This window comes from Cornus florida, unplaced genomic scaffold (assembly GCF_030987335.1).
Source record: "Cornus florida cultivar Cherokee Brave unplaced genomic scaffold, ASM3098733v1 CherokeeBrave_3.0.0_Hap2_Chr10, whole genome shotgun sequence".
Classification (NCBI taxonomy): Eukaryota; Viridiplantae; Streptophyta; class Magnoliopsida; order Cornales; family Cornaceae; genus Cornus; species Cornus florida.
Window position 1 is genome coordinate 90,430,800 of NW_026775580.1, and position 144,179 is coordinate 90,574,978.

Here is a 144,179-nt window from a genome sequence, read left to right on the forward strand (position 1 = left end):
GTATTCTCAGATTCTGTAAATCTTCTTGTTCCTAATTGTACAAGAAATGCAATGAAAACAACCCTAGCTATTTGCCACCAACTTATACAACTTTTTTTCAGTCTATGAAGCATTGATCCGAATACCACGGTGACACATCAAATTCTTAAAAATAGAATATGACTTCTGTAAGGACATGACAATGTATATATATTACATTTATGTGGACATCTATAAAAATTTAAATTTATAGGTATATGTAATTTTAAAATATAATTACTTATATGTTATTAATATTCACTAGAATTCCCTTATAAAGCAAATTATGACAAACAATCTTCGAGTTCAATTGCATGGACAAAAACTTTGGAATAAGTAAACATGATATATTCTTGTTCTATCTTAATTCGTCTTTTTGTAAAAAACTTCTAGGTATTTGGGACCATTGTTATGTTTTTTCTAATAATCATATTGTGATATTGTACTTGGCAAAGTTAAATTTTAATGTTCAAGACCCAATAGATGTGTCTCAGAGTATCTAAAAAGTATTGGAAGTAAAGGTTATCCGATATGGATACAATATGGGTATGTCCGCTTATAGAATGACCATTGCTTCATTGATTTTAGTGAATAAGGAAGGACCCAATCTAAACCAATAGACAAAAGCCTAAAGAGTAAAGCCTTAAAATGGTGAAATGATTAAACAAGAAATGTTGGCAGTGAGTTCTGTTTTTTTTTTTTTTCCCTGGGTGGGGGGGTTATATTATATTTTTAACATTAGAAATAAAAAAAAAAAAAAAGAACTCTAATTTTTTTATTTTAATTAATGAAATAAGAAACCTAAAACTTATCCTAAAAATAATAGGAAGAAGAAGCCTAGGAAAAACAAGATGCTTTTGAACCTCCTCCCAAACCCGAAAAATAATTATTAATAAAAAATAAAATAAAAAGTAAATCAAAGAGCTGTTTATGGAAGATTATACGTGCTAGGTGCAAGGCTGTTCTGTAAAAGATAGGGTGTGCGCGTTGCAGTAGTTAGGTCACCTGTGTATTCCTGGGTCACCCTTGTCCATTTAAATTGGCTTATGTTTGGAGAGTTCGATGTCTAGTTTAGAATCGTCGTGTTTGTCTGATGCTCTGAAGGCCCTTTGAAAATGGTTAGGCTCTGCCTCAAGTGTGCAAACAATCCATTAACTATTGTGAGGAGGTAGATCAATGGGAAAGGTGATGATCATACCACGGGGTGTTCCTTGTGGGGCATTGCTGCTAACTAATGAAGTGCCACTATGTATCATTGAGGCAGCCTCATGGGTGGTTGCCAATTAGTGAATTTGATCCAAATTGCCTGATGATTAGAGGCATATAATCTTCATGGTGTAGAGTGCGTAGGAACACCTTGGTGAATGCTGGACATTAGCTACTAAGCCAAGTCCTCCTAGGAGCCCAAGTGGATTATGAAACAGACTAGTTTGTGGTTATGGAAGTGGCAAAATGTTTCCATTGATCAGTGGGGATTATGATGTGAGTTGTTGTGACAGGTGAGTGTTTAGAGATGCCTCAAGCTAGGGCATGAGATTGAAAGTTACAGAGGGAGAGAGTCATGGTGTCCATTTATCCTGTCTTAATTTGAGGTTAACTCTTAAAACCTGAAAAGCCAGTAAGCAATTTGGTGGTCTTATAAACAGCTCATATGGAAATATATGGAATTTTCTCTGTTTGATTCTTGAATGCAGTATGCAATGTATGGTCAGAAATGTGGTTTAAAATCCTAAGAATCCTCGGAGTATTTAGGACGGACCAGTTATTCAATGACCATGAAATTTAGGCCCATTTTAATATATTTAACTTACTTGACGAGTGTGAAGTGCCAGAGCATTTTCATTGTTGTTGAATAATGCATGCTTTGCTGAGAAACGATCATTTTTACAATAACTTACAGGTGTGGATACCTAATTATCTAGTTTTTTTCTGTCTGTGCTCTGCTGAGTTGGTGCCTGTGTAATGAGTAGGAGCAAGCTGATAATTTTGCCTATAGAGAAGTTGCGGAATCTATGGGGCTTGCCATCACTACCTTACCACGATAGCTCAGCTACTCCATTCACACATTTTTGCCATAATGGTGGAATGCTGTTGGTGTCAACTACATTATTGTTAATTCTCTGTAGTGGCAAGGTGAGTGACCAACAAATTACAAGAATGATTGAAGAAAGGGAAATTCAGTCTTTTCTTCTAGCATCTATGTGTACCATCATCGTAATCATCATCATTATTATGATTGTCATCATTATTTTGTTAATTAAGAGGAGTGTACTGTCAGTGCATCCGTTGAAGGAGCTGAAAAAACAAATCTTTTGTCCATTTTGGTATATAGCCTCCATCTAACCTTGATCCCACCATGTAGGACAACCATATGTCTCTTGGATCAGCAATTAGGTAGTCGATCGGTATAGAAGATCTTCCCAAGGTTGCCTCAAAAGATATGTCACTAAAGCAAGGAGGTATGGGACCAGAAAGATTATTTCGAGAAAGATCCAACATATATGCTTAACTTTTTCAATTGGCATAATTCAACAGGAATGTTTCCCTCGAAGTTATTAGATTTGAGGAGAAGAATGCTCAACATGGAAAGGTTGTCGATCCAACTTGGAATGTTACCGGTTAGGTTGTTCTCTCCGATGTCTAGCGTTACTAATTTAGAACTGTTGTAAAATGCATGTGTTAGTGGGCCGTTTAACCTGTTTTGGTTCAGATGGATATGATCTATATGTGATGTGTAGAAGCAAGATGAAATAGTTCCAGACAATTATTGTTGGAAAGGTGTAAAAAAGAAAGCAAATCAAGTTTGCAGAACTCTACTGGAGTGGGACCTTCAAAATGTTTTTTGGACATGACAACTACCCCAAAATCATGCATATTCCCAACCCATCTGGGAAGATTGCCTGACATGTTGCTGCTGCTAATATCTAATACCGACAAAAGAGATATGGCAGACAAGCTGTTTGGAATCTTTCCCTCAAAATGGTTGTCGTTCAACCCATTCAACCCTAGAAAGACTAGTGAACTATATTGATCATTATGCAGCAATCTACACTCAGAATGACGAAGTTTTGCCAACGTAAATTATATTTAGTAATCCTGGGTACGTCTCTTTCCTTCTCAATTGAGTATTTTTTTTTTTTTTTTTTTGAGTTACCTAAGTACTCACAGATGAAAAGGTAAGTGGACAATTCAGATTGAGTGATTTGGACAGAAGAAAAAGTGTGGTATCCATTTAGATAATCATCATTGTACATTACAAAAACAGACAATCCTTAAATAGGCCTATATGCATTTACACACACAGCCATGAAGATACATGCGAGATCTACACGCCTCTTCCGTTGAACGGCTTGAGAAAGCAGTCAAGAACAAAATAATAGCAAGAGGTCCCATAAGCTTCGACGATACGAAACCATTCTCGTCTCCAATAAGGATTTATGCACAGAACTGCAACAACTCCCAAGAATGCAATTATGAAAGAGACGGTAAAAGTCACATAGAAAACCCCCATATCCATAAAACCTTCCTCTTCTGAAGAGTGATGAGGCAATGTCGACGGAGATCCAATTTTATTGCAACTGTTACGTAATAGAGGTCCACAAAGAAAAGGATTTCCCTCATAACTGCTTTCTTCAAAGGTCCCAAACTGAGCTTTCTGTTCCAAAGTCGTACCTGATAAATTGTTGTGTGACACACTGAAGACTGCCAAAGAGTTCAACTCGATGAGTTGAGAGAGAATTGTTCCACTCAAATTGTTGTAGGAAAGATCCAAACTCTCCACTTGTTTTAACATTAAGAAAGTTGTTGGGATTGAACCAATGAGATTGTTATGTAACAGGTTTAGTACATGGATCTCACTTAGATTTTCAATAGCAGATGGGATTCCTCCTGTTAAGAGGTTGCAAGAGAGATCGACTCCTGACATATAGTCCAGTATATTACAATCTACTCTTTGTGGTGAACCCCAACCTTCAGTGGGAATTTCTACCCGTTTGGTCGAGTATGCTACCAATAAATTTCTACCTCTTATTATAGTATGTGCTTCGGGAGGGGCACGCATGCAAGAAGGAAGTTTGAGCTTGATTCAAATGGCTAATTCACGAAAAGCGTAAGTTGTTAGATAACCTCGTCTCCATCACCACGGAAGACAAAAAAAATAAATTCTCCAATCCACAGTACCAAATCTGTCTGATATAAAGGATTCTGTAGTCATTGGTTTGAAAAGGTATGTAACCAAAGCAATGAGGTATGGAACCGGAAAGATTGTTTTGAGAAAGATTTAATAAAGTTAACCCTTCAAAGCTGCACAATTGCACAGGAAGTTCACCCTCGAGACTATTAGATTTGAGGAGAAGAATGGTCAATGAGGAAAGGTTGCCAATCGAGCTCGGAACCTTACCACTTAGGTTATTGCCTCTTAGGTCTATCGTCACCAGAGAAGAACAGTTGTAAAGATGGAACCTATATTTGTTGGGAGTTGACCATGAATATAATTGTTAGAGACATCAATCAATCCACTTTGTGATGTTGCAAGGAGAAGTCAAAAATGGGAAAGGCCTGAGAAGGAGTTATTTCTTAAATTAAGATGACCCAATTGAGTATTGTTTGCTAACAACCAAGAGAGAAAAAATAATATCCCACCACTATCAGTCAGGTTGTTATGTGATAGATCAACCACCATGAGGTCATGATAGAGAAATTGGAAAAGCCAATTTAAAGTGAGCTTGAGACATTTTTAAATTGTCCAACCCGTCCAACCCTAGAAAGTGTATTAAGAAAATAACAAAAAAACCACAGGTGAAGATGAATATCAGGACCCAAATTAGTCGACTGAAGGAAAAATAAAAAAATGGATATCTGGTACAATCAAAATATTTTCTACTCATTTTAATAATATATATAGCTGAATATGTTTTTAATTCCAATATTGAAAAAATGCCAATTCAAATTGAGTTGAGAGGCATCTTCGGGCATCTCCATTATCTCTTACCTTTTTTTGAAACCAATACTGGCGATTCATAATTGTACCGGAGATCTAACTCCTTTAGTGAGGAAAGAGCACCCAATGATTGTAGAAAGCTGGCATTTTAAAAACTGTTCGACCTCAACCGCATGATTTTCAGCTTGCTTAAGCTCTTCAAGCCTGATTACTATGAAAATATTTAAAATCTGGTTGGTAATTGCAACTCAACATGGTCTCTGAAAATTAGATCAACCAAAATGCTTTTATCTCATTTTGTACCTTCATTTCCCGTAAAACTACTTATCCCGTTCCTACTCAATTCCAGCTCCACCAAATTGCTCGTGTTAAGAAAAGTTACAAGGACACCAAAAAAAAAAAAAACTGATATGAGAATATATACACTTCGAACCAATCATAGTAATTTAGACGGAAAACCTGCAAATTTATTTATTTATTTTTCTGACACTAATATGAGGATAAAATTGCAAAGGTAGTTATGTATTTGTATTCATTATTTTTTTTTTTTGAATTTAAATTGCAGTTAAATAACAAGTAGCTTTCCTCCAAATTTATAAAGTATGTATGAAAAATGATAATATTTAGTCATATTGAGTGAAAAATGATAATATTTAGTCATATTGAGAACAAGAATATATGCTTCTTTTCTCGACCTAAAAAAGGTTGGTTTTTTATTTTTGAATTAATCACCTTTGGTGTCCGTTGATCCATTCAAATTGTCGGAGGCTAGAGACAGAGTTTTGAGTGATGAAAGTGCACTAAGAGATGGTAGGATGTTGATATCGAATAAATTATAATCCAATATAATCACCTCTAACTTCCTTAACTCAAATAATCTTTTAAAACCTGCAAATTATATTGGAAATTTCAAAGTTACTCACAATTAGAAATTTTTTTTAAAAAATAAGTGTGTATATCAACAAAAATAAATAAATAAAAAAGTGATAATTTATAAACTTATCAAACCACTAACCTCCATGTTCAACCCAACCAGCTAGCCGAATACTTTTCAACCGGCTAGTTGAATACTATTCACAAAAAGAATCTTGACTTTTGGCTGGATCTTTACGCAATTTGTTATCTTGGATCAAAATATTTGTATCTAACTATTTATTTTTGCATTATGAATATGTGAAATTAATGAAGTTATAAGATTTTGAGATTTATGTTGTGATTAATATTTTGTACAAATAATTAAAGTTTACAGTTCGACCCCAACTGCATGATTTTCAGCTTGCTTAATGGTAATTGCATCTCAACTTTGCAACTGAGTACGATGGTCTATGAAAATTAGATCAACCAAAATGCTTTTATCTCATTTTGTACCTTCATTCCCTGTAAAACTATTTATATGGTTTCTACTCAAGTCCAGCTTCACCAAATTGCTCATGTTAAAAAAAGCTACAATGACACGAAAAAAACTGATATCAGAATTTATACACTTCGGATCATTCATACTAATTTAGAGGCAAAACCTGCAATTAATTTTTTTTTTCTTACACTAATATGAAGATAAAGTTGCTCAGGACTAACATGTTTTTTTTTTTTTTTTTTTTGAAAACAAAATGCAGTTAAATAACATGCAGCTTTCCTCCAAATTTATTAAGTACGTGTGAAAAATGATAGTATTTAGGCATATTGAGAACAACAAGATATGTTTCTTTTATCCACCTGAAAAAGGTGGTATTTTACTTTTGAATTAATCACCTTGGGTGTCAATTGATCCATTCAAATTGTTGTTGGCTAGAGATAGAGTTTTAAGTGATGAAAGTGTATCAAGAGATGGTAGGATACTGTTATCGAATAAATTAGAATCCAATATAAGCACCTCTAACTCTCTTAACTCAGATAATCTTTCAAAATCTATAAATTATGTTGGAGATTTCAAAATCACACACAATTAAAAAAAATTCCAAATTAAAAAAAGAGTGTATATGAACAAAAATAAATAAATAACGCAAACAGTTAACCTTCATGCTCAACCCAGACTCAAGTCTAGATATACGAATTCTCTAAAGGGAAGAAACAATGAGAAATTCATATAACGGGTTATGGCATCCTCGTCATTCCAATATGTGGTATTGAGTAAAAGTTGGATGACCCTCCCATTGTTACACTCAACCCTTTCCCAATCACAACGGTGGCTGTGCTTATCATTTGATTCCCAAGATGTCAGAGGAGACGTTCCATTTGGATAGTTGATGGAGGCTTTGATTTGCAAGAGAGCCATCCTCTCTGACTCCAAGCATCCATAATTAACATAGATGTGAAACAAAATCCAAACCCACCACAACAACCGATCCATCTCCATATATATATAAACTAGTAGTCTCTAATAATGGTTCTCTCTCACCTTACACTACTTTCTATGACCCCAAGCTTCTTGTACTACTGGTCCTACTGGAGGTTCTTATAAATGAGATTTAAGATTACATATAGACCAATCGAGTAGGTGTTGTAGGATGTAGATGCTTATAATAACTCTTTAACTGCACCCCCGCAACACTCAATACAAAAATTCAAAATGGTTTAAGTAATGTAGGGACCGTGTATACATAATTAACCATTCTTTGTTAAAAGATGATGCTATTTTATGTTTGACGAAAGAGCCCTTGCAAATTGAATGGGTAAAATGGTACTCCATTTATAGCAAAACAAACATTCCTCCTCTAATTTTGAGATATTGCAAAATCAATGTAATTTAATAATATATAAAGTCTTTTCTCTTTTAATTTTAATTTTTTAAAATTCTCTATTATTAATATATGTTTTTGAATGTTTGTAGGGCTATTATTATTATTATTATTACTTACTTGCACATGGACTCATAGTCGTCTAGGATATTTATCTTTGTGATGTTCCTTTTTCTTCTCTCTTCAGTTATTGGAGAAGACCTTAATTTCTATCTCTATGGTCGTGAGAAGACCTTGACCAGTTTATATATATATATACATAAATAAATAAATAAAAATATTGAAGAGGCTTGAGACTTCAAAAAGCATCTCTATTAGTATTTTTTTTAATTTAAGTTTCCAAATTTAATTAGGACCTACTTATATATACATTAGTGGGGATATTTTCTTTTTTTATTACACCCTTGCTAATTTTCTCATTTTGAATTACATACTTATAAAATTCTACCATTGTCCTCACTGAAATTATTTAATAAAAAATTATTATCGTCTTTCCTTTACATAATTTTTTGAATCCGTCAGCGTTTACACTGTCCAAATTTTGGTTATCAAATGTGCCACAATAATAGGCTTCACTCTTCAAAAAATGTATTTTTATTTTTATTTTTATTTTTTTCCAATGACAATTTTTAAAAGAAATTAAACAATGCAATATCCATTGTGGATTAAAAGAATGGTTAAATTCGTTAAAATCATAAAATCCCCTGTACTATTTCAAAATGTCACATAACTTTCTCATACTAACAAATAGCCTCCAGAACTAACAAAAATGATCGTTCTACTCCCATTCAGTGACGAAATTGTTAATTGACACGTGAAATGACAAAATTAACTACCCTAGTTAAAATTATAAAACATCTCATATGCTAACCAAAATCAGTCATGTAATCCCATATATTAAGAAAAATATCTAAAACCTTCGTTACTTGTTAAAAATATCTAAAAACTCCATTACACGTTCTTGTCATGGGCTAACTTTTAAAATGATATATGAATATGATGTCTTTTTAATTCCTTAATGACTAAAGATGCCCTTTGAAAAATCAAGTTCATTGTATCCACTCATTTTGATTTTTTTTTTTTGGATGCGTGGGGAAAGGGCAACTTATATTATGTAATTAAAAATTATTATTTTTTATTTATAAATCATTGTAATATAATGACAGGCAAAAAGGACCCACGTGGCACTCATTGTAAATCATTGTAAAATTCAACACCCAATTCCTAAACTAAACAGCAGAGATGGGAAGATTGTATTTAATGAAGGTTGTGTGTCTGGGTATGAAAGAATCTATGTGAATTCAATGGTCAATCAAACACCTCTCCACATTGCAGTAACTCATGGAGCTATTTGTTAGTTACACATTATTGTAATTTGCATTGGAAAATATTGGTGCTTAAAGAGCTTTCTCCTCTCTATTCTTTTTTATTCTTTTGTGTGTGTTTGTGTGTGTAGGGAGTTTCATAAATTAATGTTGCTAAAACCATTTCAAAATTGTTCTGCAATGAACTCATGTTTCAGTAATAACAACCCCCCCCCCCCCGGCCAAATTAATGTTGCTAAAACCATTTCAAAATTGTTCTGCAATGAACTCATGTTTCAGTAATAACAAGCCCCCCCCCCCCCCCCCCCCCCCCCACACACACACAAACACACACAATTGGTGCCAATTATTATTTCTTCACTCCCTTTGAAATGAAATAATTGGTTGCGCTATATAATGTCACTAGTTTATTTGGATCCTTCATCAGACATGTTTTATCATTGAATGAATGCTTGAAGGTATTGGTACAGAAAAATTACTTAAATCCATATCTGAAATATTGTACGATTTGGTGTATCATAGTATTATTACGCACATCAATAGTAGCTAGCAATAGATCTAAGCTTATGACTAATCAAGGAGATTATCGGATGTTGCAAGATGGTTGCAATTGCGTCGATGTCTTATTATTATTATTAAGAGAGACGTGTTGTAATTATGGTCTCATTCGTTGAATGGAGTAGATATTATTATTGTACGTGAGGCCTACATGGGGCCAATTACATTCAATGGTGTAAGGTAGGTATTTGAATGCACCGGTCTGTCTTTTCATAGTGCTAACACTGATATATTTATAGATATAATCAATTACGATTGTGAGATATATTCAAAAATATAATCAGTTACAATAGATTTTATGTCTAATTTAAATTCAAAATATACAAGGGAAAGATAACAAGATAATTATCATGAGTAAACTAGAACTTGTTGAAGTCTCAAATTGCTTTATGGGATAGAATTCTCTTACAAATGGACATAAATCTTATTTCTAATGAACGACATAATTGGCTTAATTACATAATTGGTTACATAATTGGTGCCAAAAGATATTGGCTGAATTACATATTTGGTCGTAGATAGGAGGATAGATTGTACAAAAGACTACAATTTGATTCCTACGCATGATGTTCACTCCCTCATTCTTTAAAATAAGAAGTCAAAGTTGAAGTATAATTTACCTTCTTGTAGCAGTAGCAATTCGTTACTCTAGCTTTGTGATGTTGAGTTAACAACAAATGCAGCTTTCACATCATTTCACTATATATAATTGTTAGTTAGATTTCTCTTTATTTTTTCTTTCCTCAATTACATAATATTTTGCATTCGGGTGATCTATTGCATCGAATTGTGAAATTAGATGATGTTCATGGGATGAAGAATTAACTAGCTGAAGGTAAAAATGTGAATGTTAGAGATTAAAATTATTGGATCCCTCTGCATAGAGCTGCATGCAAGGGTCGGAGAGAAAAATATATTTGAGTCTTAGTTTTGTGCGACGTGGTTTTACATTTAGTATTATATTTGAGTCTTAGTTTTGTGCGACGTGGTTTTAAATTTAGTATTGTGTGTATATTTTTCTCAATTCATACGTAGGACGTATTTTACATTTTAAAATTACACATTCAATTTTTTAAAATAATATTATACTATCAACAGTTATTTTTGTTAATTTGCATGAAATTAACAATTCCGTCATGAAATGGAAGCAATATGATAATTTTTGTTAGTTATGAAAATTATTTGTTAATACAAGAAATTATATGACACTTTTAAAAATTAGAGGAAGGTTTTATAATTTAAACCCTAAATTCTCTCTCTCTATATGTATATATGATAAAAAAAAAATTTTAGATGGTAAAGCAAACACACACACTTTTTTACCCACGCTTGGATTTGAACCCCTTCCTTTTTCTTTAAAGATGATGACGTCATACCATTAAGTCAAAGACTCTTTGATTATACATGATAAAAAATTGGTCAAGGAATACAAAACAAGCTAAATTATTAAAAGTTGTCATACACAAGTCAATAGAATTTAATAGCATAGAACTATTTTTTTCACGTGGAATACAAAAAAGGCGGCTTGGCTCTTAGTAATTTACAATGTAATATCTGTCTTCAACTATTTTCAAAATTGATGAAGATTACAAATTCAAGATATTTTATGATTACATATTTGTGCACCAGAAGTGATGCAATATTTATGGATTAATCTTTTCCACTTTGGATAGACAGACGGTACAAGTCGTCTCCAAACGTGTTGCATGACTTAGACTAGTAACTTAATTTGGATCCTTGTCTATTGTGATTCATACAATAGTACCAAAAAAAAGGGGCTAGACTTCTTCTTCGTAGATGTACATCATTTGGCATATCTCAATCTTTGTCTATTATCTAATAATTTAATTTTAAATTTGATCAAATGGACATGGTACATCATGTGGCATTTCTCAATCTTTTCTGGATGATGATGGCGTAGCAAATTCTTAATATATATAAGCAAATTTAAAAAATTGTGGAGCAAAATTTAATGAAGGTTACATGAAAATGATTTATGAAAAATACTTCCCTTTGATGAATTTTTTTACTCTTATGGTGTGCATGAATGGAATGAAATGCAAGTGAGAATATAATGGAATAATAATAATTATTTTAGCATTTAGTTAGACCAATTTAAAATTTAGAATGGAATGAATTTAAAATAAATTATCCAAAATATCCCTCTTAGTGACAAATAAAATAAATTAACAACATAACATTCTTCTATTATTTTTTAAAAAGAAATGGTGGTGTTGGCAGAGAAGATGGCGGTGAAGGTGAAAGTGATAATGGTTTCCTTTGATAAAATTACGTGTATTGCACCATCATCTGCATATCACCCTTCCAATTGGAAAATTTTATCCTTCCATTTGGAAACTTTCACTCTTTCATTGTGATTGGCTACGACAACCTTTTCAACTGGAAATGGCCGATAGTTATGGTATAAATAGTACTTTTACAATATTTGAGTGCGACTTTGCAAATACTTGAGCTGAAAAAATCTTGAAGAGTATTCTTGTACTTGGGGATTGAGAGTGGGAATTTTCAGTAAAAGTTTAAGAATACAGATGTTCCATGCATACATGTCGTTTAAATATAATATCTAAGCCTATTCATTTATTGTAGCAAGGTAAAAGCAAGAGAATTAACAGAGATAATTTGAACTTGAAATGAATATATATGCGAATAAATAGTTCTTCACAATTACTGAGTGTTCAATTAAAGAAAAATAGGGTCATAAACATGGTAAAAAATGAGTTATTTAAATGCATGAATACAAACAAATGTACAAAAAGTTGACATCAAATGACATAAATTGAGGGGGTGGGGTGGCCATACAATGGAAATTATGGATGGTTTGATTAATAATGTCTTCATTCAGGATTAAAATCTACTTAATATCAAGAATATAATATGCAGCAATCTACATTCAGAATGACACGGTTTGGCCAACATTATATATATTTTGCAATCCCGGGTGCGTTAGATGTGAGAAAGCCCACCAAAACACGAACCCAAAGTAAATGGGCCGGAAAAAGCATAAGGAAAGGCCGTGACCCAGACGAACAAGTCATTGGCCCAACAGCATCATAGTATCAACCTGGTAATTGTTTACCACAAAGGCTCAACGAAAAGCCCTTGAGCGAGGATCGTCCAAGGTGGCGGTAATTGGATCGTTTTCCCACTAAAAAATAAACAACATCCACCTAAGAAATTGAAAGGTATTGATTTGGATGGAATAAAAAGTATGGAAATGCATTTAGATAACAGTCCCCTAATCTTTGAACGGTTCAGTGTAAATTGGGATATTCCCAATTTGAATAGAGGCTACTGACTTGATCTTGCATTGTACCCCTGGGGAAAGTGTCACTAACAAATTTTGAATAGAAAAAATTAGAGATGATGAACGATATTATCATGTTGTTCGTATTTAAATGGTCATAAAAATATACTAGTTAGTCAAATGTGATTTATTGTAGTGAATTTTGAAACAAAATCTTTAATGTATAATTGTCATATTGTTTAATTCCTTCCAAATGATCAAGTCATTCTCTAAAAAGTTGTAGATGATCGAGGTAAAATATGGGTTTTAATTCGACCCTTTTAGTGAAGCTGAGGTTTTGAAACTATACATGCATCTGTTTCTACTTTTAGAGGGGATGACATTTCTGTGCCAGAAATTTTTTCAAATTTGTGAGATAACAACTTCTCAATTCCCATGATTCATATGCATCATTCTCCAGTGGGAGATATTGCATGTATGACTTTGATCTACCGTGAATATAATGTCCCATGCCATCAAAAACACAGACTTCATTTTGGATTTTCTACGAAATTACATTCCATAATGTGAACTTGAGTTTGACGTGTTAAATCTATCATGAAATTATGAGATTGAGATATAATACGCAGATTTATCGGTTGAAATTTTAGCACTCATTTAGCTCTTGGCTTGCATAACATTACGATCAAGCTATTTCATTCTTTCCATCGGGTAGTGGATCCTTCAATATATTAGGCTTTGTTGTGCATCAAAACGATATTGTTCTAAAATTGCAATCTATGCATCTTTGGTTGCTTTGGACATGTTACACTGTTATATTTGAAAATAAATGAGTGTTGGTGTTGCATTGTCCGAAATTAAAGGGAAAAATTGCATATGCACCAAAACAAAGTATTGTATAGAGGGTGGTACGGGAGAGAATCTGAATCCCTCTTTGGGATTCAAAGCATTGTAAGCAGTCTGCTCGGGTTTTCTTTATCACACGACTTGGAGGAGGAGGAATGGCTTTAATTAAGTTGACTCAAAAAGACAAAGGCACATTTACACGTAGATTTGCATTAGCTGAGTATAAAGAAGGTTATAAAAGGAATCTACTTTTGATTTTTGTGAAGTCCTTTAAGACTTCACCAACAATCCGAGACTTGAAGACAACGTATTATTAAGTTTAAGTTAATGTGTTTATACATATTTTAATAATTAGACTAGCACTTTTTTATTTATTTTAATATTATTTTCGTTTCAAAATTTCTATTATTATACTATTGATTTTCTATTTTCTATTACAAAATTATTATATTGTTAGATTCTTATTCATCATTATATGTGAATTTTATTATTATTATTTTTTTCGAAAAGTCATTATGTGTGAAATTTTCAAAACAAAGGGTACCACTGCTTACTTTTAGTAATAATCTCCCCGGCTTCTAGTATCCTTGGATCTACACCATCCACGTGTCTGTATCCCTTAAAGTTGTGTTTATCAACCGTTAGATCTCTGCTTACTACTCTTACCCCATTTCAAAATTTTGTAAAAAGGAAGACTTTTGAATGATTGATGCGATGGGCTTTCTTTGTCAATGAAGCAAAATATTGTTTAAAAAATAATTATAGGGGTACAAGTTATTTAAAAATGAAGTTCACTTTGGTAAATATACTTTTTCTCATTGCAAGAAACATGAATTTGATATCATTTTAGTGACGATAACTCACACCATTTATTTTAAGAAGTAAAAGATATATTATTAATGCGTGCCAAATTTAATAAATAGAATATATAAACTTCGATTAAAAGGCATGATTTATTTGAGATAAATTTTAATTTTTGGTTTTATAATATCATAATGGTCTTTTAATTTGTCAAATTTGTGTCACCAAATAAAATCTTATAGTTTTTTAGGTTCTCTAATCATCACTAATTCAGAAAAAATCGGGGAAAAAAAAAACATCACTAATTAAACAAAAAAAAAAAAAAGTCAATTAGCTAAATACTAGTTGAACAAAAGAAAATTTATCAATGGGTGAGATGTCACCAACTTCGATATACTCTATCCTTCTATACTAGTTGTTATTATTTGAAAATAATAATTTTTAAAAGAATATGCATTGTTCCTTTTTTTTTTAAATTATTAACTTATCATTTTAAGCGTAGAAATGTGTATATTACTGAGTTGGATGATTTTTGAAAATTTTAAAGAGTAATAATGTAAAAATGGCATTTCTTTTGATTGAAATTTCAGATGTGACCATTATTTTTGAAGTTTTTGCCATAAACAAAGAAGACAGAGTACATTTAACAAAAAAAGAAAGGAAAAAAAGAAGACAGAGCTGCAACTGCAGGGAGAAGAAAAACAATCAAACATGCAGAAGAGAAAGGCAATGAATGATGTCAAAAGTTGCGACTGATCACAGTCTAGACTACTAGACTCGTACAGCAAGTCGTGATTCCTTCCTTTATGCATGTGCGCTTGAAAAAGTAGCGTCTTTATAACGGGTCAATCGCAGTATGTTTCCAAAGTATTGCAAACAAAATTGAAAATTTAGGTTTTCTTTTTCTGCGCTTTCTTTTAGACGAAGTTGTCGTGTTCATCTGTGGAAGCCATGGCCGATCTAAGAAATTGCAGGTCTAGTTTCGGCTCTCTCTCTCATTATTTTTGCCGATATACATAATATTGTGTGTGTAACTGTGTTTATATTTCTATGAGCCAACAATGGCCTCATCTTTGGTGGCTATTAGGCTATTGCAATCTATAAGCCAACCACGACCCGTCAATCAACAATTACTGCATTGGTGACCCAATTTGGTTGTGCCTCTAATTTAGCTCTGTTATAGGGGTCTGGTGGTGTCTCTAATTTATGGTCAACTATGATGGTCTCCAAATCACCAACCTGTGATGAAATCATGTTGGTTAGATTCAAACCCACATATGCTTATATGTATAAATTCATGGAGTGGAGAGAGAGAAAAATGGGTATATATATGTGTGTGTTTTGGTTTATATATGTGTATATCTATATATTGGTTTGTATGTCTAAACTTTATGATCGTTGTTCAGAGTGCGTTTATATATTTCGGATTATGGCTTTAGGTGCATGGCTTAGAGAGAACTATATTATAAAGTGATATACGTGTTTTTGCATAATAAGGTTAGAGGGAGAGAGTGATGATGGGAGGAGAGATGAGAGGAGGTGTCGGCGGTCGTTTTGTGGGTAGGTGTTTGAGAAGAAGAGGTTATTTTGAAAATTTCACTTTACTTAGAATGGATTAGTTGGTAATTTTACTATTCAAAAGAGTTAACTCATAGCTCAAAAGATATTTAAGTCTTGTCAAATCATTAAAACAGTGTCTTTTCAAATGAAACAAATGTTGGGGGTGTCATTATCTAATAATAGACTAACCTGTAGTCCCTCTGTCCTACTTTAGTAAATGGCAAATCCCAACAACGTGATTGTACTTTACTTTTTTATTTATTTTTATTTTTTATATTATGGTGTCCTCAGGTCTCTTATAATTATTCAATAATTCGTCATTGAACAGGGGCAATTCCCACCATTAATAAAAACTTTTTAACACCTCAATTAAATAAAGTGAATGCCTATTTTCATTTTTTACAATAATAAAACAAAGTTTTTAAATTAATAACGAATATTGTTCTTTTCTTATTTTTATTTCATGACAATAACGTTAGTAGTTAATGGGCAGAGGAAGGGCAGGTAAGGGTGAACAGTTCGAATAACCACTCCAACAACACACACTTGCAATAAGAATTTTGTTCAATCTTAATTATTTTGTGATTATTAAATAGTACTATCTTGTGGACGGATGTGCATGGACAGATGCGAGAAAATAACAAAGTAAGATTCTGACAAGTTACCATACACGACCCCACATCTATTGGTAGGATTAACTCCTACTCATACAATGCCTTGTGGATTACTAAGCCCAAAAACAAAACTTGGATTCAAATGGAACAATATTGTACAAGCTAAATGAAATTAGTGTCCGGAAACCAGCATAAATTTGTCAGTTAAATATGCCCCTCCATTTCATTAACAATGGATTAAATGATAAATTCTGATATAGAATTGCCACAAAAGAATCATTAGATCATTCAAATTAGAGCATAGAGCTAATATATATACTCCACATAATAAAAAATAAAATAAAAATTAATTTTTTAAAATATATAAAATAAAAATTAATTTTTTAAAAATATATAGATTGCAATTAGAATTGCAAATGGACAAAAGATGCATGAACTCAATCAAAACTTGCTGCATTGTGATTTGGTTGCTTTTCGAGAGAGTCCCCTGTTCAAATTTTGCAGTCTCCCCTCCCCTCTAAGAAGTAACTACTAAACCCCAACATTAATTATATTTATTTTACTAATTAATGAAAACCAGTTCAATCCAATGGCATTTTTTAAGTTGTTAAATATATTAATTAAATCTGAACAATTTGTCACTAATTTTATTATGCACCATTATTTAGTTTGGACTTCCATCAAACATAAATTTAGCATTTCAAAACCTTAAAATGCAATTCAAGTAGATCCATCTTTGTCGCGTGTTATGAGCATATTATTTGACCAAAGTTTTCTAGCCTAATTGGTAAGATACTGTTAATTTTTGGACGGCATGAGTTCAAATCTTGTCACCTCCTAACATTTACCTTTCAATAAAAAAAAAAAAAAAAAAACATATTATTTGGTGTAAAATCTTTAAAATGTTTTTCCAAAAAAAAAATTTCGAAGGCCGTGTTCGTTGTATAGTTTGAATCTCAAGTTCTTGTCCGATTATCTCCCCCCTCACCACACACGCAGACACACATATATGTAAAGGCCTTCTGGCCCTTCTCTCTCTACTCTATTACTGGTTGCGGAATCGAACCCGTTTTGATTACACCCATATGAATGAGCAATGCAGATGTGGCTTTAGCGTGGCAAGAGAGGTGGAGATCATCTGTGAGGCTGATTTTTCTCATATTGATAGAGTTTGCTCTGGAGCCGGTTCTTCGACGAACGTTCAAAGAGAATCTCCAGGTGTTGTGGCGGCCGGTTCAATCAAAGTAACCCTCCCTCCATCCGTCGAAGAATTGCTCCACACCATCTGCGTCAAACATTCACAACCACCTCCAGACATGCCTGTGAGGAAAGAGCTCTGTTCGCTCGGCGAAAAAGCCGCTCTTGACCTCCTCAGAACCATCTCTGGTTCCAAGGAGATTCGAACTCTCAATGGGTTCATTATTTTCATGGTCAGGAAGCACCGCAATGGCTCTTCTCAAGAAAGCGACTGTAGCTCTCCCCAGAAACAAAGTTCACCCAGTCCCTCAACTTCCAATCACCATTGTAAGCACTCCTCTCCTCCTCAAAATTTCATATGTTGATGTTGATTATTACTATATCTCTGAGAATGTTGGGTTTTAGGGTTTGCAGTTTGATTTTCATAGTGCACCCAGTAATCATCTCTATGGCTAATTAAAGATGAATTTCCGTAGCTTTTTATTAAATTTATCCAGAAAATTAGGGTTTAAAGAAAAACATTTCGTCCTTTATGCTCCTGTTTCTTAATAAAATTTCGTGGTTTGTGTTGTGTATTGGGCATTCTACATACACGTTTGTGCGAATTCTGCTTTCTGTTTTTTCTTAGATGTATAAAAACTTGTTCAACAGTGTCATTTTCAACTAAGTATTAGTTTTGGCACTTTTTGTGGACCCAGATGACTATAGTCCTCACTCACCAATCCCAAAGGATCTGACGTCCCCCTCTTCAAGATTAAACAGGGCAAACATGCAGCAAATAAGTGACCAATTATTGGCCCTTGGTGAACTTGAATTCAGGAAAGCGTTTCTGATTTTAAGTTATATTGGGAGGTAATTTTTATTTTTTTCAAATTAAAATTTGTGCTACATTACTAGTTTCAGGTTGTGAAAATTGTGTTGCTTTCACGTACAGGAACAGGCTGGAGAATGTTATGTCTGCCAATGACATTCTTAGACTGAAAGATATGCCAATGGGGCCTTTGGAGTCTAGAGTTTGGACTGACTATGGCAGGAAAAATTGTGAGGTGGTGGATCGAGTGAAGGTCAACTTCAAGTTTGAATATCATTTCTCTTGCAATGGTTCTATTCTCATTTTGATGCCTTTAAGTTGATAAATTGGCGCAAATGCGCCCGAGTCACTTAAATAACCCAAGAATCCCATCCCAGTTCGTTTATTGTTCTTTACTTTGATATATACTCATATGTCATGTTTGATACTTCTGGCTTAAAGTACGAGACTGCAAATATTTCCTATCAAATTTGGTTTCTTTTATTGATAAATTTTTCATAGTCATGCTTATCAACTACATCCATAATGTATTATTGAAAAATGTAGAAATCATTTAACAGGTCTTACCATTAAAAAAGAATATAGCGACTTTCTGTTTGAATTGGTTATAAATTTTAAAGGAAACCTAGATGACAGTGCACTGGTCAAAAGAATATATTATCTTTCTTAAATTGGCAACTGTACATTATGTTTTCTTGACATGTACACTCAGTGCTGCGTATAAGATCTGTGATCTAGTTATATGTCATGTACTCCATCTCAGAATTCTTTTCAATATTTCAAGTGAAGTAACATAATGCCAAATGTTATCTCTGTGAAATAAATTTTGTTCTCTGTTATATTTTTGGTTTACAAAATTGATGTATTCACATTTTTAATGTAAACTTCTTGGTTTCAATGGTTCACTAAATAGCAAAATATAACATAAGCTTATAACCCATCATATTGTGCCAAAAAAAAAAAAAAAAAAGGAAAGAAAAAGAAACTTAGTGGATTGACTTAAATGAGTCACGGGTTTGTTTTATGACATAAGACAGGTAATGCTGTCCGTAACATTGGTTTATTTAGTCATTAAAGAAGCATTCTGGTGTCAAATATGACTTTATTTTATTTTCTTGTTCATCTGCAGTATCTTGACTGGGATTCTAAAAAGACGTATCTCTATCACTGTCATGTTGATCCAGATGGAAGTTATAGTTTCAAGGTTTGTATGTCTGCTATATTGTTCATTCTTTCGAGAATTAGTAATTTATGTTTCTCTCTCCCCGCATACTCCAGACATTGTGTTGTTTTTGTGCTTATTGTGCGTCTCCAGCCATTGTTAGTTTGAATTAAATTGTCTTTATAATGATTTGTATGGCAATGGCTACTAAGGGAAGTTATCTTTTCTCCTCATTGACTGATGTGGATTCCACTATGGTATATTACTCATTTATTACGGAAGACATGTTGCTATTTAAGTTATGTTGTCATTCAAGCTGGGAGGTATTTTATGTTTTCAGAAATGCACATGCACACATACACAAACAGAGTTGGGGGTTGGGGGGATTTTTCTCTTTCACGAATCAGTTAGGAAGAGTGACATGGCCACATTGAGGGAAATGCTAGGGGATGAGGAAGACCAAAATTAGCATGGGTGGTGTTAGTAATAAAAGATATGAAATAATCATCCTCCAAGAATATAGTATCAATGCTTACCAATCCTTGAAGAATAAAATAAACCAATTGAAGAATAAAATCGCAACAGTAGAATTCCAAAGAATCAATAAATGATTTTCAAAATTACACGGTGGTGTGGTAGTTCGCTAAGGGAATATGGAGGGCTCCTAATATTCCGAAGTTGAGGATCGAGCTTTCATGAGGACAATTGAACTATCACCATTCCTACGCATACCAAGTTGCATCAAGTTTGAGAAGAAGAAGTTTATGACGGAACAAGTGTGAATAGGTTATACAGATCAAATGAGATTGTAATGAGTATTGAGTGGAGAAGAGAAAAAAATTTGTAATGATAGGAGGGAGACGTTGCCAGGAATAAGGAAAAAGAAGAAGATAGAAGTTGAGAATATGGAAAGTTTCACCAATTCCCACAATGACTAAATATATATTCAATAATTACGCTGGTGTAATGATAATGATAGAGGAGGATAAAAACGTGGAATGAGAGAGGAGGGGGGGGGGGGGGGGGGGGATAATTATAGCAATCATCTGGGCCCACTATTAAATCTATTTATTGGTCGGGGTTTAATAATAGAAGAATTTTTTCTTTTTATTTTTCTTTTTTATGGAAGTTATAATATAAGGAAATAAACAATTTTGGGGCCTTTCTATTGGCTGGGGCCTTAGGCGACCGCCTAAGTCGCCCAAGGCTCCAGCCGGCCCTAGGTCAAGCTTGAGTTTGGGACCTTTGAAGAATAAAATAAACCAATTGAAGAATAAAATCGCAACAGTAGAATTCCAAAGAATCAATAAATGATTTTCAAAATTACACGGTGGTGTGGTAGTTCGCTAAGGGAATATGGAGGGCTCCTAATATTCCGAAGTTGAGGATCGAGCTTTCATGAGGACAATTGAACTATCACCATTCCTACGCATACCAAGTTGCATCAAGTTTGAGAAGAAGAAGTTTATGACGGAACAAGTGTGAATAGGTTATACAGATCAAATGAGATTGTAATGAGTATTGAGTGGAGAAGAGAAAAAAATTTGTAATGATAGGAGGGAGACGTTGCCAGGAATAAGGAAAAAGAAGAAGATAGAAGTTGAGAATATGGAAAGTTTCACCAATTCCCACAATGACTAAATATATATTCAATAATTACGCTGGTGTAATGATAATGATAGAGGAGGATAAAAACGTGGAATGAGAGAGGAGGGGGGGGGGGGGGGGGGGGGGGATAATTATAGCAATCATCTGGGCCCACTATTAAATCTATTTATTGGTCGGGGTTTAATAATAGAAGAATTTTTTCTTTTTATTTTTCTTTTTTATGGAAGTTATAATATAAGGAAATAAACAATTTTGGGGCCTTTCTATTGGCTGGGGCCTTAGGCGACCGCCTAAGTCGCCCAAGGCTCCAGCCGGCCCTAGGTCAAGCTTGAGTTTGGGACCTTTGAGTCATAAAAATGTGCATGAATCAGCTCCAAGGTACCACTAACTGATCTTAAATGGCTCGGCTAATTTCTCTAACTAGATGATTCTTTAAAATGTTTAAGAACTATTTAACTACTATCTGCCTCAAACACTTGAAAGGTTATGACTTAATCCAACAAAATTATCAAGCTCTTACACTTTCGTTTACTTGTGCTTAGAGTGTTAATAGACTTGGATGAAGGGACAGATGCAAATGGGGATTCTTTAATCTATGACCTTGCTGAACCAGAGCTTTGATTCATGTTTGATTCACTGCAGTCTGAACACAAGCCATCAAGCATTTGTAAGCCATATATTTTGTGGTGTTATATGGGTGACACTAAGATTGTTATATCAGAGGGGGCTTGGGGGCTTGGGAAAGTTGAGTTCCTGACTATCGATAGCTAAGCCAACTAATTATTTTCTAATATTCAAAGTTATGTTTTTTTCCCCTTTTATTTTCTTAAATTGTTTAAGAAGCGGAATTTGATCTTTACATATACAGCAAGTAATATTGTGTTACAACCTTAATTTTCCAGACAAAATGTTGTTGTAGACACCTCAAAGCACGTTAAATTGTATTTCCAAATTAGATAGATAAGTAAGAAGTTGATAAATGATTTTATTTATTTCTTCTTAAAATCCAACTTTCCTAAAAGTCGTATCTTTTTTCAAAATAATACTAAAATCATATCTTTTTCAAACATTAATATTTACATTGCATGTAGTTGCCTGATATTTTGACAATAATATCTGTTAGTGATTTTTAGAACCAAGTATTAGGGATTAATTTTCTGTGTGATTGTGATTAAAATATTTTCAGCATGACTTGGGTTCATGCTTACCTCTTGATCTTCGGATCATATTTCTCTTTCGAAAATGATTCACTATTATTGAAACAACTGACAGTCACTCGTATATGCATCCAATATGACTTAATAGTTCCATACTACTTTCGATCTAATTGTTCAATATCCTCGTCAGTTATTCACTTGAGAGTTGAGAAGATAAATTGTTACTACTTTGGTTAGTTCCTAACGTCACAGACTGTTTCAACCTGCACATTATGTATTTATCATTTTATTTTTTGCGTTGATAATGCTTTTAACTACAAGCAATATCAACACGAAACAACTGAAAGTCACTTATTCTCTCATATGCATCCGATATGACTTAATTGTCCCATAGTACTTAGGCACGTACTGTTCAATGTCATTGCCTGTTCTTCATATGAGAAGATAAACTGTTGCTACTTTTGCTAGTTCCTAACATCAAATATAGACGGTTTCAACATGCACATTATGTATGTACTTAAAATTTAATTTTTCGTGTTGATATTGCTTTAACCTACAAGAAATTATAATGTGACTTTATCATTATTGCTTTCTTATTTTTATGGACTGTCACACCATTGGTTTTTATAATTCAGGGTCCGTATCTGAAACCAACAAGAACTCACTTGCAACGGGAATTAGGAGACGATAATGTATTGCTCGTGAAATTTGCGGAAGAATCCCAAAATTGTACAAAGTTTGCGATTGATTCTCCTAATTATAGTGCTCGGTTCAACAAGATTGGTGAAGATGGAATTTTTGTTGGCTTGAGGCGTTATCGTTTTTTCGGTGATTGTTTTCTTATTATGTTTGAAGTATTTAATTCTTCCGCCTTGCTTTCCTACAACTATAAATAGTAATTTTCAATTCTTAATTACCTTGAGACGTGACAGTTTTGAGGTAGGTTGCACAAAAAATGTTAGGTATATGAATCACATGTTGACAATGTCCTACTCAAAACCTTGGTTGTATTGTGCCAAAGTGTCATGAGTCATATGAATAGAAGAAACGTTGATGGATTTACAGGCATAAATTCACAAAGAACACGATGGTAAATCCACATGCTCAATCACATATCTAGAGCATAGGTTAATGAAATTAGAAAGACCTTAGATAACCTGATTTTGGTATTGGTGTGGCTGCGGCTCAATTTATGTTTAAACGTGTTTGTGAAAATTGGCTTTCAAAGTATTAGTTTTGAACAGGTTTTGGAATAGTGTTTGTGATGGAAAATGGTTTGTGTTGATTGACAGGTCAATCAAATAATTTTTTTGATAGGCCGTTCAATCAAAGGGCTCTCTAGTAGACTTTGATTGATAGGCGAATCATTCGAACTTTTCCGGGAATTTTTTATTATTGAACTACAGTAATCATCAATTGCCGTCTCAATCAATCAAGAGCTTCCCAGTAGATGTCGATTGATCGAGTCCCGCGAAAGTTTTTTTTTTTGAAAATAGATCATACCATATTTCTACAAGGATTCTGCTTACCAAAACATATGGGTTACCTATATTTGTTATATATGTGTGTTTATTGTCTAAGGTGTGGTTACAAGCCATTTAGGGAGAAAATCCTTGGGAGAGAAGTATATCAAATTGAGTGTTTGACAAAGAGAAGTATATCAAATTACCAAGGCAAATAAATTCAACTGATACTGAACAGAAATGAATAACCAAGGAGAAGCAAATTTTGTGGAGCAAAGTCTGTTGACTGGAGTGAATCAAGGGCCTGAAGGTTGAGTGTGAGTTAGATTACGGTCTATGTCAAAAGCTAACTAGGGTTTCTGTGATGTGGGTGTTGTCAGGGGCTTATTTGTTATTATTTATATAATGTTGGGGCTTATGTGTAATTTCTGAAACTTGTTATTATAAATAGAATGTGGTGGAAGGATGAATGTATTCTTTCATTTTCTCTCTCTTTCCTCATCTTTCTCTCATTTTCTCTCATCCGCTTTCTTTTCTTTTTCTTCTTCTTTATCACTCACTCTTGATTTGATTATATCTTAAAGTCAACATGGTATCAAATCATGAAGCTCTAGGTTTGTAGTTGAAACCCTAGGGCAAGTTTGTGTATACCCTAGTGGGTGTGAAGGGTTTTGAAGAGATTCCAAGATGGGATTTGTTTGCAAGGAAGTAGTGTTAATCACATCCACACGTACCGCGGATCCAACTCCACGGTGAGTTGGCTGGGGGTCACACGGGGCAACGCACCGCTGCTCGGGGTTCGGGGCGAGGGCTCGAAAAAAAAATATATTTTGGATCTGTTTTTTATCTATTGCAACCTCGATCGGTGGTTTTTTTTTGTGTTCGCGAGGTTCTGCAACGACGACTTTTTCTTCTTCGTTCGCGATTCTGGTATGGTCTACTTTATTGCTTTCTAGGGTTTGTGTGGTGACTGTGTGGTCGTTTTTTTATGTATCTCAGAAGACGGTAATCTCTTTAGTTGAAGTTTGTGTGTTAGAGGGGGTGTTCTCTACGTATTTTGTTGCTATTTTTGTTTCTGAAGATTGTATACCTAGAAACTGTTTGATAAAATGTTTGGCTCAGAGGTGACTTCATAAGAAGTTGGGTCTTCTCCTAGTTTGACTCCTATATTGGGAGGTTGCAGTGAACACCATCCAGGCCTTTGTATTACGATTGTTAGGCTAGATGAGACGAACTATATGGAGTGGGCTCAATCTGCTCGTATAGGATGATTGACCATATCGAAGGGACTATCACGTATCCCTCCAAGAGCGATCCTGAATTCAAAGAGTGGAGTGCAAATAATGCACTAGTTATGACGCGGTTGTTGCAAACAATGCAGCCACAGATCATCAAAGGGTTTCTGTTTGTGAAAACAACTAAAGAGCTATGGACGGCTGTGGAAGAGACGTATTCCTCGGTTGGTAATTTTGCAAAACTGTATGAACTCCAACAACAGATTTCAAGATTCAAGTAGGAAAACCAAATTCTTGCTACATATTACCACACTCTACGTGGTAAATGGGAAAAGTTAGATCACTACCAAGACTACATATACCTATGTGTGGAGCTGATGTTAAAGCATTTCGTGCTATGGTAGAAATGAATCGAATCTATGAGTTCTTGGGTGGTCTGCATCCGAGATACGAGCATGCCAGGGTATAAGTGTTAGGCAGATATCCAGCCCCTACTTCTGTTAGAGATGTGTTTTCGTATATCCAGGCTGAGGAGAGTAGAATGAAGGCTATGTCTGCACCTGTATACACTAAGCCTGAGCCAAAAGTACCATTGTTTGAGAGGTTTGCTATTGCCATACAACAATGGAACAAGACCAATCCTCCAAAAGAAGGGAAACAGGATGACAAAAGCAAGTTGAGGTGTGATCACTGTGGGCGTATGCGCCACACTAAGGAAACATGCTGGAATCTACACGGTCACCTTACTCCAGCTCCTGCTAATACGAATGCTAGGCCAAGGCCTGGTCCATTTCGATTGTGAGACTGCTTCTATTAGTTATGCCTCCTCAGGGCCACCTAGTTCTTTGTCCGGGGCTGAGCTTGATGCTCTCCGACATCTACTAGCACAACATTCCTCCGTTTCCACCTCTAACTTTGCTTAGATAGGTACCTCTCATTCGACACATTAGGTTTCCACATTATCTGGTGGGCCACCCTGGATCATTGATTCAGGAGCCACTGATCACATGACTGGTATGACATCTGATTTTTCTTCGTACAGTTTATGTCCTGGTAAGGATAAGGTTGGAGTGGTTGATGACACCTTCACCTCCATTGCGGGGAAGGGCACTATTTATGCATTTCCTAATCTTACCTTATCCTCTATTCTTCATGTCCCAAAGTTTACCAATACCTCCTTTCTGTCAGCCACATTACAAAAGGCTTGAATTGTAGTGTAACTTTTTTTATTCCATCTCACTGTGTGTTTCAGGATTTGGACATGGGGAGGATGATTGGAAGTGGATGTGAGGATAATGGCTTGTATTTGCTGAACACGAGGCCAACTTCTTATTATGTTGCAAATCAATTTATTGTTAGGAATAGTAATGTCAATAAAGATCTGTTAATGTGATGGCATAATAGACTAGTGTATTTACCTCTTCCTGTTTTGAAGCATGTGCTTCCCCAGTTTACTTCTGTTGAATCTTTTGAGTTAAATTGTGAAACATGCGTTCTTGCCAAACAATGTAGTGTTTCTTATCCTACTAGTATTAATAAAAATACAGCTCCTTTGGAGCTTGTTCATTCTGATGTGTGGGGTCTTGAATCTACTACTTCGTTACTTGATTTTCGTTACTTTGTTGTGTTTGTTGATGACTTTAGTCGATATACTTGTCTTTATCTTATGAAAATCAAAGATGAAGTTCATTCCATTTTTAAAACTTTCATAGGATGGTAAGTACTCAGTTTGGTTGTCCCTCAAAATCCTTCGATTTGATAATGGAGGAGAGTTTATGTATGGTGGTCTTGCCTCCTTTTTTGCTGATAACGGGATTGTCCATCAAACCTCTTGTGTCGATACATCACGACAGAATGGTGTAGCTGAAAGAAAAAACCGTCATATTACGGAGGTGACCCGTTCTCTTCTAATTGGGATGGGAGTGCCTAAAAGTTATTGGGCTAATGCAACCTTAACAAATATATACTCTATCAATCGCATGCCTTCTAAGGTTCTTGGCTATCAGTCCCCCTTCTTTGTCTTACACCATGACACTACCTTGTTTATTGTCCTTCCGAAAATGTTTGGTTGTGTTTCTTATGTTCACATTCATCATCGCAAGGACAAAATGAACCTAAGGCAATCCGATGTGTCTTTCTTGGATACTCGCCACTCAGAAAGGGTATCGGTGTTATAACCCTACCACTCGTCGTCGCTTTGGCTCCATGGATGTTACATTTTTTGAGTCTGTTCCTCTTTTTCAATTTTTTTTTTTTTTTTCTACTGCTTGGGATTCTCTACAGGGGGAGACTATTATACAGGTAGAGAATCCGTTGTCCATTCAGAGGGAATGCCCCCTTCCTTTGCCTGTCCCCATTCAAGGGGAGCTTCTTACTGAGGTGCCTATCTGTAGTCCTCTTAACACTAATGATTTGTAGCAGGGAAAGCAACCAATTGTCTACACTAGGAGGGGCAAAACAAGTTATTGACTCACCCGAGGACCAAGAAGTCTCCCTTGATCCAGGTAATTCCCAAGTTGACATTGATACTCCTTATTCTTTTCCCAATAGCATTCTTGTTGATCTTGATGCCCCCATTGCCTATCGCAAGGGTGTTCGTAGTTATACGAAGCATCCCATATCTCAGTTTGTATCTTATGATGCCTTATCTCTAACATATCGTGCTTTCACTTCGTGTATCTCCTCTGTATCTGTTCCTTCTAGTGTTTCAGATGCTCTCAGTCAAACTCCATGGAAAAAAGCTATGCTTGAAGAAATGAAGGCCTTTGAGAAGAATGGTACTTCGGATATTGTTCTATTACCTAGGGGTTAGAAATCAGTAGGCTGCAAATGGGTCTGCACAATAAAGTATCATGCAGACGGAACAATTGAGAGATATAAAGCTCAGTTAGTTGCAAAGGGCTTCACTTAGACCTATGGAATTGATTTTCTGGAAACATTTGCTCCAGTTGCCATGATGAACTCTATACGTGTTCTTCTTTCTTTGGCAGCTAATATGAATTGGCCCTTATTACATCAGTTGGATGTAAAGAATGCTTTCCTTCATGGTGATTTGGAGAAAGAGGTGAATATGACTATGCCACCAGGGTTTAAGCTTGCCAGTGGTCAAAATTTAGTGTCCAAGCTAAATAAAGCTTTGTATAGGTTAAAAACAGTCGCCACATGCTTGGTTTGAGTGGTTCGGCACTGCTGTGAAAAAAGTAGGGTACACATAGAATCAGACAGATCATATTATTTTCATCAAGAAGCACATGGGCTACACCACTGCCCTTATTGTATATGTTGGTTATATTGTTATCATTGGAAATAATCCAGAAGAGATTCGTCGAATGAAGTCATTTTGGGGGACAGAGTTCGAGGTTAAAGACCTCGGATCATTGAGATACTTTCTTGGCATCGAGATGTGTAGATCGAAGAAAAGGATGTTCATTTCTCAATGGAAGTATGTGTTAGATTTGTTGGCTGAAACAGGCAGGCTTAGAGTTAGACCTATTGATATTCCTGTGGAGCAGAACTATAGGCTTAATGATGTAGATGGAGACCCATTAGATGATATGGGAAGATTTCAGCGATTGGTTGGGAGACTGATTTACTTATCTTTCACGTGCCCGGATATTGCCTACGCTGTTAGTGTGATTAGTCAGTTTATGCATGCTCCACGTACACCTTACCTTGAGGCAGCTCATCATGTTTTTTGCTACCTCTAGGGTTCACCTGGTAAGGGGATATTGTTTGGCAGTCATGGCCACTTGCGTGTTGAAGCCTATACTGATGCTGATTAGGCAGGGTCTGTGACAGTTCGACGATCTACTTCAGGATATTGCACATTTGTTGGAGGTAATCTTGTTTTATGACGAAGCAAAAACAGTCTGTAGTAGCTAGATCTAGTGTAGAGGCTGAGTTCAGATCCATGACACATGGGTTTGTGAGTTGTTATGGCTACCTAGAATGTTGGGTGAGTTGGGTTATCCTGTTTGCGAGTCAATGAAGTTGTATTGTGACAGCAAGACTGATATTAGCATTGCCCACAGTCCAGTTCAACATGATAGGACAAAGCACATTGAAGCCGATCGACACATCAGCAAGAAAAAGCTTCGGCTTGGGCTGATTTGTACTCCATACGTCAATACACATGATCATGATCAGGTTGTTGATGTTTTAACTAAGGGTGTGAGCAAGACTAGCTTGCAAAATATGTTCGTCAAGCTGGGCATGATAGTTGCACCAGCTTGAGGGGGAGTGTTGTCAGGGGCTTATTTGTTGTTACTTATATAATGTTGGGGCTTATGTGTAATTTCTGAAACTTGTTATTATAAATAGAATATGGTGGAAGGATGAAAGTATTTTTTCATTCTTTCTCATTAGCTATGTTACATGGGACTCGGGTAAGTGTTTCAAATGTAGGTCTGTGTCCAAGTGTCAGATGTATCATATTTTTAAACAAAAGTACACAAAGACATTGCTAAAAACTCATTTTTTATTTAATATTTTCTTTTATTTGCCGGAGCTAAACAACATTTTTATGGAACATAGTGTTCAACATCAGCATTTCACTCGTTTTGAAACAATAATTTAATAAAATTAGAATTATTATATATATTTGTAGGTGCATATGCAACAAAATGTTTTGGACCAAACCCATACATTGCCTGGATTTCATGTGTCCTACACGTGTACTTCATGTAATTTTGAACAGTCCAAGTAACATGGCCCATAAAAAGAGTGTGCGTGTGATCTATCTATTTATTTAATCATCAGGAATTCTGTCTTTATCTCTCATAATCTCTTTGCGTATCCATAAATTGTGGTGTGAGTGAAGTTTTATCTGGAAAAAACTGCATTTTTGCAAATTGCTGCCACTATAATCTTTCGATTACTATTGTCCATATGCACAAAAAACGCGGCCAATCATCTAGATTCCTTTACAAATTATAGTATTCTGATAAAACAGTTGATTTTAGTCTATCCTATGGCGTCCTTTTCCTTCTTCCTCTTCCTTTTTTTTATCTTTCTTTCTTTTATCTTTTTTAATTGATATTTATGAGTCTTGTACTAAGTTGAAACAGATGGTAATTAAATTACAGTATCGATATGGAGAGAGGTGGTTGTCTAATATTATCTATAAGATTTGGACAAGCCTTTTCTTAGTTCTCTAGATTAGCCTATAGAGTATAGACTGATCTTGAGTTGTTAATAGCTGGATTATGATACACTTTCAAAGATCGTGCCTTGGGCAGCTTGAATCTTGTTTCTCTATAATGTTAGCAACACTATATTTTTTTTGTTCATGTAATGTCTTTCCATCTTATCTGAGAATCAGATAGACATCTTTTCTAAATTAGGAAATGGCTTGCTATATTATATTTCGCTGCGGTTGCTGGTAACTTGTAAAATTAATGCTTTTTCAATTTTTTTTTTTTTTGTAAACTAAACTGTTTAGAATTCTAACATGATAAAATATTTATGCATTTTTCACATGTATGTTGAAACTGAGATGTTTAGAATCCTAACATGATGATTTCTCTCTCTTTCCTTTTTTTTTTTTTTTTCGTCCTTTCATTAGTGTTTAAAGATGGAGGAAAAGAGGAGAAAAAGAAAAATCCAACTTCGTCAACCGTAAAATGCTACTTTGTTCGAATGGAGTCTATTGCTCCTTGTGATGAGGGGAAACCTTATGTTTTGTCTAACAAAACAGTTGATGAAGCAAGGTGTCTTTTCATGCATGCACACATGGTGTCCAGCATGGCTAAATATATGGCTAGGTTGGTACCACTAAGACCTACTTATTGGGTGCCCATTTCTGAGAATTTAGCACTCGCAAAGCTGAGAACAACTATGTTCTATTGGAATGCAGGTTTTCCCTGATTCTATCGAAAACTATAAAGCTTCAAGTTAATCTTTCTTCGGTGCATATTGAAAGGATTGAAGATATACCTTGCCGGGTATAATTTTTTCTTAATCTTTTTAATACAACAAATATTGACTCGTATGATCATCAACTGCTACTTCTCAATTTTTTTTTTTTTTTTTTTTTTCAAGCTAACCTACTGAATTGCAGGATGAAAATGGGCATGTTGTCTGCAATGAAGATGGAGAGCGTCTGATCCATACCGATGGAACTGGTTATATATCAGAAGATTTAGCATTGATGTGTCCCAAAGATTTTTACAAGGCAGAGTATATCAATTATGAAAATTTTGAGGTGCATTTTCATCACTGTTTTTCAGCTAAGCATATATTGTACTCGTAGCTACTTTTGTATTGAGATGCAGCATATGTATTATTTTGTGCTTTCAGTATTCGTATTTTGCTGTTTTGTTGATTTCCTTGGAATTATTCCTATTTGGTTGCTGATATTCTGTTCCCATGGCACACGTTGAACCTATGCTTTATGCTTCTGATATTTTTTTATTATTATATTTTTTTCTTTAGAGATTTCTTGAATGTGTCAACTCTGGGAACAGATCATTAGAATTGAGAGGAGAAGCTCGCAGTAGGGAACCGGTACATGTGTATTACTTTTTCTGGTTAATTGCCTTTTATTTTCTTAGAGATTTTAATTGTTGATGTTATTTCTGTTCATTATTATTGTTTCTGACATTTGTTTTCTCTCATTTTCATCTTCTTCTAGCCTTTGCTAACACAAGTACGTTTATTCAATAATGGTTGTGCCGTCAAGGGAACCCTTCTTGTCAATAGAAAGGTATAAATGCTTTTTTTTCTTCCCTTAATCTTTTATTATTGGCAACAAACATATTACATCCATTGTGATTGGTGCAATCAATGTACAAGTTTGTCTAGACCTGATTTGGCTTTAAACATACTCCCCTACTATACCCCAAAATTGCTGCATGGAGTAGGTTCTTCTATCCCTTACCAATATCCATGATGGTATGTCTTTTTTGTCCCATTCCTTTTTCTATTGGGAGATTAGAAATGATGAACGAGACAAAGATATAGACCAAATCATAAAACAACAAATAAACTAAATTTATGATCAAAAGTTTATCCAAATTAGAAAAAGGAAGAGAGGACCAAAAATATTGAAGTGAACCATATAAAGCAGAGAGGAGGGAGAGAGGCGGTGATGATGTAATGTTATAACCAAGGCTGTCAGGATCAGGATTCTATGTAGGATCGATGAGGGGTTCATAGGATCGGGATCGGATCGAGGATCGTAAAATTCTATGAAACTATTAAACAAGTAACTCAAATTAACTTTCTAAATCAAAATATCTTTGATATAAGTAGAGAATAAGGCTAAACAGCCAATATGAACAACATTCTTGAAAGTTCAATTAACATTAAAAGATACTAAGACACATGTACAAATTGGAAAAGGGAGAGAAACAAAGAGAGAATTGTGCAATCAGGCAACTGAGAAATTTAGTTGAAAATATTACTTTTTGGTTCCAAAAAAGAACAAAACAGAGATTAAAAAAAAAAAAACCACAAGTCTCTTTGTTTTTGTTTCTGAATGGGCAAAGAATAGGTGGGTAAATAGAGTTCTTTTTGTCTCTTATTCTGAAAAGGAAATAAGAAAAGAGAAATTAAGAATGATAAAGCAATATAGAGGATTTTTTTATAAAAATTTTTGAGTCATACCTTTGAAGTACAGAGCTACCTTTGATGTTGGGTCTCTGTTTTTCGTTTTTTACTGCAATTAGGCTATGTTTAGAAGCATTAAATTTCTTTGTCCAAAAGGATTGTAGGCCCAAATAAATCCATAAAAAGCACAAAACAACACGATTTAGTAGGATTGGTAGGATATGCTATTTGATTTTACAATCCTACTTCCGATTCTACCGATCCTGCAGCGATCCTACTTCCCAGTGAGTTGTCATGGGACTCGGATCAATTTAGCAATTTGGGATCATAAGATTCTACGATCCAGATCGGGATTTTAACAACCATGGTTTTGACACAATTGTGAGCTTAAATTGTGATGGCGTTGATGATGAAGTTGTGGGAGGGTGAGAGGTGAACTGGATGTAACAATATTTAATAATTCATGAAATGTAGGCCATTTAGGTTTTAAAAGTCAACTATGTGAAATTCTTTCTATGTCTTTTTTCTGAATAATGATAATACCACCATCATGGTCGGAACTTGACACGCACTATCTGAAAGTGGCGGATAGGATCGTAACAATAGGCTTTCATAGTCAGAGTACGCAAACACCCCATCTAGAACTAGAGGGGGTGAATAGGTCTTGAAATCTAAATAATTTACTTGAATCAAAATTTGAATTTCATCTATTCAATTAATTTTCTATCACAAGTATGTAAAAATAGATTGCGTAGAATAAAAAGCTTAAAATTATCCACACATGAAAGGTAAACTGCACTAGGTTACAAGACTCTGAATCCATATATCCTTTAGTACTTGTGGCTCTGACTCACTCCAAAAGCTATGTTACTGCCGGTTATTGAATTCTGCACCTCGCGATCTTCTCGTCAACCCATACTTGGATCTTCATGACTAGTCACGCCCGATTGCTTGTTTGTCGTGTGGAACTTGTTGGTTTGAAGTCCTTGAAGCTCTAGGATTCATATATTTCAACACTCATGAGCACTCACCATCTATATGATGATGAACAAGAGAAATATATAGTATAGCAATTGGATTTGGAAACTACTGTTTCACAACCATCCATTGATCGAACAGGTTCAAGAACTGGAATGTAGCTTAGTGAGCTTCGATTAATCCTCGATCGATCAAACTCCCGGTCCTAGTTCTATTAGGACTTTTGTTTTTCAAGAACACTTCAATGTATTCTTAAACACAACTTTAAAGACCAAAACATGCAATCTAGAAATTTTAAAATGATTGCATGCATATAACTATCTTGGTGAGTGCACAATATTGAGAGTTGCAATTGCATTTTTACCCTTGTTGAAGCTTTGGACTAGAGATAACTCAATTACTTAGTTTAATAATTTTTTGAACTGAACACAATTAAAAGTTAAAATTCAATATTACAGGTTCTGTTCTGTATAAAATTTGCCAACTAAAGTCCTGTTGACCTAACAGGAACTATTCATCAATGGGGGCATATGATATCCATTATTTACATTGCATCCCAAATTTGGGATTCAAAGGGATGGTAATGACATGTCGATTCAACCCTAGATCCTTCGAAGTAAACATCCACCAAAGTAAATATTTGTAGTATTTGTTTAATAAGCCGTTGTGTTGCTGTTAGTGGAGTCCTCTTTCTCAGCTTTAAATTATAGTTTAATTACTTGTCTATCTTTTTGCATGTTTCTTTTATTTGTTTGTTTTAATTTAATCTTGCATACTGATTTAAATCCTATATCTTAAATATTTTGTAGCTTCCACCTCGAACAATTCAAATTAGACCCTCAATGGTGAAGGTGGAGACAGATTCAAGACTTAAAACTTTACAAAATTTGAACTCATTGGAGATAGTTGGAGTAAGGTATCCTGCATGGCATGATTTTTTCCTTTCTGTAATTTGGGTGTTTTTTTAACTGTAGTTTTGTGAAATTAGCTGTTTGGTATTGATAACTAGTTAGAATGCTACTTACGTTGTAGAAAGGACTCTTTTGAAACCATAAAATATTGCTGTACTCAGAATATTGAACTGGCAAAATTTCATTTTAAGTGTGTTGGCAAATACTGTACCAAAAGGTACATAAAAAATTGAAGTAAATTTCATTACGAGCCTGGCTTTGTCAATTGGACTGCCAAAGATCAACCTTATTCAAATGAAGATTGGGGGATGGAGATGGACTTTTCCTGGATATTGGCACTGTTTTTTCATTTGGTTCAGTCAGACTTCAGGCAAGAGAGACCTAGAGGGTCTAGGGTTTTGGTTGGTTAAATAGATTGGACTACCTTGAGTATGGAGACCCAATATGATAAATGTTGGGTGTTTGAACACTTTCAGGGTTTAAAATATATTTAGCATTTGAAAACTAATGCATTTTACTCCAGAGACTAGTGCACCGTTACACATGAAAAGAGGCTCGTAGCTAAAGGTAGCTTCTCTCGCCCAAGAGGTGGGAAGAATTGAGAGCAAAGTGGCGAACGGGTGCATAATGCGTGGGAATCTGCCAAACAGTTCGGGCCAAATCCTGAAGAAAGAGTTGCAAAAGGCTTTTAGTTTCAAATTCCTAATCAAACTAGTAGTTGCCTAAATAGTTCAAACTCTTTAGAGATTACACATACATAGTATTATATACACTCTTTTAAAGACTATAACTATGTCGCTTTAGATTATTACGCAGGGGGTATTAATGGAGGCCACTTGCTCATATGGGGTGGACAGCTGAACCACATCTGAAATGGTTGGGAGGGTGGGAATTCTTCGAATGTGTTGGTTGACTTGGTTCCTTGGTGGAGGATGACCGGAGAGAGGTGTTGGCATTATATATGGTGAGGGATGTCTCCCTAAAGAAGTTTTTTTTTTTTCTGACCTCTTCAGTGTTGCTTCAAATTAAGGGGCTTTAGTTAAAGATTATGCCCGTGTTTCAGAGGTTGGTGTGATATGGGTGCCTGGGCTTTTGAAATGATTGCAGGATTGAGAGTTGGGACTTGGTGGATGCATTCTTAAGGCTCTCTATAGTTATTTCATTTGTGGAAATATAGATGATTTCTTTTGAGACGGACTCCTCTTTGGCATGGCAGTTTGGAGTTCTCTCTGTCTTTGTTTTGACTTCAGCATTCAAGGCATTTCTAGCAATAAATAACTTGGAAAGGAGGAAAAAACTTGTATCAAATTGGTGCTGCACTGTTACAGTAGCTAGCAATATTTGGGTGCAGTTGTTCCTTTGGTTTGGTGTCCAATGGATTATGCGTGACAGCCATACATTTTAGGATATAGAGCTCCCTGTTTGTCGAAAAGGAAAAACATTGTTGGATACTAGTTTTTATATATTTATTTATGTGCAATCCAAAATTCGTTACACTTATTTTGTTGACCGTTTAAGTGATTTGAATTTGTTAGCCGATATATGTTAGCCTAGAATCGTGGGATTTGACGGTGTAATTAGTGGGATTTGACCATGTAATTATTGTTATAATTGTTCAAACTGATGAGAGAGAGATCATGATGGCTATAGAAAATGTGTTTCTCATATGTATAAAACCCTAAGCCTACAATGGCTTATATAAAGATACAAGACTCAGCTAATTACACAATGGCCCTACCAACTATATGCAATTACATAATGACCCAAAATAGTCTAACACTCCCCCTTAAGCTGGAGAGTATATATCAAATAATCCCAGCTTGGAACAGATAGTCCTTAACCGATTATCACCCAATGCTTTGGTAAACATATCAGGTAATTGATCTTCAGACTTCACAAATGGAGTAGAGATGCTCCCACTTAATATTTTTTCTCGGATGAAGTGACAATCAACTTCAATATGTTTGGTCCTCTCAAGAAACACAGGATTTGATGCAATGTGAACAACTGCTTGATTATCACAGAACAATGGAGTAGGAGTTTCAACTGTCAACCCAAGTTCTTTTAGAAAATTTTGTATCCAAGTCAACTCACTGGTGGTATGGGCCATTGCCCTGTACTCAGCTTCAACACTAGATCGAGCTACCACCGTTTGCTTTTTACTTTTCCATGTTACAAGATTTCCTCCTACAAATGTGCAGTAGCCTGTAGTAGATCTCTTGTCTGAAGGAGAACCAACCCAGTCAGCATTTATAAAACCTTCCACCTTGAGATGACCATTTGATTTATATAGTAACCAAAAACCTGGAGCTTGCTTGAGACATCAGATAATCCGAAGAACAGCAACCCAATGTGGCATTCTAGGATCTCCTATGAACTGACTTACAACACTAACTGCATATGAAATTTCAGGTCGAGTGATAGTGAGATAAATTAATTTCCCAACAAGGCGACGAAATCTGTTCGGGTCATTAAATAGATCACCCTCATCAGACACAAGTTTTGTATTTGAATCTATAGGAGCATCAACTGGACGACCACCCAACATACCTGTTTCTTCTCATAAGTCCAACACATATTTGCGTTGAAATAAAATTATACCTTTCTTAGATCTAGCAACTTCAATGCCCAAGAAATACCTAAGTTTACCCAAGTCTTTAGTATGGAATCGATTTTACAGAAACAACTTCAACTTAGCAATGTCTTCAGAATCATCACCCGTGATCACAATATCATCCACATACACCACAAGAAAAATGAAGCCAGCTTTAGTGTGCTGGTGAAATAATGAATGATCGGTCTGGCATTTGTTAAGACCAAATTTTAACGCCACCTCAGAGAATTTTCCAAATAAAGCCCGTGGAGATTGTTTCAATCCATATAAGACCTTTTTAAGGCGACAAACAGTGTGACGATACTCCCCTGAGCAACAAACCCAGGTGGTTGCTCCATATAAACTTCTTCAACTAAGTCACCATGCAAGAAGGCATTCTTGACATCCAATTGAAACAACGGTCAGTTACAATTGGCAGCAATGGAAATAAGAACCCGAATAGAAGAAATCTTAGCAACAGGAGAAAAGGTCTCATCGTAGTCAATACCATAAATCTGAGTGTACCCTTTTGCCACCAGACGAGCCTTCAACCGCTCAATAGACCCATCATGAAGGTATTTAACAGTGTAGACCCACTTACAACCAACCGTTTTGGAGCTCGGAGGTAAGGGAACAAGATCCCAAGTCCGATTACGGTGAAGGGCATCCATTTCATCTACCATTGTTGTGCGCCAATTCGAATTAGAAAGAGCATTCTGCAAAGTCTTGGGAACAAAAGTAGCAGGCATTTTGGATAAAAAACAAGATAAAGAGGATGAAACATTATGGTAGGAGACAAAGTTAGAAATGGGATGTGCAGTAACACACGACCGAATACCCTTACGGAGAGCAAAAGGCAAATCATCAGGCAAAGTAGATGGTGTCGGATCCGAAGACTCTGAAGGAGATGGAGGGAGTGAAGTAGGCGGTCGAGGTCGTTGAGTATAAACCTACAAGGGGACAACGGAGCGAGGAGGTGTGGGAGCAGGAACTAGAGGGGGAACAGTTGGCATAGGTGGCTTAGTGAATCAGAAAAATATGGGAGAGACTCAGAAAAGGAGACATCAGCACTAGTGAAATAGCGCTGAAAATGAGGACTGTAGCAACGATAACCTTTCTGAGTGCGAGAATACCCAAGAAAAACACACTTAGTGGCACGGGGGTTGAGTTTGTCAAGACCGAGCCCAAGGTTATGGACATAACACACACATCCAAAGACCCGAGGAGTAAGATTAAACGATGCGGAGTTGGGAAATAGAACAGAATGAGGAGATTTCCCTTGTAACACAGACGAAGGCATCCGATTAATAAGATGACAGGCCATAAGAACAGCATCACTCCAAAAACGTTTGGGAACGTGCATATGGAATAAAAGGGCACGACATACTTCCAGGAGATGACGATTTTTACGTTCAGCTACTCCATTTTGTTAAGTATAAGTACAAGATGATTGATGAATGATGCCTGTAGCATGAAAATAAGTCTCAAAAGGGTCCGAGAAATATTCTTTGGCATTGTCAGAACGTAAAACTTTAATGGAACATACAAATTGAGTTTTTATTTCTTTGCGAAATATTTGAAAAATAGAGAATAACTCAGAACGATTTTTCATTAAAACCAACCAAGTCATACAAGAATGATCATCCACAAAAGTCACAAAATAACAAAATCCATTAATAGAAATATGTTTTATTGGGCCCTATACATCTGAATGAATTAACTGAAAATGACTAGCAACACGATTGGTAGCTCTCGGTTTGAAAGATACACGACAATGCTTACTAAACTGACATGCTTCACAAATCATGGACTCAACACGACTAAGACTAAGATTGGGGACTTGACGCTGCAAAACTGATAATGATGGATGGTCGAGATAACAGTGGCACTGGAAAGGAGACAAAGATGATTGAAGAGCCGTGGGAGATGGTAATAGATCAAAGTAATACAAGCCACCTACTTCATGTCCCATACCAATCTTCTTCATCGTCTTGAGATCCTGAAAAATACAACATGAGGGATAAAATGTAACGGAACAATTAAGAGATTTAGTAATTTGACTAACGGATATCAAATTAAAAGGGAATTGAGGAATATATAATACAGAGGAAAGGGACATAGAAGAGCTGAGTTGGGTGGTTCCCACACCCAAAACTTTAAGGGAGGAGCCATTAGCAAGAGACTTTGAGAGGAAGGAACAGACTGAAAAACAGATAAGAGATGAGAACTACTAGTCATGTGATCGGATGCGTCAGAGTTAAGAATCCAGGGACTCTGACGAGAGGATAAGTGACATGCAGGTGCACTACCTGATTGGGCAAAGGAAACCATGGAAGATGAGGTGGAAGGCCGTTGTTAAGACATAAACCGAGTATACTCATCGTGGGAAATTGTCATAGTGACCATAGCAGGCTCAACAGCCACTTGTGGAGCAGTTGGTGTGGCAGAGAAAGAAGAATCCCCTTCATTAGAGGTTACTTGATGTGCATAGGAAGAAGGTGGCGGTTTCCCATGAAGATCCCAACAGTACTTGACAGTGTGATTAGTATGACCATAGTGAGTGCAAAGTTTTGAGTCTCTGCCTCTGCCACGACCATGACCTCGACTACGAGTAAAACGACTGCCGCTGCCACGAGAAGGTTGATAACCACCTTGGTTCACAACTAATGCAAAACGTTCATTGCTAAGAGGAGCCGTGACACCACTTGAAGCACTTCCGGAAGCGCCACTAGATAGAGTAGCACGCTGGAGTCTGGAGAACATATCAGGAAGAGAAGGAAGTGCAGGGCTACCCAAAATCTGTGCACGAACAGATTCATATTCGGGTGACAAGAGAAACCGAACAACATTAAAATCCTCACGTTGTTGTGCATGCTCTTCACATCAAAGGTCGAACGGGGCGGATCTTGTCAAACAGGTTTGGATCTGGGCAAACCCTAGCCCTTGCAGCGGTGACGGCAACCCAACACAAGCAGCGATCTAACAACCGAGCAGAGAGGGTTCGCGATGATGGAACCTCTGCAACTTGCGACAGCCAAGGCAGCCTCGGCCAACAAAACGAAGGGCTTCAGATCTGAGAACGACAAACAAGAAGCGCTGAACACAACGACAACTTCAAACCTCCGGCGAAGAACAGAATCGACTTCAATCTCGATTTTGATTTGTAGAAGAACACCACAGATGCAATCACAACCACAATCTTAGTTTCCCATTGTTTCGTACCGCTCTGATACCATGTTCAAACTGATGAGAGAGAGAGAGAGAGAGAGAGAGAGATATCATGGTGGCTACAGAAAATGTGTTTCTCATATGTATAAAACCCTAAGCCTACAGCGGCTTATATAAAGATACAAGACTCAGCTAATTACACAATGACCCTACCAACTATATGCAATTACATAATGACCCAAAATATTCTAACAATAATTAATGGGTTTAATTAGTGAGATTTGACCATGTAATTATCGTGAATTACATTCTTGACTAATATAAATAAATTGGTGTAGGGATGTTAGAAAAATAACTCTTTCTTACAAATCTCATTCAAGCCTTTACATTTATATCTTGTATGCCTTCTATCTTGTATTTCTTCTGAATTATATCAAGAGAGTCTAGTCTTTAAGTCCTGAATATTCCAATTGTTCATTGTCTGCGCCCCTTCTGGCACTTTATTCAGAATAGAGTTTCATTACACTTAAAAAATTGCATCTGATAGTATTTAAAAAATTGGATCTGATAGTATTTGACTATATTACTTTACTTTTATTGTCAGAAATACCCTAAGATCTTTATTTATCTTGCCTTTTGGTTTCTGTTCATAAGGGCGATACTTCCAACTTCTATTGTTCATCTTGCAGTCATCAACCGAGAAAAACATTTCTGTCTAGGAATTTGATAGCTCTACTTAGCTATGGTGGAGTTCCAAAAGAGTATTTTTTGGATATACTGATGAATGCTCTGGAAGATTCCCAGAGTGTTTACTCCAACAAGCGTGCAGCGCTACGAGGTAATTTTCACAATCAAACTTTTTACTGTAACACTTTTTATTTTACCTTTTTTTCCCCCTTTGTGAGACATTATGATGTAATTGTTTGGTTATGTTGACATTGAGTCATTTGCTTAATTTTCAATGGACTGAAAATATTAGTTATTTCATTTTCTTTTGTTTTCTTTCTCTTCTTTAATGACTATTCATCCTGACTACCCATTGACTTTAAAATGTAAACAACACATTGACCTTGGATATTTCCTTTTTCCGTTCAAAATTTTTTTTTTATTTTCCGTTCCAACTTATTCTTACTCTTTTTTAAGTGGCTAATTTTAAATGTGCTTCTTCATGCAGTTGCCGTGAACCACGGAGAAATTGATGATGATTACACTACATCGAAAATGATCCTTTCTGGAATTCCTCTGAACGAACCATGTTTGAATTATCGGTTATCCATTCTGGCAAAGAATGAAAGAAAGGCACTAAAAGGAGGAAAGCTGCCTGTTAGTGAAAGCTTCTATTTAATGGGCACAGTTGATCCCACTGGAGTTTTAAAAAGGGACGAAGTTTGTGTCATTCTGTACGTGTATTAATTATCATGATGTTTCTAATATTAAAATACCCTGATTTTTGTTGTTGTTGAACTGACTTAATGATCATAGGAAGGCAAGATTAAATCCAAAATCCAATATCCAATCGCTATATTTTATCAAATGATTTTATCACTGAATCTCTATGGAGATTGAAAATATTGACATAGGAACTGCATTACTATCAATAAAGTTCTTTATTTGATTAGGTTAAAATTGAAACCTGCTCTAATGAAATATGCAGTGACAACGGTCAAATTACGCACAAGGTTCTGGTGTACAGGAATCCTGGGCTTCACTTTGGAGACATACATGTTCTAAATGCAGTTCATGTGAAGGCCTTGGAAGAAGTTGTTGGAAATGCGAAATATGCTATATTCTTCTCGTCCAAAGGCGAGAGATCTATAGCAAATGAAATGGCAAATGGTGATTTTGATGGAGACATGTACTGGGTCTCTCTAAACCCTCAGGTGACGTCCATGTTCTCTTTTTCCTCCTTCAAAGTGACCACATCAACAATACACTTTCCTTTCAAATCTAGTTTTTAATTGAGATATCTGTTGTTTAAAATGTCTGTTTTGAAAAACTTTAAGTGGGTGGCACACATCTGTACATAATGAAAGAGGGAAAAGCACACGCACTACATGCATTAACATTTTAAGTGGCTGCCTTGAGTGGGAGAAGGGGAGGCTCTTGATGAGTTAGTTTAGGCTTTCAAAGTCTTTATCCCTAATTTCTTACAAAATTGTAATATCATTGGGTTATTATCCTTGGAATTATTAATCAATTACATGAATTTACTAGTGTTGTTGTTTCTTTGAACTCATTTCTTCACGTTCTTATAGTAATAAGATTTTTTCCTTTTCTCACGAGCTTTCTTATCCAAGGAGTCAATGACAATGTACAAATTCAAAACTTGTCTCATACAGTGATTGTGGGATATTTTGGTCATTAAATAACTCAAAAAGTCTATCTTTACTCCTATAAAATTGTGGGAGTTGAGTAAGCTTATACTGATATGATAATGATGGATCCTAGGATATCCCCAAGTCATCTCAGGATGGAGAAGAAACCTGTGTTTGGAGCAATATCTCCTTAATTTGTGGACTGACCCGAGAAAGCCTCTGGTGTAGACTGTGACATAAATATTTAAATTTATGCAGTATTTGATTGGCGTTCTGGTGGGTTATGGTTTTGAAAAACTTATGTGATTAGAGGTTTGAAATGGGGGAAGCATTGCTGTTTAAATGTGAGTTTGTGGAAACTTTATGTTATCTTTTTAGAAAAAGAGTCATATTTTTCTAGTGTGGAGTGGTATTCAAAGTTTCAAGTTAGAGGCCATGTTGCTGGGGAAATAATTAGAATTATGGAATTAAACAAATAAAGCTTTGGGTTGACTTATAAAGAAAACATCAAATTTGATTGCAAATATATGGAGGAAGAAGAGAGATTCTCTTAAGTATCTGGGCCAGATTCCTCAAGCTTCATCTCCTAAGTTTGAGGTTGTTGCATCACTCATGCATTCACCTCCTCATTTAAGAGCTGCTGGAGATTTCTCCAGGCTAACAGTTGGTGGTCAATTCTGATACCTTCATTTTGTTGAACTCATGAAACTAAGATATTTATAAGGTGCTTGACTTCGTCTAATAGAATGACACCAAAATAGGAAATTCTCACTTTTGACTACTAAGACCATTCAAGACTGATTATGGGCCACATATAAAGATCTAATAGGTAAACCCAGGGTGTATTCATGAACCACAACTATGAGTTCAGTGAATCTTGAAAAAATCAAAATACGATTGAGTTCTTAAACGCATGGGAACATGGGCAAAACTATGTGCCAGTGATATACTAGCCTATAGTTTAGAACTACTCAGCCCAAAATTGATTACATGATGTCTCAAGTGGGCCCCAACTGGATTTCCAAATAGCCCTTTTTCTTGTTGCATTTTATGTATCCACTCAGTTAGTCGTGGTTGTTTGAACTTTGAACCTAATAGAGTAACCCTGATCTCCAAACTTTTAGAAGCACTTAAATGTTAAAAGTTTGGTATTTTTTGTGAATCTTTGTGCACCACGTTATATTTGAGGTTTTATATATATTTCGTACTTGCCAGAATGATTGTGTTGCTTTCCACTTTGTTTGTTCCACAAGGGCTTTTATATATAGTTCCTACGTGCCAGAATGATTGTGTTGCTTACCACTTCTGTTTGTTGCCAGAATGATTGTGTTGATTACCACTTCTGTTTGTTCCATAAGGTGTCTATCATAAAAAGGTCAAAGCATAAAATTTTCAGTTTCCCATAATATCCTAAAAAATGGGTAAATTACATTCAGCCTCTTTTTACGTAGTGTCATTTTTTTTCCTTTTTGTTCTATTTGGTCTTCCTGAGTCTTATATTGTATTTGTGGTGTTATTTTTTTTTTAAAATGGAAAGCTCATATTAATTTTTTTGCTTTAGAATTTATATAATTTAAAATGTCCAAGATTGAAGAATTCTTGGTGTACTGTTCAGCTGTTGAATTCTTTCAAAGCTAGCACATGTTGGACACGCATCCATTCAACACCAAGTGCATCCACTAAAAAGCCCAGTGATTACTCAGCTGAGGAATTGGAACGTGAACTTTTTCAGTTATTTCTATCAACGAGGTTTCAAAGAAGGTATGCACTTGAACTGTGTAAACCTGACACATCTTGGTTATATGTTAGAAAGACAGCTTTATTCTTTTCTTTGCAATAAGTGGAAAAGTATATAGCTGTGATTGCCATGAGTCGATGTACCAGTATTCTATGTTTGAGCTATTAATTGCGTCAAGTTATCTCATTTTATTACTAAATCAGGCTTTTAAATGTTTTAAGGAGCTCATTAGAGGAGAATAATCTTTTTCTTTTTTTTTTTTTTAAATATATTCTGAAATTTGATTGTTAAACGTCAAATCACAACATTGTAAAAAAATTTCTTGGGGTGTTTTGAATTTCCATTTTTAGAATTCTGTTCGTCTTCTGTACGTGTCACAGCTAACAAAAATAGTGGGTTTGAAGTGATTCTCTTTTCTTAAATTAATGCTATTGAATTCAGTGGAAAAAGAAATGTAGAATTCATTCCTTCAATAATGGACATTTGATTTTCATTTGCAAAGTTGCAAACTACCAATCAATACTATTGGGCCATTTATCTGCTGTCATTTGTGTTCACCTGCTAACAAAACCTAGTCACTATTACCTATATATTGCTCGCTAGATGGTGACAAGAAGCTGATGTTATGCTTCAGAGATATGTGACAGTAGGAAAGGTTAAATTAAAATACATTGTGAACTCCTACTTGGGCTGTCACCTCCTCTGCCAGGAGAATAATAAGTTACTTGTTCAAGGTTCATGTTTGTATAGGCCTCTTAAGCACACTTGTATCCTTGAATTATTATATGGAAGTTTTTCATTAAAGATTTATTAATGCTGCTAATATTTTAGTTTCTGCTGTCCCAGTTACAATATGAGTGTAGCAGCCGATAGTTGGCTCTCATTTATGGACCAGCTTCTGATATCTGGAGAAGCCTCTGCCGATGAGAAGGATTGTATGCCAAAAGATATGCTTAAGTTGATTGATATATATTACGATGCTTTAGATGCACCAAAAAGTGGAAAGAAGGTTAGTTTGAAACTTGTTTCTTTTCACACTAACATTTAGGATTTAGGTATGTTAATTGATCTCTCACTACTGTTTTACTTTTCTAAGTTCTTTTCTTAATTTTATCATTTTTGCTTTTACTCTGCATTACTTTTAGCAATTCTTTGTGCATCTTGCCTAGTCAGGTTGAAGTACTTCAAGTCGTATCCTTTGATCTTGAGATGTCTATGGATTTCAAGGCTCAGGCTGTTGTGATAGATAGATCAGGTTACTGTCATTCAGTCACCAACTCCCTGACGAAAATGGTTCTTATGAGAATTTGTTTATGGTAATCACAATCAAATGATGAAGGGTTCACGAGTTAATGTTTAAGGCATTAACATTTTGGTGATTTTGTTGGTGCTGTAAATACCAGTTCTGCCATCTCTATCAGCTTTAGTGTTTAGACAGTTGGCTATGCACCATAGGAGGGTCCTGTTTCCGAATCGCAACACCTCCCTAACAATTATAAGAAAAGAAATTCACATGCTTGGGTCACTCATGAGAATCTGGCCATATGTTGATGATTTTAGATATATAAGTTTAAGCTTCAGAGTAACAGATTGACATTAGATGTCTAAATAACCTGAGGCACAGTACCAAAGTGGGAAAGGTCTTATACGTGAAGTTCTGCACCTCCTGATGGGTAGTGTGGAGCCTGATAAATACTATACACTAAGGCCCCAACTTCGCATATATTTTGGTATTTTGGGAATTTTCACACTTGCTATGTTGCCCTAGTGTGAGGGTATTTGTTCATTCTGAACTCTCTGTATATGTGTGCCGTTTTTTAGAACATGGTAAAATCCCTGCAACTCTCGGACATAGCCCTAGATTTTGGGTGAACCAAGTAAATATCTGCGTGTTCTTGTTGTGTGTGTTTGATCTGGTTTTCCTCGTGTTTTCTGTTTAATTTCTCAACACCTCCCTAATAATTATATTACATGCAAATGCTTGGCTTTTGTATGGAGGAGGTTTAGGCCACAAGTAAGGAAGCCTGTTGATGATAGTCTAAACACCTAAATTAAACATTTTTATAAACATGAGCTTTTAGAGTATTCTATTAATAGAACTGATACATAAGTGATTCAGGCATCTCTTAAACTCCATGTCCACAGAAGTTTAGTGGACCTTGAGGTTTGTTTCATACTTTTGATGGCTTCCATGTTTGCATCCAATTCGCTGTGAAAACTGTAGCCAGTATAAGCATATTATCCGATGTAGAAGCCTTGTTAGACCAAACCATTAGTAAGGAGGTCATTCTCATTTGGAGGAAGCTCTATTATGCCATTGCATTGCTGCATTATGAAAATTCAACTTATTTGTGTTAGAGAATGCACAAGCAAATAATATACATGCTACGGGACATAATCTGCAGAGCCCTCAAATGTCTCATGAAGGTAATTATGTAGTCACATGTAAAAAAAGGTAATGAGCGTAACTTTTTTCTTTGTCAGGTATTCAATTCTTCTACATGGTTTTGAACATTCATTTTCATTCATGATTTTTCCACTTCATGACCGGTCAAAAATTTTTCCACTTCATGACCGGTCAAAAATTTTTCCAACCCAAAATTTCAAAAGAGTGGTTGCTTGTTCTTGGTATTTCAATTCTAACCTTCCTGAGAAAGGTTTCCACTTCTGTTGTGCAACCAACAATACATTTCTTTGCTCTTGACAAGAATAGACTCAAGACTGTGCTGCCTTCGTCCAACTGCATTGCATCTGTCTGCTGCTTTGGTCTCATGATTTTGAGCCCCAAAGATAAATAGTAGAAGAACATGATATGAGGACTGGTTCAATGAGCAAAAACTGCCACTGGTCTTTTCTGGCGGAAAAGAGAGATGCTTGTGGGTTGCGTATCAACTAATAGAATAAGTTTACTCTTAATCCACAATGACAATCAAACAAATAGGTGTTTGATTGCTGCATGGTGGAAGGGATGAGGGGGACCGAGTGCAGCTTTCTTGTTTATGTCATACGGCAGAAAAGAAAATACCTTTTTTTTTTTTTTTTTTTTTTTTTTAACATGCATACGTGATGTGCTATTTGTGTGTTACTAGTTATTATTTTCTTATTCAATTTTTCTTTTCCCCTTTTCATGGCGAAATTATACAAGATTGCCTTCAATTTTGCTTTGATCTTGAAATTGTTAATTCTTACTTCCTTCCGAAACAGGTGGAAGTTCCAAAGAAACTAAGGGCGAAAAAATATCCACATTATATGGAAAAGAAGGATAGTTACCAGTCTACTTCTGTTTTGGGGATTCTTTTTGATACTGTAAATACATATCTTCAAATTGAAGATCCGTTACTGAAGGGTGATATTTCCCTCAATCACTCTCACAGCTATATTTATTTCTCTACGAGCTATCCACCCAAATTAGAATTGACTACAATTTTGTTTGTGCTATGTAGAAGTCACAAAACTACCTTGTTTCGATGTTGAAATCCCGGAGGCCTGCTTGAAGAAATGGAAGGAGAGGTATAATGACTACAGAATTGATATGACAAAGGCCTTGCAATCTGGCCATGAATCGAAAAATGATTGTGCAAATCAAGTGATTAAGAAATACAAGCAGGTGATCCATTGACACAACTAAAAGGACTAATCCCTTTTGTCATGAACAACCCAACTGTACCCATCAACTGCTTGATTGATTAAACGTTTTATAATGCAGATGTTATACGGTGCCGATGAGTTTGAAGAGAGCGAGAGGAAGGTGGAGGAGATCTACAACGACGCCCTTGCAATTTATCATGTTACCTATGACCATGCAATTACCCAACGCGCAGTTAAATATTGCAACTTTGCATGGAAAGTCGCTGGTACTGTCCTCTGCAGGTTTTATGCCCACAAACTAGATGAGAAGTCCATACTCTGTTCACCATCTGTTTTGAAAGAGGTCCTAAATTAGGGAGCTCGTGTTTATTATATATATGTGTGTGTGTAAATATCCGTTGTATAGAAATGTATCAAGTTTTGTAGTTGTGCTATATGCAAAATGTAATATGTGGTATATTTATTGTCGTGTAATGTGTACTATGTTTTTATTGTATTAGATTCAATTTCAATCAATACTCTCACTATTTTTGTTATTTTGATAATTAAATATTAAGTTTAATTATAAAAAAAATTTATTTTGATATATATACTTATTAAATTTTATCTTTGTCCTCCTGAAATTATATTAAAAATTCAATATTACCCCACACGAGTTTCTGGGTAATACGGTTAACTATTTAACTAATTAGTGAGTTTGTACAAAGTTTATCCTCCCCAAAGTGGGTCTATTTAGCAGCAAGTTACAAGGATAATTTGAGAGAAAAAATATAATAATATATGTCTGGTACGACTCTGTTTTTGTTGTATTACACCAGAAGAGCTTACAAATTTCGCCTTCATCTTCACTTTCTCGTGTTGCGACTTTTTTAGACTGATTTTCAAAGGCATTATGGTTAATAAATAAATTAAAAAGGATAGAATAAAGGGTTGCAAATTCTTGGCTTAAACGGGCGTGTATATATATATTTATATTCTATGTCTCACTTATTTATGTCTCACTTACAGTATGGATGACTATGTGTGAGATAACTAGAAAAGGAGACTAAAAACAGGTGTCCTCTGTATTGCATGTGTAAGAATTTTCACTAACAGGTGTCGTTCACAAAACAGTCGTGTATAACAAGCAGCTGTTTTTATTTTACTCTGTTACATTCAATGTATGGGTCAACCGGGACGGACTATTATTAATGTTTGCATTAGACTTTATAGAAATTTGGGTTTTGCAATGGCGAGTAAGTTGAAGAACATGGGCACCAACACCACCGTAGGCGGTGGCGTTCAGGACGTGTACGGTGAGGATCGTGCAACGGAGGACCAGCTCGTCACCCCCTGGACCGTGTCCGTTGCCAGGTTTGATCACTTCCCTTCATTGTTTGTTCATTTCAATGATTGTTGGTTTTTATTTGCTGTAATTTTGTGCTTGTACTTAGGAAAATGATTCAACAATCTTATTGTCTAGTGATTTAAATTTTGTGGACTTCCAAGTTTTTTCTATTACATGCGGGGGTGTCTAATTTGCCATGTAATTTTTTCTTTTTCTTTATGTGATTGTGTTGCTCTATTATCTTCCGTTCAGAGCTTTTGGTCTTCTTTTCATATTTTGTGTTTGTTTCTCTTTTTATTTTTGAAACATTACATGCATTTATGTTATTTTTTATTTTTAATACCTGACTAGTGTTGCCTTCTGCTAGTTAAAGATTTCTTTACCCAATTTCTCATTTTGTGGTCTGTCTTCTGATTTGTTTGAAATCCCTTTTGCATACTGATCTGGCTTTAATGATTTTTAGCTCAGTTGAAACTTATGATACAGAAATTTTGTAGGGACTATATCATTTATGTATGTTCTGTGTGCATGCTGGAACTGTTGGTCACTGTAATGGTATTACATAAATAATTTATCATTTTCTTTTTGGGCGTTTGATTGTGTGCTGCAGTGGGTATTCTTTGTTGAGAGATCCACACCACAAAAGGGGCTTGCATTTACTGAGAAAGAAAGAGATGTTCACTACTTGCATGGCCTGCTGCCTCCAGCGGTTATAACTCAACAGCTTCAGGTTAGTGACATCAACTGAGCTTTCGGATCCTTTTATTTGCCACTAGCGCTCATTATTCTTCTTGTACTTTTCCAATTTGACTCCTCAGGGGAAGAAATTGTTGCATAATATTCGCCGATATCAAGTTCCATTGCAGAGGTACATGGCCCTGATGGACCTTCAGGTATCTCGTCAACCTATATCAATTCTCAATTGTTGATTTAATGTTGAATGTAATATATGTGAAAACATTCCATTTAGATACGTGTGGTGTCTGGGTTAGGTGGATTTTGTTTTAAATAGGATTTGGAATGATAATTAACTTGCATATTTAGGATTGTTTTTGAGATTTTGGGACACCCTTTGTTATCAGTTTTCATGACACTTATGAATCTCCTTTTCTGATTTAATAACTCAAGGTTGGACTTGTGCATTAAAACAGTGGGGAAAGGGAAAAAACAAAAGAATGATTTCATTTTATGTAGTGTTTGAAAGAGTGCCCAAATGAAAGGGAATATATGTTAATTCTGCTTAATATTTTTGTTCTGTTGATCTTTTGGGTTTACAGGAGAGGAATGAGAGGCTGTTTTACAAACTTCTGATTGATAATGTTGAGGAACTCCTCCCAATTGTTTACACTCCTACTGTTGGTGAGGCTTGCCAGAAATATGGGTCCATTTTTAGGCGGCCTCAGGGTTTTTTCATAAGTTTGAAAGAAAAGTAAGACTGTTTGTTTCAGCTCTATTTATTAGGTTAAGAGTAATTTCACCTTAACATAGGGAGTATCTGATTGTGGTAGGGGAAGGATTCTTGAGGTATTGAAAAACTGGCCTGAGAGGAGCATTCAAGTTATTGTTGTGACTGATGGTGAGCGAATTTTGGGACTTGGGGATCTTGGCTGCCAGGTAAAGAAGCATTTTCTTTCATTTTATTCTATTAATAGTTTAAATGTCAAATTCACAGATTTGTATATAAAACCAGAACAGGGAAGTCTCAGTATGGGGAGTCTCTGTATGACGATGTTTTAGCTCTTATTAGGGGATGGGCATACCTGTTGGGAAACTAGCTTTGTATACTGCACTCGGAGGACTCAGACCTTCAAAGGTAAGCATCTCCAACTATGAAACTGTCATTTTTTGCTTGATGCTACACAGCACATTCTCAGTAGATGCTTGCTCAAGTCCCTTGTGTTTTTAGTACCCATGCTATATGCAGTTTAGTTGTGAGCTTGACCAGAGCTGTAGAATACGATGTGTGATTAGGTTTAAAATATTGTTTCCTTTTTCCAATTATAATCTGGATTTTTCAATTGAGTCAGCAGTGTTTGCCCATAACCATTGATGTTGGGACAAACAACGAGCAGCTGTTGAAGGATGACTTCTACATTGGGCTTAGACAAAGGAGGGCAACTGGGAAGGTATGAAGATTTAGTATTCTCTGTGCTCAAGTATAGGAAGGAAAGTTTATAGAGTTATTTTTCAATTATGTAACTCTTTAATGATATGGCTATCTTAACAAATTGTTCTTCAGGAATATGCTGACCTTCTTCATGAGTTCATGACTGTGGTCAAGCAGAACTATGGTGAAAAAGTTCTTATACAGGTTGGTATTAAAATTTACATCCTCAATTTGAAGGTTTTTCTAGACCTTGAACTTGTTTATGGGATCCTAATGTTGGTTAGATTCTTTAACCTGAACCCTACAGTTTGAAGATTTCGCAAACCACAATGCCGTCGTTCTGCTAGCAAAATATGGCACCACTCATTTGGTTTTCAATGATGATATACAGGTACGTGGTAACTGCTAACATAGTGGCGGTATCAGGCCCCTGGTGGAATCTTCTGGTCTTGTCTTATTCGTTAACTTCCTTTGTTGCAGGGGACAGCAGCTGTGGTTCTCGCAGGGCTTGTTGCAGCACTCAAGTTAATTGGCCGTTCCTTAGCTGAGAACACATTTTTGTTCCTAGGTGCTGGGGAAGTGAGATTCTAATCTCTGCCTTATTTGATCTCCTTTAATTTTAGCACCATGGGTAGATTGATATGGTAAGGTAACAACTGAATAAATAATGCAACCAATACTTACACAGTGAAAAGATGAACTACAACTTTCTAATAACTCTGGTACGTATTTTGTTTTATGTACTCCTGTGCATTAATACCATCTATTTACTCATACATGTTTAAGGGCTATTTTGATTTGCATTTTATCCTTCCAATTCTAAGCGTAAACAGCTATATATATAAAAAAAGAATCTTGACTTCATGCAATTTGAAAGAACCTGAAAGTGGAGAAGACTTCCCCAAGACATTCACCGATGGAATTGCTTTAATCACTTAAATGTAATGAAAAAGAAGGTATACCCTAGTTCTGAAAGAAAAGGGGGCAGTAAGGGCCGCTGTTCGAGCATTCTCAAGGTAATAATCTTGTATGTAAGAGTCAGATCGTGGAGCTTTGGGAAGAAAGAAGGAAAAAGAAACCGTGAATGTTTTGTGTTTTCAATCAGTGGGGCTATTTTGCTTTGCATTTTATCATTCAAATTCTAAGCTTAAACAGCTATATACATATATGTATATACATATATGTATATACATATATGTATATATATATATATATATATATATATATACATATATATATATATATATATTATTTTAAAAAAATGAAAGAAAAGGAAAAGTAAACCGATCAAGGTTTTTGTTTTCATTCAGTTTTCCCTTAGATATCATTTTTTTTTCCCATGGTTTTTCAACTTTTTTGTTGGGAATGTCAACTTTTCTAAATCTTTTTGTCTCATCTCACTTCACACTGGAAGAGACCCGAAAGAAGATATGGCTTGTGGACTCAAAGGTAATAAAATCCCTGATCAACCTTTATTGCTAAACAATGAATATTTTCCCTGTGACAGCTATTTCTCTTCTTTAGTTTTTGTCTCTGCATCAAGAAGAGTATATAAATTCTCTTGCAGTGACTAATTGTCAGTTCCCGTAAGGAATCCCTTCAGCACTTCAAGAAGCCTTGGGCTCATGAACAAGAAAACATTACGGATCTCTTAGATGCTGTCAAGGTTTGATGAATTTTTACCAAGTGCTTGTTCCTAATTCAGAAGGTGGTTTTTAGTGAACCTTGGTCTCTTTCAATTTCAAACTTCATCAGGCTATCAAGCCAACAGTCCTAATTGGATCATCTGGAATTGGAAGGGCATTTACAAAGGAAGTGATAGAAGCCATGGCCTCCTTCAATGAGGTATACTAATTTTATATATCTATTTATTTATACCTCCACAACATTATTTCGGCCTATGAGTAAGTTGTTTGTAAATGAATGACATGCAGAAACCTCTCATTATGGGTCTCTCCAACCCAACCGAGAAATCTGAGTGTACAGCTGAAGAAGCCTGCACTTGGAGTAAGGTAAAATGAGAATTTTGTTTCTTATCTCATATTTTCATGCTGCTGAATACTTCAGGTATGGTTATACATAACTAAACTTTTTGTCTTTTATCCTTCAGGTATGTTATATATATATATATATAAGTGTTGGGCCATTATGTAATTACAGAAAGTTGATAGGGGCCCTTGTGTAGTTAACTAAGACTTGTACTCTTTATATAAGCCTTGTACACTTTATTAGGTTTGAGGATGATGAATATATACAAGTCTGAAACTTCTCTCTCTCTCTCATATATATAACTTTGAACATGGTATCAGACCGTACGATCATGGGTGTGAGAATCTGTAATTGGGTTCTTATTGTATAAGATTTGAATTGCAGTTGTGGTGTTGGTGATCTCTACCGTCGGTTCCTTGTTTGTTGTCATCAGCAGCGACTTGTTCATCGTCGTCAGATCTGCAGCGTCGTCAGATCTGGGAGTTGTTCGTCGTCAGATCTGCCGTGTTCGTCATCGCCGGCAGCTTCTCTTTGGTTGCCAGCGAGCTCGCCGACCTCTGCAATCTTGATTCGCAGAGGTGAGGTTCATCTCTGTTGACCGGAAGTTGCAGCAATCGCTGTTCATTGATTCGGCCGTTACTTGTGATTAGGTCGCCGCCGCGTTATTCCCCGGCGTCTGTGAAGGTGTGAAGAATAAGACCTTTGTTTGGCTACACGGTTATAGCTACTTCAACCCTGGATAGCCCATGTCAGTCTAACCCGTTTGACCAGGTCCGTTGACCAGACCCGACCCGGTTCCAGATCCGACCCGTTTTCCAGGTTCGGCCAGAATACAGAATCTGTTCCCCCCCCCCCCTTTTTCTTCTCTGTTTTGCTGGATTCAACATGGCATCTAGTTCAGATTTACTTTCACCCACGAACAGTCGTAATTCTCCCATGACTTCAGTTAAACTCAATGGAAAATTACATATTGTGGGCTCAATCTGTTGCCATTTTCCTCAAAGGCAAAGGTCTTGGTTCTCATTTGACTAAAGAGAAACCCAAGGCAACTGATGCCTCCTTTGATGCATGGGAAAAGGAAGATGCTCAGATCATCTCTATGATGATAAACAGTATTGAACCCCAAATTAGTTCAACTCTACTTTATTTGGATACTGTCAAGGAGATATGGGACAGATTATAGCAATTGTATTTCGGGACAGGTAATATCACTCGTGTCTGTAAGCAGTACTTCAATCTTGAACAAGGTACTCAAAGTATAAAAGAGTATTATTCCAAAGTTATGGGAGTCTGTGAAGAGCTGAATATGTATCAGTCCATTACAAGTGATATTCGCAATATGCAACAACAGCGTGCGGACTTTAATGTTGTCTGTTTTTTTACTGGTTTATCATTAGCATATGGGCATTTTCGTGCACAGATTATGAGCAGTCCAACATTTCCATCTCTTGCTGAGGTGTTTTCTAGACTTCAGCGTGCTACACTTGCAAGTGATACCTCAAATTTGAATATTGGACAGAGTGGTGAGCGTTTAGCATTAGTGGTTTCAAAGGGTGAACATAATACTTACCGTGGAGGTCGTGAGGGACACTCCACACATGGTGGTCGTGATTCACGTGGAGGACGTGGCCGTGGCAGGGAATCCAGAAAGTGTACCCATTGTGGTCTTTCAAATCATACTGTGAACTTTTGTTGGGATCTTCATGGGAAACCATCTAGTTATGCCAATCAAGTTTCCTCTTCTCCAAATGATGTTGCTTCTGGATCGCACAACGTAGCTGAATCAGATACAGTTCCTGTTCCACGGGACAAGTATACTCAGTTTTTGTCTTATAAGCAAGCATCTAATTCATCTTCCACGGCTACTTTTGCCCAGTCAGGTACTGCACACACATGTCTATTGTCTTCCACTCGCAGTCCTTAGATCATAGACATTGGAGCATCTGATCATATGACCGGATGTTCTTCTCTTCTATCTGATTTTCATTCTGTACATCCTTTTCAAAGTGTTACTCTTGCTAATGGTTCATCCACTCTGGTTTCAGATTTGGGGACAACTCAACTTAGTGATTCATTGTCTCTCTTGTCTGTTTTACATGTTCCGCAGTTTCCCTTTAATTTAATATCTATCAGTAAGCTTACTAAATCTCTCCAGTGCTCTGTTACATTTGATCCTACTTCTTGTGTGTTTCAGGATCTCAAGACGATTGGTACGGGGCATGAAGCTGGTGGCTTATATTATTTTGATTTTGAACCTTCTCCTGTGGCTCTTCAGTCTTCTCTGTCTCCATTCCAGTGGCACTGTCACCTTGGTCACCCGTCACTTCAAGTTTTGAAGCGTCAAGTTCCTATCGTCTTAGTCATTTGAAATTCTTGTCATTTGAAGTTTGTCAACTTAGTAAGCACCATCGCGTGTCTTTCAAGTCTAGGGTTAATAATCGTGTCTCTAGTCCTTTTCATTTAGTTCATTCAGATGTATGGGGTCCAATAAAACATTCTTCAATCAATAAATTTCATTATTTTGTGACATTTGTGGATGATTATTCTCGCCTGACTTAGTTGTTTTTAATGAAGATCGTTTTGAGTTATTTTTAATTTTTCAAAAATTTCGCAAAGAAATCAAAACTCAGTTTGGATGTCCAATTCGTATTCTACGTTCTGATAATGCTAAGGAATATTCTTCAACTCCATTTGATACATATCTTAGTGATAAAGGAATTATTCATTAAAATTCACGTGTTTATACTCCACAACAAAATGGACTTGCAAAACGTAAGAATCGACATCTCGTAGAAGTAACTCGTGCTCTTTTGTTTCATATGCGTATGCCTAAACGGTTTTGGGGTGATGTTGTTCTTACTGCCTGTCATCTTATTAACCGTATGCCGTCATCTGTGTTAGATGGCAAATCTCCACATTCTATTTTATTTCCTGATCTCCCTTGTTTTCTCTTCCTCCTAGGGTTTTTGGATGTGTATGTTATGTCCATAATCTTGGTCTTGGTTTTGATAAATTAGACCCACGTGCCACAAAGTGTGTATTTCTTGGCTACTCTCGCTCTCATAAAGGTTATTGTTGCTATAGTCCTGTTTCTCAACGGTACTTTATTAGCGCAGATGTAACGTTTTCTAAGTCCATCCCATATTTTTCAGATACTGATTCACTTCTTGATATCACTCTTGAGTCGCCTCCTTCTGCCGTTCCTCTTCCCTCACTCTTTCTTCAACCTCGATCTCTTGTTCTTTCATCTGCCCCGTTATAGGTGTACACTCGAAGACCAAAGCCATCTATTGTCGTGCCTACTCCATCGTCTTCAGAGTCTTTGGATCCGGCGCCTTACACTGTGTCTGATTCCTTGCCTATTGCACTTCGTAAAGCTCCTCGCTCATGTGTTACTAACCATCCCATTGCTCATTATGTCTCTTATAATTCCTTATCGCCATCATTCTCCTATTTTTCCTCTAAGTTGTCTACTACATTCGTTCCTAAGACTGTGCAGGATGCGTTGTCTGATTTGGGCTGGAGGAAAGCAGTGCAAGATGAAATGGATGCTTTACATAAGAATGGCACGTGGGATCTTGTTCCATTACCTCCGGATGTCAAACCCGTTGGTTGTCGCTGGGTCTATACTGTGAAGTATCTTCCAGATGGGTCTGTTGAGCGTTTAAAAACACGTCTTGTTGCCAAAGGTTATACCCAAACTTATGGTATTGACTATGACGAGACATTTTCTCCCGTTGCTAAGATTTCTTCTATTCGTGTTTTGATTTCTCTTGCTGCTAATAGACATTGGCCTCTGTTTCAGTTAGACGTTAAAAATGCCTTTTTGCATGGTGACTTAGCAGAAGAGGTTTATATGGAGCAACCACCTGGGTTTGTTGCTCAGGGGGAGTATCTTCACACTGTTTGTCGCCTTAAAAAGGCTCTGTATGGATTGAAACAATCTCCACGGGCTTGGTTTGGAAAATTCTCTGAGGTGGTGTTAAAATTTGGTCTTAAGAGATGTCAGACCGACCATTCGGTGTTTCATCAGTGCACTAAAGCCGGCTTCATATTTCTTGTGGTGTATGTAGATGATATTGTGATCACGGGTGATGATTCTGAAGGCATTGCTAAGTTGAAGTTGTTTCTGCAATATCAATTCCACACTAAAGACTTGGGTAAACTTAGGTATTTCTTGGGCATTGAAGTTGCTAGATCTAAGAAAGGTATAAGTTTATCCCAACGCAAATATGTGTTGGATTTATTAGAAGAAACAGGTATGTTGGGTGGTTGTCCGGTTGATACTCCTATGAATTCAAATACAAAACTTGTATCTGACGAGGGTGATCTATTTAATGACCCGAGCAGGTTTCGTCGCCTTGTTGGGAAATTAATTTATCTCACTATCACTTGACCTGATATTTCATATGCAGTCGGTGTTGTAAGTCAGTTCATGGGAGTTCCTATAATGCCATATTGGATTGCTGTTCTTCGGATTATACGATATCTCAAGAAAGCTCCAGGTTTAGGGTTACTATATAAATCAAATGGTCATCTCAGGGTAGAAGGTTTTATAGATGCTGACTGGACTGGTTCTCCTTCAGATAGGAGATCTACTACAGGCTATTGCACATTTGTAGGAGGAAATCTTGTTACATGGCGAAGTAAAAAGCAGACAGTGGTAGCTTGATCTAGTGCTGAAGCTGAATATAGGGCAATGACCCATACCACTAGTGAGTTGACATGGATACAACATTTTTTAAAAGAACTTGGGTTGATAGTTGAGGCTCCTACTCCATTGTTCTGTGATAATCAAGCAGCAGTTCACATTGCATCAAATCCTGTGTTTCATGAGAGGACCAAAAATATTGAAGTTGATTGTCACTTCATTCGAGAAAAAATATTAAGTGGAAACATCTCTACTCCATTTGTGAAGTCTGAAGATCAATTAGCTGATATGTTTACCAAAGCATTGGGTACCGGTTAAGAACTATCTGTTCTAAGCTGGGATTATTTGATATATATTCTCCAACTTGAGGAGGAGTGTTAGAATGTTATATATATATATATAAGTGTTGGGCCATTATGTAATTACAGAAAGTTGATAGGGGCCCTTGTGTAGTTAAGTAAGACTTGTACTCTTTATATAAGCCTTGTACACTTTATTAGGTTTGAGGATGATGAATATATACAAGTCTGAAACTTCTCTCTCTCTCTCTCTCTCTCATATATATAACTTTGAACAATACATAACTAAACTTTTTGTCTTTTATCCTTGCTTTTCATTTCAAAACAAGGGTCGTGCCATATTTGCCAATGGAAGTCCATTTGATCCTGTAGAATACAATGGTAAAGTTTTTGTTCCTGGCCAGGTTGTTGAACATTTATTTAATTTTATTATGTCATAGTCTCCAACTCATATGGGCTGGATGTGGGTGTGATAACTCTGATTTTTTTTAATTTATGATTTTATTATTATTTATAATTTTAATATTTTTAGTTCAGTTCAGTGGAGTGTAGTAATAGTTATTTATATATATATATATATATATATATATATATATATATATATATATATAGTATCTTATCTAATGATGAAGGTGGGAGGCAGTTGGCCGAAGAGAGAAATGAGAATGGAAATGTGATGGTGATGATGGCTTTTGCGGGGCCCACAGGAATTAATGTAATGGATTTTGATTTTTGTCACATGTGTGTGTATATATATTATATATGTATATATTTATTACATCTGACGAAGGAAAGTGGGCAGCAAGGCAAAACGTGGAGAGGAAGAAAAATTGTAATGATGTAGTGTGGGTCCCACGGGTTGATTTTTTGGTCAAAAATTGCTTGGGCGTTGGTTTTGTTCACGTGGGTGGTAGACAGTGTGAACAAGGAAAATAGTGGGGGTTCACATGGGTGTGTCTGTGAATTTGCCTATTTATGGAGTGTAGTGTCTGCATTGTGAAGCAAACAAAGAACATGAGAGATAAAGAAAGAGAGCAGAGAGAGTTTGAGAAAAAAAATGAGAGAGTGAGAGAGAAACAGAGTGAGAGAATGAACGGCAGACAGAGGAGCCGAGAGTTGCAGAGGAGGCTGGAGCTTAAGGCTTGATGATTTTCAGTGTAAGGTTCTCTATACCTTGAATGGCATGGGGAGGTTTTGATTAAATATTTTATGAAATGTTTTGATTAAATATATATTTATTTTGTTTATACTCACCTATATATGTTTATTTTGTGAAGCCGTTTTGTTAAACCTCCATGAAATTCTTGTTATGGTTTTTTCTACTGGGACTTTTGTCTCACCACCCTCTAGTTTCAGGTACCGAAGATGGACGGGGATCGTAGAGACGGGCTTAGGATGAAGAGTTGCCGTTGTAGGATTTATTTTATTTATTTGGAGAATTTTTTGTATATTTGAGGAAATTGATTTTGTATAAAAAGAGGGCAATATTTGTGATCCTGGATGTATTTTGATGTATTGAGTTGAATACATAGGGGATTTTATTGGAATTGTCGGGGCGTGACAAAATGGTATCAGAGCTGTACCCAGCCGGAAGTGTGAGTATAGTGATGATGTAGACGGGTGTGAATGGGCGAGTGTGTAGTACTGGTGAGCTACCACTCGTAGCCGGGTGTGTGTGGGCGGATAGCGTTCACCGGCAGCTACTGAGATGGTTGGTTGGTGTGGTTGGGCAGGTAGCCCAGATTTGTTATTGTTTGTTTTTTTTTGTGGGTGGGCGGGTGACGCATCGACTAGCTACTACAACGGTTACGGAGTGTGTGGGCGGGTGACTAGCACTGTCAGCTACCACAACGTCCTACATATCATTATATCTCACATCGCCTGGGGTAAGGATTTGGATTTTGGTTTTGTGGTTGTTGGTGTTTTCGGGTATACGAAGGCTGTTAGATCTGAATTTCGAGGACGAAATTCTTTTTAAGTGGTGGAGATTGTGATAACTCTGATTTTTTTTTAATTTATGATTTTATTATTATTTATAATTTTAATATTTTTAGTTCAGTTCAGTGGAGTGTCATAATAGTTATTTTTTTATAGTTTATATATATATATATATATATATATATATATATATATATATATATATCTTATCTAATGATGAAGGTGGGAGGCAGTTGGCCAAAGAGAGAAATGAGAATAGAAATGTGATGGTGATGATGGCTTTTGCGGGGCCCACAGGAATTAATGTAATGGATTTTGATTTTTGTCACATGTGTGTGTATATATATTATATATGTATATATTTATTACATCTGACGAAGGAAAGTGGGCAGCAAGGCAAAACGTGGAGAGGAAGAAAAATTGTAATGATGTAGTGCGAGTCCCACGGGTTGATTTTTTGGTCAAAAATTGCTTGGGCGTTGGTTCTGTTCACGTGGGTGGTAGACAGTGTGAACAAGGAAAATAGTGGGGGTTCACATGGGTGTGTCTGTGAATTTGCCTATTTATGGAGTGTAGTGTCTGCATTGTGAAGCAAACAAAGAACATGAGAGATAAATAAAGAGAGCAGAGAGAGTTTGAGAAAAAAATGAGAGAGTGAGAGAGAAACAGAGTGAGAGAATGGATAGTAGACAGAGGAGCCGAGAGTTGCAGAGGAGGCCGGAGCTTGAGGCTTGATGATTTTCAGTGTAGGGTTCTCTATACCTTGAATGGCATGGGGAGGTTTTGATTAAATGTTTTATGAAATGTTTTGATTAAATGTATATTTATTTTGTTTATACTTGTAACGACCTGAAAAGATACCAAAATAATAATAAAAATCTATAAAAATTTTGGCATGACCTCCGCAGAAAATGTCCCTCAACAACCTGTTGAAATACAAAAAATAAATGCAATGGCCTCACTGGGCCTTAAATCTAACTTATCATGTCCCAACGCACAATTCAGATATTATACTACATTTCCAAAATGGTTACATACATACAAAAGTCCCGTTCCTCCATCTCATCTAAACATGGAACCCATTTAAGTTACATCAAATTACAGTCCATAAAATGTAACTAGAATTAAAAGTCCATACCTTACAACATTATACTAATTAAACTAAAGTGTCACAAGGTAGTTAATATTACATTTACAAAATACTAGAGTCTAATACAAAAAATAACAAAATAGAATGGGTCTTCAAGCTCATCTAAACCTGTGGCGGACCGTCGTCCGCCACCTATTTTCCATATCCTGGAAAAAAATGTTAAAAATAAGGGGGTGAACATAAACTCAGTAGGAAGTGTCTAAGACACACTTCTTATGTCCCCGTGAATCCATACAATGAATAGATAAAAAGTGAACGGGATCATACCATCGGAAAACACACATTCTCAACCACAGTAACAAATATATAACAAATATCAACCAATCACAAATTTACCATGATGTCATGAAGTGCAATGTTATGCAAATGTCACTCCCCATTTCCGAAACAATTCCGTTTCAACAACCAAACCGTTAGTGTAGTCCGACCCAAGGCACATCCATAGCGTCACGAAAGGAAGATTGGTTAACTATCCACGACCACAAGGCACCTCCAAGGCGTCGCATCCGGCCTAGTTAACTCAACTACATTCCCTTCTAGACTACACCAACATCACGGACCACTAGGCGCCTCCTAGGCGTCCGGTTTTCGCAACACTTTTAGAAAATCTTTTCCCCAAAACAATTTTATTTGTTCTAACAATTATTTTTCCCCCTTTCTCTTTCTCAATGGATGTCTGAATACTTTATGCTTCAAATCATTAATTTAACTATATGTTTTCACACATTTTCGTTTACATCATCATCACAATTTAATAAAAATTTCTAAACTTTCATTTCTTTTATTTATTTATTTATAACCATAGCACCCATTTTTCTTCAAGACAATAAATAAATAACTAATCATGGAACATACAACAAATCAAACACTAAGCATGCTCATTTACCGTAATGAAAATAGACATGTATATAAACTCAAATAACACATAGAATACAATTATCATTGTAATTACACATAACTATAATAACAACAAACTAAGTAATTAAAATTTAGCTTGCTTAGGATCAAATTTAAGGGGAAAAATTCACCAAAGGCCAAGAAATTGTAGATTAAAATACCCCTACCTCAAATTGATGAAAACCCCCAATTTGAGCCCAAAAGCCCTAGAATTTCGAACTCTCTAGAGTGCACCAAAACTGAAATTGTTGGTACTCACACGTAGAGCTTGCCGTGCTCTTCGATTTGCTACAAATAGCACCCAAAAATTCCAAGTATGGGAGGAGGAATCAAAGCTTGAAATTGGAAAAGAAAAAACAAAGAAAAGAAAGGGAAGCTTCTGGACAGAGACGCAGAGAGAGAGAGAAATTGGTCTGTGAAATGGCCTTATGCCCTTTGTGGTGTTTTTAATACATTAGTGGGGCCCACTTGCTTTTTTTTTTTAAAAAAAAAAAAAACTTTATAACTTTAATATATATATATATATATATATTTCTTCATACCCATTACATTCTCCCTAACTTTAAAAGATTTCGTCCCAAAAATCGGGCCATACTTGAGGGAGAAAACAACTCTGGATACTTGGAGCGAACTTCCTGTTCGAGCTCCCAAGTAACCTCATCAATTCCATGATACTTCCAAAGAACATTTACCAACGGTATCGTCTTTTTCCTCAACACCTTCTGTTGTGTGTCAAGGATCTGAATTGGTCCCTCCTCGTAGGAAACATCCTCATCATTGTCCACATCAACCCAACTCAAAATGTGAGACGGATCTGGCTCGTACTTCCGTAGCATCGACGCATGAAAGACATTATGAACCCTGTCCATCTGTGGTGGCAATGCTAGTCTGTATGCAACCTCTCCTACGCGGTCCAAGATCTCAAAAGGTCCAATAAATCGTGACGACAACTTGCCACTCTTCCCGAACCACATCAACCCCTTCCTTGGAGAAACCCGAAGAAAAACATGGTCTCCCATCTCAAAGGATAGCGGTCGTCTCCGCCTATCTGCATAACTCTTCTGTCGCCTCTGAGCTGTAAGAAATCTCTGTCTGATCAGCTTAATCTTCTCGGTAGTCTCGAGTACAATGTCGAGTCTTAAGGCGGCTATCTCTCCCACCTCAGTCCAACAGACAGGAAACCTACAAGGTCTACCATACAACGCCTCAAATGGAGCCATCTGAATACTCGCCTAACTGTTGTTGTAGGCAAACTCAATAAGTGGAAGGTGATCCTCCCAACTACCACCCAAGTCAAGTACACAGGCTCGAAGCATATCCTCCAAGATCTGGATGGTACGCTCCGACTGGCCGTCCGTCTGTGGATGAAATGCAGTACTAAGGTGCAACGCTGAGCCAAACGCTGCTTGAAGTCCTTCCCAGAACTTCGAGGTGAACTTAGCATCCCTATCCGACACAATAGCCACTGGAACTCCGTGCAATCTCATAATCTCTTTCACATAAAGTACACCAAGTGCCTCTGCGTCATCTATTGCCTTAATAGGCAAGAAGTGAGCCGTCCTGGTCAATCTATCGATAATGACCCATATGGCTTCATTTCCCCTCCGTGACCTAGGAAGACCTGTCACAAAATCCATTGCAATCTCCTCCCATTTCCACTGCGCTACCGGCAACGGCTGCAATAAACCAACGGGTCTCTGGTGCTCGGCCTTCACCTGCTGACAGGTAAGGCACTAAGCTACAAACTGTGCAACATCCTTCTTCATTCCATTCCACCAATACTGACGTCTCAGATTGTGATACATTTTGGTACCACCCGGATGAACTGTAAAGCGAGAAGTATGAAACTCCCGTAAGACGTCCTCACGACAAACTGTAGGACCAAACAACAAACCCTTAAACTGTAGACCTCCATCAGCATGTAAGGTCCAATCCTTCACAGTCTCGCCACTGGAGATCAAAGTGTAAATGGCATCCAAATCTGAATCCTATCTCTGTGACTCAATCACCAGTCTAACAAGAGTGGGTTGAGCCACGAGATTAAACAGGAATGCTGACTCACTACCATCATCATCCTCAAAGCAATACAATCCCATTTCAGCCAAATCTTCCAACATCTTCCATTTTCGAATAGCTAAACTAGCCAAAGTCCCACGAGATTTCTGGCTTAAAGCATCAGCTACCACATTTGCCTTGCCAGGATGATACTGCAAATCAAATTTGTAGTCTTCTAAGAATTTAACCCATCACCTCTGTCTATTATTCAAGTCCTTTTGGGAGAAAAGGTACTTGAGGCTCTTGTGGTCCAAGAACACCTCAAATCTCTCACCATACAAATAGTGTCTCCAACACTTCAAAGCAAATACAACTGCCGCTAACTCTAAGTCATGAGTAGGGTAGTTAAGCTTGTGAGTCTTCAACTGTCGAGACCTACAAGCCACTACTCTATCATTTTGCATCAGTACACAACCCAAACCATCACGTGAGGCGTCACAATAGATCACATAACCCAAACCACGCTCAGGTATCACCAACACCGGAGCCGCAGTCAACCTTGTTTTCAACTCTTGAAAAGATGACCCGCAGGCCTCATTCCATGCAAACTTGATCCCTTTCCTGGTCAATCTGGTCATAGGAGCTACCAAACGGGAAAAATCCTCCACAAATCTCCGATAATAACCCATTAGGCCAAGGAAACTCCGGATCTCAAAGACATTCTTGGGTTGTTCCCAACTCAAAACTGCCTCTATTTTTGAAGGATCAACTAAAACCCCACCTTCCGAGACAACATGTCCCAAAAATTTCACCTCTTGTAGCCAAAACTCACACTTTTCAAACTTGGCGTACAAACGGTGCTCCCGTAGAATCTGCAACACTATACCTAAATAGACCTCGTGCTCTTCCCGAGTCCGTGAATACACAAGAATATCATCCACAAAAACTACCACAAACTGATCCAAGTAATCGTGGAAGACACGGTTCATTAAATCCATGAATGCCACCGGCGCATTGGTTAAACCAAAAGGCATAACAAGAAACTCGTAATGTCCATACCGCGTACGGAACGTGGTCTTTGGAATATCCTCCTCTCTAACCCGTAACTGATAATAGCCTGACCTCAAGTCAATTTTCGAAAAACAACTGGCTCCCCTCAACTGATCAAATAAATCATCTATCCTTGGTAAATGATACTTGTTTTTTATGGTGGCATGATTCAACTTTCGGTAATCAATGCACAACCTCAAAGAACCATCTTTCTTCTTAGCGAACAAGACCGGTGCACCCCACGGTGACACACTCGGTCGTATAAAGCCTTTCACTCTTAAATCATCAAGTTGTTTTTTCAATTCTTCTAATTCAATTGGTGCCGTACGATACGATGCCATAGAGATTGGCGCGGTACCAGGCATCAAATCAATAGCAAATTCCACCTCTCGGTGTGGAGGCAACTCAGTCAAGTCCTCTAGAAACACATCTAGAAAGTCACGCACAACCGCTGGATAATCAACCCTGTAAAACTCAACGTCATCATCGGCGAGAAGACTAGCCAAGAAGAATGTCTGCCGATCTCGACCCCTAACACCATAAAATGAATGAGTGAGAGGATCACACCGATCTCCTACAAAACAGAAACAATCCCCATCCGGGGTACACACTGAAACTCTGCCCCTGAAACAATCAATGACAGCTCTGAAGGATAACAACCAGTCCATCCTAGGAATGACGTCAAATCCCGTCATCTAGAGAAGGATGAGATCGAACTTAAGAACACGTCCGGCAATTGTGATGGAACAACTCTTACAAACTCTACTAAGACCAACTGAACCCCCGATAGGCGTGTCAACACAAAACGGTCTGTCTAACTGACTGACCTCCAAACCCAATGCCCGTGCAAATGATGAAGCAATGAATGAATAAGAAGCACTGGAATCAAACAATACACGAGCCAAAAAATGGGACACAAGAAACATACCCCTGACAACTGAAGGACTGGATGGTGACTCGGCTGGAGTGAGTGCAAACACACGACCCTGGGTCCTCTGCCCCTGAGAACTGCCTGCTTAATAGCCAGACTACTGAATAGGTGCACTTGAAGAAGCTCCCCTACCAGGTCGAGAACTCTGGGCTGACATAGCTGGCTGAGACGGCTGAGGTGGTGGTGGTGGTGGAAACCCTGACTGAACTGTGGCAGACTGCATCTGCCTCTGCTGTGAACTTCCACCTCTGCCCAACTCACTGTCCCGCTGTGGACAATCTTTCACCCTATGGCCCTGCAAGCCACACCCGAAACATCCACCAGACGCCACCTGAATCTGAGTACACCGGGACTTGTGATGCCCTGGCTGCCCACACTTGAAACAAATCACCTGAGCTACCTGAGTCTGAGTGCATTGGGACTTGTAATGTCCTAATTGCCCGCATCTGAAACAAGTAACATTCGGTCTAGAAGACCCCATAGACACTGAAGCTGTGGGTGCAGATCTGACTGGCTGCTGTCCTCTGAACCCTGACTGCTCATGCTTCTGCTTCTTACTTGATTGACCCTCGGAGAAAGTACTCATACCCCTGTTGTGCTTGTAGGACTCCCTGATAGCCTTGTTGTCCTTGCTCTCAGCCTCAACCACTAAAGCCTTTCGCACTGCTTTTGCATACTCTGTCGGTTCTGAAGCAGCTACAATTGGCCTAATGGAAAGATCAAGGCCATCAACAAATTTCTCTATCTTTCTTTCTTCATCATTAGTAATTCCCGGTGCAAACCTCAAAAGTGATGTAAACTTATTTTCATACTCTGTAACTGTCATGTTTCCTTGCTTCAACCCATCAAACTCCCTCTTTTGCTCCCTCCACTTAGGCGCCGAAAAGTACTTCTCATAGTACAACTTCTTGAAAGTAGCATATGTCATAGTATCCAGATTATGGGTGTGAGAAACAGTCTTCCACCAAATCTCAGCATCGCTCACAAAATTGTAAGTAGCCAATGTAATCTTCAACTTGTCTGTTGCGAAATTCATGGCATTAATATGCTTCTCCACCTTATCCATGAAACTATCCGCAACAAGCGGATCTGGACCACCCTAAAACAAAGTTGGCATCAATTTCACAAACTTTGCAATGTGGTAAAGAGTATCTTCTAACTCATTTTTCTTTGGAGGTGGTGGTGGTGGTGTCGGTGGTGGCACAAACTGTGACGATGACGCACCTGTCGGTCGATATGCATAAAAAATAGCCTCCTAAACGGCTAACCTCAACTGCTCCCTATTTATCTGAAAGGGTGGATCAACGGTCCCCCTCACTTGTCCCTCTCTTGGTGGGACCAAATCACGCAATAAGATATCTTCCTCAACTTACTCCTGATCCCTTTCCACGGGATTGGAGCTAGAACTTTCCCCGGGATCCCTTCGCGTTGCCATGAAGCTATAAGAAAAGGAAACGGATCAATTACGATGACACTAAAACACGCACGAGAACGGAGTCCTCACACGAATGACTTGACAAGAATGGAAACACATAAACACCTTCCATACTTCCAAAATACCCAACTAAGGATAAACATAATCATAATAATATACAACAATATTAACCACTTAACACGTAATGATATAATGCATTTAAACAATTAAGCATGCCTTTCAAATAATTAAACACCTTAACACATAAACATATAAGCATGCAATCACGTAAGCAATTAAACAAGTAAGCAAATAACTCAACTCCCCATGCAATCCTAGGTAGGCCTCTACCCGTCGTCCTAATGGTATTCGAACCATCGCTCTGATACCAAATTTGTAACGACCCGAAAAGATACCAAAATAATAATAAAAATTTTGGCATGACCTCCGCAGAAAATTTCCCTCAACAACCTGTTGAAATACAAAAAATAAATGCAATGGCCTCACTGGGCCTTAAATCTAACTTATCCTGTCCCAACGCACAATTCAGATATTACACTACATTCCCAAAATGGTTACATACATACAAAAGTCCCGTTCCTCTATCTTATCCAAACATGGAACCCACTTAAGTTACATCAAATTATAGTCCATAAAATGTAGCTAGAATTAAAAGTCCATAGCTTACAATATTATACTAATTAAACTAAAGTGTTACAAGGTAGTTAATATTACATTTACAAAATATTAGAGTCTAATACAAAAGATAACAAAATAGAATGGGTCTTCAAGCTCATCTAAACTTGTGGTGGACTGTCGTCCGCCACCTCTTTTCCATATCCTAAAAAAAATGTTAAAAATAAGGGGGTGAGCATAAGCTTAGTAGGAAGTGTCTAAGACACACTTCTTATGTCCCCGTGAATCCATACAATGAATAGATAAAAAGTGAACGGGATCGTGCCATCGGAAAACACACATTCTCAACCACAGTAACAAGTATATAACAAATATCAACTAATCACAAATTTACCATGATGTCATGAAGTGCAATGTTATGCAAATGTCACTCCCCATTTCCGAAACAATTCCGTTTCAACAACCAAACCGTTAGTGTAGTCCGACCCAAGACACCTTCATAGCGTCACGAAAAGAAGATTGGTTAACTATCCACGACCACAAGGCACCTCCAAGGCGTCGCATCCGGCCTAGTTAACTCAACTACATTCCCTTCTAGACTGCACCAACATCACGGACCACTAGGCGCCTCCTAGGCGTCCGATTTTCGCAACACTTTTAGAAAGTCTTTTCCCCAAAACAATTTTATTTGTTCTAACAATTACTTTTCCCCCTTTCTCTTTCTCAATGGATGTATGAATGCTTCATACTTCAAATCATTAATTTAACTATATGTTTTCACACATTTCCGTTTACATCATCATCACAATTTAATGAAAATTTCTAAACATTCATTTCTTTTATTTATTTATTTATAACCATAGCACCCATTTTTCTTCAAGACAATAAATAAATAACTAATCATGGAACATATAACACATCAAACACTAAGCATGCTCATTTACCGTAATGAAAATAGACATGTATATAAACTCAAATAACACATAGAATACAATTATCATTGTAATTACACATAACTATAACAACAACAAGCTAAGCAATTAAAATTTAGCATGCTTAGGATCAAATTTAAGGGGAAAAATTCACCAAAGGCCAAGAAATTGTGGATTAGAACACCCCTACCTCAAATTGATGAAAACCCCCAATTTGAGCCCAAAAGCCCTAGAATTTCGAACTCTCTAGAGTGCACCAAAACTGAAATTGTTGGTACTCACACGTAGAGCTCGCCGTGCTTTTCGATTTGCTACAAATAGCACCCAAAAATTCCAAGTATGGGAGGAGGAATCAAAGCTTGAAATTGGAAAAGAAAAAGAAAATAAAAGAAAGGGAAGCTTCTGGACAGAGACGCAGAGAGAGAGAAAAATTGGTTTGTGAAATAGCCTTATGCCTTTTGTGGTGTTTTTAATACATTAGTGGGGCCCACTTGCTTTTTTTTTTTTTTAAAAAAAACTTTATAACTTTAATATATATATGTATATATATATCTTCATACCCATTACATTCTCCCTAACTTTAAAAGATTTTGTCCCAAAAATCGGGCCATACCTGAGGGAGAAAACAACTCGGGATACTTGGAGCGAACTTCGTGTTCGAGCTCCCAAGTAGCCTCCTCAATTCCATGATACTTCCAAAGAACCTTTACCAACGGTATCGTCTTTTTCCTCAACACCTTCTGTTGTGTGTCAAGGATCTGAATTGGTCCCTCCTCGTAGGAAACATCCTCATCAATGTCCACATCAACCCAACTCAAAATGTGAGACGGATCTGGCTCGTACTTCCGTAGCATCGACACATGAAAGACATTATGAACCCTGTCCATCTGTGGTGGCAATGCTAGTCTGTAGGCAACCTCTTCTACGAGGTCCAAGATCTCAAAAGGTCCAATAAATCGTGGCGACAACTTGCCACTCTTCCCAAACCTCATCAACCCCTTCCTTGGAGAAACCCGAAGAAAAACATGGTCTCCCATCTCAAAGGATAGCGGTCGTCCCCGCCTATCTACATAACTCTTCTGTCGGCTCTGAGCTATAAGCAATCTCTGTCTGATCAGCTTAATCTTCTCGGTAGTCTCGAGTACAATGTCGGGTCCTAAGGCGGCTGTCTCTCCCACCTCAGTCCAACAGACAGGAAACCTACAAGGTCTACCATACGACGCCTCAAATGGAGCCATCTGAATACTCGCCTGATAACTGTTGTTGTAGGCAAACTCAATAAGTGGAAGGTGATCCTCCCAACTACCACCCAAGTCAAGTACACAGGCTCGAAGCATATCCTCCAAGATCTGGATGGTACGCTCCGACTGGCCGTCCGTCTGTGGATAAAATGCAGTACTAAGGTTCAACGCTGAGCCAAACGCTGCTTGAAGTCCTTCCCAGAACTTCGAGGTGAACTTAGCATCCCTATCCGACATAATAGCCACTGGAACTCCGTGCAATCTCATAATCTCTTTCACATAAAATACACCAAGTGCCTCTGCGTCATCTATTGCCTTAATAGGCAAGAAGTGAGCCGTCTTGGTCAATCTATCGATAATGACCCATATGGCTTCATTTCCCCTCCGTGACCTAGGAAGACCTGTCACAAAATCCATTTCAATCTCCTCCCATTTCCACTGCGCTACCGGCAACGGCTGCAATAAACCAGCGGGTCTCTGGTGCTCGGCCTTCACCTGCTGACAGGTAAGGCACTTAGCTACAAACTGTGCAACATCCTTCTTCATTCTATTCCACCAATACTGACGTCTCAGATTGTGATACATTTTGGTACCACCCGGATAAACTGCAAAGCGAGAAGTATGAAACTCCCGTAAGACGTCCTCACGACAAACGGTAGGAACAACCAACAAACCCTTAAACTGTAGACCTCCATCAGCATGTAAGGTCCAATCCTTCACGGTCTCGCCACTGGAGATCAAAGTGTAAATGGCATCCAAATCTGAATCCTGTCTCTGTGACTTAATCACCTGTCTAACAAGAGTGGGTTGAGCCATGAGACTAAACAAGAATGCTGACTCACTACCATCATCATCCTCAAAGCAATACAATCCCATTTCAGCCAAATCTTCCAGCATCTTCCATTTTCGAATGGCTAAACTAGCCAAAGTCCCACGAGATTTCTGGCTTAAAGCATCAGCTACCGCATTTGCCTTGCCAGGATGATACTGCAAATCAAAGTTGTAGTCTTCTAAGAATTCAACCTATCGCCTCTGTCTATTATTCAAGTCCTTTTGGGAGAAAAGGTACTTGAGGCTCTTGTGGTCCGAGAACACCTCAAATCTCTCACCATACAAATAGTGTCTCCAACACTTCAAAGCAAATACAACTGCCGCTAACTCTAAGTCATGAGTAGGGTAGTTAAGCTCGTGAGTCTTCAACTGTCGAGACCCATAAGCCACTACTCTATCATCTTGCATTAGTACACAACCCAAACCATCACGTGAGGCGTCACAATAGATCACATAACCCAAACCACGCTCAGGTATCACCAACACCGGAGCCGTAGTCAACCTTGTTTTCAACTCTTGAAAGGATGACCCGCAAGCCTCATTCCATGCAAACTTGATCCCTTTCCTGGTCAATCTGGTCATAAGAGCTGCCAAACGGGAAAAATTCTCCACAAATCTCCGATAATAACCCGCTAGGCCAAGGAAACTCCGGATCTCAAAGACATTCTTGGGTTGCTCCCAACTCAAAACTGCCTCTATTTTTGAAGGATCAACTGAAACCCTACCTTCCGAGACAACATGTCCCAAAAATTTCACCTCTTGTAGCCAAAACTCACACTTTTCATACTTGGCGTACAAACGGTGCTCCCGTAGAATTTGCAACACTATACCTAAATGGACCTCGTGCTCTTCCCGAGTCCGTGAATACACAAGAATATCATCCACGAAAACTACCACAAACTGATCCAAGTAATCGTGGAAGACACAGTTCATTAAATCCATGAATGCCACCGGCGCATTGGTTAAACCAAAAGGAATAACAAGAAACTTGTAATGTCCATATCGCGTACGGAACGCGGTCTTTGGAATATCCTCCTCTCTAACCCGTAACTGATAATAGCCTGACGTCAAGTCAATCTTCGAAAAACAACTGGCTCCCCTCAACTGATCAAATAAATCATCTATCCTTGGTAAATGATACTTGTTCTTGATGGTGGCATGATTCAACTTTCGGTAATCAATGCACAACCTCAAAGAACCATCTTTCTTCTTAGCGATCAAGACAAGTGCACCCCACAGTGACACACTCGGTCGTATAAAGCCTTTCACTCTTAAATCATCAAGTTGTTTTTTCAATTTTTCTAATTCAATCGGTGCCGTACGATACGGTGCCATAGAGATTGGCGCGGTACCAGGCATCAAATCAATAGCAAATTCCACCTCTCGGTGTGGAGGCAACTCAGTCAAGTCCTCTGGAAACACATCTAGAAAGTCACGCACAATCGCTGGATAATCAACCCCGTAAAACTCAACGTCATCATCAACGAGAAGACTAGCCAAGAAGAATGTCTGCCGATCTCGACCCCTAACACCATAAAATGAATGAGTAAGAGGATCACACCGATCTCCACAAAACAGAAACAATCCCCATCCGGGGTACACACTGAAACTCTGCCCCTGAAACAATCAATGACAGCTCTGAAGGATGACAACCAGTCCGTCCCAGGAATGACGTCAAATCCCGTCATCTCGAGAAGGATGAGATCGAACTCAAGAACACGTCCGGCAATTGTGGTGGAACAACTCCTACAAACTCTACTAAGACCAACTGAACCCCCGATAGGCGTGTCAACACAAAACGGTCTATCTAACTGACTGACCTCTAAACCCAATGCCCGTGCAAATGATGAAGCAATGAATGAATAAGAAGCACCGGAATCAAACAATACACGAGCCAAAAAATGGGACACCAGAAACATACCCCTGACAACTGAAAGACTGGATGGTGACTCGGCTGGAGTGAGTGCAAACACACGACCCTGGGTCCTCTGCCTCTGAGAACTGCCTGCTTCATAGCCAGACTGCTGAATAGGTGCACTCGAAGAAGCTCCCCTACCAGGTCGAGAACTCTGGGCTGACATAGCTGGCTGAGACGGCTGAGGTGGTGGTGGTGGTGGAAACCCTGACTGAACTGTGGCAGACTGCATCTGCCTCTGCTGTGAACCTCCACCTCTGCCCAACCCACTGCCCCGCTGTGGACAATCTTTCACCTTATGGCCCTGCAAGCCACACCCGAAACATCCACCAGACGCCACCTGAATCTGAGTACACCGGGACTTGTGATGCCCTGGCTGCCCACACTTGAAACAAATCACCTGAGCTACCTGAGTCTGAGTGCATTGGGACTTGTAATGTCCCAACTGCCGGCATCTGAAACAAGTAACATTCGGTCTAGAAGACCCCATAGACACTGAAGCTGTGGGTGCAGATCTGACTGGCTGCTGTCCCCTGAACCCTGACTGCTCATGCTTCTGCTTCTTACTTGATTGACCCTCGGAGAAAGTACTCATACCCCTGTTGTGCTTGTAGGACTCCCTGATAGCCTTGTTGTCCTTGCTCTCAGCCTCAACCACTAAAGCCTTTCGCACTGCTTTTGCATACTCTATCGGTTCTGAAGCAGCTACAATTGGCCTAATGGTAAGATCAAGGCCATTAATAAATTTCTCTATCTTTCCTTCTTCATCATTAGTAATTCCCGATGCAAACCTCAAAAGTAATGTAAACTTATTTTCATACTCTGTAACTGTCATGTTTCCTTGCTTCAACCCATCAAACTCCTTCTTTAGTTCCCTCCGCTTAGACGCCGGAAAGTACTTCTCATAGTACAATTTCTTGAAAGTAGCATATGTCATAGTATCCAGATTATGGGTGTGAGAAACGGTCTTCCACCAAATCTCAGCATCGCTCACAAAATTGTAAGTAGCCAATGTAATCTTCAACTTGTCCGTTGCCAAATTCATGGCATTAATATGCTTCTCCACCCTATCCATGAAACTATCCGCAACAAGCGAATCTGGACCGCCCTAAAACAAAGTTGGCATCAATTTCACAAACTTTGCAATGTGGTAAAGAGTATCTTCTAACTCATTTTTCTTTGGAGGTGGTGGTGGTGGTGGCACAAACTGTGACGATGACGCACCTGTCGGTCGATATGCATCAAAAATAGCCTCCTGAACGGCTAACCTCAACTGCTCCCTATTTATCTGAAAGGGTGGATCAACGGTCCCCCTCACTTGTCCCTCTCTTGGTGGGACCAAATCACGCAATAAGATATCTTCCTCAACTTGCTCCTGATCCCTTTCCACGGGATTGGAGCTAGAACTTTCCCCGGGATCCCTTCGTGTTGCCATGAAGCTATAAGAAAAGGAAACGGATCAATTACGATGACACTAAAACACGCACGAGAACGGAGTCCTCACACGAATGACTTGACAAGAATGGAAACACATAAACACCTTCCATACTTCCAAAATACCCAACTAAGGATAAACATAATCATAATAATATACAACAATATTAACCACTTAACACGTAATGATATAAGCATTTAAACAATTAAGCATGCCTTTCAAATAATTAAACACCTTAACACATAAACATATAAGCATGCAATCACGTAAGCAAATAACTCAACTCCCCATGCAATCCTTGGTAGGCCTCTACCCGTCGTCCTAATGGTATTCGAACCATCGCTCTGATACCAAATTTGTAACGACCCGAAAAGATACCAAAATAATAATAAAAATTTTGGCATGACCTCCGCAGAAAATGTCCCTCAACAACCTGTTGAAATACAAAAAATAAATACAATGGCCTCACTGGGCCTTAAATCTAACTTATCCTGTCCCAACGCACAATTCAGATATTATACTACATTTCCAAAATGGTTACATACATACAAAAGTCCCGTTCCTCCATCTCATCCAAACATGGAACCCACTTAAGTTACATCAAATTACAGTCCATAAAATGTAGCTAGAATTAAAAGTCCATAACTTACAACATTATACTAATTAAACTAAAGTGTTACAAGGTAGTTAATATTACATTTACAAAATATTAGAGTCTAATACAAAAGATAACAAAATAGAATGGGTCTTCAAGCTCATCTAAACTTGTGGTGGACCGTCGTCCGCCACCTCTTTTCCATATCCTAAAAAAAATGTTAAAAATAAGGGGGTGAGCATAAGCTTAGTAGGAAGTGTCTAAGACACACTTCTTATGTCCCCGTGAATCCATACAATGAATAGATAAAAAGTGAACGGGATCGTGCCATCGGAAAACACACATTCTCAACCACAGTAACAAGTATATAACAAATATCAACTAATCACAAATTTACCATGATGTCATGAAGTGCAATGTTATGCAAATGTCACTCCCCATTTCCGAAACAATTCCGTTTCAACAACCAAACCGTTAGTGTAGTCCGACCCAAGACACCTTCATAGCGTCACGAAAGGAAGATTGGTTAACTATCCACGACCACAAGGCACCTCCAAGGCGTCGCATCCGGCCTAGTTAACTCAACTACATTCCCTTCTAGACTGCACCAACATCACGGACCACTAGGCGCCTCCTAGGCGTCCGATTTTCGCAACACTTTTAGAAAGTCTTTTCCCCAAAACAATTTTATTTGTTCTAACAATTACTTTTCCCCCTTTCTCTTTCTCAATGGATGTATGAATGCTTCATACTTCAAATCATTAATTTAACTATATGTTTTCACACATTTCCATTTACATCATCATCACAATTTAATGAAAATTTCTAAACATTCATTTCTTTTATTTATTTATTTATAACCATAGCACCCATTTTTCTTCAAGACAATAAATAAATAACTAATCATGGAACATACAACACATCAAACACTAAGCATGCTCATTTACCGTAATGAAAATAGACATGTATATAAACTCAAATAACACATAGAATACAATTATCATTGTAATTACACATAACTATAACAACAACAAGCTAAGTAATTAAAATTTAGCATGCTTAGGATCAAATTTAAGGGGAAAAATTCACTAAAGGCCAAGAAATTGTAGATTAGAACACCCCTACCTCAAATTGTTGAAAACCCCCAATTTGAGCCCAAAAGCCCTAGAATTTCGAACTCCCTAGAGTGCACCAAAACTGAAATTGTTGGTACTCACACGTAGAGCTCGCCGTGCTCTTCGATTTGCTACAAATAGCACCAAAAAATTCCAAGTATGGGAGGAGGAATCAAAGCTTGAAGTTGGAAAAGAAAAAGAAAAGAAAAGAAAGGGAAGCTTCTGGACAGAGACGCAGAGAGAGAGAAATTGGTCTGTGAAATGGCCTTATGCCCTTTGTGGTGTTTTTAATACATTAGTGGGGCCCACTTGCTTTTTAAAAAAAAAAAAAACTTTATAACTTTAATATATATATATATATATCTCTCTTCATACCCATTACAATACTCACCTGTATATGTTTATTTTGTGAAGTCGTTTTGTTAAACCTTCATGAAATTCTTGTTATGGTTTTTTCTACTGGAACTTTTGTCTCACCACTATCCAATTTCAGGTACCGAAGATGGACGGGGATCGTAGAGACGGGCTTAGGATGAAGAGTTGGCGTTGCAGGATTTATTTTATTTATTTGGAGAATTTTTTTGTATATTTGAGGAAATTGATTTTGTATAAAAAGAGGGCAATATTTGTGATCCTGGGTGTATTTTGATGTATTGAGTTGAATAAATAGGGGATTTTATTGGAATTGTCGGGGCGTGACAGTGGGGGAATAAGTTCTATGTGTTTTTTTTTGGGGCGTCGATTCAGGCAAACAATGCTTACATTTTTCCTGGATTTGGTTTGGGTTTGGTCATATCTGGTGCAATTCGTGGACATCATGAAATGCTTCTGTCAGCCTGTAAGTATACAGACCATAAGACTCATGAAATTTATATTGATTCAATATTACTTATGTTTGATTAAAGTAAGGAAATTCCTTTCCTTTTCCTTTATTGGTGCGCGACTTTCCTACCAAATTTAGTTACATAATTGCGGCATATAGATGGTGTCGAGAATATTTGGTCTCTAACTGAAAATGCAAAACTTTCATGTAAATATATTAAGTTTTATTGATTTCTATGCAACAAACATTCCAAAATGATAGATGTACACGGCCTTCATATAGGAATAGACTGTAATCACAGTCCAATTTTGATTGTCTATGTACCTTTTTCAACAGCGGAAGCGTTGGCTGGGCAAGTTACAAAGGAGAACCTTTATAAGGGCTTAATATACCCCCCAATCTCTAATATCAGAAAAATCTCTGCACATATTGCTGCTAATGTAGCTGCCAAAGCATATGAACTGGGTGAGTACTCTTTATTACTGTATTCTGATCTGAATGCTTTATGGGTAACTTTTGCTCCCCTTCATGTTGACTAATTACACCCATGCTTTGTAGGCGTGGCAACACATTTCCCTCGACCTGAGAATCTTGTAAAATATGCTGAAAGCTGTATGTATACCCCTAGCTACCGAAGTTATCGATGAATTACCGCTGAATGATCCTTAGATTGTCTATAATGTTTATAGGTTGTAATATTTCTTTTGCTCATGTTTGGTGTGCCTTTTCTTTTCTTCCTTTGTCCTTTTGTTTTTGTGGTGTGGTAACTTGTAAACTATAGTTATGCAATTATCACGAGTTTATGGTCTGGATAGATGATTTCATTCACTACTTGAGAGGCTGTTGAGTAGTCATACAAGTACCAGCCTAAGGTATATCTAAAACTGGGGGGAAAATGCAAGTTCTAGCATTCGGAACAATGATTGAAGAACATAGAAAGCGGGTCATTTGTACTCATATTCTTGATTTTTATTTGAATGATTGGAAACAGAGAACCTTAACTGAGGCTGATGTTCGTCTAGGGTCTGCTTGGTTTAGTCACCCTTTCTAATATTTTTTTAGGGTCTTTTGATTTTACCTATGTCATCGTGCATCCTTAAGTTGATTTGTCGATTCATTTGTCCATAGGTGAAAATCTTGTTTGAAACAAAATTCAGTCAATACCAATGGGCCATTAGGCCAATGGTATAACCTCCCTATGTAGGGAGGATGTCATCTTCACAAATATTGTTGGAAGAATATGTAAAATTATGCACACAATTGTCCTTCATTCAAGTTTATCCGTGTTGTGTATGGCAGTTTGTTCTCCATTTTCTTATGCACTCGGTAGTTTCTTGCTAGCAGTTTTCTTTTACTGGCATTTTTCCCATAACAAACTGTTGCAATATAGTTCTAGGGTTCAGTACAAACAAATTATCGGGATTGACGAATTTGAGTTTGCAGGTTTGGTATAACTTGTCATGTTCTTGAGCCAAAACTTGAATTGTAAAATAATAGCCTGTAGGCTAAAAAAATATAGAAAGTTGTGAAATAGAAAAATAAAATAAAGAAATTGGTTAGTTGGAGTAAAAAGGTGAAAAATACAAAAAAAAAAAAAAAAAAAAAAAAAAAAAAGAAAAAAAAAAAAAAGAAAAGAAAAAAAGTATCTAAAAGAAACCAGTTAAAAGGTAGTGGTGGGGAAAAGTGAAAAGTAATATAAATTAAAGGAGAGAGGGTGTAGATGTGAGAGAGTGTGATTAGTCAAAGAAAGGAAAAGTAATAATAACAATATAAGATATTTGAAGAATATTGGATACGAGATAATTACAAAACTATTCCATTTTGTTTTGGTGTTTTTTTCATGTTATGTTCCAACTGTGTCCAATTAGAGGTGTGACACTTCTGCTTGTGTCTCGTATTTCAGCCGTGTTTAGTGAAAAAAAAAAAAAAAAAAAAAAATTCAAAACAATTCTAGTTGTATCGGTAGGCTAAAAATAGTGAATCTATTACAATGTTTCTTATTTTCAGTCATTTCTTCACTTATTTTAAAGTGCATTATGCTCATACGCTGACCTTTTTTCTGCCTCATAATTATGTTCCTCCATTAAGGTCATCACAGAAGAAACGTACCGAGTCGCATTACTTTTTTAATGCTTGTCCAAGCTATAGATATAGCTTATACCTTAGTTTATTCTCAATTCCTCATGCATTGGATTTGCTTAAACCATTTATTGAGATGTGTTTGTTTATATATATAGTATATCAAATATAAAATAGCCTGTGACTATAAGCTTTGATGGTATATTTCCAAAGCTTTTTATTTTTTATTTTTTATATAAGGGTTGTAGAATGAAACTCATTGTTGTACTAGTCTGGAGATTAGGTTAGTAGTGGGAAAACAGGATGACAAACAATCCAACTCATGCTATGTTTAGGCCTTAAGAGTGAAGCTCAGATTCTATACAAAATGGCATGAGATGGGATAGCCATCAGACTAGGGCATCCTATTTACCATTGTTGAAAATTTCTCCTTGTATAACTAACTATTCAAGGATTGCATGGGCTGCTCCATGTTATTCCAGGCCAACATTTTACATAAGCACAAGCTGCTAATATGATATATATATATATATATATATATATATATATATGAACATCATATCTATTTAATATTTTGGATACTGGCAAGGTTGAAGAAGGCGCCTCTGTTGTTCTTGAGCTGAGCATACGTCCCTCGCTCCACCACCTTCCCTTCCGATACAAAGGCAATCGAGTCGAGTTTCTTGATCGTGTTGAGCCTATGTGCCACCACAATGGTGGTCCTCCCAACCATGATTCGATCCAATGCCTCCTGCACTACTTGCTCTGATTGCACATCAAGAGCACTGGTTGCCTCATCCAGCAGTAGTATTATTGGATTTCGAATTATGGCCCTTGCTATTGCAATCCTCTGCTTCTGTCCTCCTGATAACTGCACCCCCCTCTCACCACATTCTGTTTCATACCCCTCTTTCAGTGACCTACCAAGAGTAAGAAAACAATCAATGTTAAGAGTGGCTAAATTTTATTAAAATCGTAGGCCGGTAAGCCTTTTCTCATGGCCTGAAATATGAGCATACTCACGAGATGAATTCGTGGGCATTTGCAGCTCTAGCAGCCTCCACCACCTCGTTCTCTGAAGCATCAGACTTCCCAAACACAATGTTGTCGTGAATGCTCCCAGAATATAACACGGGTTCTTGGCTAACGAGTGCCATTTGCCTTCTACACCATCCAATATCAAGTGTCCTTATGTCCACCCCGTCCACCTTCACTGTCCCCCTTTCGACATCATAAAATCTCTGAATCAATGCAATCACTGTCGACTTCCCACACCCACTTCTCCCGACAAGTCCGGTGCCCGTGCCTGCTTTCACCTTCAAGCAGAACTGGCGCAGTACTAGGCTCTCAGGCCGGCCCGGGTATGCAAAATCCACTTTTTTCAATTCTATGTCGCCAACCATTTTGTCTAACTTGGTTCCATCAACAGCCTAGTTCAATTCCAACCCAGTGTCAGTCATAGTACTTATTCAAAGTTTTTGTCAAAGTATAGATGAAAGTTGAAAGATATTGTTACTTACATTGTTTGATCCTGGAATCAGTGATTGTCTGTCAAGAATTGAGAACACAGATGCAATTGCTGTCGAACCTTTGGCTAGATCAGAAGTCATGCTCCCAGCTTCGGCTATAACCTTACCGGTGCTAACCAATATGAAGAATGTCTTGAACACATCCCCAGCTGATATCTCTCCAGAATCCACCAGTTTCCCACCATACCAGAAGTCAAGTGCCCAGCATATAAAGGTAAGGCCCTGAGCTGACCCCATGCCAATACCAGCCAGCCATGCTTTCTTCCTAGCCTCCTTCCTCGGTTCGTCCTGGGCCTCATCGAAAAGCTCAAGAACCTTGCCTATGCTTCCAAATGAAGTAACAATTCTGTGGTTGTAAACTGCTTCTACAGCAATTTGAGTGCTTTGATTCTGTGCCTTGGCAAAATTCGTTGTGATGGAAGACAACAAAACTTTTCGTGTATAAAAACATAGGATTGTGAGTGGTTGGACGGAGATCATCACAAGTGCAAGCTTCCAAGCTATAACCAACCCCATTATCATTGCAATAGTCACAGCTGAAGTTGTTTGGACTATAAGAGAGACTCTATCAGCAACAAGGGATTTGACCTTGGAAGCTTCATTGCTCAATCTAGAACACAGGGCACCACTTGAGTTCTGTTCTTCGTCGAACCAAGCTGCTTCAAAGGTCAAGATTTTCTCCAGCATTCTCAATCGGATCCTCTTCGTTAGCTGCTCACCCATATAAGCAAAATTATAGTGTTGGGATAGATTTACAATGACTGAAACCAGGGTAAGTGAGGAGAAAATTAAGGCATATGTTTGAATTCGAGCACGCATTTCCTCATGACTTGGTGAGAAGAAAGCCGAAATCATGCCACCAATGGTGAGGGCATAGACAGGCTGCACTGCACCAAAGGCCGAGGCCGAGAGGCTTCCAAGTAGACCTTGTTTCCATTCAGGAGAGTTCAAAGAAAGAAGCCTGGAAAAGGATGGTGAAGGATAAGGTAGAGGAGGTTGATTTTGATCTATGGACAAAGGTGAAGCGAAGAATGCTGGGCTTGACATGGTTGTGCTTGGCCGGCCTGCACTGCTTCTAGCAACTGAAGAGATTCGAGCTTCAACGAGTTGTTCTTGATCATCAGTTGAGCCGAACGAGCTGAACTGTCTTTGTAGCTTTGCCATTTTTGCATAGTGGCCATTTTTCTTGTTGATGAGTTCATTATGTGAACCTATTTCAATGACACAACCTTCACTCATGACAGCAATGAGATCTGCATTTCTTACAGTTGAGAGCTTGTGGGCAACTACCTGTTATATATATTCAACAACAGTAAGAATTAATAAAATCAAAGTTTGATGGCATTTCTAGTCTTTTATTGACAGTTATAAAACCACTATAGGGCATGTGACTGGAATTAAGCCCTTCCAAGTTTCAACCCAATTCAAAGATGAATCATCCAAGATAATCAGATGTATAATATGGTTATGGTAATTTGTTAATCTTTCTATTCAGGGTGTCCTATGATAAAAAATAAAAAAAAAATAAAAAAAAAAAACGAAAGGGTTTTATGTCATTTGCGTGTTGTAGGGATTTTCAATGTACTTAAATTGTGTTTCAACACATTTGTTCTATGATTCAACACATAGAGCTAACGTGTGCGTTGAAATTTTTTACATCACACTACAACAGCAGGGGTGCGTGAGGATCCAATCACCATATTGAGAGGGAGAGTAGAATACCAGTGTGGTTCTTCCCATGGAGGCTTGATCCAGAGCATTTTGGACAATGGTTTCTGATTCAGAGTCAAGTGCACTTGTTGCTTCATCAAGTAGTAGAATCACAGGGTTCTTAATGATAGCTCTAGCAATGGCAATCCGCTGCTTTTGTCCACCTGATAAAAGAGCCCCTCTTTCGCCAACCTGTTACATCTGATCACATCAGTACTTTATATTCTGAATAGGATCACCAGTAAATTGAAGAAACGATATTGCTTAACTTCATCATACTTATTGTAACAAAATTACTAGGCAGGTTAAATGATCAACACACGCTTGAACCTACCTTAGTCTCATATCCTTCAGGAAGCTGCCTAATAAAATTATGAGCATTTGCTGCCGTTGCTGCTGCCATGACTTCTTCCATGGTGGCGTCGAGTTTCCCAAACATGATATTCTCTTTTATGGACGCTGCAAACAACGCGTGTTCTTGACTCACAAGTCCCATTTGCCCTCTTAACCATTTTAGCTGGAGTGTTTTTATGTCAACACCATCAATGCACACAACTCCTCCATCTGCATCATAAAAACGTTGCAGCAACGCGATTGCAGTTGATTTGCCACTTCCACTTGCACCAACTAGGGCTACTGTTTTTCCTGCTTCCACTTTGAGAGTGAAATCTTTGAGGACTATGGAATCAGGGCGAGAAGGATACGTGAACCTGACATGCTCAAAGTCTAGTTCTCCTTGGATTTGTTCCAATACTAGTCCCTTTGTGTCTTCACCATCGATTTCAGGAATCCGGTCAATCCTGTCAAATATTCGCAAGGCAGCAACTGAAGCTTCTGTAAAGTACTTGACATCAGGGAGCGCCATTCCCAGTGATCTGCATTAAATTCAGCAAACTTCATGATCAGGAAGATGACAGCAATGTTGCTAAAATCAACTCAATATTTCACTCTTAATGTTCCAAGGATTTTTTTAAAAAAAAAAAAAAAAATCAATCCAAAGGATCCACAATCAAACTGTCACTGGTTTCAATTGATGTAACGGTTTGGTCTGCACCATCTGGACATGCATTTACGTGACTATAAATTGAATTTGAATGAGACTAAAATAAGAAAGAGGAAGAGGCTCATTTAGGTTAAGACCTTAAAAGTCAAGGAGGAAATCAAAATTTATCAAGGGTGTATCAAGGAAAAAGCTAGGCAGAAAAGGGTATCAAAGAAATTATGAGGAAACTTGGATTCGCCATGATAAATTTGCAAAAAAGTAGTGGCATGAGTCCAAAATTTGTAATTTTAGATGCACAAGATGAAGAATCCTCATCATTCACAAAGGATTGCTTGTTAAAAAAATAAAAATGAAAAGAATTAAGCATATATTTTTCAGGAAAATGAGTCACATTAGTTATTTTCTTCCTACATGAATGTTCAACAAGAATTACAAAATACTAATCATATGAAAAAGGAATTGAAAGACAGGTCACATGACAAAACACAGCTAAGTAGAAGTCTCTAGAAAAGTTAAGCATGGTGATGTGCAAAAGAGATGAAGGAAAACAAAAGGAGCTAAAAAATTGTTTATTTGATAGAGAAATTTGCATTTGATTATGAGAAGAATGTTGAATTTTATCTTTTTATATTCAATAGGTATCTGAGTTATAAAAGCTTAAGTTTTATTTTTTTATTGAAGCTTAACTTCATGGCAAAGAAATTTGCAAGAACAAGAGGAATTATAGCAGTTGTATCAATTTTAAAATATAAAAATACAGAAAAACAGTGGAGCATAGTCAATTTTTTTTAAAGGGGAGTATAATAGTATTGAAGATTAATTATGAACATTTAGAAGTCTTATATTTTAAGTGTGTGTGAAAAGTAGACACTTGGTATTTTTGTAAAATCTAGCTTCATATATACATGATCTTAGGATTCTCTTCTCTTTATATGTGCTAGTATGAAAAGGGGTCATCCCTTCTCTTCTGTAAACAACCAAGACCAAAGCAAAAACCCTCTCTGTAAATCACCCTTTATATATATTTGCTTTATTACTAAATTACTTTGTTGCCCAACAAACATATATAACAACTAGCCTTTTATGGATTGAAGGTAGCTAAAAAGCTTACGGAGTCCAACTACATTAATATATGATTATAGAAATTGTAGAGAATGTGTTTTGATCATTAACATGAGAGGTAGCCTTTTATGGTACATGAACTAATTAGCTGGACTAGAAATGATGACTTCACCATGTGTTGACCAGTGACATGGTGGACCATTTTGAAAACTCATATGTTATATTCGGCTGTACAAAATTGGAGTCTTAGAATTAACAGAATTGGAGTAAAGCAACTCACAAAATTGAACTAAATTTTCATTCAATTTGACCAATTTCAATTTCAATTCTATGTAGCCGAATGATAGAACTTAGAAGTCTTTGTTGAAAATTTTCAAACTTTATATATATATATATTAGGAGGGGTTGTATTGACTAGACTAATTGGTTACTACTTCACTGCACACAGAAGTCAATCACCTAAAAATTGCATAATTGATATAGAAACTACTGCCAATATCTATAAAATTATTCTCATTTTTATTTAGATTATAAAAACTCGTTGCGAACAATTATAAACGTATGCAAGTTTTTCTGTTGATTAATTATACTAGTTTAAAAGCTTCTTTTTTAATTTTAATGTCCAAAATCAACCCCCTTACACAAAAACAGAACTAGGAGAGTAAAATTGATGCTATGTAAATATAACCCATAGACTGTTGGGGAAAAAGTAAACATAGCAAAAGCAAAATCATTATATCTTGAGTGCTTAATAGGATCAGGATTAGTCAAATTAGCAAAATCATTATATCTTGAGTGCTTAATAGGATCAGGATTAGTCAAATTATTCATCATCATAAAGCTCAAGAAATAGTAAATTCAAGAAGAAGGGCATTACAATTATGAGTATGGGAGAGGTCTTTTTCCAATAGTGATCTATGGTCAAAAGTACCAAGTTGAATTGGAACTAATTATATGTTCCAAACTAGAGAATATGCATGTCCCATCTTAGCTAGCCTGGTTGTGTTTTGTCAAACAATTCTTTTTCCTTTTTTTTTTTTAAAAAAAAAAATCCCTTTTCAATCCAATGGTGTAAGAATCACCAAAATGAAAGACCACTGTAGCTTAATTACTAGTAAGAGAATTTCCAAGCCACCCAAAAAAAAAAAAAAAAAAAAAAATTTGGTGAGCTAATTAGGAAAAAAAACTGAAGGTAGCAACTATTGGGACTTGTCCTAGACATTGGTTATATATATATATATATATATATATTTTTGAACGGTAAAAGGGAATGTCCTTGGTTATATATATTAGAACACCAGGAACTCAATTTTTTGAATAGTCATTTGATACTTCTAGTTATATTCATTCATTTGGATAATTTTGCTATAATATTGCCAACTTTAATTTGAATTTATAAGAAATCAGTAATGATCAAGAAGTACCATAAAAGAAAATTATGAAATTAAGGTAAAATTTGATGAGAAGAAATCACATACAGTCCACCCAATATGAAGGAAAGTCCGGCTGCATAAACTCTTCCTCCACTCTCTCCATGGTACATAATCAACCGGCTTCCATACCAAGCAAGGAAAGCCCATATTGCAAAAGCAAGCCCTGTACTCCCCACAGCAAGTCCTTTTGCAATTCCTTGCTTGATTCCCAGCTTTGTTGTTCGATCCAATATTGTCGAATATCTCTCGATGATATTCTTTTCAGCAGTGAATGAATACACAGTTTTGATGGAGCTAAGAGCCTGCTCTATTATGGTGTTTGCTTTGCCGTATTCTCCGAAGGACTTCTTGGACAGATACAGAAGGTATTTGCCATAAATCATCCCAGGAATGATTAATAGAAGTAATGTTGGGAAAGCTACTATGGACAACCTCCATGAAAAGTAGGTGGAAAATCCAAGTCCTGAGATGAACACTGATGTGTGCATCAAAAATATTGGTACCTGTCATGAAATTAAACTAGCTCAATATATCACAAATAAATAAGTAGAAATTAAGTTTGTTTTTTCATTCCTTTTTCCTTTTGGGTATTTGAGAGGTAATATATATATGAGTGAAGCTAGGTTAGTTTCAGATTGAGAACTATATATATATATATATATATATATACCTTCTCACTAAGAACTTCTTGTATGAGAGAAGTATCTTTTGATATGCTGTTGATGATTTCTGAAGTAGTAGCTTCTTGTGAATCAAAGAAGCCAACTTCTTGTCTAAGAACAGCTTCCAAGTACTTGAACCGGATCTTCAGTACCTGCCGCTCGCTGGTTTTACTCCAACAATAACCTTCTGCAGACAGATTTGATTGTTTTCTTAGTCAAATACATGAAATCTCAACAAATAAATAAATTAATTAATAAATCTAATTATCTCATGATTGACGAGCTCTTTGGATGTATCATGGAAATTAATGAATCAGTCCATTAATTGGGGTTTCTTGAATTATAACTTGTTTAGAGTAAAGATTAATTTTAATTAGGGTTTCGTTAATCTTGGTTGTGACATTTTGTCCTTATTACACCACACAGTCAACCACTGTACGTATCTCAGTACTATGTGAAGAAAATACATTGGCCTTATCCATTAATTTTACTCATGAAATGATCAAAACACTCTCTTTTTGATCTCAAAAAGCTAGCAAAGTAAATGAAAGCAAAAGAGTGTACCCATAAAGGCCGCCACCATCACCGCTAATCCCAAGTATACAAAGTATAAACTGCACTGTTCAACAAAAACAAAACACATATGAGAAAGAGACAGTACAAAGAGAAAGAGAAAGAGAAAGAGACAGCACAAACATGAAATGTAAAGGAAATAAAATGAAAATGAAAAGAAAAGGCACGATAGATCGCAATGAATGCTAACCTTTTCGACCTCATCCATGAAATTGACTGCGGGATTTGGCTGAGTTTTAGCATAACCCAGGCTATTGAAAAGGCGACTAACGTAGAGCAGTAGACAGTTTGTTGACATGCCATCGCCAATGGCTCCGAGAGTGCCGAACGACATAAGCAAAATGTCCACCCAATCTGCATACCTGAAAATTATACCTATAGCGTTCCTTTTCTCCCTTCTCATCTCTCCTTTCTCCGAACCGCTCTCGTCTGAACAATTCATTTTCTTCATATATCAATGTAGCTACAGAACTGATAATTAGTCTGCTACCTAGCAGGATAGAGAAGAGAGAGAATGGAATAGCTTGTAAATAGAAGCCTCACTTTGCTCTAACAAGTAGTGACCCATTATATATATATATATATGTTTATGAATATATCTGTCTGTCTGTCTGTTTGTGTGTGGGTGTGTGGAGAAAGTGAGGTGATTTTCCATGAAGCAGCCCTTTTATGCATAAGGTTTATGTGTGGTTGTTACATATATATACACACTTTTATGTTTTATGATTATATAAATATATATGTAGAGAAAGTGAGAAGTGATTTTCCATGAAGCAGCACTTTTATGTCATAAGCTTTATGTGGGGTTGCACATATATATAATATATAATTATATATTAACTCTTTTATTATGTTTGGGTGGTTGTAACTTTGAAAAAACACCAAAAACATAGAATCCCATTTGTAGGAGTGTTAAAGAAAAGATGAATGTGACCTCTTTTTTTTGGTAAGTATTGTTGTTCCCTTTTTTATTCTCTTCCTTTTAGTTAGTTTAATTATGTGATATGAAGGCTTTAAGCTACTTTATCAATCAGCTCCTTTAATGTCGCCTTTATTTTCAATTATTGAACTGTTGTTGAGTCATGGCTACTCTAAGGCTAAGCTTAATTTGGCTCTCACTGCTCTGCCTGAAAAACAACTTGAAATTATATATATATATATATATATATATTCTTTTCAATAAAGCTGAAAATTAATAAATTAATATGTGCTTCAAAAGCCAGATAATAAATTGATCGTAGGCAGCTAAGAACAGCCAAAGATTAGGTAATAGATTGTACACAGAAAAGTTATGAGGGTGTATTAAGTCAATTAACAATTAGTGTAACATTTTTATTAGACCTTCCTTTAACTCAAGCATAATGTTAACTTCCCAGTGCTTCAAGAAATGGACAACGGATGTTACATCGGTAGTGAACGTGATGAAAAAGTAAATGACATTTTTTTTTTATTTTTTATTTTGCACTATTTGACGGAGTACAGTGTGCATGTTAGATAAAAGTAAAACCCTCTCATGAGTTATTTATTTTTATCTGTCATCATGTACAAATATTGATGTGTGAATCTAAACACTTGAAAGAGATTGTACTAGAATTATATTTGAATTAATTTACTTTTAAAAAAAATATTTGTATACAAGAAACTCATTGGACTTGAACTCTCAACTTTTCACTTAAAATTTTTTGACTTGACATAAATTAGGAAAGGGAAGTGGGCGGAGATGATAGAGATTATTACTTCTTTTGGGGTGCTTGGTGCTCTGCCAACTACGTTACTAAATAATACCCCCACACTAAAAATAATGTTAGGAGAAAAACCAAAATTTAAATTCATAGTTGATATAATCATTTTGTGCATTATTTTATTTGAAGTTATACCCTTTATTAGAACAAAATGATAAAAAAATAATATAATCCCAAATAGTTAGGAACTTAGGATAAGGCTTTATTTAGTGTGTGCGCGCGCGCCGTATATATATATATACAGTTATAATTTTTTTTGAGGGGCTAAATAATACAGATAGATATATGGATATATTGAAAGAAAACTAACACACTTCTCTCCTTTAAGAACTTGGAACTCTTTGCTCCTACTAAGAATTTGAACGTTGATCTCGCTACATTCTTTAATGGTGAACCAAGTGGCAAATTGATGGTAGCCATATTTTTTTCACACCACCTCAATTGCATTTAGAATCACAACTCTCATATTTATATTTATATTTAAAGAACATGTAAAACATAGTGATGGCCTCAACACTGCCATACAAAATGATATCCGAGGCTGTCTAATTGTCTAAAGGATGTGAATTAAGATTATTTAAGCAGATTGATTTTTTTTTTTTTTTTTTTTTTTCTTAGTTGATACTCATGCACACATGTCTTCATTGAGGCTCGTACCTCTAAGCCACTGGCCTGGTTTTAAGTAGATTGATTGATTATGTTACAGGTTAGAAACCTTATGGTAATGGTTTATGCAAAAAATAAAAATAATAAATAAATAATAATAAAATCCTCAGAATTAATAGTGAGAAGAAGAGGAAGGTTATCTTATATATAAAACATATTCCTCTATTTAGATGGGGTCAGCTGCAGATCCTGTTGTCATCCCACTATATCCTTAGCTGTATTTGTTCTCTCTCTCTCTCACACACACACAACTTCAGTAGAAGCTGTCCTAGATACTCTTGGAGCGTCATGTTATATTTTATTTGATGCATGATTGAATTAAATAGACAAGAAATCAAAATCTGATTTATTTTTATAAGTTTAATAGCTTAGTTTTGGGATAGTAGAGAATCAATATTTACCTATTACATCAATATGTCAACCTATGACATTATTAGATCATCAAATATTTTCCAGACATTGTTTTAGATCTTCACATATAAATTAACTTCATTTTATGAGATATCAAATCTCCTTTGTAGGACCCCTAAACTTATAAAGATTGGCAATGCGTTCATCCCAACACATTACACATAAATTGAATTATGGTACAGAATCTAAGAACATAGTTTATTTAGTATTACATTACTTTTAACATAGTTTATTTAGTATCAACTACTTAAGATACCTTGACAGGTGTATTGGATTTCATGAGCTGATCGAGTCCCAATTTATGAATCTAAACTTTTAATTATTGAATGACCAGAAAAAGAAACAAGAATTATTAATAGTATTAGGAATTGATCAAACCAAGTACTAACCAATTATAGACTTGCCAAAAGAATAAAATTTAATGTTGCTAGAGAAGAAGATTTTATAGGCGAGTAGTGAACAACATACATAATAAGATAATGTGGAGAAGAAGACAAGCTTACAGATTTAAGTGACCTAGGATTCAAGATATGCATATATATCGATCATTCTTAATTGTCTCTCTTGAGAAATTGCCCTTGCTGCAACATGTTGGCTGTCTGGTCCAACTCTTTTTTGCTGCCATTAATCCAAAGATAGTACTTTTCAAGTTAGGTAGAACTGTCAAAATATATGTATATATATTGATATGGACTTCTGAGGAAGACAATCAATGAATTCTGAAAGATGAGAAGTTTTACCCGATCTTAATCGTTTTATATATTGGTCTTGGCCCTAGATTCTTGTTGGGTTTTCCGATTGAGAATTTTGAAATACATAAATAAATGGTGTATTGGAGTTAGGGTTTGAGAGATTTTGCATAGTGAAAATGCCATTGTTTACTGTGTGAGCATACGTTATCAACCGAATCACGGTAAATCTGTCTTTTTTTATGTGCTAGTGTGTGATTACATTTTCTGTTATTACTTGATTGTTTTGTGCCGGTTTGATATGCATTTTGTTTTTGTTTCTGTTTTTGTTTTTGTTGAGTAATGTAGCAATGAAGAGTGAAAAAAAAAATGCTTGTAAAAATTGTTTTGTTTTGCACAGTGCCGCAATGAAAAATAAATTTTTTTTTAAACTCTTCACTGACATTTATAAACTAATCATTATATTTTTCAAAGTTGCAACATTTTTTTACTAAACATATTTTAATATTTTTGCTTCCAAAATCTTGCAACAAATGGACACTATCAAACATGCTTCCGATTACTATTGAAAACACTTGTTTTATTTTAAGTTAAAACAAAACGTCGAAATCAAAAATGCCTACCAAATAGGTCCTTTGTGCTCTGTCAGTGTTCATGTAACAATTTCTGTGTGAGTTTGTGTATTCTAGGAGAAAAACATTATCAACCACCATCTACTCTAAAAATTTTAACTGTCTGGTGGTGATATAACTTTAATATTTAAATATTTCAGCATTTTTGTCATATTTCCTCTAGAAGAGATTTTGATGTATTTTGAATATAATAATAATAATAATAATAATAATAATGGGTAATCTTTAATTTCTTAGGGGTATGTTTTTGGAACGCCCTTTTAAGGGTTGGTTATATTTGGGGAAAAGGAATACTGTGGGAATTAGGGCATAGTGGCCTGCCAGTTGCGGGTATCGAATTCTCTCCCTCCCATAATGGAGGCATATATGCACACACAGTGAGGAATTAAGTTCTATCTAATCGCTACCAGCAAAAAAAACATGGTATAAAAAAAGTAATGGATAAGATACGATGGCTTTTTAGCAACAGTCGTACGCATGTATTGACCAAATAACATAGAAAAGAATATATTAAGTAACAATATGATGTACATGTGATTACTTTAAGCAGAACAAATTCGAATGAAAAAAAGACTCGAATATGCAGTAAATTAAGTGCACTGTTGAATCACCTGAGGATATATATATATATATATATATCTATCACCATGTGATGAATATATAGTCCCCACCTTTTACAGGGATGGTGTGGAAGTTTCTCGATCTCTCTTTTTTTTTTTTTTTGGCATCCTCTCCATGATTTTCCATGCAATGGGAAATGATTCCTACTGTTTCCATATTTTCCATGCCCTGAGAAATGATTCTCACTGTCTCCATTAACTTAGAAAGATATACTAATGCCACAAATATATCTCATGCATGTGTCTTTATTTTAAAAGAAAACAAGGATTAGGGTTGACGCTTGGATCAGTCAACTTGAGCACAATCCGAAATCTTACAATTTTTTGCCATTGTTTTTCACAATTAGAAAGGCTGAATTTTTTTTAACTTAAACTTAATTCAGGTATGCTTTAGGTTATGGTGTTTGAAATGTTTAACTAAACTCATATCCGATAAGAAGAATTTATACATTATTTTATGTACATATGCCGTACTTGTGAAAATAATATTTTGACCTAAATGGCTTGCCGGGATACTTGCATCCATTAAATATTATCGAGGATCATTTCGGTCAACTGTTCCTTCAACCATCTGAAATATTATGATTCCTTATAAAAAATTGAAATTATTCAAATTCTATCTCTCTCTCTTTTTCTTTTTTTTGAAGAAATCTTGCTCACTTGGGTCCCAATACATTCCATCGAATGATGCAACGAAGTAGGCCATTCATTTTGGGACGAAAGGTATAGTATGTTTTTTTTCTTGACACTCACTATAGGGGTGCCACATTGCCAAATGAAGAAGTCACGTGGGTCGCACCATGCCCAAGAGGGCTAGATACTGAAGCTCCGGCACTCTCGCCCTACTGCCATTTTTTGAGTAGCATACCTATCACAGGCTTGTTTGTTTGAAGGGCTTAACCTAGGTTATTCTAGGTTAGGTTACCCAAAACTAGTATTACGGTGATAATTAATTTTAATTAGTGGAGCCATCATCGTACGACACACCCACTTAATTAAAATATAGTAATATTCATCATGAAAAATGAACTACCTTAAAAAAGAAAATAAAAGCACTTTTTGAAGAAAGTGGTCAAAATTATTCAAATCCCACGTAACTTATTCCAACATTCTTACTTTTTGGCTCTGCAGTAACCAATATCTATTGTTAAATGTTATTCTTTATAACATGTGTTACATATTTACACTATACATGTAGACATATTATTAAACAGTATTCTATATAACATGTGCTACATATTTACAATATACATATATATTTATTTATTTATTTCAGCCTCCCGTATCCATATCGTACATTTTTGTGGCTATAATTTTTATAAAATACTAATAGAATGCGCACGAGAGGAAAATTTCAAACATTAGTAATCCACTAATCCGACAGTCATAGCATTGAGGCAATCCCTAAAAATATATGGAGTGTTTGTGTGTGTGTGTGTGTGTGTGTGTGTGTGTATGTGTGTGTGTGAGTGTAAGGTGGCCAAACTTTGGCAGGGTTGTCTAGTGATTCTAAGTTGGTTAGTTATAAGTCCACCTTCATATGCAAGCTTAATTATATAGTTTTGTCTTGAAAAACACAGACTTTCTTCAAAGGCAGCCGTGAGAATAACCAATTTTTATTTATTTTAAATTACTTTTCTTGGTAAGATAAATAACCACATTTTTCTGTCCGGTCAATTAAAATTAGTAATGCACTTAAAGGATAGTTAATTATGTTCTAGGCTGGATGATTCATATCTCAAGGGTTACATGATGAGCTATTAAACTCTTTAATTTATACATCAACTTATAAAGTTTACTAGTTAACTCCAACTTTTATCAATTTAGGACTTTATTGTGTAATTTCGTCAATTCAGAATTTGGACACAATATCCGTGATATCGGTCGCGGATTATTTTGGATCTCCTTCTATGTACATGTACATTACTTTATAGCAAGTATGAACTCCATGGCACAGAAATAATGAACTTAATTTTTTGTAGATGATTAATATTTTTTCATGTGTACTGAATCGTCCCGTGCACAAGAGATGATTCAAATTTATCGTTACACGTTAAAACAATTTACTTTATTTGATGTTTATCTCATATTAAACAAATATAAATTTAGATAAAAGGATGGTGGAATTGCTTTTTAGGTTGATCACACTTGCCCTACTTTCAACTTAAAAGCAGAGGTGTGTGCGTAACATGCAATTATGTCTGTGTGCCTGTAAATGTGGTTTCACTTTTCTTTGTTCTTTTTTAGTTGGCACAAGCGACACAAAATAATGTTGATTAATCTCAAAAAGTTAATAGATTAGTTAATAATAAATGGGGGCAAGGAAGACCAACTTTTTTTTTAGTGCATTTAGGGGTGGGGTTCACTCTTACCTGTATATCTTATGACCATGCAAAAATAACAATGATGATGTGAGCATCCTATTTCCCAAATCAAAGTTGAGATAAGATAAACACCACTTCCCTTCAAATTTGGCTTTCACCCCAAACTAATTCTTTGGTTGGGTGAGAGGAAAAAGTGATGGAAAAGAGATAATTTGAAAGAAAAAAAGGAAATGTGTATATATATATAATGCAAATTGAAAACTAGTCTCACCATATTTTCTGTAGTAATATGTCCCATAAGTGCTCTCATGTCTAATTGGTTCAGCACATTGAATGGAACCCTAGTGGGGCAATGAGGAGGAGAAAGTAGAATTAAAGAAATGAGTGGGAAAAAAGTATCAAACTTATCATAAAATAAAGGATATTATTGTAAGTTTATAAAATTTTATTAAGAAATCAAAAAAAATTGTATGTTTTTTAGTAGGAAAATTTAATGGGAAATTTAGGTGATTATAGAAAGTAAATTTTCTTCAAAATTTCTCTTTTCCCTGCTACCCAAGATTCTAAAGTGTTCAAAAAAATTTCATTTCCTTTCTTTTTCTTGCAATTTGCATCTAACCAAATGGAGCCAAAGAGAATATGTTTCTGATTTATTATTATCAGTATTATTATTATTATTTGGGATATGTCCTCGCTCATTAGTCTTCACATACCACTACTTTCAAATTAAAGAAAACATGTTTTGCAATTTTAAATTAAGTCAAAATTAATATATAAAAAAATAAGTTTATTTTAAATAATAAAAAAAATGAAAACAAAGATTTGATCAACACTGAAATTAGAGAAAATATATATGTTCTGACAATGTAGTTAGGGAAGCCACCTTAGGCCATTTGCACCAGGCCTTCCGAATTTTGGCTCTCTACAAATGTCACATTAACTTTTCCAAGAGTACATCAGCAATTCCAAGAGCCACGTCAGCAGTTTTCGCTCTCCAGAGACATGCACTCCATCAAACTCTCCGAATTTTGGCTCTCCAAAAAAAATAATAATAATAAATTAAAATAATTTTTTTTTTTTTAACTTTTCCTAAACAACTATATTCATAACGGTTTTTTAAGATTAAAAATAATGAATTGGAATAAGAAAATAAGTATTACAAAATTCTATGGGAATAAGTAGATGAATTTGTAATTTTAAATTTTTTTTTTTACAAAAAAGTGTTAAAAATAATGAATTGGAATAAGAATATAAGGATTACAATTTAAAGCAAAAATAAAAAATAAAAACAAATTTTAAGGAAAAAAAAAAAAACCTTTTTGAATTTATTTTTGGCCCAAATAAATAAGGATTACAAAATAAGGATTAAAAATAATGAATTGGAATAAGAATATAAGGATTACAATTTAAAGCAAAAATAAAAAATAAAAACAAATTTTAAGGAAAAAAAAAAAAAAAAACCTTTTTGAATTTATTTTTGGCCCAAATAAATTTTTTTTTTCCATAAAGAGTGCCTAAACAATATATTTTTTATTTAATGAATTTTATTTTTTCTAAAAGGAGCTAAAAATAACCTATTTTTAGGTTTTTTAAAAAAATAAAATAATAAATAAAAATAAAATAAAATTCTACCAAACAGTGCCTTAAGACACTATTTGGCGCACTATGCATAAGTTGGAGAATAAGACAAAATGGGCCCTACCAATTTTAGCTAGCTCGCTGCAGCTGACACAGTCCATTGGCTCGCCCAAAATGGGCTTTGAAGAGCCCGCTGCGGATGGCCTACTGACTTCCTTAGTTGCATGGGCCATGGGCAAGTTCATTCCTGCAGTGATTATCATTTTTTTTTTTTTTTTTCTTCTCGGCCCTTTCTACTTTCAAATTAATTGGAAAATATTTTTTAAAAGTTCTAAAAACAACACTGAATATTTTTAAAAGGTGCTTTGTATGATTTCTTTTTCTTTGGAAGCATATTTTTATTGATTGCTTTCTGAAAGGGAAAAAGAGAGAGAAAAGAAGTCATATATTTGACCTTCCTAGAGGCATTTTGGTATCAACTTGTGACAATTTTGGGCACTCCTACAATATTATAATAAAGTTGAAATGAAGAAAGTACCAAAATTATTCCAAAATTTGGAGCAAATCTTTATAATTTATTGTGCATAGAACCAAAATAACACAGACTGTTTTAAAATTTTTAATTCAAAATTTAAAATGGATTTTATTCTCCTTTTAGACTCTCCTTCTCACTGACCATGTTTCAACTACCCAGCGTGGTAAAATAGAAATGATTGCAAACACACGCAAGACTTAAATGTAACTGCACTCGATATTTAAATTAATTTCACATATGTTAAAAAATTAAATAAATAATCTTCTCTTTTGCCCCTATTTTCGGAGCATAGGGGGGACCTGTAATCAGAATTGTGCACAAGTTATCAGGTTTATGTCTTTAGAGATATTATTATTATTTCCATATTAACATCATCATGATTATCGAATTTATATTTTACAAATCAGATTGTAGTTTTGTACCATGGACATCACTGATGATGCTTGCCTCAAACCCTGTCAAGATTTATAAACGAATTCCACAACGTAACAAAAAGCTGATGGTTCTAAAGAGACTAGAAAAATGTACAAGCACAACCTTTCTGTCTTACACTGGGATTCTGAATCTATAACGGTTTCAATAAATTACAGGGGCAGAAGCATTACAAATTACAAAACCAGCCAAGAAGGGAGGGTTGGAGGTGAAGAATCAATCGATTGAATGATAAATTGAAGAATGAAGAAAAATTCCTAGCACTTAAAATCAATCAATAATGAATTGGCCAATATCTCCAGGAGGGACGAAAAATACTCCTGGAAAGCTTGAATCCAAGCCATTTCTACCCATCACACCACAAAAGGAGGAGAAAATGTTCACAACCTTTTGTTGCTCAAGGTCCATTCCTAGACATCAAATTTCTTCGGCTGGCGCCAGTGAGCCAAACTTCTTGACAAAGAGCCGAGGATCGAGGATTTGGGCTGAGCTCCTCTCTTACCATATAAATACTTTCCTCCCAAGTCTGTAAATCTTGGACCGCTATCCTTGCTTCTTTCAATCTACACAATATGCAAAATAAATCTCTGCTAATAAAACAAGATGCATTTCAACTATGTCCTCTTTTGTTGATTCCAACTTTGTTTTTGATTTTGATTATGGTGGTTTTGGTTCGTGTACATATATATATATATATTGTTATTATTATTATTGTGTGTCTATATATATATATATTATTCCAACTTTGTTATTTGGAAAGTCGAAAGAACCTGAAAAGACCTCACTGGTTCTTCCATCTTACTTAACTACGGAGTATATGACTTCCTATTGAAAATGGCCCAAATTAAATCACCAGAAATCCCATATGGTTCAGAGAGAGTATGTCAACCTCAAGATAAAAGCAATAACAATGTCTGTTAGAACTGAAGGGCGTGTTCATATCTAAATCCTTCACAGTGCCTTTTTTAGGAGGAAGTCTACTATGAGGGTGCTGTAATAAAACTCGTGCCCTCGTAGAAGTTCTTTCCTTTTCTTGAAGTAGATATATTAAACAAATAAATTATTCTCGACATAGTCTACAAAATGGGAATAACAGTCTGAGTAAAAAGTCATGCTTTCAGGATAACAGAAGGACTTAAAAAGCATACCATGCTTATCTTCCCATTCTTCAAGTGGTATCTGATGCCAGACCAATTGATGGACTGAGAAAAGTGTGAACGCAAAGCAGAGATTGGGTATAAAAAATTATCCACCAGCATTGCAATAAATACCTGCTCCATTGAACATCAGTTCAACTGATTTAGTAACTAATAATCAACATCATCCCAGCTGAAATAAACTAACAGATGTCCGAATTAAGAACAAGGACTTTTCTCTAAATATCAGCTTATTTTTACTTCTATATAAAGTTTTGCAATTCAATACATTCAACAGACTAGGTCATAGATAAATTTGAGCTTCTTTCTATATTTTCCGTGCTTTATATAACTGCTTATGTCAGACAACTGTGAAGGTGAGCTGACAACTCCAACTCTGTATTCTAAAGTGATCTTCATTGAAGACCAATCAAAATTGTCTCTTCCATTTTACTTGAGAGTTGTTTCAAACTTTCACATACAAGGCTAAGAACAAAATATAAGAGAATCAGTTAAGGTGGTAATACAAATATCTAGAAGGCTTGCGCGTAGCAGTACTGTAAAACATGAGACATTGTAAAACAGCTCTAGGACTTCGATAAAATGAATACCAACTGGAATGATTTGCATTGACTGTATCTGCTGAATGAAAAGAATTAAAAGATACTTACAAGGCACCAATTGTAAGAACCAAGTGATAGTGGAGGTGCCTCAGGAGATAACATGTTGCATAGTTGAACTTCTATTCTTGTCAAGTTCCACATCGAAAGAAGTTCAAGAGTAGTGCATATAGCTAGGAAGCCTACTAGGAACAACCCTGAACAAAACAGTTGATAGGAAGTAAGAAAAATAACTGCAAATTCAAAACAGCATTTGAATAAAGAACTGCAACTCAAAGTCGGAAACTACAAATTAGACCACCAACAGCAGCTATATCCTGGTTTTTCTTTCTCAGAACTCCTAAAAGAAAAGAATGGAATATATTTATTTTTAACTAACATCCTGGTTGCACATCTAAAACGCTCGTCACTCTCTTATGTGATTATTTGAGAATTACCAAACATCTCACATTGAGCTACAGATGAATATTGAATAAATCAATTAAGAGCCCTAATGATGATATCGCTCTGGCAAATAACACACCCAAGATGATTTTCCTATCTGATCAAGTTCCGATGGCAATCCTATCAATCACATCCAAGAGGTCTCTTATTAAGTTCTAGAGGCCTTATTATCAAACATTGGATTCACTTTGTACCCAGAAATAAGGAGTAATCCGGCATCAGGATTCTAGTTATTGATTTCTAACACTTGTACCTACCTAAAAAGGAAAAGTAGTGTGCTCACCACCAGAAGTAATAGTTGTTTCCCCGAGTGAATACCCTTTGGAATGACTTCTTAGTGCTGCTGCAACATGAATCACAGCCATAAAGTATGGCGCCACAAATCCCCATGATAGGTAGCAATGGGAAGAAAATAATGCACGGTTCATTATCCAGTTAACATCCGTAGCATATGATTCCAAAACAAATGTTTGCTTCCTCAAGTAATTCCAGTACCTACACAAGTAAAAAAAGTCAGCATGGAACCAAAGTATAATACTTGAATTGTAACACCCATATTCTAGTAAATATTGTTCAGCTGCACATTACAAACCTTGAAAAACTAAGATCACTTGCAAGGGGGTGAGGAAAAACAGCTACTGGTGGTGATGTGATAAGCCTCTTATGAGCCCCTAAAAAGGGATGATGATGTCAGAAAATAAGAAGCTTTTTAGCATCTAGACAATGCCAAATTCTGAAAACAGCAAGCCTGCGCAACAGCCTAATTCATAATGATGAGAAAAAAAAAGACATGCAACCACAGGGTTCTGTAAAACTATGTAGGCCATGTAATGTCTTCATTTTTTGATAGACATATTGCAATGTCATCAATATAACCAAAAAAAATTCCATGATGCAGCATGCATTAAATGTAGAACCCATCATCTTATCTGAAATGACTTGATTTCAATAGTCATCATTAAACCAACCAGTTACAGGAGTACATAGTTTTTATCCAGCAAAATAGTCGAATGAAATGAGAAATAAAAATTCAAATTGCACAAAAATTGTAAAAAAGATTTCTCTCACATCAGTCACGTCATATCACTTGCAAAATCTTCCACTTCAGAATCTTTTCAGTAGTATAGAGTAAAAGAAGATTATATCCAAAATAAGACAAAAAAATTGTGATGATCCGAATTTTATGATTTTTAGACTGTCTCTATTTCTTAATTATTTATTAATTATGTATTTATTAAAGTTAATGGGTTTTGAAATTTAATTTAGTTTTGTTATTATATATATATATATATATATATATATTGTATGTTGATGAAAGTTGCCAACCGTGGGAAAAGGGAAAGATTTAATTGTAATGTTAATTTCGGGTTTCACTTGTATGATATTTTATGGTCTTTGATTTGGTTTTTTGATTTTTTATATATCTTGTCAAAATGCTAATGGAGCTGCTCTGCCGAAATGGAATAGAGAAAGGAAAAGTGGAAAGAGAAATAATGAATTTGTCATTGGCGCGGGTCCCACAGGAGTAATGGGTTGGTTTGTTTTTTTTTATGGTTTGATTTATTATATATCTATATATATATATTGTATTCCGCCAAAGGGAGCTTGAAGACTTTGTGGCCAATAAAATTTCTTAGGCCTTATTTTGTTCACGTGGGTGTGGTCAAGAAAAGAAAGAAGCAGTTGGTGAAATGATGACAAAAGATAAGGATGGGGTGGTGGGGTCCACTATGATGATTTCTTTTGACTATTGCAATTTGATAATGGTACGGTGTAGTGTGAATTGTGTGTACAATTTGCCAATATATTGGGTGCATTCTTGTGACTTGGTGAGCAAACAGAGAGTGAGTTTAAGGAGAAACAGAGAGGGCCGAGAGTTGCAGAGGGAGGCTGGAAACTTGGTGGCTTGATGATTGTAATACCCCGATAATTTTAAAAGATTTATTAATTAGGATTAATTATTTTATTTTATTTTTCAATGATTTATTTTATTTTATTGAGTGCTAGATTAATTATCTTATTTTAATTAAGTTATATTTCGTAATTATGTATGATGATTGATTGTTTGTGTGGTTGATTATTGATTGAATTATTGGTGTGTTGATTTTATTGGTATTATATGACTTAGTTGTAAATTCTTGTTTGTTTATGTGCTTCATGTAATTAGTTATTTTAATTTCTGTATTTAATTAATTATCTTATTTATTTAAATCAATTGAATTGGGCTTAAGGAAAGTTGGACCAAAAGATGTGGTCTTGGGCTTGTATGAAACCTTATTGGGTTAATTAATGAAGGTCCGTGGTTATTTAATTATTTAAATGATCACTTTTGTATCAATTATATTTATATATATATATATATATATATATATATAATTATATATAAATATAATTAATTAATAATTGTTATGGAAAGATATATATATATAGATATATATTTATTGATATTTATAAGTATATATGATTTAATTAACTAATGAGTTAATTATGGAAGGAATATATATTTATATATATATATGTTTATAGATATAAATTATTTAAAGATTATTATTTTAATTCATAATACTAGTTGGAATAGGATTTGGAATTTAAGGTGTATAAAAATACACATAAGGCTTTAGGGTTAAAGGTTTTACAAGTTAGAAAAATAAAACAGTCAGAGAGAGAGGAAGAAGAAGGGCTGACAAGGAGGAGGTCGGATCTGAAAAGGAGGACGTCGGAATTGGAAGAGATAATTAAAGCTTAAAGCGTCGGTTTCGTTTCGAAACCTTCAGGCGAGTTTTCTCTAACTTTCCTCTTAGAACTCATAAGGATTTCACCTTGAGTATCAATGCTTTAATTAAATTTATTTGTTTAAAAATTATGGTTAGATCGGAATAATTAAAAAGTATAAACTATTATATTTGATTTTTAGATTATTGGATTTTAATTGATATATATAGGTGTTATGTATATTTTAAAATCAATCTATAGGTGGATTTGTGACCCAAGAGAGTTAATTGTGGTTTCTTTATTTTCTAGAATTGTTCTGTAATTTTCTGGAATTTTTCTGATATTTTTAGGAATTTATTAGAATTTATTTTCCTATTATTTGTTAGGAAAATAATTATATATATATATATATATATATATATATATATATATATATATATACTAGGTAACTGGCGCATGTGAATTGATCCAGTGCGGCGCGGTGTAGGATAATAGGGTGTATACGTCAATTAGGGCCATTTGATTAATTAAACTTATGTGAATTGATATGGTGCATCGCGGCGCATAAAACTTTGGTGCGCATGTGTATCTGGACCATAGAAGTGGTCTGGTCAACTATGGGATTATTTGGTGTATTGCAGACCATGAGAAGATGGTGCACTCGCTGATCTGGACCTTAGATCTATTATAGTTAATAGAAAATAATCTAGTGTGAGCGTGTTCATTTGCGCACTCATTTATGACCATTGGATGCGGCATAAAGGAAGTGATGGATTCAGTGTGGTGAGCTCACGGTAGCTGAAAGAGCTTAGCCAATACCAGCACACAAGGAGGCTTGAATCCAGCGCGTGCAAGTGCATAGTAAGCACGTGGGCGCGCGTGGGTAACTATGTTGGCCTAATTCGACACTAGAAATTAAAACGGTCATAACTTAGTCATTTTAAATCGAAATTGGGTCATTCTTGAGCTCAAATTCAAGGATTTTTCGTCTTCTTTCCAATGGTACCAATTTCATTATCAGATTCCCATCCTACTAGGAGATATTTATGTTTTAGTGAGAAAGTGTCGGAAAACTATTTAAACCAATATGGAGTATTTAAAGGAAACTATTTCTGACATATTTAGTTGCACTAATTTGTGTAAATATAATAAATTAATAATTTGTTATGGAAGGAAGTGTGTGTATATATATATATATATATATATATATATATAATTATTTATATATGTGTATATATAGTTTAATTTGTCTATGAGTTGTATGGAAGGATGAATATATATATATATATATATATATATATATATATAGATATGTATGTATGTATGTATATTGATTTTAAATAATCAAGGATTATTAAAGAAGGTGTTAAACACACATATACATTAAATAACATATGTGTAGGTATATATATATATAAATCATTTAAGATGATTAATATTATCATTCTTATTTGGCATATCTTAATAGGCTGGTTGTTAAATTAATGATATGCGTATAATATGCATGTGATGGCTATGTATGATTTAGCGTATTGTTAATTTTAAAGTTAATTCATGGTTAAAGTGTGGGCATGGATGAATTGTCAAATGATTAAATTTATTACCTAAATATTTGTATGAATAGAATACATATATGGAAAGTATGGATGAATTGTTAATTAAATGTATGAATAAATATACCTGTGGAGGCATGGTTGAATTGCCAATGTATAAATATACCTACACGGAGGCATGGTTGAATTGCCAATGTATAAATAAATATACTTATGGAGGCATGGTTGAATTGCCAATATATAAATAAAAATATTTACAATGGCATGGTTGATTTGCCAAAGCATAATTACGTTGTTATGTGTTAGATGATTAAAATATCATCTATGGTTGTTGTATGTATGGATTGGATTAGGGTTAGATATTCTTAAATGAGAATAGTTTAGTGTATTATTTTACATTAATAAAATAATATTGGGGAAGACGTGGATGATTTGTCAAAACTTGGATTTTGGATATGTGATTTAAACAATTAAAATCATTATCGGGTTGGGATTAAATAGAGTATTTCTTTTATTATAATTTGGTGTTTAAATGATTAAACAACTGACTAGGATGTGATTAAGGTCAAAGGAGTTTTTATAAAATGAAATGGTAGATTGGTCTAGGTATGAATATTATTTTAATAATTATTTAATAGGTATGGAAATTTAATAAACCTATTAATGGATGTGATTAGTATAGTATATATAATTATATATAGACATGTATATCGTGCTTTATTAAAGTTAAAACTTTATTAGGTTTGGTTTTGATCAGAGATGATCTGCTTATTGGTTTTCAGAGGCCTGGTAGAGTGAACTTGCTCGTAGGGTTTAACCCACGATTTATTTTTCAGGTTATTAGAGGTTCCAGTCTCGAGGTTGAGGATCCGCAGCTGGGAGACTGTCATTCGTCTATTCATCTTGTGTACTTTTAAATAGTATTGGATTATTGGATAATGTTTTAAGGGGTCCTTGAGTTATGGGATTTCCGAATTGTAATTGTTGGAGAATCATTAAGTAATATTTATTTATTAGTTTTCTTCAGCGGTTTATTTATTCTTTATTATTCATCTTTGTATTCTGTGCTTGTTAAATACTTTAATTGTTTTGATATCCTCTGGTTTTGTGCGCGGACTTGATCAACCCGTGTTCCGAAATCAGGGGGTATCACAATGATCCAGTGCAAGAATTCTTTTTCAGAGTAGGGTTCTCTATACCTTGAATGGCATGGGGAAGTTTTGATTAAATATTTTATGAAATGTTTTGATTAAATGTATATTTATTTTGTCTATATACTCACATGATTATGTATGTTTTGTGAAATTGTTTTATTAACCCTCCATGAGATTCTTGTTATGGTTTTTCCTACTGGGACTTTTGTCTCACCACTCTCCAGTTTCAGGTACCGAAGATGAACGGGAATGGCTAGAAACGGGCTTAGGATGAAGAGTCGGCGTGGAGGATTTATTTTTTTTATTTGGAGATTTTTTTTTGTATTTTTGAGGAATCTGACTTTGTATAAAAGAGGGCATTTTTTGTGATCCTGGGTGTATTTTGATGTATTTGTATATGAATAAATGGAGGATTTTATTAGAATTATCGGGGCGTGACAAAAATCAACACCAACATAAATCAAATTGATAAAAATAAATAAGATTTCATAAGTTAAGTCAGTAAATTGGTTCATTCATTTAGTTTGAGATTGGTAAGCCTGTGATATTATGAAGTGTAAATAATAAATATAAAATAAGATGTCGCTTCAAGCTTTAAGTCTACTCAAATCAGCTTGTAGAGGTAAAGCACTGTAATTTACCAGCTATAGAGGCAAGAGTCATATCATCAGAGTATCCCCCATCTTTTAGTTCTGAAACCACCCTATGACGGTCATTTCTAAAGTCATCAGCATGCATCTGAAAATAGAAACTCTAAAACAATAAGAACAATTAACATTTTTTAAGCTTGAAGCAGTTAAAAAGGTGGTAACAGCTACTTGCCATCATGCATCCTCCCCACAAGAAGAAAGTCTTTCCACCAGTAGCAAACCCCATCGAACAAGGCTTCAATAAATAATACAAGCGTTATTAATGTATTGAATGATATTATAAATGAGTGACATTGAATAACACGTGAAATAAACTACAAGAAGTCAAGACATAATAGATATTAAACAATATCATTCCAACAACCTTAACAAAAGTAATGATTCATCCCGAGAAAACCTAATCAGCTTATCCAAATTTCTTCATATCTCTTGTAATAGTGATCCCCAATCATGCCAAAGAAACTGATCATGTATAAACTCCATCTCATTGCAAAGCAAAATCTGAAGTTTTTGAAGTTCAATATCAGAAACCTGAGACTTAAAGAGAGTTGAGAACTCTCACCATGTTAGTGCTTCATCATAACTCTCAGGATTGTGAACCTGGTAGTTTTTTCATTAGGTCAACTTCAAGAGAGGGTTGGCGTATCTCTATTAATTTAATTTATAAGATTCACATGCATGTAGAAAGGATTGATGGTATCCATGTTTCTATTCTTTCTACGACTCTATCTAATTAAAAAAAGACTGAAAGTTATTCTACAGAATTTATGGATAAAAATAGTACCACACTAGCAGGTTTGAAAGAAACAACACAATATGGTATGTAGAGAGGATTGGTAGTATTCATGTCTTGTTTTCTTTCTAGAACTCTATCTAATAAAACTAGACTGAAAGTTATTCTACAGAATTTATGGATAAAAATAGTTAGCACACTAGCACGTTTGAAAGAAACAACACAATGTGGTATCTATGCGTAGACTTGTACAAACAATGAAGCATGAAAGAAATGGAAGATTTGAGTAAGTTTTATTACCATATGATATTCATATATACAGTAACTTCCTAAACTTCCAGAGGGTAAATCAAGAGGGTATCCAGTTTGAATAAAGATCTGCACAACATTGCCAACAACATTAAAGCAATCAGAAGAAAAAGTGAAAAGAGCTAATCCCAATCATAACCATAGACCTAAGGATATATATAAAAGAATATATTTTTTGTGTATTGAAAAAGATCTAAAAATCATACCGCAGGGTTTTTTTCCATTTCAGCAGTGAGAGATCCAATTGTTCCAGGGTGCAGCCTCACATCATCATCTAGGAACAATACATACTTGCTGTCTTTATGCATTCTCTCCACCCCAACCTGCAAAAGTGCACCACAATATGCGTGATAACCAATAACAAGGGGATTCTTTTAAGGAAAAAAATATTCAATAAGAAAATATGGTTAAATGATTGATGCATAATATGAATACAGATCAGCCTCACTCTATGTACAAGTACAGGAGCTCTTTGCTGTCAATACAAATTCTCACTATAAAATTATATAGTAGTCAGTCCTATCCGACCTCTATGACAAGAAGTAATTTTTGGAATTTTAATATAGATGCTTAAATTATCCAGACTTCGGGAACGCGGTATTATAGAACACCACATTTTATCAAAATGGGGAAAGATAAAGAAATATATCATGCACACTGTGGAAAAAAATTAGAATGCTTTTCAAAGGTGTTGTTTATCATGAGAGATAGAGAGAACAGAGAGAACAAATGTATATATATTTCACCGACACACTACCAAATAAGCCTATATAGGCTTATATAAGGGATACAAGCCTCCTTAATAACACAAGGGCCTACTAATATAATGTAATTACATAATGGCCCAACATATATATATATATATATAACATTCTAACAAAAGGCAAAGTTCATAAAGTTGTGAACTAGTTATTTACCAACTGATTGTGAATTTTTTGACTACAAGTTGTTGACAAACCAGCTACTACAATCTTTGCATCAACATCGTCCTGCACATATCATCTTAACAAGTCAGGAAAGGGAGATAAGTTGAAAAAAAGTTGAAGCAATCACACAAATCAACTGGGATGTATCAACAAACATAATTGAAAATTAACATGTTGTAATTACTTGAGCAATGAGTACGTGATACATATATATCATAAAAGAAAATGGGTGTAATAATAAGAAAACAAGCCATACATCAAAACCGCTAGTGTATCTGCAATCCTCATAACAGGCTAAAATGTGCTGGTTGGAAAGATGGGCCAAAAAATTACCCCGCTGGGTATTCTAAGATGCCTCATTTTTTCTTCTCAATAAAAATCTATATCAAGCGTAGAACATGAACAACTGAAATGACAATTACAGTTATAGAGAAGGAAAAAGAAGAAAAAGATGGAGTAACCCAATCAAAACTTTCATGATTAACTTTTGAAATTTGTACTACCAAAAAAAGGATTAAAAATTCTTGTCCTGCCCCTCCAACTTTGTCTCCATTAAGTTGCATGAAAAATGTCCAAAAAAAACAAATGAACAAAAAAAAGTAGGGTAAAAAAACGAAAACAAGGTTCCAACATTTATTATTCTTCATAATATCCTAAAATCATAAAAGAAAAATATACATATAGCAAGCAATCACATATGCAGCTAAGAATCACTGCACCAGTTAGGAAAAGTTACATGATCCTTGTTGAGGGTAATGCTAGGGGAAGGGAACAATCAAAACTAACATGGGCTGCAATAGTTAGGAAAGCTGAAAGCTATGATAGCATGTGTTTAACTGAGGCTTTGGCCTTAGACAGAGTGATAAAGCGAAACATAAATCAAGTAGCTGATCCAAATTAGTTGAAAAAAAGGCTTGTTGAGTTAACAATCATGACATAACAGGAATATTTATCACAAACAAAGTCATCATTAATTCAATATCGAATAAATCTTCATCATAATACAAAATGCAATAATGGGACAAGATATACCTTAAAATCTGATAGTAATCTAGTTACTGCATGGTAAGCAGGATCTTCTGTACTTTCCATCACAAAAAGAAATTCTAAAGGACCACCATACAGAGATGTGATCTGCAGCCAATTATTCATTAATCAGAACCATAATGAATAGTATTCGACAACATAAAGTCCCGCAATCAATAGAGAAAACAAGTAGAAGTTTCACATGCAAAAAAAATATATAATCAAAAGAATGTCCAGACTCATAAATAAACAGGCCCAACGAGGCTTGTAACCTTGAGATGTTACTCGTCCAAATGTCATTGTATTGTTTACACATTGGTTAAAATATCAATGTCATATCTTTCTGTCCAGGCAAAAAAAAAAAAAAAAAACAAAAACAAAAACAAAAACAAAAAAAACAAAAACAAAACAGAATAGTGTACTTCCTCAAAAAGGAGTATCCCCACTGGCCATACGTACATATATTCAATACTTACAAAAACTAATGGTAATATTAAACCAAGGGAAAACAAATATCAGAGGTAACCATTCATTTTTGTTCAACACTACATAGAAACTTCTAACTAGTATGCGTTTAAAAGTCACCTGAGTTCTCCAATTGTGTAGATTGTGTTCTCCGAACCCTTTTAAAGGCATTACAACTGTCACTCTTGGCAGGTTGATCTGATTAGAATGCTCAAGCTCATTGATATCATGACAAAGAAATGCAAAGCTATTGCCACCTTTCACACCATCCTTGATCCGCCTAAACTCTCTACTCCTGTGAGAGAAAAACAAAATGTTACTAAAATCAAAAACTTGATATGAGTTTTTCCTGAAAGTTAAAATAATGATGAAAATGATCCAAGGAATTAAATTTCATGTAATGACTAAACTCTAATCATCAAGCAAGTTACCTAACATAAGCAGCAAAAGCCCACCCAATTGCAAGAGTCAAGCATATGAGACATCCCTGCAGCACAACAAATAAAGTAGTCAGATTAGTGAATGATCAAATCAGAATCATGTCATAGTACTGCCAAACAATATTAAAAAAGCAAGACATAAATTAGTATCACCAAGCAAGAAGAGTCAGATCATCTGTTTAGTCATAAAAAAACAAGAAGAACCAGAAACTCTGTTTAGTCCAAAAACAAAAAAAACAAAAAAAAAAACACTATCATGTGAACAGACTTCAAACAATTGGCATACATAACTGAGAAAATACAGCAAAATGTCCACATCATGGCACCCAATGTGCTGTGCAAGCCTTCTAGGCAGGATCTAAGAGCTCTGATGCCGATACTCATAAACCTTAGAGTTCATGATGAATGTGTTGGCAATAAAATGGTCATGCCCATGTAACGCTGAAAAAGGATATTCCTATTTTCAGCATTATTTTACCTTTCACTATGTTAAATGTACCAACATGTGAAGATCGGAACACTTTTATAGGCACCAGCGCACCCCCAATCCACCCCCGTGTCACAGTGCTTTAGCATTGAGGACTCCATGTCAGGGAGTTTATATCCATGTCATACCAACCACCTCTGTAAGTCTCCTTGTGACGTCCATTGCTATATAAAAGGAAATTCCTAATAAAAATCAATGTAAGAGACTTGAGAATTGGATTCATTAGCTGGGACCACTCGTCTTTATTGGGTCGAGGGAAAGCAAGTGACAAACTTATTAGAAAACCCCATTTCTCTCTTATAAGTACATTTGTAAGAACTCAAATTGGTTGTGACATCCGAGGTCCAAAGTGCAAGAATGGACTAGCACTATTACTTTTTTTCATTTTTTAATCACTAAGAACAATTGTTACTAATTAAAAGATACATGCAACCCTCAGGACTAAGCCCATTTAAAAAATTATATCAATTTCGGAACAAATCTAAGCTAGTTAATCAGCTAATCATTGCCCCATTAAAGGGTATATGTGAAAACAAGAATTGCAGCAAAACATTATTACACCTTTGGCAGCCAACAGGTCATATGATGCTTTGATCCATCACTCTCTGATGGTGGTGGATCAAAATTCTCTCCAGTCACGTTCTCCCACAGCTCCCTGCAGTGGGTGAATTTCACTACTATAATAATTTCACGTATAAGCAAATAGTAGCGAAATTCAAATAGGTGAAATTTCACCATTATAGTAGCAAAATTCACCATTGATAATGATGAAATTCACCCACAGCAGGGAACTGCGAGAAAACGTGATTGGAGAGGATTTTAATCCGTCATCTGATACTATGCATAACTGTACACTACGAGATTAAATTTTATAACAGAATCAAGGAGAGATCCTAAAGAAATTAAAGAGTTTCCACTTGGCATCCAAAGCCTCCTTTACATCGATTATGTTGAATATTTATTAACAATAATTTATGTATGAATCAAAAACATTTGATCCTGTGCAGCACTGATACCAACTACTATCACCTTTGCTCTCCATCATATTAAGGTCCAACTATTTATTTTGACATGAACAGCAGGCAACTACTCAATGCCCATCACTACCACTACTTCCATACATTTAACTTTTTCTCATAAAATGAAAATATTCTACCTTCATTGAAAATCCCCATAAAAAAATAAAAAAAAAAAACCATTTGCAATGCAGATTCCAAGGAAATCACACTTCCAGTATAAGACTAAAGGGGAAGAAATATTCAGAAACGAATTGCAAATAGCTGTACAAGACATTTAACTTTCCAAATGTCATAATAATAAACAATATAAAAAACAGAAGGGAAATGATAATACTTCTATTTCATCACATTGTTTTGAACCACACATATGACACATAGGCAGGCTCTCGATCAATAAAAACCACCACTCATTCCTTGACCAAAAAGAAAAACAAATAACAACTCGACTCTTGTTTATGTACTCATCTCAATTCTCAGACATAAAACCCACTTCAAGCACAAAAGGAATATCTCCTTTGCCTTTCTCCATTTCATCTCAACTACTAATAATCTTACCCAAATTGACCACAGCAGGTCACCAGTGTGTGCACATTTTTTGACATCACTACAGCTCGAACAACTTTATTAGCAATAGAGAAAGAAACATGTAAAACCAATTACACACACACACACACAAAAAATGTGTCTTCTTTGCAAAACTCAAGGATTTAATCTCAGGCTATCTCGCAGGCTTGCAGCACATGAATGGAACACCCTATCATCTCATATGTTTAAATTTCAGCAACAACTATGAGTAGTTGTGGCCAAATTTCAAGCATCTGACCTCTGTTATGCCACAAAGTCCTATCAGCAACAACTATCAGTAGTAGAGCCCAACTTTCAAGCATCTGACCTATGTAATGTCACAGTGTCCTATCATATACAATGAAACTCACTTTTTTCATCTCTTCTCCGGAAAGAGTGCTATTTTGCAATCACAAAATGCGCGTCTTATGGGTTGAGTTCCACATATCCAACTCCCATGTTTAAATCACTTCATCAACAATAATAATCAATCGCGTTTAAGGGGGGAAAAGTTGATCTTTTTTTGAGAAACGTGATTCAAACATAAAGACAACATAGATATTAACATTCCTTTTGGTTGGTGAAATAAATGTAGAGAAATAAAAGAAATCAACATTGTGCATCATAATTGTCCTTTGGTAGGTTCTATTTTCCTAAAATCCCAAAAAACAATAAACATAGAGATTTGATATTTGCTTCTTTAGTCTTTTTTCTCGGTAACCAAAACACATGCCTAATTTTCAGATCCAAACCATACGCAATGAAACAACAATTAATAAAATCCCTGCTGTTCACTCATCCCACGAATCAAAAAAGAGACATGGTATAACCGAACCTGGATCTGAATAAAAATGGCGAAGGGACTACAAAAGGCTCTGCTAGCGGAGAAGAGAAACGCGTCAATAGTATCGAAAGGCGACATTGTTTGTATATTAAGTGTAGGAGTCTTTCTCTTTCTCTCTCCAAATGTCCTAGATTTCTGGTGATATCAGAGCGCTCTCTCTCTCTTGCTTTTCCTCTGATCGCCGTGAATGGAAGGAGAGAATGGAGAGAGAGAAACGGAAGAGAGAAGAGAAACCAAGTGAAAAAAAGGGCCAAATTTGAGAGACCGCCTGATTTTATATTTTCGAATTACAGCTAGCGCCTACTGGATACACCACATAATATATTTTTAGAGAGAGAAATTCTAGACAGAGAATGATATGAGAGAGAGAGACAGTTTGACGGGCGCAAAAAGGCAAAGGAAGACTGATTGTTAATTGGGCCCGTGTGAGGTGGCACGTGTGGAGTGGAGGGATCTCTGGGCGAAGATGCCACTTTTCATCCCGAATCTTCACATTGGCTCTCTTTTTAATTGGACGACCTTCTGATACGTCCTTTTCGAAAAATAAATAATCTTTTGTTGCGTCACACAATATAATTACAATCATTAATTTAGAGGGGTTATGTGTCGAGTTTGTATTCGTTACTTCATTATTTTTTTTTAATTATAACTTCTTAAAATTTAATGATGTTTTATGTGTTCGGTATGTTACCTCGTGATTCATTGCCAATACTTGAACCATCACTGCACTAAACACATAAGGTGGAATGTATTCATCCAATAGGATATCAGACTTCACCATTACACATACGTCATTACAAAACGACATAAAATACTTTGATCGGTTACATCGCACATCTTTCAACGCTCGATCACCATCCAAAGCGTGTGTGATTTTTATTTATTTATTTTTCTTCTTCTTTCTATTATTATTTGGAAAATAGAAACAAACTGATTTATCACACAAAGTATTGATGACAGGTCGTGGTAGGGTTAGGATGAAGAGTGACCTCTTGAGTTTGGTGGTCTGTTTTATTTAATTTCTTTGTTTTGTGATCCTGTGGGCAGGTGTGCGTGAGCGCATGCAGGTAGCACCAACAGGTTATCACACTGAGTAAACTATGGGCACACGACTCAAATGAAATCGATATAGACATCTCATTGTGTTAGATTGTATTCATAGTGATTCCCTCTTCAGTTAGACTTTTTAATTGCGGGATATTTTGTGATTTCAAAGGAAACTCATTTAATAAATTTAATTCAAAATTCTCATTTTTTAAAAAAAATTTAATATTTATATATTAAAAAGATCTGGTGACTTAACTACACTTGAGGAACTTAAATGGCATACCCGACTTCTTCATTCTCATTTCAAGCCATAACCAAACTAGAGGTTCAAGTTGGACAAATACCAAGTGCTTTATCTCGCAGAGAGGATGGAAATTTCCTTTGCCCTTCATTGATCAAATCTTAAAAAGATTGACGGGGCAAAGTTACTATTATTTTCTAAATGGCTACTCTGATTATAATCAAGTAGCCCTAAACCCACTTGATCAAGAGAATTGCTCTTATTTTAATCATGCATCGATATTTAATTACTACTTGGTACGTAATATAATATTTAGTTATCACTACATTTTAATTAATTAATTTATTTATTTATTTTGAAAGATAAAGAAGAAATCAGTAAAGCACAATGCATTTGATCTAATACATTTTATGTTTTTCGGGTCATGTATTAACACTCACATAAATTACAAAGAATTAAAAAAATTATATGTAGACCCATTTAAAATTAATTAAACTCTTTTAAGCTAGTGCTACTCTCACCTCGATGACATCAGCCAATTAATCCAATAAAGGGGTCGGATGAGCATTCATTACATGCCTAGAAACAGAGTTGAAGTTGGATGAGCATTTATTGTATGGATAGGAGACTTGGGAGTGAGTGGCACAAGGCCTATGATTTTAAGATGTGTAGCTAATTCAGTTAAAATTAATATTAATATATATTTTTTTTATGATACATTAATAAATTATTGTGGAATTATTTTAGAATTTGGATTCTTCTACTATATAATATTTCTCTTAAATTGGTCCATCGACTCTAAGAATATTAATTGTGGGAACTTGTTGAACCTAAGCTTTTTATAATTCAGCCCAACACGAGGTAAGAGAAAAGAAATATCAAAAATCTAAAAATGGGCAAAGAACAAGATCTAAACGTTATAGTAAACAGAGAATGAATAGGGGAAAAAATGAAAAGTAAAAGACTTCATAATAAGTTAACTGGTTCAAAGAAATATGTGGAGCAAGTAAGAGTTGGAAAGAGATTAGGCTAAAAGATGATGAGAGAGAGAATCAGATTATGAAAAACACAGTTTATGAAGAGAACAGAGCAACCAGTAAAGAGAAAGATCAAAGATGATGGGTGGTGGGATCTGCATCACTAGATGGTTTTGAGAGTTTGCAGGACTCATGGTCCACAATCTTCCACTTAAATTTTTTGACAAATACAGGGATTTCTCATAACTGCATTGCCAAATAAAATAAAATAAAATATATTTATTTTACCTCTAATTTTTTTCATTTTTTTTGTTTGAATAAAAAGGTTTTGAACTCTTGATGAATACTGCAAATGGGATTTGAGGTAAAGGAAACCTTATTTTGAAGGGATTTTTTGAGCTAGAAAGAATGCACTATTTAACTAAAAAAGGGCCATTCGAACTGGTGCGGTTTTGCTGGTTAAATAAATCACTCATCAATTAAATCAGCACATAAATCCAATTCTCATGCCAACAATTGACTTTATAACCTTAGCCAAATGCCCCATTTCTTTCCCTGTTGAATGATGTGCTTTAAACCATGATGAACCAGAGTTGCATTGTGATTTAAATTAAAGCCTGTTTTTTTTTTTTTTTTTGCACCTCCCTCTATTAAATTCCATGTTAACTTATTAATGTTTAGTGGTCACTTTTCTTTCTTTTTTGGATTGTTTATTTGTTATTTTTTATATTGACAAGAAACAAATTCGTATCTCCACTCACACATGTTATACTATTGGGGCTATATGGCCTTTGGTTTTTTTTTTTTTTTAATTTTCCTTTTTTGAGAAGCAAAAATTTTCATTACTCTCTAATAATAAGGAAAATTTAAAAGGAAAGTTTGTAAAGAATTTGTTTTGCCATTGATATAATAGGCAAATATGGATTTCTTTAGAATTTTTTTGTAAATTCACCACTCGACCCCTTGTCCAAGGTGAAACAAACCTAAAACCTTTCGACTCAGTATCAAAAACCCCCAAAACCCTTCCCCTTCTCCTCTCCTCTCCTATTCTCTGTCTCTCTCTGAAACCGATCATGGGCACTCCGGAGACATCTCGGGAACCGTGCCCCGACCGCATCCTAGACGACATGGGCGGCGCGTTTGGCATGGGTGCGGTCGGCGGATCGGCCTTCCATTTCATCAAAGGTCTCTATCACTCCCCTAAAGGCGAGGGGTGGATAGGCGGTTCGCAAGCCGTGCGTATGAACGCGCCGCGGGTCGGCGGAAGCTTCGCCGTGTGGGGTGGACTCTTCTCCACCTTCGACTGCACCATGGTCTACATCCGCCAGAAGGAGGACCCCTGGAACTCCATCATCTCCGGCGCCGCCACTGGCGGCTTTCTCCAGATGCGCCAGGGCTTCCGCGTCGCCTCCCGCTCCGCCGCCTTTGGCGGTGTCCTCCTCGCCCTCATCGAAGGTGCCGGAATCATGATCAACAAGTTCGTTGCTGCGCAGCAACAAATGCCGATCATGATTGAGGAACAGATGCCGAACGCGGCCGGTGGACCCGGGTTTCAGTTGCCGAATCAGGCCCCACAGCCTGAACCGTCAACTTCGTCTTCATCGTCGTCGTGGTTCGGAGGGTTTTTTGGTGGCAAGAAGGAAGAGTCAAGTGCGAGCAGCGGAGTCAAGACGGAGGTTCTGGAGAGCTTTGATACACCGATGCCACCGACTTTCGAGTTCAAGTGAATTTAGGTGGGTTTGAGGTTGCATATGTTAATTTACTTATTTATGCTATGAAACGTGGTTTTGACATTTTGTTGTAGTAGGAATTGTGAGCATTGCGATGCTTAAATTGCTATTGAACCTTCTTTAATTTCAATTTCAATGCTATACAGGTAGTATTGTATTATAATATTATTTTTGAAATTCCCCAACACGAAGTAGAGAATTGGTGATCTTGTTCAATTAAAATTTTTCGTACTCTGCACTGGAATGATTTATGTTTCAATCTCCCAATTTAAGTTATAAATTATATACACAAATATGCCTGCGTTATTGTAACTAATGTATAGCGTTGGGATGGTAGTGTCCAATGTACAGTTGATTTTTCAGAATTTTGGTTAGGTGATTTAGAAACATGTTAATGATTGCGAAAGAGGGTGGAATGTGCAGAGGGTTTTTGGTTTGATCATTGGATGACATAATTGCTCTGTGTCTGTATTTGTTAACCTTTTATGCGTTGTTGTGTTTTCAGATTCATCTTATGATTTGCAAACAGATTTTATTTTTTATCCACGGTTGTGTATGAGTAGTATGTTGTAGTTCTAATGAATCTGTTGTACTGGCTGTGCAATGATTTTAAGTACAGAATTTTTTTTTTAATTGAAATTGGATCCTGATATTCAAGGGGATATCAGATTAGAGGTATGAGAGATATGTCATTCCAATCAATGTGCAGTTATTATTTTTGCAGCCATGGATTCAAATTATCTCCTTCCACCTTGTTATTTGAAATCCTTGCAAGCTAATTGTTAGCAAATGTGTGTGTGTGTGTGTGTTTTTTTTTTTTTAACATGTAAATACATGTAATAATGTTGCAATGTGGAAATATGATTTTTGAGTATTCTGTCATCACATCTTATTTGCAGATACTTGTACTTTTGTCTAACATTCATATAGCTATGTTTTGTAGTGAAGACGAAATTCTGTTGGCTAAGGTGAATGAATGATGCCAGTGACTTTGTGGGAAAACATGACGTAATTATTTCCTGTCCTTGTTGATGTTCAATTACCCTCTTTTGTTATCCACACTTAACTATGATTTTTGTTATTTTTATGATATAAAGGTTATTACAAGTGTTATATGCTAAAGTGTACTCATTCTTTGGATTATGAGATCCATCTTATTCATGCATTATTGGCAGTAGTGAGAATATCTTTGTCATGCAAAATGTAATAATAGAAATGTACTATTGGTTTTAGCTCGACAATGCATGGGATAGGTTTTCATCTTTAATTTAGAATAATAGGAATTCAGGGAGTCTGCATTGTGTGTCTGACTACTGGATTGAGATCTTATGTGATACAGTAGTTACCTAGGACCATGTACATGAAATCTTATCTGCAAGTATATTGTATTATTTCTCCTCTATCTATGAAAGCTTAACAGTTTATATGAGCCTTTCATCTCATTGACAGTACCTATAATAAGGTATATTGGAATTCTCCCCTAGTGTCTTGTACTAAACCAAAACCAGCCAACCCCAAGTATAAAACAATTTTGAAAGAACAACTAAAAAAAAAAAAAACTCTAAACAACAATAACCATCAGAAACTATTATTCTTCCAACAAGTCCCTTGAAAACTACCGGCACAGGAACAACAAAAATAACTTAAAACTATTATTCTTCCAACAAGTCTTGCAGCTGAAGCTCCAGAATATTAGAAATGTCCCAAATAATACTCTCCTGGCTGTGTGGGAAACATTCTTTTGGCATCCCATCATGTAGAACTTGATTCCCATTCCACCAAAATGTGTCAAATAGTTTTCGTGAACATTATTTTCATTACTTTTGCTTTTATTTGAGTTTGTTATAGTCTCCTCAGCGAACAATTGAACCATTTGCTCAAAATTAGACATAACAGTCCAATTCTGATGGGGATGGATTAAATCAGCCAACCACTTCCAAACCGACATCATGACACATGGGGGTAACCAGTGTTGTTAAAGGTGCGCCTAGGCTCAAGGCGCAGGTCTAGCGCTTGTTGTCATCTCAGGCTTACTGATGTTTACTAGGCGCGCCCCTCGGGTGCGCCTCGTCCTATTTGTGAGGCGCGCCTCACTGATTTTTTTTTTTTTTTAAGTATTATTATTCTATTTCTTAAACCAAAAAGGATACTTTTGGCAACTTAATAAACAAATAAAAAAGTCCAAGAGTCAAAGTGTCAACCGAATAGGGAAAGAGTAAGACCGTGAGACGAACGACGAAGCCACGTCAGTTTTTTCTTCTTATCCTCTTTCTTCTCCTCTACTTGTCTCTCTTCTCTTCCTGTCTTTGTTTACATCTCTCTTCGTTTGGTTCATTTTTTTCTGTTTTGCCATTCAAAAAAACAAATCTTGCTTTGCCTTTCAAGAAAACAAATTTGTGCTCTATTTTATGATTGTTGGATGCTTGTTTAGTTGATGGATTTTCTTTTTCATATTTTATATTAATTTTTAGAGTATTGAAATGACTTACGAGATATGAATGTTTTTATGGTAGTTTAAATTTTCAATTGTGCGTCTCTCTTCACTTAGGCACGTGCCTCGCACCTAGGCTCCAAAGGACCTCTAGCGCCTTGGGTCTTTAATAACACTGGGGTAACTCAATCATGCCCTAGTTTGGACGTTAGCACAGGAAGGAAGTTTCCTTGCAATTTTGACAGATAGGGATCACAATCGTGCCTCCAGTTTGAAAGTTAGCACAGGAAGGAAGTTTCCTTGCAATTATGACAGAAAAGGGGTCACAATCATGCCTCCAGTCTTGAATGTTAGCACAGGAAGGAAGTTTCTTGTGGTTTGCAAGACAAGAAGAGAAATTAGGTTTGCCTTTGTTCCACACCAAATTAGGCCACTTTTTCTTTTAACCTTTGGCTCTACACTGATTCCAAACAGATTTAAATGTAGCATACCTTATTTGGATCCAAATTTATTCTGCATCTTCACATAAGTCTAGACCAAGTCCCATTATTCGGAATAGAACTAATATTTGCTTTTTTGGGAAGATAAAATTTCAATCATGCTGGTCACTCTTGTAACCAAATGTCTGAATCAAAGAAATTCCATTCCATCGAGGATCAATAAACAATTTGATAGAGGAGCCATTATCAATTACCTGCCATGATTTCTTTGATATCTGTGACATGTTTCCAGAAACTAGGAATAGCTCTTCTAACCTTTCAGCTTTAGGTCTAGCAACCCGATTTCATTTTCACAAGGTGAATTTTTTTGGCATTTTCATTACGTTACACAAAACCTTTGAATAGCCTTTCCACCATTGCAATAGTTCTGGAAGGAAGTTTAGTAGCATCTAAGAAAGAGTGTTGGCTTATGGGGGCCAACATCCAACCTGTTGCACCCAAAATCACAGGAGTAGCGCAGGGAGGACTAACTGCCTCCTCTCGTCGGTGCTGTATGGGCAGCATTGTGAAACTCCTCATATTCGCCCACTGCTTAGTGTGGGGGGTTCTGCATCGTCGAGTTGATCATAAGAAAGAGGTTAGAACAGTTTTTGTCCGTTCCACCCTACCATTCATAGATAGACGAAGCCCCCAACCATTATTTTAGCAGATATTCTATCAATTAACTCGCTCCAATCTCTGTGCCTCAGCCCCTATCCAGCATAGGAATTAGGAATGCCAAAATTCCATTAGATCTTCTGACAGATTTTGAAAAGAAAATCTGATTCTTCATGGTTTATGAAACTTCTTTAAAATTTCAAAATACACTTCGCTGATCTAATAATGTTTGCTTTGCCTATGACAAGTAGATCATCAACATAAGAAGCAATGAGAAAATTACAGGCCGCCTTTGACAAGTGATTGATAACAGTGTAATTTACCTCTATCAACGTCTCGCAGGGACTCAAATCAAATCATCCCCCGTAAAACAGCGTCTCAAAGTGTCCCGTCTCCTTTGATTAGTGATGGACGTTAACAAAATATTTGTATCGCAGAGGAGGATTTTGATCCCATCTCATTGCATCATGTGCATTGAAGAAAAGATTTTAGTTATTAAAGGCAAACAAGAGTGGAGAAAGGGGGAAACCTTGCCTCATACCTTTTTGAGGTCGAAAGCAATCAGCTGGAGAACGATTTATGCTCTCTGAAAACCACTCCTTTAACCATCCCATCCATTTGTCCCCATAGCCAAAAGCTTGCAAAACTAACAACTCTGGATTTCTAGGCTGCAGGCATCTTTTCATTTCTCAGAGCATGATTCTAACTAACTTTCACCCAAATTCTCTGCTCGAATGACCACTTCATCCTCTGCTTCATTTCTCAGACCGTGATCTAACAAATTCTCTGCTCCAATGAACACTTCATCCACTGGATTCTGTAGTAATTTCATTTTCACTGATGGTAAGTATTGTCCACATGGAATTTTACGGTCAGTGCAAATGAAATTACAACAGAATCCAGTGGATGTGGACAATCCTTACCTCATGAACACTAAATAACAGAAGACAAGAAAAAATGAGAACAATACTTACCTCATAAACATTAAACAACAAAAGAAAAAATGAGAACGATATGTGGACTATAATATAGAGATTTGAGTTTTTTTATTCATATTTGGAGCTGTTGAATAGTTCAAGTCCTTCTAGTATCTCATGAGTTTCAGAAGGTGAAAGGTTTAGTGGCCGATACCAAGTCAAAGGGAAGGGTTTATTCAATTCATTGTGGATTTAGCTAAAAGATTTTTTTATTTAATTTCTTCAATTTCAACTTCTTTTTTTTTTTTGGTTACATTCATCACCATACTTTTAATACGTCTATATATATATATATATAATATTCGTATCAAGATGTCAAATTCTTGATTTTGATAAAGCAGGTAATACTTTTTTTTGTTAGAAAAAAGTAAAAAGACCAATTAGATTGCCCGTTAGGGCTGGGCTTGATAAGTATGGATTTGGAGTCCAAATGCTTTCTGGGCTCCATTGTATATCCTTTAATATGGGCCTTAGACCGATGCACTAAGCTATATCTAAGTCCATATGTAGCTATTAATTATACACATAAGTCAAATTAACTTCCGAAAAGAAAACAAAAAAAATTATGCCCTCGAGCAAAATAGTTACATCATTTCGGGGAGTAAATATTGGATGAGACCGTTATTGGTTTCCTTACCCAGTTAACATTTTCTATTTTAATTTGTTGATGATTGAAGAAACTATTACATAGTTTTGAAATTATTGATCCCCCAATCACTAATTGACACAAAAAGAAAAGTTGTACGGTACAAAATTGACATAATTATTTGTTTTAGTACTAATATAGGAAATGCCATATCGGGAGTACTGATTTGACAATTTTAAATCAAAATTGTAATTAATTAATTTTTAATTTTAAATTAAAATTACCAATTATGTGCGTCCAAATATGAAAAGATATTGGTTCTTGATATACCCGTATTGCACATCTATTGTCAAAGTAGGGTAGGAAAATCTTATGCATGGTCGCCGCCACCAACCCTTGTTTATTTGGTTTAAAGGTCAAACTGAATATATATATGCGTGTATGTTAAAGGCTATTAATATATATATATATATATATATATATACACACGTTGCAGTTACCATCTTGTGGCCTTATTTTGGTTGTCGAGTTTAAGAAATGATGTCATTTTCATTGAAAACCTGTCTTAATCGTCAAATCTATATCATTTATCGGTCACGGTAATGATAACTTTGTCACCGTTGATTATACATGAGACAGAATAAAAATATGATAGGATCGATTGAGAAATTGATAGGATTTTAGCGTTGAAGTCAAACAAAGCCCCTCTCTCTCTGGAACATTCTCTCTATAAATCTCACCCTCACCCACCGGCTCTTTAGAATTCTCTCTCTCAGATAGAGTTTCTAACTTGTGTCAATAAACAAAAACTGTTGTTAACGTAATATTCATGAATAGTTCGATTCATTTGTTTAACGAGTCCGAGTTATTCATGAATAGCTCGATTCATTTGTAACTAGGGGCGGCAAATTACGACACGACATGATAATACGATACGAACATGACACAAGTTAAAAGGGTTTGTGTTTGGCTTAAATGGGTTTGGGTCATAAAAAGGTCGATACGATTAATCTGTTTACTTAACTGTGTCGGGTTAAGGTTGAGGGGTTCAATCCGTGTAACCCGTTTATGACCCATTTAACTCAACATATTATAATCGTAAATATGAGCTATTTAATATGTTACTCGTTTAAAATCAATTATTATGGATAGTTAAGTCATTTCACATAAACTTTGTCTATGTCTTATGGGTTTTCTTTTTATTTTGAATATTTAGATTAATTATGACAATTTTTTTCTATTATTTAGTATTTGATTAAATATTAAATGTTTCGTTTTGATAAATAGGTTATTAAATGAGTTAATACGTTTATTTGTTTAATAAACCGGTTGGATTAATGTTGAGAACTCTTGACACGATTATTAAATAGTTTAGATTTACCTATTTAGTACAATACTCATAATTCGATACGACATGAGCACGACTCACGAATACAAATTGTCAACCCTTACAATATGAGATTATGATATCGATAACTTACGAGTGTGACAACTTGCTTGCACCTGCTCTCAAAGATCGTTACATTACTTATATTAAAGCAAATTTGAAATTAGCGGTAAAATCCTTTTTATTTTTATTTTTTATTTTATAAGTATAATATTCTTCTCTAAACACATACGGAGTATTGTTCAACATAATTCCATAAAAAATTCCAGGTAAGATTAAGCATAAACTTTATCAGCTAAACTACTTATTACACCTACAAAATTAAATATGGGTTGGCTAGGGGGAGCCACTAGGAGAGGAAATATCCATCAAGCACACGAGAACTTTCTATGTTGCCCAAAATATCTGGTCAACGTGACCTTTTAAATAAAAAATATTAAAAAAGTAAGTTAGGGTGAAAATTAATAAAAAAAATAAAAATTGAATTTAAGCCGACCAATGTATAGCATTTTTAAGACAAAACTAACCTCTAAATTTTAAAATCTCCCCTCTTATCCACAGCTTATCACTTCTCTCTCAATATATCCTTTATTTGAAGATCTAAATGAATTTTTCTGTGTCTTTTTATCTCACTGGCAAGTACGAATGTGTACAAGAATTTCAACCACAACTCCTTTATGAAGTTAGGCTAGTGGACCCTGCCTCATAGCTTTATGAAGTTGCCTCATACCCTGCCTCATGTTAGTAAACGGTGTAAAGAAATCTACTCACACCCATTAAAGTGTATATATATATATATATATATATCAGTTTTTAGTTTTATTATAGATTTTTTTTTTTTTTAAAAGTTAAAAATTAGGATAGAAAAAAAGGCTTAATGGTAGTTTTGTTAATTAATAGGGCTTATATTTTATAAATGAATTGAATTAAATAATCAGAGACAAATATGACATTTGAAACCATATGATGTGTCATTGTTAAAAAGACATCTGAGTGATATTGACTGAAATCTCAGAAAATATCAATGCAATTTACCTTATTCTTATTCACATTGCTCAAAATTGACAAATAAAATTTAAAGAAAAAAAATTGAAAAATAATCTTTTAACTTAAATCTACCTCAAGTCAATTTCGCATTAGTGGTGAATTTTATTTCTCTTAAGCATAATAAATTTTAAAAGGTGAAATTAATAAATATAAAATTATAAACAAATTCTCAAAAAAAATAGTTATCCAAACTTTTCCAAAGGATTAATATACAACAAATAAAATTTAAAGAAAATAAATTGGGAAAAAATATTAATCATTATTATAAAAATCAGTTATTGTTGAAAACTATAAATATACAAAAGCCAATATAAAAATTTAGGGTTAAGTTTGATTCTTGTTGTTCACACGCAATCTAAGTCCAATTATGTTGACATTTTTCAACCTAAATTCAAACTTAATTGTAGAATTGGTCGTTCAAAACTGTTAAAAAAAAAAAAGAAAAAAAAAAAAGGAAGGAGTGGAGGGTTCGGTTTAGCCAACTCAAGTTGTATCCTATTATAATTTTTTTTTTTCAATACCAAAATGATACCTTTTTTATTTTTATTTTTTTACATGCTATTACTAATTAACTAAATTTTAAAATTTAACATGTAGTCAGATTGATCCAATGAAGTAAATTCATTCAAGCACATATGTTGCCTCATGCATACACTTTTTTGCATGACACTAATTAGGATTATTTTCAGTATTCCTCCTCCCAACATTCTTTGCAGGTCTCAGAACTTATTATATGGTTGTTATCTTTATTTTATTTATTTATTATTGTGACAAAGTGGGGAACATTGGACGAAAACTCATAAGATATTCATCTTTTACATATATTTATTTATTTAAGCACTTTTTTTAAAGAGTTCAGTAGTTAACTAATTATGAATAGAAGAGTTAATGATACTTTAAGTCACACAATCTTTTTAAAGTGGTGTTGTTCTTGCACTTTGCGCGCGAATTGATGTTCTGAGAGCAAATTCGTCTATAATTGACGAATTCAATTTTTTCAATTTATGAATTCAAATATTGAATTATTGAATTCACAACGATTTCTCATTCATTGAATTGTGAACAACCACATGTGATATTTTTTTGTTAATGACAATAACCAAATGTGCCTAATAGTACAATATAAAAAAGTTAGAAATGTGAAAAATAAACCTACATTGTTAAAAAGAAATATCATATTGCTCATTTTTATTTTCTTATTTAAGTCTAGAAGTATTAACGTGTGTGTACATTGTATAGATACATATATATTTGCAAACAAATTATATAGATAATTTTACTTTTACTTTTATTAATTTAGATGTTTATTATTTTATAATTATTCAAAAGTAATCATTTCATGTATGAAAATTTAAACAATCTATTTTTAAGAACCTAGAATAAATATATGAATTTCTCAGGTCTCATTTCTTTAAAAATAAAAAATATCATATATCTTTTGTATTTTGATTATTGTTAATATTATATATCTTTTCTTACTTATATTTCAAACACATTTTTTAATTTATACATACATAATATACTATATAAGTGTATGTGCGCTTTGGAGGCGCTCGGCTCAAATTACAAATAAAAAATTGGCATGTCCAAATATTTTTGTACTATATATATATAGTGAATAGGCCAAAAAATAATTCTACAATAATATAAATTCTAGGTGACCTTTTTCAACTAGTTATTTTTTTACTAACATTTTTTTTTACTAAACATGTTTTTATGTATTTGTTTTAAAAAAATTATAATAAATTTTATGTTTTCAAACACAAATAAATATGCTTTACAATAAAATCATTGTTTCTGTTTTAAATATTAAAAGAAATGCAAAATGACAACTGTTGACAACTTTTTAGCGAGTCATATAAAATAAGCAAGATGTCCGGTTTAATGACCATTTAGGTACAATGTTCTGTTTTTGTTATATATAAATAAAACTACGGATATATTTTCTTACGTGTTCCCATTCTTGTACACATACTATAATATAATTATAAATTGCGTGTAAACTTGGCTTCTTTATACATGAGATCAAAATGACAACATTAATTCTGTTCGGATGTGATGAAAGTGATAAACATACCTAGATAAGGAGACAACTAATGCCCTTCGAAGTTTTTGACTTTGAACCTGATTGTATAGTAATCCCAAATGGACGGTGTAAATTTCTCCTATCGTAGTCTATAGTTTATTTATTTATATATATCTATGTTTGAAATTAAACCTTCATCTACCAAACACCCCCCCCCCCCCCCCCCCCCCCTCCCCACCCACTCTCTCAACAACCCCCTACGGCCCCACACACGCGCGCACACAAACATATATATATACACACACTACAAAATTTTGACATAGCCCCAACAAATTCTCTACCAAATAGTTGCTCCGCCCAAAACCCAACACCAACCTCTCAAAATGTCGAAAATTTCCCGGCCAACATTTCTCCAAATCATACTCTCTCTCCTCATTTTCAACCTGCAATTCCATGGAAACTCACAAACCACCATGGATCCAGAGCAAGCAATCCTACTGAAGCTGAAACAACACTGGTCCAATCCACCCTCCATCAAACACTGGACCTCATCATCACCAACAAACACAACCTCAATACACTGTACCTGGCCTGAGATCGCCTGCGCCGGTGGCTCGGTGACCGGACTCTCACTCCTTGACAAAAACATCACCGGAACAATCCCACCATTCATTTGCGACCTCCAAAGCTTGACCCTTCTCGATCTTCAAAATAATAACATCCCCGGACTATTCCCTACCGTCCTCTACAACTGTTCCAAGCTTCAAACACTTGACCTTTCGCTTAACCGTTTCGTCGGCCCAATTCCCGGTGATGTCAACCGGTTATCCTCTCGGCTCCGGGACCTCAACCTCGCCTACAACAACTTCAACGGCGACATTCCCGCCTCAATTGGGCGGTTGTCCGAGCTCAGGACTCTTCAGATTCACCTGAATGAGTTTAACGGCACGTTCCCGCAAGAAATTGGGAACTTGTCAAATCTTGAATCGCTATGGATGGCATTCAACGAGTTTTCACCATCGATGATACCTTCGAGTTTTACGGAGTTGAAGAAACTCAAAAGTTTGTGGCTGTCGACGGCGAATTTGATCGGAAAAATCCCAGAGACAATTGGGAATTCTACGGCCTTAAAGCTCTTGGACTTGTCGGCAAACCAGTTGACAGGTAACATTCCTAGTGGTCTGTTTTTGTTAAGGAATTTGACTACTCTGCATCTTCAAAGAAACAAATTGTCTGGTGAAATTCCCAGATCAGTTGAAGCTTTGAACTTGGATATGATCGATTTATCAGAGAATGAATTGATAGGGACAATACCAGATGATTTCGGAAAACTGACAAAGCTGCAAGGTTTGGCTCTGTTTTCCAATCAACTTTCCGGCGAAGTCCCAGAGAGCATTGGCCGCCTTCCGGCGTTGCAAGTTATTCAGTGCTTCAGTAACTATCTGTCAGGGGAATTGCCACCGGATTTTGGGATATACTCAATGCTCAGAGAATTTCAAGTGGCATCCAATGGGTTTATAGGCCGACTGCCTGAGAATTTATGCGCTAATGGAGTGTTGATACGTGTCACAGCATCGGACAACTATCTGACCGGTGAATTGCCAAGTTCACTTGGGAATTGCAGCAGCTTGTTATCTGTTAGGGTGCATGGTAATCGACTTTCCGGCAACATTCCGGCAGGTTTGTGGACATCATTCAATTTGACAACTTTGATGATAAGCGACAATATGTTCACCGGTCATCTTCCTGTGAAATTGGCAACAAACTTACTGCTGCTTGAGATCAGTAACAACCTGTTTTCGGGTGAAATTCCGTGGAATGGGATTTCATCGTGGAGGAATTTGATGGTGTTCGATGCAAGCAACAACCTCTTTAACGGTACAATTCCACAAGAGTTAACATCTCTCCCCCTTTTGACCACCCTTTTGCTTGATAGGAATCACTTTTCTGGGAATTTGCCTTTAAAAATAAAGTCATGGAATTCACTAACGACTTTAAATCTGAGCGGAAACAGACTATCTGGGCAAATTCCAGCTGCTATTGGTTTTTTGCCTGCCCTTACTCATTTGGACTTGTCGGAAAACGAATTGTCGGGTCAAATTCCACCTGAAATTGGTCTTTTAAGGCTAAATTCACTCAACCTCTCTTCGAATAGTCTCACTGGGAGAATCCCTGTTGAATATGAGAATGCAGTTTTCAATAGCAGCTTCCTAGACAATCCTGGTCTTTGTGCAACTAACCCATTACTAGGTCTTGATGTTTGCTCATCCAGCAACCGAAAATCTAGAAATTTATTCTTCCTGCTTTTGGCTATCTTTGTACCAATAGCAATAGCTCTGTTCGTGTTAGCTATTATGTTTGCATTCCATCTGATCAAAAATCGACCAAAGAGAAATGTTGGATCGGATTTGAAGTGGACCGTTTCTTCATTTCAGAAGTTGAACTTCACAGAGTTGGAAATTTTGTCCTGCTTGAGTGAAGATAACATTATAGGAAGGGGTGGTTCGGGGGAAGTGTACCGTGTTGCTGTAAATGGCTCACCCCTTGCTGTTAAGAGGATTTGGAACAACAGAAATTCGGACCGGAATATCGTGAACCAATTCCTTGCAGAAGCAGAAATACTAGGCAGAATTCACCACTCCAACATTGTGAAATTGTGGTGCTATATGTCAAATGAGGCCTCGAAACTTCTTGTTTACGAATATCTGGAAAATGGTAGTTTGTATGAATGGCTCCATGAAAGCAAGAGGCAGCCAAGTGTATCAGGTTCTTCAGTCCATCGTGGTGTACTGGACTGGCCCACAAGGTTCAAGATTGCAGTTGGAGCAGCCCGGGGGCTGTGCTACATGCACCATGACTGCTCACGACCTATTGTCCATCGCGACATGAAGTCAAGCAACATCTTGTTAGATACCAAATTCAATGCCAAAATAGCAGATTTTGGCTTGGCCATGACAAAGCACGCCGAGACAAAGACAATGTCATTTGTGGCTGGCTCATTTGGGTACATTGCTCCAGGTTAGTGATATATAGTGCTCTCTATTTCATATTACTTGTTTATCTTTTTATTTAAGATGTTCCATATTAGTTGTTCCATAAAAAAATTCAGAGTAAAACAAGACTATATACAAAGCTCATCTCTTGGTTTTAATTGACTATGGATTTCAGAGTATTTTGAAACCAAAAGAGCCAACGAGAAGATTGATGTGTTTGGCTACGGGGTGGTGCTTCTGGAATTGGCTACTGGGAGGAAAGCCCCTGATGGAGGCGAATATGCTGGCCTAGCCGCATGGGCACATCTTCACATGCGCGACGGCAAACCCATAGAAGATGCATTGGATGTGAAAATTAAAGAAGCTTGTTACTTGGACGAAATGACGGATGTGTTCAAGCTAGGGATCGATTGCACTGACCAGGTTCCTTCCAATAGGCCCGCCATGGACAGGGTTCTGCAAACTCTCCAAGGTATGAATGTTCAGGATGAATAATTTTTTTTTTGGAGTATTTCTTTTTTCCATCGGGATGAACAACTTTATATGTACGAATTGTAACTTCAAGACTGTTATTTCCTCTGTTTTAAATGAAAAATAATAGACGACGTGTGATTATATGTAATTAGAAGAGTAACTTTTTCTTTTGGGAACCAGGTTTTGTTTGCAGTACAGGCACGGTGTTTTGATCTAGATCCCTGTCTCAATTTGGATTTAATTTTATTTTGGAAAAAAAATAAATAAATAAATAAATTGTGTGTTTTGAACATTTTGACATGTACGGACATGTATTAACCTTGAAAATTTTTAAAATAATTCCGAAAGTACTGAAGAAAAATGCACTTTGATGTACTGAAAAACATTAATGAAAATTTGACGAGTACTCACTAGGTCAATGTTCTTGGACTTATAAGACTATGTTTTAATGATGCAATGAGAACCTGAACCTAAATGTGTCCTAAGAAAAACTGCCAACTCGGAAACTTTTCTTTTGAGAGTGGGCCGAACTAGTACTGAATAACCAAAATTTTAAAAATTATAAATAATTGTAATATGTAATATATATAATTTTAAAAATTATAAATAGTTGTAATATGTAATATATATATAGTAGGATTAAGAGAGATGGAATTCATTTATATGCCTCTTTTTCACACACGCCCATTACATATATATATATGATGCCTATTTATAGGACATAATACAATTATAATTATTTTTTTGGCCAAAAGATGCATTACATATTTCATTACATATAAAATGAGGATATTTTATTAGCGGATTAAATTCAATTTGTTCAGTATTATTATTGTGTTTCAGCTACAATAAAAGTTAGAAGAACCTATCCATATAATTTAGGATAAATTGCATTAAACTCGTCTTGACTTGTAACATTTTGCAAAAAACTCGTTTAAATTTTTTCTTTTTCTCCCAAAAAAAAAAAAAAAAACAACCAATGACTTTTTGTAAATTAATAGGGGCTTACTTTTTGACATTTTGCCAAAAATCCCCAATGTGTTTTATGCAATTCTCCCAATTGTGATAATTTAGATAAAAAAAATTCCTTTTATTTCTTTCTTTTTTGAATAATAATATTCAAACTTATACTTTATGTTAGATACATTACCATACTTTTAATTAAAAAAGAGTATCCAAAAAGTAAAATTCATAGATATGAGTGCAAATACAAATAAGTTCAATTTTTATATGTTTGCTTATATTATATATTATACATATCATTATTATATTATTTATCTTATATTTTTTATTTATACAATGCGTATGTATGTATGTATGTATGTATCAGATGGGCACTTGGTCAATAATTAGATCGACAAAAATGAATTTTAATTACAAAAAGTAATTAAATGACATAAAATAATAGGCTTTTCTCTCATTTTGTTTGATTTTGTGTAGAATTTAATTATGCTAGACATATAACATGCAGTTGCACTCATTGTAATACCCTTAATTTTCAAAAGGACAGTCTCTGTATTTTGTTTAATTATTTTCTTTTCATTAATTGTTTTATTTAATGTTTTAATTGGTTTAAGTATAATTAGTTGTTTTCTTTTCATTAATTGTTTTATTTAATGTTTTAATTGGTTTAAGTGTAATTAGTTGTTTTCTTTTCATTAATTGTTTTATTTAATGTTTTAATTGGTTTAATTGTATTCTGTAAATTCTTTGATTATTGTTTTATTTAGTTTTTGGTTAATTGGTAATTAAAATAAATTAAAGTGTTTTCCTAAATTCACGTTACTGTAGGATTGGTGGTAAGTAGCCGACATGTTTTTCACTTAGATGGGGTTATGGGCCGATTATGTTTCACATTAGGGCTTCAATTAGTTTTAGGTTTGTGTAACCTTATAAATAGATATAATAATGTTGTACTAGGGTTTTTTAAAAAAAAAAACAAAACACAAAACACGTCTGTGGAAATAGAGACGAGGAACAGAGGAAGTTTGCAGTAGGAATCGCCGGAGATCGTAGAAGACAACATGGAGATTTTTAACAAAAATCTCAAAAAGGCAAGTTCTATCCTCACTCTCTCCCTTAGGTTTCGTGTTCTTTGCATTCTTAAACAATTTTAGGATTAATCAGATCAATTAAAACATTCTTTGTTTGTGCTTAAACCGGAACTGGTCTGTAAGTTTTCACGCTTTGTAAAACTGTTAAGAACCTGTTGTTTGCTTGCATGAATCTCTGTTTAAAGCAATGTGTGTAATGTTAACTGGACTTAAGCACAAACTGGGATGTACTGGGAGTGGGTTACAGTCTCCGGAAATCATGGCGTGAGGTAGCAGAGGCGTAAAAACGAAGATAGAGGGTGAAGAGACGAGACAGAGAGGGAGAGAGCCGGCTCCCTTTTTAGGTGGAGGCGGCTCCAAAAAGTGGAGTAGGCTCCAAGGTCTAAAGGAGGTGGCTCCACTTTTTGGAGACGTCTCCTTTGGTGAATTTTTATTTTTTTCCTTTGTTCTCCAGTAAGTTTTGCATGCAGTAGTTGTTTCTGGAGTATTCGGTTGAATGCAGGGTGCTTATGGAGGGTTTAATTGATGTATATGGTTAGATTAAAGCTTCTGTTGTGGTGTTAATTAAGTCTACTTGCTTAAATTAGCTTGGACAGTAGGGACCTAATCAGGTATGTAAACTATGTTTAAATCTGTGAAGTTAGTAATGTTTAACTCTCTCTGCAATAGAAATCTTGTGAGACGGATGATATAACTGGAACTTGTTAAACTCTATAACATGAGCATGTATCTGAATTATACTCTTCTGGGATATGTTAGAGTTGAATGAGATTAAGTCTTAAACTTGGCACTAAAGGAAATTTGGTAAAACAACTTAAATTAAGCATGTTTATGTACATACTGTGGTTTCTGCTGTTGATGCTTATCTTACCACTGCTAGTATTACTTGTTGGAGGAATGGACATAGTTAATGGTTATCTTAACTGACTGTAATACCAACTACTGGATGTTGGATGCTAATAAGATTTAAACTTAGCACTAAATCAGATTTTGTGGAACACTATAAACTGAGCATGTGTAGAAAAATATTTTAACTGTGCTTAATTGATAATATCAGTAATGGATATAAAACTGAGCATGTTTATGGTTATGGTTGACTGTGTTTATTGATGCTTACAATATGACTATTAGTATCAGAAAGGGAGATATGGATTGAGTTGATATTTATGGTAGTTGTCTGTATTATTAATTGCTGGATGATTAGATAATATACACCGGTATGGGACGGTGGTATACTAGGGATGGTTTGGTTTCAAAATACCAAAACCTACTTACTCTGGATTAAGAATTGGATTAACTAAAAGTTAAGTCCTATTGATTGTAGTGTCATGGCAACAACTAGTTGAGCGGCACTACTAGGATTCAGGATGGATTTTAAATATATTGTTATGGTACTTCGATATGAGTTTGAGTCTCAGGATCGACGATTAGGGAGCGTATATGCATTGGGATGCATAGCTGGATACGATGGTTAGAGGTGTACCCTGTTTAGGTTTAGGTACACATGCCCACTTCTTATGCGTTTTAGCATGTTACCTCTATTCAGGTTGAGACCGGCCTGTAGTCCAGTGAGAGTCCTTTAGTGTGACTATATATATATTTACGGACTATTAGCTATTGTTGAATTGTTTAGGATGTACATGCATATCGGGCCTCTGTTTGGATTGTAGTAGTATAGAACTTGCACGTGGGCCTGACCCACTTCTATTTTTTTCAGGTACACGACAGTTCTAGGCTTAAATGTGTTCGTGCTGAGCAGAGGTCTCTATTCACTCTTCCGACGATGTAGGATTCTCTCCATAGTTTATTTCTGGATGTTTATTACAGTTGTTTTATCTTCCGTTTGGATGTTTAATAGGGGTCCACTAGAGATGGATTCCCGAGTTGTAAACTGATGGAGTTTTGGAGTTTGGGTTTGATGGATTTTAATAATTATAATATTTTGCGGATTCTATTTTTAGTTCCTTTCAGCTTTAATTTCATTTCTTAATTCATTTTGTATTCCGTGTTCATTATAAAATATTAATTGTTAGATATTCCCTCGGGTTTGGGCCTGGGCCTGATCAACCCATGTCTCGGATCCGAGGGGTATCACACTCATAGCTAGACATTTTACTTTTAAATTTTTTTATGATTTTCTTTAACAAGATTCAAGGAAGAAAAAAAAAATTCTTGATTTATAGTAGTGGAAATTTCTTTCTTTATGGATGTAACCTTAGCGTTGAGTAAATCATGTACAATATTGTGTTGTGCATGAATATATATAATTGTTATCTCTATATATGCTTGTGTTGATGTGATGTGATAATATTTTCATTGTGCGTGACGAAAAAGGAATTTAACTCTCAACAATAACATACCATTAAGTGAATTTTATGGACTTAATTATTCCCAACAAATAGTATTATTTGTGTTAAATATAAGTGCTACTAGCATTCTTTTGGTTAAAGTGGGCATAAGAGCTAGCTAAGCACATTTTTCACCATTAATTTGAATACAAAACATTTTAGTATTATATTGAGCACTTTTCTTTTCTTCTTTCTTTATTTTTATAATTATAATTACAAAAATTCAATAAGGGACAAGTGCAGAAAACACCCTTAAAGTATAATTCGCGTAACACTTTTACCACATATTTAAAAAAGTGTGCAAAAAATACCCTTAATATTTTTACATTGCGTAAAAATACCACTCAATCAAAAATTTGATATAAATTAGTGTTGTAATACCCGTTTTGCCCTGTTACTCTTCTGAAAATACCCAAGGGGTATATATACTATTAATCTCATAGTATAGGGGGATGTTATGTGCACATTATCTTCTTCTTTTTTTTTGAATTTTTTTTTTTCTATATATATCTCTAAACTTTGTTTTTTGAAACTTTAAGAATTTGTTGCACAATGATTTGAATTTTTTGAGATTTCAACTTTCTGTTTTTTACTAATTTTTTTTTTCTTTATTTTATATTATTTTCATACCAACACGATTTAAAAAAAAAAAAAAAAACCCAATATCAGTGTGCAATGGTTTTCGGAGTTTGGAGTAGATTTATTTTCTTTATTTTGCACTTTATTTTCGTTTTTTATTTTCTATTTTTATCTTTACTTTTCTTTTATACTTTTATTTTTATTTTCTATTTTTATCTTTACTTGTTCATTGTGGGCATCCTCCAATAGTGTCATTTTTGGTCATTTTACAAAATTTTTTATTTTTATATATTTTATAAAATGATTTAGTAATGATAATTTAGTCAACTTAGTGTTTAAATTTATCGAAGGAACCTATTTGTACCAAATTGAAACTTTACAAGTTTTTTTTGCACGTAAGGGACATCCTCCAATAGTGTTATTTTTTTATCATTTTATAAAATTATTTATTTTTATATATTTTATAAAATGGTTTAGTAAGGGTAATTTAGTCAACTTAGGATTTAAATTTGGCAGAGGATCTATTTGCACCAAAATGAAATTTTAGGAGTATTTTTTTGTACCTGAAGAGTGTGATTTATACTGTAAACATATTTTACTTTAAAGGTGTTTTCTGCGCTTGACACATAATTTAATGATAAAAAATCTCACCTTACATGTTAGAGGTAGGAGTCGGATTCTTTTGGAATTTACCTGAAAGAAAAAATCCTGACATATATTATTTCTATATCATTGACGATAAAAATAAAAAATAAAAAGTAATAATTACTCAACAATTACATCTAATATATATCACTTTAATTTCATACTTTTATATTGAATCTCTAGGGCTGCAAATGAGCCGAGCCGAGCCAAGCTTTAGGCTGTTCGGGCTCGGCTCGTTTGTTTATGGGATCAGCTCAGGCTCGGGCTCGGCTCGTGACGAGCTCAAAAATTTGAGCTCGGGCTCGGGCTCGGGCTCGTCTTGATTTTAAAAGCTCGGGCTCGGCTCGGGCTCGGCTCGTTTAACAAAAAAATTAAATTAAAATTCAAAATTAATTAGTATTCTACAAGCCACATACACACTATCATGCAAAAAAACACAACAATAACAACAAATTGCTATATTTGTGTCACTACAATATTCATTGTGTTTGCCAGAGAGGTCTCAGGAAACCTACATAGTAGAAACTAGAAACAAACTATAAAAATAGGAAAAAATTATCCATATATAATATAATAACAAGAAATCATTGCGAATTCGAGAAGTAAAAAATTTAATCAATAAATTAGGAAAAAATTCTCTCTCATAGTTCGCACTTGGAGGGTGAAAAATTGAAATAGATATTTCCCCACTAATCTGTAAAAAACTAATTCACGAGACAGAACAGAATGGTTGAATCCACACCCAAAAAAAATAAAGAATAATAAAATAAATAAATTAAGATTTCTTACCAAAGGCAAAGATTCAGCCTCAATTTCCTCTGATGTCTGAAACACCAAGAGATTAGCTTCTTTGATCTGTTCCAAAATTCTCAGTAACTTATCTTGTGGCAGTCTAGATCGAGACGAGATTGTCAACCTTCAGGCAAAGTAACCGGTTAACCCCAGAGGACTTTCGAAGAAGAGGCCTCACAATTCGTTCACTCCAGAGTCCAAAAGACGGAACTGAGGAACTGAAGAACAGGCCTCGCAAGTCATAATAAATCGTCTTCGTTGGAGAATGAATAAGGGAAAATGCCAGATGGAGATAAAATTAACCCAGTCAAGAGATTCGTGAGATTTCCCAACAGTAACAGATAAGATTTGAGATTTCAAAGAGATAAGGTAAGTTTTGATCAATTGACAGGTGTGCAATAGTTTATAATTTAATCTATTTTCTTTTGGGTACTTATGCTATAAATTATAATAAAATCATATATATATATATATATATAATATATATAATATATATTACGTATATAAATATAACGAGCCTTATACGAGTTTTGTTTACGAACATTAACGAGCCTAAACGAGTTCATGTTCACGAGCCTAAGCGAGCCGAGCCCAGCGTTGCTCAAGCTCAGCTCGTTTACTAAATGAGCCTAAATATTGGGCTCGAGCTCGGCTCGTTTGCTTAATGAACGAGCCCGAGCCGAGTCCTTAACGAGCCGAGCCCGAGCCGAACCCTTAACGAGCCGAGCCCGAGCTGTTCATGAATAGCTCGGCTCATTTGCAGCTCTATGAATCTCTACCATAAACAAGACAGTTTGATCAGAATGACTCAACGTAAGAAGAAAAATGCTTGGAAATACCTAGACAACTTCTTTCAAGCTTTGGCGTTCTCATTTGACTATCACTAATAAGAAAATAAGACCCTTTGAATTTTCAAAGTAGAAAATGAGTGTTTCGTTTCTACATTAGCTGTTGCATTGAAGTTAATTTGAAATTTCCAAATAACGCTAGTCGGGTCACCCGAGTGGGTCGATTTAGCAATAAAAAACGAAAGTAGTCCATAAATATGACCGTTTTGTTTTATATAAATTATATGATATGATTTTATCATTGTTTATTTAACAGTTGTTTAATTTGATTAGTTTCTGACTTTTAAAGAAGAGTTTTTCTTTCTTCTTAAATACTATGACATAAGTTAATGTAACTCCTCCATCTACTCGCATGCTTCTATTCCTTTTTTTCTCTATGAAACTATTTTTAACTCTTTTACCTTTAAATGGAAATACTAATTAATACAAATAGAAACCCTCTGTTCTTCAACACAAGAATAATAACGTCATTTAAACATTATATCACCTAATTAAATCTTAACATACAGTCATACTAGTAATTCTCTGAATTACATGTTATGGTGTCAGAGAAAAAGAAGAAGAAAAGATTTATATTGTAATAAAATTTCAGCAAGATGACACGGATTAAATTTTGCATCGACTTTTGAATCGTGAATGAGTAATGACAAAGAGTCTAACAGTCGAACACACGCGACTATATTTATGTGAGTAGAAAATAATGTCATCGCCCACTCACATAAATTAACTAATTACATCCGTCTTTCTTCTTATCATTATTCATCATGTTTAATCATATGTTTAGAACGAATAACTACTACATATGTTACGACTTAAAGCAGGATTAAGTATGGTGGACAAAATAAAAGCAAACTAGTTGTAAAGAAATATTCTATAGAATTCTTATTATGCTAATTAGTGTATGGAGCAAAGTGTTAGGTGTTGAAAATCGCAAACATGTGAAAATGAAGATGATACATTGGAAGATGAGAGTAATTAGAAGAGATAGATTAATGATGGGTGTGTGAGGGAAGCATTAATGAATTATACCTCTATAAATGAAAAATTAGATAAAGTAGATGTAGGAAGTATGACCATAAGTATAGGAAGAGTTGTTTATTTAGAAGGTAAGCGATAAAAAGGTCAATCAAAACTTACCTGAGATATAGTAATTGAAAATAATTTAAAAAAATTAAATCTAAGAGAAGACATGGTGTAATAAAAGAAAGAATGGGAAAAAAAAAAAATCATGTGGCTGATTTCATAAATAATAAGATAAAAGTAAAGATGACGGTGATAAAGTTTTTTTGAACCTAGTGGAGGATAGCGTTGATTGGATTGCGTGCATTTTAGCAAGATTTATCTAATCGATGTGAAGATTATTTATGCAGAGGTAATATTACATACATTTAGGTTATAAATGAACCAAATTATTTATGAACAGTTCGAATTCGACTTGACATGGTTCATTTCGTATTTGTTTATTAAATAAATAAATCATTTCCAAACACAATTGTAGTCTTATTTATTAAATAAGCCAAACTCAAACATTTTGTTTGTTTGTGTGCATATTTGTGAACCACCTTGCTTAAGAAGTTAATTTAATTTCGTGAAAGATGCATGTAACCATTTCTTTTCAGTCCACGACATACTAAATTAGCCCACATAAAAATACTCACTTAACTTTTTGTTATTATTAATCCAGCCCAACACATTTCATAACATTATTTTGTTCATTTTAAAAAGCAAAAGCCGAATCCATTATCCAATATAATTGCCTAAGCCCATTACACCTCCCAATTATATTCAAGCCCATCTGCAGCACTTCTTTCACATGGTCTTCCTTTACCATTGCCAACCCTAGCCGCCATGAATCATTGGTCATTTACTTGAACTTGATTATGTATTTAAATTCTAGAGAAAAGTGCAAAAACACCCTTACCATCACAAAAATGAAAAATAGATCCATGTACCATCTTGAGTTGTAAATTAACCCCATATCTCTACAAAACGTTACTAAAAAGATCCTTTCGATCACTAGATCATATTTTTCAGTGTTTGTTCATGCGCCTGTGCATTTTTATGTAGTGCCTAAGTTACCCTTTTGAATAACTATTACACCCGACAAAAGTACAAAAAACCATTAAACTATATAAAAAAATAATAATAAAAATAACCTCCTAAATTACCTCGGATTGCAAATCAAACCTTTAACTATACAATTTATTTTTGTTATTATTTTAAATTATTATTATTATTATTATTACCACCAATATACTACTACTATTATTAGATTTTATTATTATTATTACTATTTGAACTATTTTTTTGATAATTTACAAGCTTCTATAAATTGTTTGTAGGTATATGAATCCATTAAACAATTTAATTTTGATATTATTTTAAATAATAAGAAGAAGAATAATTATTATTAATATTACTACAACTACTATTATTATACTATTATTGCTATTATTATTATTATTATTTTAATAATGTATGAACTTGCAAAAATTGTTTACAGGTATATGGATCCATCAAACAACTAATCAAGCAATTTATTTTTGTTATTATTTAAAAAATTTATTATTATTATTACTACTACTACCACTACTAATACTATTATTATTAGTAGCAGTTATTATTATTATTGTTAATTCACAGGGGTTCTAAAAGTAATTCATATATCTTGTAACTAAGTATTTTATTTTTGTTATATTATTATAATAACATTATAATTATTACAATTATTACTACTACTACTACTACTAATATTATTAGTTATTATTATTATTGATATTGTTTATTATTATTAGGTAAAATTGCAAAAAGAAATTCTAAACTATTGATTAGTTGCAAGATGGTTCCTGAATGATATTATGGGCATTATACATTTATGATATTTTATAACTTTTATTGAAATTAATAAGTGGGGGTATTTTAGTAATTTTGACCCTCTAGACGTCGAAAAATGTGATCATGTGATCGGGAGGGTCCTTTTGCAATGCTTTGAATTAATGAGGGATTAATTCGCAATCCAAAATGATTAAGGGTTATTTTTCACTTTTGTAATAGTACATGATTTTTTATTTGCACTTTTGCCTAAATTCTAACATACTTGTGTATTTAGAGTGGTAGGTGTAGAAATTTCCAGCGGAGCCGGAGCGTTTATGGAATTGGTCTAGGACTGAATTTCAAACATGGCAAATTCAAAAGCAAAATTAATACTAATTTATTTTGGTAGGTGTCGTAGCATTCATTGTACAACAATCTGACCGGTGAATTGCCAAGTTCATGGGAATTGTAGCTGTCTATGATATGTTCGGGTTTAGGTAATCCGAGTTGGCAACAAGTCGGCTAGTTTATGGACATCATCCGATTTGAAAATATGTTGATGATAAGCGACCCCATCTATTTACCAGTCATCTTCCTAATAAATTGGCAAGAAACTCAACTATAATTCATTTCAAAAGAGAGAATAACAAGTGAGGGTGAGTCTATAAAAGTTTATTTAGTTTGTAATTCTGAAAGAAGTTTTTAAGAGATTTCACAGACTGTCATTTATAACTGATAATTTCCAAAAAATTGAACCTGAATAGAATTTTTGTACGGATTTCAATTTTTATTTTCTAGATTTACAAACTAAGCATACTCTAATATTCTCTAAAATAACTAATCCACAATCAAACTAATCAAACACAAATATCAGGACGTCAACGGCTTAGAGAGGGAGAGATGACCACTGCATTTTTATCCCCTTTTATGGAGTTTCTACATCTATATATATGGATCAACTTGTTTATACATATATATCATGCAAAACAATATTTGATTTATAACAAGCAAAGTGAATGTATAAATGATAGCATAACAAGGAGAAACAGTTGGACAGTTCGGAAATAAAAAAGGTTTAGGTTATATCACCAGCATGAAGCAGTGAGTCCACACCGAGAGTCCTTTGGTCTACCCTGCCATGAGAATACCTCTCCAGTGGAGATCCGGCAAAGCGGGAGAGAGAGAGGATGTAAGCTCACCGTTGACTCAGGGGAAGGGGTGTGAAAAGGTGAGAGAGAGCTTACACGGTTGACTCGGGAAGGGGTGAGAGAGGACTTATGTGGAGTGGTTTTTTTTTTTTTTTTATCCCTTTCCTTGGCCTTAAAGCTATAGTCCAAGGGAGTGAGGATGAATAATATATTCATGAGTATTATTATAATAAAAAATATATATAATTGTAATGTAATTGTAATGTAATATACTAATGCAATATAAATACTCAGTGTAATAGGATTAAATATTTAATGAGATAAATAATATTAATATGATTGGTTAAAATATGGTTGGTTAACTATAGTCACCAAATCAAGAAGTATTTCATTAAATTTCAATTTTTTTAAAAAATTCTGTTCCAGGTATTTTTATTCTGGCGTGATGAATGCCAGTACATTGACCAGTTGACTTTTGCCAACTTGGCCTTCGTTTATAATGTGGCAAGTGCCATGTGGGGGTAACATACATCCATCACCAACAGGCTACAGACTTTTAGCAAAGAAATTGTGAATAACCCATAACAACAACCATCTCAGATGTAAACCTATTTTGTGTCAAAATAAAGAAAATTCAGAACCCTACTTTTATCCAAGAAAAGCCCCACTTGTTGAGTTTGCCTAGTTTTAACCAAAAAGAGCTCAATTTGAGATACTTGTGTTTTCTCTTTACCTCTGCTTCTTGGTACCTTTGTGCTTGCGTTGAGAGAGTTTTAGAGTTGGACATATATATATCCATATAAAAAGGGCGCGTGTGAGAGAAAATTAGGAGCAAGTGAGAGGTACAAGTGTCTGATAATTTTAGGGCAAAATCACATTTTTAACTTGAATTTTGATGGCATCATCGTCATTGACTACCTTTGAATTGCAAGAGTGCATTTATTACAAATGTGTGAAATAGAAGGGATGCCTCTGATATTTTTTAAAACTTAGAAAAGGTTTCCATAATTTACCCTATTTAGAGTAGATAAAAGTTAATGGGTCCTTCTTAACCTGATGTGTTTCTTTTCTAGGCCATATGGTTTTTGTGGGGTAACATGAATTTTAGTGAAAACATTAAAACAGTTAGAATAATGATATATCGTCGAATTATAATGTCTGAGTTTTCATTCGAAATTGATGTGGTTCTGTATAACAAAGGATATTTGTCCTATATCAGATTCACATAGAAAAATAATTAGGTATAAATAAGTGGGTACGCAGTATTATCCAACAAATTGAGTTTTTGGATAAATGGGCAAGTGTCCACCTGTCACCATTGGTGTCTGGGTATCAGAGTCAGACCTAGTACTTGATCTGGTGTCACGCCAAGTACCTGGTCCGAAGGGCGTCCGGATTTGCACAGCCCGGATAGGTAGGGTGGCAGCCGGGGTAGGTAGGGAGAGAAGATCATTTGTCCCACATCGGATCTGGATGAAAAAGTGATTAAGTATAAATGGGTGGATATACAACACTACCCAATAACCTTATAATTTGATATATTTATGGGCCACCACTTATTTGTTTAATATCTCAAATAACCATCATCTTGACCCATAACTATCATCACATCTCTTCCACACATAAACCCAAATCTCTAAAATTCATCAAAATGGGTCTATTCATCTCTCACGAATAAAAGAGAAAATAAATGTTAATTTGGAGATTCCATGATGAATTTGTGTATTTTAAAAAAAATGACAAACAAATTTGATATGCTATTAGGGGTTTGGAGCATAAATAGAGTAAAGAAACAATCTGGGCTTGAATTGAAATTACGGGACTATGCTTTGTTTATTGTTTTGGACTTTCTCTGTCTAGGGTTTGTTTGATGAATCTAATTAGTGGGTATTTTCGTTTATGTATTTTTAGGATTTGTTTTTGTTGGTAAATATATGCTTCATGTGACATTTAAGATATAACAAACCTTATACTAATATGTCATGAAATAATTAACAATATAATAAAAAATCATTAATTAAATATGCAACTCAAAATAAAGCAATAAAATAATAATAATAAATAAAGAACCTGGACGGAGGCTAGTATTGGATACTATGTCCTTAAGACAGATTCGCCCCGCTATGGTGCTAACGGACTCAGTGGCGTCTATCTCACAGGATACAACGATCTACATCCACCAAGAGCAGCACTACAAACTCGTGGATACGGCGAGCCTCCTCCGTGTAATACTCTCTCTGACTCAAAAATGCATCTATACTATATAAATGCTGAATTGGGTGCAATCCGAACCTAATGGTTCGGACTAATCTTAATATGGCTCGATAAAATTGGATTAAGGTCTAAGTGGCTTGGACCACTTAACCTATGGTTTGAACCCACTTGGATTGGGTTCAAGTTTAGAGAGGGAGATAGAAGAGAATGAAAATAAATGATTTGCAAATGATCCAAAGGGGGATATTTATAGGTAACAAGGTGCCTTTTCGGATTGGGTGCAACCCTTTGGAAAAAACTAAAAAGTAGTTTTTTAATTAATGTATCTTTTCGGATAGGGTGCAACCCTTTTGAAAAAACAAACAAGTAGTTTTTAACTAAGGTGCCTTTACAGATTGGGTGTGTCTCTTCGTCATTGAACACAACCATTTATATGTGTCTCTTCACACTGGACACATCCACTCCAATTAGTTGCAATGATTCACATGATGCCTGTTCACCAATAGACACATCCACTCCAATAGGTTGCAATGGTTCACATGTTGTCTGTTCACCAATAGACACCTCCACTCCAATAGGTTGCAATAGTTCAAATGAATAGTTATGTCTGTTGGTTTTGAGTTGCAATCCTTTAAAAATAGATTCAACCTTTTGGAAAAAAAACTAATTTTTAATTTAAATTCAAAAGCTAACTGCCTATTTAAATAAGCCCAGCCCAAAATTAAAGACCCAATCCAAGATTCTATTTAGTAAAAAGAATAATTGCACTTTACAATTAGACCCAAACCCAAGCCCAAGCCCAAATTTGGCTTATTTAAATTTCAATTAGTTTTAACATTTTTTTCCATATGAGACAAACATTTCTCACATTTTGCATACCCATTTAGGCATATCAAAACACCACACTTTGGAGCTAATTTCTCATTCACCCGGAAACGAATTTAAGAAAGTAAATATACTACGTTCATCTCCTTACGGAGAGAAACGCGCTCGTCTAGAAATCCGTAAAAAATTATTAACGGAATCTATTCCAATTCTCATCCAAAGTTTATGTTTTTAATGCCCCTGTTTCCAACAGTTTTTTCCTTACTATTTCTAGGGTTTGATTCACTCCCTTAGTTTTTGAGAAAATATCAAAAGTTAAAAGAAATGTTTTGAAACCTGCAAATCAAAATTCATTCAGCCATCCATGGATGCTAATCAAAATATTTTGGCTTAGATGAGAAATGATGAACAAGAGGAAGAAAGAGTGGTGAAACCGTAGAGAGCCGTAGGAGGAGAGAGAGAGAGTGGAAGAGGGAGAACCTTTTTTTTGGATGACTTGGGTTGCCACATCGGATTCGGACAAAAGCTCGGACAAAGGAGTCGGTCCATGAATCATTACTCAAAGCTTTATGGTTTGTATTTATATCAAACCAAATTTGAAATTGTTGTTAAAATCCTTTTTCCTTTATAAATAAAAAATTCTTTTCTAAACACATATTTTTTTTGGATAGTAAAGCAAACACACACATTTTTTTTTGTCCAAGCTGGAGCTTGAACCCCTCCCCTCTTCTTT

The 144,179-nt window shown here is 35.4% G+C and overlaps 6 protein-coding genes, 1 long non-coding RNA gene and 1 pseudogene across 10 annotated transcripts; 5 read left to right on the plus strand and 3 right to left on the minus strand.

The window, feature by feature from the left end:
• Positions 1-3,343: 3,343 nt before the first annotated feature.
• On the minus strand, positions 3,344-3,943 carry LOC132278116 (cuscuta receptor 1-like). The gene has a single exon (XM_059779936.1). It carries the CDS (start codon positions 3,941-3,943, stop codon positions 3,344-3,346), a length of 600 nt encoding a protein of 199 aa, XP_059635919.1.
• Positions 3,944-15,345: 11,402 nt separating this feature from the next.
• LOC132280104 (probable RNA-dependent RNA polymerase 5) lies at positions 15,346-48,649 on the plus strand. Of its 2 annotated transcripts, none has more exons than XM_059782229.1 (20): positions 15,346-15,461; positions 17,764-18,185; positions 18,557-18,710; positions 18,793-18,922; positions 19,799-19,873; positions 23,232-23,424; positions 30,858-31,056; positions 31,149-31,236; positions 31,353-31,496; positions 31,727-31,798; positions 31,926-31,997; positions 34,630-34,736; positions 41,182-41,330; positions 41,667-41,892; positions 42,147-42,372; positions 44,423-44,568; positions 45,392-45,554; positions 47,750-47,891; positions 47,989-48,152; positions 48,252-48,649. In XM_059782229.1, exons 1-20 carry the CDS (start codon positions 15,439-15,441, stop codon positions 48,486-48,488), a joined length of 3,132 nt encoding a protein of 1,043 aa, XP_059638212.1. In that variant the 5' UTR covers positions 15,346-15,438; the 3' UTR covers positions 48,489-48,649. The 2 variants fall into 2 exon arrangements, with proteins under 2 accessions (XP_059638212.1, XP_059638213.1); XM_059782230.1 differs by having other exon boundaries at positions 18,793-18,904.
• A 502-nt stretch (positions 48,650-49,151) lies between these two features.
• On the plus strand, positions 49,152-56,100 carry LOC132280107 (NADP-dependent malic enzyme-like; annotated as a pseudogene).
• A 3,046-nt stretch (positions 56,101-59,146) lies between these two features.
• LOC132280108 (uncharacterized) lies at positions 59,147-78,218 on the plus strand. 2 transcript variants are annotated; one of them, XR_009471453.1, is made up of 4 exons: positions 59,147-59,663; positions 59,857-61,190; positions 77,741-77,869; positions 77,963-78,218. It is a non-coding gene; the product is annotated as an uncharacterized LOC132280108 (long non-coding RNA). The 2 variants fall into 2 exon arrangements; XR_009471452.1 differs by lacking the exons at positions 59,147-59,663; positions 59,857-61,190 and adding an exon at positions 76,636-77,419.
• Positions 78,219-79,787: 1,569 nt separating this feature from the next.
• On the minus strand, positions 79,788-88,177 carry LOC132280106 (putative ABC transporter B family member 8). The gene is made up of 9 exons (XM_059782232.1): positions 87,646-88,177; positions 87,447-87,501; positions 86,891-87,069; positions 86,266-86,723; positions 83,057-83,597; positions 82,735-82,914; positions 81,004-82,302; positions 80,507-80,913; positions 79,788-80,403 (listed from the first exon to the last, which is right to left on the minus strand). The coding sequence occupies exons 1-9, from the start codon at positions 87,904-87,906 to the stop codon at positions 80,046-80,048; spliced, it is 3,738 nt and encodes a 1,245-aa protein (XP_059638215.1). The 5' UTR covers positions 87,907-88,177; the 3' UTR covers positions 79,788-80,045.
• Positions 88,178-97,138: 8,961 nt separating this feature from the next.
• Positions 97,139-112,519, minus strand: LOC132280110 (uncharacterized). Its single transcript, XM_059782233.1, has 14 exons — positions 112,158-112,519; positions 109,244-109,299; positions 108,933-109,107; positions 108,354-108,455; positions 107,313-107,384; positions 106,602-106,718; positions 106,387-106,464; positions 105,526-105,588; positions 105,345-105,441; positions 99,877-99,955; positions 99,568-99,779; positions 98,892-99,037; positions 98,233-98,355; positions 97,139-97,647 (listed from the first exon to the last, which is right to left on the minus strand). The coding sequence occupies exons 1-14, from the start codon at positions 112,242-112,244 to the stop codon at positions 97,495-97,497; spliced, it is 1,560 nt and encodes a 519-aa protein (XP_059638216.1). The 5' UTR covers positions 112,245-112,519; the 3' UTR covers positions 97,139-97,494.
• Positions 112,520-115,366: 2,847 nt separating this feature from the next.
• LOC132280111 (mitochondrial import inner membrane translocase subunit TIM17-2-like) lies at positions 115,367-117,304 on the plus strand. Of its 2 annotated transcripts, none has more exons than XM_059782235.1 (2): positions 115,367-116,164; positions 117,092-117,304. In XM_059782235.1, exon 1 carries the CDS (start codon positions 115,505-115,507, stop codon positions 116,156-116,158), a length of 654 nt encoding a protein of 217 aa, XP_059638218.1. In that variant the 5' UTR covers positions 115,367-115,504; the 3' UTR covers positions 116,159-116,164; positions 117,092-117,304. The 2 variants fall into 2 exon arrangements, with proteins under 2 accessions (XP_059638218.1, XP_059638217.1); XM_059782234.1 differs by having other exon boundaries at positions 115,368-116,164; positions 117,105-117,304.
• An 8,743-nt stretch (positions 117,305-126,047) lies between these two features.
• On the plus strand, positions 126,048-129,200 carry LOC132278117 (receptor-like protein kinase HSL1). Its single transcript, XM_059779937.1, has 2 exons — positions 126,048-128,730; positions 128,881-129,200. The coding sequence occupies exons 1-2, from the start codon at positions 126,096-126,098 to the stop codon at positions 129,198-129,200; spliced, it is 2,955 nt and encodes a 984-aa protein (XP_059635920.1). The 5' UTR covers positions 126,048-126,095.
• The last annotated feature ends 14,979 nt before the right edge of the window (positions 129,201-144,179 follow it).

Excerpts from the sequence above, each read along its gene's own strand:
- LOC132278116 (XM_059779936.1), bottom strand. The coding sequence starts at position 3,943 with ATGTCAGGAGTCGATCTCTCTTGCAACCTCTTAACAGGAGGAATCCCA.
- LOC132280104 (XM_059782229.1), top strand. The coding sequence starts at position 15,439 with ATGGCCGATCTAAGAAATTGCAG. Across the intron at positions 31,799-31,925 it reads AAGCTCGCAGTAGGGAACCG|CCTTTGCTAACACAAGTACG; the intron begins GTACATGTGTAT and ends ATCTTCTTCTAG. Across the intron at positions 47,892-47,988 it reads TGAAGATCCGTTACTGAAGG|AAGTCACAAAACTACCTTGT; the intron begins GTGATATTTCCC and ends TGTGCTATGTAG.
- LOC132280106 (XM_059782232.1), bottom strand. The coding sequence starts at position 87,906 with ATGAAGAAAATGAATTGTTCAGACGAGAGCGGTTCGGAGAAAGGAGAG. Across the intron at positions 83,598-86,265 it reads TCCTTCATATTGGGTGGACT|ATCACTGGGAATGGCGCTCC; the intron begins GTATGTGATTTC and ends AATTTAATGCAG. Across the intron at positions 82,303-82,734 it reads CCATGGGAAGAACCACACTG|GTAGTTGCCCACAAGCTCTC; the intron begins GTATTCTACTCT and ends TATATATAACAG.
- LOC132280110 (XM_059782233.1), bottom strand. The coding sequence starts at position 112,244 with ATGTCGCCTTTCGATACTATTGACGCGTTTCTCTTCTCCGCTAGCAGA. Across the intron at positions 106,465-106,601 it reads AAATGGAAAAAAACCCTGCG|ATCTTTATTCAAACTGGATA; the intron begins GTATGATTTTTA and ends AATGTTGTGCAG. Across the intron at positions 105,589-106,386 it reads GTATATATGAATATCATATG|CCTTGTTCGATGGGGTTTGC; the intron begins GTAATAAAACTT and ends TATTTATTGAAG.
- LOC132280111 (XM_059782235.1), top strand. The coding sequence starts at position 115,505 with ATGGGCACTCCGGAGACATCTCGGGAACCGTGCCCCGACCGCATCCTA.
- LOC132278117 (XM_059779937.1), top strand. The coding sequence starts at position 126,096 with ATGTCGAAAATTTCCCGGCCAACATTTCTCCAAATCATACTCTCTCTC. Across the intron at positions 128,731-128,880 it reads ATTTGGGTACATTGCTCCAG|AGTATTTTGAAACCAAAAGA; the intron begins GTTAGTGATATA and ends TATGGATTTCAG.